At 43.5% G+C, this 144179-nt stretch overlaps 4 protein-coding genes across 11 annotated transcripts in view; 2 read left to right on the top strand and 2 right to left on the bottom strand.

Moving 5' to 3' along the window:
• LOC124013221 (eomesodermin-like) overlaps positions 1-2009 on the top strand; it is a 6277-nt gene extending 4268 nt beyond the window's left edge. For both annotated transcript variants that reach the window (XM_046327471.1, XM_046327470.1), the window contains exons 3-6: positions 1-119; positions 399-557; positions 710-771; positions 916-2009. The exon at positions 1-119 is cut by the window's left edge and continues 3 nt beyond it. In XM_046327471.1, coding sequence (XP_046183427.1) covers positions 1-119; positions 399-557; positions 710-771; positions 916-1666 — 1091 coding nt within the window. In that variant the 3' untranslated portion in view covers positions 1667-2009. The remainder of the gene's footprint in view (positions 120-398; positions 558-709; positions 772-915) is intronic.
• A 30766-nt stretch (positions 2010-32775) lies between these two features.
• LOC124013219 (sodium bicarbonate cotransporter 3-like) lies at positions 32776-87115 on the top strand. 6 transcript variants are annotated; one of them, XM_046327466.1, is made up of 27 exons: positions 32776-32994; positions 51775-51856; positions 53618-53755; positions 58488-58626; positions 59218-59378; positions 59605-59754; positions 60901-61278; positions 66907-66989; positions 68385-68542; positions 68960-69047; positions 69237-69383; positions 69904-70013; positions 73247-73421; positions 76618-76751; positions 77445-77690; positions 77889-77994; positions 78075-78236; positions 78506-78619; positions 81455-81616; positions 81859-81984; positions 82317-82442; positions 82663-82731; positions 82954-83127; positions 83339-83476; positions 83665-83774; positions 84508-84618; positions 85439-87115. In XM_046327466.1, exons 1-27 carry the CDS (start codon positions 32959-32961, stop codon positions 85521-85523), a joined length of 3708 nt encoding a protein of 1235 aa, XP_046183422.1. In that variant the 5' UTR covers positions 32776-32958; the 3' UTR covers positions 85524-87115. The 6 variants fall into 6 exon arrangements, with proteins under 6 accessions (XP_046183422.1, XP_046183420.1, XP_046183424.1 ...); XM_046327464.1 differs by having other exon boundaries at positions 59605-59793; XM_046327468.1 differs by lacking the exon at positions 84508-84618 and adding an exon at positions 83966-84017 and having other exon boundaries at positions 59605-59793.
• Positions 87116-88983: 1868 nt separating this feature from the next.
• Positions 88984-101924, bottom strand: LOC124012826 (probable C-mannosyltransferase DPY19L1). Its single transcript, XM_046326815.1, has 22 exons — positions 101342-101924; positions 101203-101227; positions 100940-101027; positions 100611-100748; positions 100272-100392; positions 94242-94335; positions 93920-93977; positions 93641-93732; positions 92849-92948; positions 92604-92681; positions 92329-92415; positions 92182-92241; positions 91833-91913; positions 91504-91605; positions 91328-91399; positions 91162-91238; positions 91033-91057; positions 90765-90884; positions 90222-90396; positions 89895-89994; positions 89665-89790; positions 88984-89471 (listed from the first exon to the last, which is right to left on the bottom strand). The coding sequence occupies exons 1-22, from the start codon at positions 101664-101666 to the stop codon at positions 89309-89311; spliced, it is 2307 nt and encodes a 768-aa protein (XP_046182771.1). The 5' UTR covers positions 101667-101924; the 3' UTR covers positions 88984-89308.
• A 327-nt stretch (positions 101925-102251) lies between these two features.
• On the bottom strand, positions 102252-112386 carry LOC124013194 (homocysteine-responsive endoplasmic reticulum-resident ubiquitin-like domain member 2 protein). Of its 2 annotated transcripts, none has more exons than XM_046327423.1 (9): positions 112081-112386; positions 111346-111666; positions 105682-105759; positions 105387-105503; positions 104953-105086; positions 104638-104769; positions 103395-103685; positions 102989-103054; positions 102252-102714 (listed from the first exon to the last, which is right to left on the bottom strand). In XM_046327423.1, exons 2-9 carry the CDS (start codon positions 111490-111492, stop codon positions 102705-102707), a joined length of 975 nt encoding a protein of 324 aa, XP_046183379.1. In that variant the 5' UTR covers positions 111493-111666; positions 112081-112386; the 3' UTR covers positions 102252-102704. The 2 variants fall into 2 exon arrangements, with proteins under 2 accessions (XP_046183379.1, XP_046183378.1); XM_046327422.1 differs by having other exon boundaries at positions 102989-103100; positions 112081-112377.
• Positions 112387-144179: the final 31793 nt, after the last annotated feature.

The following is a 144179-nucleotide window of genomic DNA, read 5'->3' as shown; positions in this document are numbered from 1 at the left end:
ACAAGATGTATGTTCATCCTGAATCCCCAAACACTGGCGCTCACTGGATGAGGCAAGAGATCTCCTTCGGCAAACTGAAGCTGACCAATAACAAAGGGGCAAACAACAATAACACACAGGTGAGGCCTACACCATCATTTAGCATTTTTTAATTTTTTAATTGAGACTCAAATGACTTGGGCTACTTTTAAAAAGCTGTCTTTGGTATTCTAGTAGGCATAAGAGATCACAAATGAGTCCAAAACCATCGTTTTCTTTTATTTTGAGAGTGCTATTGGCAAGAGTCTCCAAAATGTAATTGGTGATGTGACAAATAACCAACCACAGAAACTGTTTTCGAAAGCATTCCGCGAGAACTCCAAGCTCGAACTTTGAATTCACACTTTTTCTTCTTGTAGATGATTGTCTTGCAGTCTCTTCATAAATACCAGCCTCGGCTCCACATCGTGGAGGTCACAGAAGAGGGAGTGGAGGACGTAGGCAGTGAGGCGAAGACACAGACTTTTACCTTCCCGGAGAACCAGTTCATCGCAGTCACTGCCTACCAGAATACAGACGTAAGATACCCACTACTATCATCTTATCTACATAAGAAACATCTTATCTGCTTAAGATTTTTCTTACGTTTCTATATTGACTGTGTCTATAAAATGTGTTTTTGTCAACACTGCCGACCATGGCTTGAACATGTATCTTCTCTCCTTTCCAGATCACACAGCTTAAAATCGACCACAACCCCTTTGCTAAAGGCTTCAGAGACAACTATGACTCGTAAGTGACAATGACTTGCATCCTATTTTGCATGCGGTTTTGTCGCCATTTTTTACTGCTCTGCTACTTTTAGTCTGTCAAGTGTGAACTTGTTTTTCTCTTGCAAATTACTCATCCTTGGACCTTTGTCTCTCTCTTCCACAGGATGTATACAGCCCCAGAGGGTGACAGACTGACTCCCTCCCCGACAGCCTCCCCTCGCTCTCACCAGATTGTGCCGGGTGCCCGCTATGCCATGCAGCCCTTCTTCCAGGACCAGTTTGTCAACAACCTGCCCCAGAACCGCTTCTACACCGGGGAGCGGGCTGTGCCCCAGACCAACAGTCTTCTCTCCCCCCAGGCCGAAGATGTCGGGGCCAGCTCGGCTCAGCGCTGGTTTGTCACCCCAGTCCAGCAGTCAGGCTCCAACAAGCTGGACCTGTCCTACGACCAGGACTACTCAGCCAGCAGTTTGCTGTCCTACGGCATTAAGCCCCTGCCCCTCCAAACCTCCCACGCCCTCAGCTACTACCCCGACTCGGCTTTCGCCTCAATGGCGGCCAGCTGGGGCACCAGAAGCACTTACCAGAGAAAGATGACCACAGGCCTGCCCTGGTCCCCTCGGCCCAGCCCCCCAGCCTTCACAGACGACCAACTGGCTGCTAGCAAAGACAAGCTGCCCGAGGAGAGCACAGCAGCCTCCACCTGGATCGAGACCTCCCAATCGCTTAAATCTGTGGACTCTAATGATTCGGGCGTGTACTCCATGGTCTGCAAGAGACGCCGGATGTCACCTGGTGGGTCGAGCACAGAGAACTCGCCAACCATCAAGTGTGAGGACTTGACCACAGCGGAAGAGTTCAACAAAGACAACCCCAAAGGCATGGGCTACTATGCCTTTTACACAAGCCCCTAAAAAAGACTGTATTTATTCAAATCGTATAATTTGTTGTTTTTAATTCAGTGCTCCCCTTTACCTTTTAAACACCCTTTATTAACTTTTATCTAAAGGTGCCAAAGCTTCTTGCTCCCAAGCAAGCTGCACAAGCTCACCCCACAACCCCATACCTGAACACACACATGCATTGTGACAAATTGTTGTTTTTAAAACATGTCCCCAGGTAATTTTATTTTTTACAAATGTGATTTTATTTAAGGTAATTTCGTTGTACAGTATTTGTGCACTTTAGTATGTGATGTATCTTGTACAAATTGTCTTCATGGAGGTGTTATGAAATGGGTAATAAAAACAATCTTTCATAAACAATCGTCCCACTTTGCAAATTGAGTCTTGAAATGACATTGCCACAAGCAGCAGCGCATATATTTAGATGCAAGACTTCGCTCTCTTACATTCACACATTGTACATACGCAGATACTAAGGTTCACTACATGCTGCTCACGGCGTGGTAGCCAGGGTACGAAAACAGCAAAGAAGTTGAGCCTCACTCTTCTACACTCTTTTGTTGTGGAAATAAATAAAAGTTTATTTTGTCGCCTACACAGTTTAGCAGATGTTATAGCAACAGGTGCAGCAAAATTATTATGTTACTAGCTCCTAACAATGCTGCATAAAGTCAAACAGCACTAATAATCGTCCCCAAAATGTTTATAAGACGTTTTAGAACTAATCCAATTTACCAACCCAAATAGCACTGTAACAGTAATCCAAATGCAATCTATGTGTATATACACCATAAGAATTTAAACAAGATATAGTAAGAATGATGTGTGCATCAATAGATCTATTAGTGAGCTATGTCAAGAATATTATAGAAAAGAATATGCGGTGCGTATAAACAGCAAATAAAATGCAATGTATAGTAGTAATATTAGAATAAGCTATGTCGAGAATACAGTGTTTAAAATAGACAGTACAAAACCCCATTGCGAAATGGATAGAATTGCAGGAAATTATGTTATGAACCAGAGTCCGGGAATATACTGTGTACAAAACATTAGGAACACCTTCCTAATATTGAGTTGCACCCTCTTTTGCCCTCAAAAACAATCTCAATTCGTTGGGGCATGGATTCTACAGTGCCTTCGGAAAGTATTCAGACCCCTTCCAAACTTCTCTCATTTAAGAATGGCTTGATTTGGAAAGTCTCACACCTGTCTACATAGAGCAAAAACCATGTCCAGTCAATGGAAGTTACCACAGGTGCACACGAATCAAGTTGTAGAAGCATCTCAAATGATGATTTATGGAAACTGGATGCATCTGAGCTCAATTTAGAGTTTCATATCAAAGGGTCTGAATACTTATGTAAATAAGGTATTTCTGTTTTTGAGTTTTAATACATTTGCAAAAAATTTAAAAAATCATTTTTTTGCTTTGTCATTATGGGGCATTGTGTGTAGATTGCTGAGGATTTTTTTTTTTAAGTAAAATATTTTTAGATTAAGGCTGTAACGTAACAAAATGGAGTTTGAGTTGAGTTTGAAAAATACAGCAGCGTTGCAGTTCTTGACACACTCAAACTGGTGTGCCTGGCACCTACTACCTAACATATCCCGTTCAAAGGCACTGACATCTTTTGACTTAAAAATCCTTCTTTAACCTGTCTCCTCCCCTTCATATACACTGATTGAAGTGGATTTAACAAGTAACATCAATAAGTGTTAATAGCTTTCACCTGGGTTCACTTGGTCAGTTTATGTCGTGAAAAGAGTGGGTGTTTTGTACACTCAGTGTACACAGTGCATTCGGAAATTAATCAGACCCTTTGACTTTTTCCACATTTTGTTACGTTACAGCCTTATTCTAGAACTGATTAAATTGTTTATTTTTCTCATCAGTCTACACACAATACCCCATAGTGACAAATCCAAAGTATATTTTATGAAATTTTTGCTAATATATAAAAACAAATATCACATTTACACAAGTATTCAGACTCTTTACTCAGTACGTTGTTGAAGCACCTTTGGTAGTGATTACAGCCTCAAGTCTTCTTGGGTATGACGCTACAAGCTTGGCATAGGTGTATTTGGAGAGTTTCTCCCATTCCTCTCTGCAGATCCTCTCAAGCTCTGTCAGGTTGGATGGGGAGCGTTGCTGTACAGCTATTTTCAGGTCTCAACAGAGATGTTTGATCGGGTTCAAGTCCAATCTCTGGCTGGGCCACTCAAGGACATTCAGAGGCTTGCCCCAAAGCCCCTCCTGTGTTGTCTTGGCTGTGTGCTTAGGGTTATTGTCCTGTTGGAAGGTGAACCTTCTCCCCAGTCTAAGGTCTTGAGTGCTCTGGAGCATGTTTTCATCAAGTATCTCACTGTACTTTGCTCCGCTCATCTTTGCCTCAATGGTGACTTGTCTCCCGCAGCATGATGTTGAAACCAACATGCCCCACCATAATGATGATGATGTTGCCAGGTTTCCTCCAGATGTGACGCTTGGCATCAAATAGTTAAATCCAGGCGGCCAGCTCTAGGAAGAGTCTTGGAGGTTCCAAACTTCTTCCATTTAATAATGATGGAGGCCACTGTGTTCTTGGGGACCTTCAATGCTGCAGAAATGTTTTGGTACCCTTCCCCAGATCTGTGCCTCAACACAATCCTGCCTCGGAGCTCTACGGAAAATTCCTTTGACCTCATGGATTGGTTTTTGCTCTGACATGGACTGTCAACCGTGGGACCTTATAAAGACATTTGAATTTACCACAGGTGGATGGACTCAAGTTGTAGAAACATCTCAAGGATGATCAATGGAAATAGCATGCATTTCAGCTCAATTTCGAGTCTCATAGCAAAGGGTCTGAATACTTATCTAAATAAGGTATTTCTGTTTTGTTTTTGTTTTTTAATTGCTGAAGGAAAAAAACATTTATTAAGAATAAAGCTGTAACGTTACAAAATGTGGAAAAAGTAAAGGGTTCTGAATACATTCCGAAGGCACGGAATGTATTGACTGTGAATGGTATATAGACAGTATGGACAGTATGTGAATTATTGCTGAGCGATTAGTGCTTTCAGAAGTCGGTACGGTTTCAGTTTGATTAGAAAAAAATGGTTATGGCTTTTGATTTTGTTTCGATAAAAAAAAAATACTTTCAATACACTATGCATTATGTGGGTTAAATGCTGTAACAACACAGAATAAAACTATTAATACTAAGTAATATTAAGTCCCATGATGGTGGTGACTACCCATTACTGCTTGTTACTTATTAACCATAATGTATTACTTTTATAAAATATTTCAGTTGTGTATATTCTCTGTTTTAGGCCTAATTGATGACTTTATTATTTCATTCCAAGTCATCATCTCTATAAAACTGCTGCCTATGCTGTCTGACAAACCACTATTTTAGTTGTTCTTCAAAGTAAATAAGGCATATTTTGATACATAACATCAGTGGCGACCCGTCATTCAGGGCAGGAGGAACAGAGCCCAACCTGTTTTGAGCCCCACATTTTGGTTCCAAAATTGCAAAGAAAAGAAGACTCAAGTTTTTGTGATGGACCTCATTCATCTACAAAGAACACGACCACATCCATATTATAGATAATCATTTACTGATAATTATTGTTATTAATATTAGCCCATTATTACTACAATCGGTGAGTTCATTCAATGCGACATGACAGTATGGTGGTGGTTGTGTAAGGCCTGGGTGTCAGCATCGCAATAGTTCACCACCATCAAGCAACATACAAATCCAACAAAAACCAGACTGATAACTGTAGTATAATAAGACTGTTCACTTCTGTAAAGAAGTCATTACAGGATATTGTTAGGCCTACAAGTATGATAGCTAATTTAAGCATATAACTGGACTCAGGGCCGGCCCTAGGCAAAAGCCACATAAGTGGAAGCTTAGGGCCCCCGGCAGGTCTCAGCTTACTGTTGAGAGTTGGAATGGTAGAATCGAAGAGAGAGGGACAACTGGGCCCAAAATCTGTCTTCTCCAGCAGGTGGCATTTCTTTTGTTTTTTTTATCGCTCACCAAGCAAAGAGTCTTTATATGGAGGTCAATGAGAGTGTCAAATTTTGTTAACAAAAAATGTAATGGCTTATTTGCAAATATACGTTTTGTAATGATTAGGTTGTTACAAGTGTATTGATATAAGTAGGACGTGACATCCCGGCAACTTTGAGAAAAAACATTATATCGGAGTTGTGCATGGTCGTAGTTACAACAGTCCAAAAGTTCTAAACCCCATCTATTTCTACAATTGATGCCGTAAAATGTGATTTTAAACCTAAACCTAACCTTAACTACACTGAAAACATTGTGCCTAACCCTAACCTTAAACTGCAATCAAAAGTTTTACAATATAGCCAATATTGACATTGTGGCTGTGATAACTAGTGGAAACTGCTGTTGTTCACACGTATCTGCCCTTTCATTGGCTCAACATTTTCTTTTCTTTTCATTGTTTGAGCAGCCACTAGAGTATCTTTTCAACATAATGGATAATCTATGGTAGAATGCACAAGGTGCAATTTCAAAATTTGGTTGTGTATCAGCAGTTTTCCTTTTGTTATGTCAGTCACTGACAGTCACTCAATTAGCCCATGTCAAGCTATTTTTTTAGATTGGTAAGTTGGTCTATCCAGCTATGCAAACTTGTACAACTCATGGCCGAATTACCAACCGGGTACGAAGGCCACGTGCCCAGGGGCCGTGACCTCCAGGAAATCCCTATTGATTTTGTTAGTCACTCTTACTCAGATATAATATTAACATGGCATAAGTAATGGGAACATATTTTAAATGTCTCTGCTCCATGGTGAAATGTGCAGAATTGCAGGTAACTATGCCCAATGGCAAAACATGAGGAATTGCAGGAAATTAACTTTAAAAAGTCAAAGTGTTCTCTCCACCGTCAAGAGGGGAACCACTAAAATGTATTGTCCGCGAGGTGGTGGCCCCCCAACCAAATCTTGCTTAGGGCCCCCAAAAGGCTAGGGCCGGCCCTGATTGGACTTAAGTCTATTTGGAAAAGATGGTATTCTATTGTTAACATCTCAGCCACCTTTGGACAGCAACTCTGCTTCTTTCCTCATTATACTAACCTTCATATAAATTCACCAATAAACTGGTGTAAATCAGTGAAAATAATGAATAATATATGCCTTTTTGCAGAAATGTATGCACTATATCCAATGTCCAAATGGTTGGTTGTAGTAAAGGGAGAAGTCATAACATTCACATTGAGAACACTGATTTAAATAACCCGTATTCTAATTAATTCTGTTGTCAGACTCCTTGACAGAAAGTGAAGCGTCTGACTAACTCCAATTAACACCTCCTAACAAGCTAGAGTTCTGATTGTTCTGGCCTCTCAGGAAGGAAGCATGCAAGAAATAGACTCTTGGGGGATGGAGATTGGAACAAAAATCGACCTTGTTTGCTCTGTGTTTATGTCAGTGAATAAACGTATTCCGGAGCATCTGATGAGCTAGATGCTCTTGTTTGCTCTTGTGTATTGACCTCTGCCTATAACACCAGGAATGAGGTGTGGCCATACAGTCAACTATGTGTCTTGACATTTAGGCTTGTCAAGTGAACACCCAAGATATTTGCCTTGAAGGAAATGAGTGCTTTAAATGTAGCCTGTATAGATATTGGAGGGCAATGCAGCACAGGGCCACTAAGATCTCAAGGGACCCAGTAGCCTTGAGCCTATACACTAGAGGGCCACTTGCATTGGTGGTACTTGAGGACCTTTATATCATATGGTCTGGTCATTTTCTCTTGCAGTCCATAATATACAGTAAAATCCTGCTTTGAATATGACACTTGGGACCCACCAATCCTGAAGAAGTTCATAGATATTTCCTAGACAAAACAAGACAGAGAGCCATGGGAGCCGCTACAAGTCAGAACTCCGACAAGTCGATAGACTGGTTGTCGTTCACAACCATTCATGGAATGCACTTGAAACTCAGACATTGTTGAGTACAAGAGCTGGGTGCAGTGGGAGGAGAGCAGCAATAGGAAGTGGAGAATTTACTATTATTTTTCAACTGCCGATGTGCACATTGTTTACTTAGCTTCCCATAACAATATTGTTTTTATTCAGTATCAGATAGGCTCTATATTAGCCATCTATTTCATCTACATTGAATTAACTGGCAATCTGTAATTTGAACAACTAGGCCTATTGTATTGGTATAGGTCTGGGTATACAGGGACTTTGTAGGTGCCCTTCCCCATAGGCCTTTATTGGTCCCAGTGTTCTGTTTTCACATAAGAACCCAACTCAATCCCCAAAGAAAATGGAGTCACCGTACATAACTACAGCAACAGAGATATGCACTTTGGGGCCGTATTAATTATGCACTGTGGGGCTGGGGCGAATGTGGTTCCGCCTTTAGATTATGCACTGTGTGACCATTTTAATTACGAAGTATTTTGACTATTTTGATTTTCAGTCAAACTATGCAAAAGTGAAACCGAAACTTTAAATTTGAGAATTAAGTTTAGGCATTCATTCCGAGTGGTTAAGGTAGGGGTTAAGGTTTGGAATAGGGTTAAAAATATATATTTTAAATGAATGCCTAGAACTGGGATTGAAACCGCGATCCTCGGAGCCTTAGCATACGCGCCTGCTAGATGGTAATAGGCGCTCGCGCTGCCCCTAGTGGACGGTAGTAAATTGCAGTGGAAATAATACTGACACATTGGAGTTTTAATCTGGTGCATACCAATGAGAAGTGGCGACCAGTCACTCAGGGCAGGTGGGGCTTGCCTTGTTTTTCATGTTATTTTGGCATTAGTATGTGTCACTTACCAGTTTGCAAACAATTAAAAAATATATATATATCATTGAGTTAATAAAGCCGCATAAAAACATAGTCTCTTTTTTGTTTTCTTGAGTAAGGGAGCTCCAAAATGTAGGTGTTTCAGCCTAGCTCAGTGCTTTCTGTGGTGGTAGGGCAAGCCAGCAGAAAATAGGGAGCGAGCTGTGATTGGCTCAGTGTTCTGTAACTAATGGGGACACTACGTCACCGCCAAGTCTAAGGGTAGAACTCTAAAGTTCTAGCCCCTTGGGTGCTACCATAGAGTTACATTAGAAGTGTCCATCCATGAAGGCTCGAGGTCATTGGCCACAGATAAAATTACATCAAATCAAGTTATATCTACAGTAGCTTTGATTGGACTGATCATGTCAAAATCATACTTTTAAAATCTTAGCTAGCAGTCATCATCATGAATCAAGTCAACAATCTAATGGCAAATCCTTTTTAATCCTTGTCATATGAAGATAAATAATGAAAAGTTATTGTAGAGAAAATGTATCAGTGCTCAAAGTTAGAAATCGCAAACTCAACAATGAGTTGAAGGAATCAGTGACAAACTGTGAGTTCAAGATAACTGGGAACACGGGAAAAACTGGGAAAATAAGTTTTGAACGCCAGACTTTGATGACAAAGTTTGATAACAGAATTTGACCACAAAGGACTGCCGTGCCACCTTCCTGTCCAAAATGTCCAAATATGTCTTGTAAACTGCTGCATATATTATGTTATATGCCAGGGAGATATGTACAGTTAACGTTGGAAGTTTACATACACTTAGGTTGGAGTCATTAAAACCAGTATTTCAACCACTCTACAAATTTCTTGTTAACAAACTATAGTTTTGGCAAGTCGGTTAGGACATCTACTTTGTGCATGACACAAGTCATTTTTCCAATATTTGTTTAAAGATTTTTTCCATCACGGCAGTTGAAGGAACCGGACCAAGGCGTGGTGGCCGTACATATTCTTTTTATTTGGAAAATGCACTGAACAGTACAATAAAGACGTGGGAAAAAATGGGCTACCTAAATATGGTTCTCAATCAGAAACAACGATAGACAGCTGTCCCTGATTGAGAACTCTATCCGGCCAAAACATAGAAATACAAATAATAGAGTATAGAATACCCTCCCCAACTCACACCCTGACCAAACCAAAATAGAGACCAAAATAGAGACATAAACAGGATCTCTAAGGTCAATGCGTGACATTTTCTCTTAGAATTCCAGTGGGTCAGAAGTTTACATACTCTAAGTTGACTGTGCATTTAAACAGCTTTAAAAATTCCAGAAAATTATGTCATAGCTTTAGAAGCTGACAACATTTGAGTCAACTGGAGGTGTACCTGTGGATGTATTTCAAGGCCTATCTTCAAACTCTGTGGCTCTTTGCTTGACATCATGGGAAAAATCAAAAGAAATCAGCCAAGACCTCAGAAAACAATTGTAGACCTCGACAAGTCTGGTTCATCCTTGGGAGCAATTTCCAAATGCTTGAAGGTACTACGTTCTGTGGAAGGCTACCCAAAACGTTTGACCCAAGTTAAACAATTTAAAAGGCAATGCTGCCAAATACTAATTGAGTGAATGTAAACTTCTGACCCACTGGTCAGATGAAAGAAATAAAAGCTGAAATAAATCATTCTCTCTGTTATACTATTATTCTGATATTTCACACTCTTAAAATAAAGGGGTGATCCTAACTGACCTAAGACAGGGAATTTTTACTAGGATTAAATGTCAGGAAATGATGAAAAACTGAGTTGAAATGTATTTGGCAAAGGTGTATGTAAACTTCTGAAGTCAACTGTATGTTGTATGTTGCGTAGTAAGCTGTTAGTAACTCATGTGCCTAACCCTAATAATTTGGTCTATAAGCTTATCATTTATTTTTGGGAAATGTAATCATCGAATATTGTAAGAGCTTTCATTGTCTGCTTATATGCCCCCTTTATTTGTCCTATGGTTCTGACATGTGGTACAGGGAGAACATTGTAAGAACGGCCCATGTCCTGAATTCTGTTGCTGTAAATTTAAAATGTGCTAAACAAATAGTTATATTGACTAAGTCCGTTCTAGCTCGCTTATTAATGTCTTAATCAAAATTATGGATCGCCTCTTGTCTGCCTGTTGTCCCCTTACAGTGCCTTGCGAAAGTATTCCCCCCTTGGCATTTTTCCTTTTTTGTTGCCTTACAACCTGGAATTTTGGGGGGTTGTATTATTTGATTTACACAAAATGCTTACCACTTTGAAGATGCAAAATATTTTTTATTGTGAAACAAACAACTTAAGCGTGCTTAAGTGTGCAAGTGTTCACCCCCCCAAAGTCAATAATTTGGTAGAGCCACCTTTTGCAGCTATTACAGCTGCAAGTCTCTTGTGGTATGTCTCTATAAGTTTGGCACATTTTTGCCCATTCTTCAATGCAAATCTGCTCCAGCTCCTTCAAGTTGGATGGGTTTCACTGGTGTACAGCAATCTTTATTAAGTCATACCACAGATTCTCAATTGGATTGAGGTCTGGGCTTTGACTAGGCCATTCCAAGAGATTTAAACTACAGAGTGTTGCTTTAGCAGTATACTTAAGGTCATTGTCCTGCTGGAAGGTGAACCTCCGTCCCAGTCTCAAATCTCTGGAAGACTGAAACAGATTTCCCTCAAGAATTTCCCTGTATTTCAAGAATTTCCAACATCCAGCATTCCTTCAATTCTGACCATTTTCCCAGTCCCTGCCAATGAAAAACATCCCCACAGCATGATGGATGGTGTTCTCGGGGTGATGAGAGGTGTTGGGTTTGCGCCAGACAGAGCGTTTTCCTGGACGGCCAAAAAGCTACATTTGAGTCTCATCTGACCAGAGTACTTTCTTCCATATGTTTGAGGAGTCTCCCACATGCCTTTTGGCAAACACCAAACATGTTTGCTATTTTTTTCTTTCAGCAATGTTTTTTATAACCAAACCCTGATCTGTACTTCTCCACAACTTTGTTTCTGACCTGTTTGGAGAGCTCCTTGGTCTTCATGGTGCCGCTTGCTTGGTGGTGCCCCTTGCTTAGTGGTGTTGCAGACTCTGGGGCCTTTCAGAACAGGTGTATATATACTGAGCTCATGTGACAGATCATGTGACACTTAGATTGCACACAGGTGGACTTTTTAAAAACTAATTCAGTGACTTCTGAAGGTAATTGGTTGGACCTGATCTTTTTCAGGGCCTTCATATTAAAAGGGGTGAATACATATGCACGCACCACTTCTAAGTTTACATTTTCTTTTTTTGAAACAAGTAATTTTTTTCATTTCACTTCACCAATTTGGACTATTTTGTGTATGTCCATTACATGAAATACAAATAAAAATCCATTTAAATTACAGGTCGTAATGCAACAAAATAGACAAAACACCAAGGGGGATGAATACTTTTGCAAGGCACTGTATGCCATAGTTTGAACATCTCAATTATCAGTATAAACCACATTTGTTTAAGCAAGTCAGCCCTATCAGCTATGTTGTTTTAAAAGGCAGTAAATGTGGCTGAATGAACTGTTTCGCTGCCAGACAAGGCTCCGCTGATAGCCAGGTGTAGCAGTGGTAAGGTGCAGGGACTACTGTTAGGACTCTGCTGTGGGGACAGCTTTATGTAAGCCCTAACAGTTTGTGGGCAGCGTTTGTCACCGTTCTAGTGCAGTTAATGTATTGTTTAGTGTTGTGTTGTGTCATGGCTTTGCTGGCACGCATCCCACATTTATTTTATTTGTCCCACCAAGATTTACATGCTAAAATCGCCACCGCCTAGGAATCATAATCCGTACGAGAACATCATGTAAGAGCCATGAGAAAGGACACAGTGGCCTCAGACAGAGATTCAAGGAGGGTTGACATCCTCAGACCAGAACCTGAGGCTGTTTCCTCACCTCTCCAGTCACACACTATCACTGCTCTCACTGGCTAAACGGGACCACAGGCAACATGTTTCTGGGTCAGGAGGATTCTAAAGCTCCCCTTCAGAAAGTAACCAAAGATACGCATTGGTGCATTGAGATAGTGGTGATTACTTTACATCTTTAAAACAGACTGGTTTTAAAGGTTCAGTCAAATAAAACATTTATTATTTGCGATATTTCCTCTTTGATGTGTTGGATATTACGTCAGCCGATCTGTTAAGATCATTTAACGAAAAGTCGCAGCTCAACAGATCTGTAAAAAGATAAGACAAGCATTTGGTTAACAACATGGACCTAGAGTCACCATGACAAAGTATTGCTTTATTGGTACCAGTTTAATAAAACTTTCATGCAGTTCTCAGCATATTTCATGCCCCCCCAAAAAAAAATCTCGCAAGCAAGGGAAATGTATCTTTGACTTCTCTATTTTCAGGAACTGGTTCTTCACACATACATAGACTGTACAATCACATACAATACATCCACCCTCAAAAACATACTTTTTCTCTTTTTACCTTTATTTAACTAGGCAAGTCAGTTAAAATTAACTTGTTATTTACAATGACAGCCTAGGAACAGTGGGTTAACTGCCTTGTTCAGGGGCAGAACAACATATTTTTAACTTGTCAGCTCGGTTATTCGATCGAGCAAGCTTTCGGTTACTGGCCCAACGCTCTAACCACTAGGCTACCTGTCACCCCATGAGCTCTGTGACACTTCCACATTCCTTGATAAGGGAGACCGGGGCTGGGTGTCACTTTTTACTCAGACGTTTTACTCTTGTGTGTTTTTCTCAGCGACAGTACATCTTACAAGACTATTTTCAACATGAATATAAAGACCAAGGTCTTGGAGAGAAATGGTGACCGTTTTTATCAGTTTTCAGCGAGGTCCAGAGGGCCGCACTGAAAATGTGTTATATTTCCATGCTGTCAAAATGTTCCAAAAATATTCTTCAGCTGTCCCCATAGGAAAACTCTTTTTGGATCCAGATAGAACCATTTTTGGTTCAAGGCGGGACTCTTTGGGTTTCATGTCGAACCCAATGGGAAAAGGGATATACTTGGAACCCATTAGGGTTCTACCTGAAATCAAAAGGGTTCTTTCTGGAACCAAAAAGGGTTTTCCTATGGGGACAGCCGAAGAACCCTTTTAGGTTCTAGATAGTACCTTTTTTTCTAAGAGTGTAGCCAACTACATCCTCCTCGGACCCTGAGAGTTAGAGCCATTGAGGGTCCCACTCGGTGGCGCATGACTAATGCCGGAGTGAGAGAGAGTGTCCTGCGGCTAGGCTGCACTTAACAGTGCATTGATTTTAAACCCCCAGTGCTCTTCCCATGGGGTGGTGGAACGCACCTCTGCCCTGCCGCCTTCCCCCGTCTATCGCCACACCACATCCTGTACCCGCCTTTGTGCCCATTTGGGTGAACTAGATTGGATCGGTCTCTCCATACCCCCCCCCCCCCTTCCCTAGCTTCCCCATGCTGGGGGTCTCAGGGGAGCCATCCAAGGTTCAGGGGCACTAAATCTCCCACAAGACCGCAGACATGGTTTGGAGGTGGGATTGGGCCAAGTGGAGTCAGGAGACGGCTGAGTGGAACAGGTCTGTGGTCAAAATCAATGCATTGGCAATTTGAAGGAGCGCTTCAGACACATTTGGGAATTTCACATTCCCTATACCCTTCTGTCCTTGCGCCTGGTAGAGCTGCACAACTAGAGAAAAACAGATGGATTACCAGGACGAGTACTCAGAGCGTGTGTCTTCACTGACATTTTCAACCTCTCCCTGACCCAGTGTGTAATACCTACATGATTAAGCAGACCACCATAGACCATATGCCCAAGAACGCCAAGGTAACTTGTCTAAATGACTATCACCTCGTAGCACTCAATCTGTAGCCATGAAACACTTTGAAAGGCTGGTCATGGCTCATATCAACACCATCATCCCAGACACCCTGGACCCACTCCAATTCAGACTGCCCCAGCAGATCCACAGATGACACAATCTCTATTGCACTCCACACTGCCCTTTCCCACCTGGATAAAAGGAACACCAACAGTGCATTCAGAAAGTATTCAGACCCATTTACTTTTTCCACATTTTGCTACGTTACAGCCTTATTCTAAAATGTATAAAATTACATTTTATTTCCTCATCAATCTACACACAATACCCCATAATGAAAAAGCAAAAACAGGTTTAGACATTTTTGCAAATGTATTAAAATTAAAAAGAGAAATACCTTATTTACATTAGTATTCAGAACCTTTACTAAGAGACTCGAAATTGAGCTTAGTTGATCCTGTTTGATCATCCTTAAGATGTTTCTACAATGGATTGAGTCCAACTGTGGTAAATTAAATTGACTGGACATGATTTGGAAGGGCACACACCTGTCTATTGTTGACAGAGCAAAAACCAAGCCATGAGGTCAAAGGAATTGTCCGTAGAGCTCTGAGTCAGGATTGTGTTAAGGCACAGATCTGCGGAAGGGTACCAAAAAATGTCTGCTGCATTGAAGGTCCCCAAGAACACAGTGGCCTCCATCATTCTTCAATGGAGGAAGTTTGAAAAGCCAAAAACTTTTCCTAGAGCTGGCTGCCCGGCCAAACTGAGCAATCGGGGGAGAAGGGCCTTTCAGGGAGGTGACCAAGAACCCGATGGTCACTCTGTCAGAGCTCCATAGTTCCTCTGTGGAGATGGGAGAACCTTCCAGAAGGACAACAATCTCTGCAGCACTCCACCAATCGGGCCTTTATGGTAGAGTGGCCAGACAGAAGCCACTCCTCAGTAAAAGGCACATGACAGCCCGCTTGGAGTTTGCCAACAGGCTCCTAGAGGACTCAGACCATGAGAACCAAGAATCTCTGCTCTGATGAAACCAAGATTGAAATCTTTGGCCTGAATGCCAAGCATCAAGTCTGGAGGAAACCTGGCACCATCCCTACGTTGAAGCATGGTGGTGTCAGGCGGTGTCAGAGGAAGGCCCTAAAACTTGTCAAAGACCCCAGCCACCCCAGTCATAAACTGTTCTCTCTACTACCGCATGGCAAGCGGAACCGGAGTGCCAAGTCTAGGACAAAAAGGCTTCTCAACAGTTTTTACCCCAAGCCATAAGACTCCTGAACAGGTAACCAAATGGTTACCCGGACTATTTGCATTGTGTCCCCCCCCCAACCCCTCTTTTACGCTGCTGCTACTCTCTGTTTATCTTATATGCATAGTCACTTTAACTAGACATACTACCTAAATGGCCCGACAAACCAGTGCTGCCACACATAAGCTAACTGGGCTATCTACATTGTGTCCCACCACCCGCCAACCCCTCTTTTTATGCTTCTGCTACTCTCTGTTCATCATATATGCATAGTCACTTTAACCATACCCACATGTACATACTACCTCAATAAACCTGACTAACAGGTGTCTTTATATAGCCTTGCTACTCTTTTTTCAAAAGTCTTTTTACTGTTGTTTTATTTCTTTACTTACACACACACACACACACACACACACACACACACACACACACACACACACACACACACACACACACACACACACACACACACACACACACACACACACACACACACACACACACACACACACACACACACACACACACACACACACACACACACACACACACACACATTTATTTTTTCTCGCACCATTGGTTAGAGCCTGTAAGTAAGCATTTCACTGTAAGATGAAATGCTGTTGTATTCGGAGCATGTGACAAATAAACTTTGATTTGATTTGGTGGTGGCAGCATCATGCTGTGGGGATGTTTTTCAGCGGCAGGTACTGGGAGACTAGTCACGATCAAGGGAAAGATGAACGGCGCAAAATGCAGTAGCCTACAGGATGGAGTCTTCTTTTTTCAGCAGGAGCCATTTGCTCTCCAACCTGTGTTTTACCTCAATTGTATTTGAAGGCCTGTTTTGTCTGCATGCTGTTTTTTCACAGACAGATTTTCACTATTCCTTCTTATTGGGCTACAATCCCCAGCTAGGCTAAAAAAAGAAGCTATTGATCTTCTGTGGCTAAATTACAGGCCTTCTCATGATGTAGTAGGCTATTCTGAATGATTTCATTTATTTCTGAACAGACAGCAGTAATTCTATAACTTTGGCAAATGTATTTCAATTTATCAGGGGTGCTGCAGTTCCTTCCGAACCCTTTGCGTGGCTATGATTCTATAAGAAAATAAATTATGAAGTGCAACGCTGAGATTTCCAGGCTCATGTCTATCAGAGCAGAGAGGGAAAGAGATCATAGAAAGTGAATGTCATTCAAGTTATGTGCCAGATACTGGCGTGCTTCTCACGTAGCCACTGGCACGCCTTGGTCTCAAACATAGGTTACAATATTTTACAAACCATGAACCCAGGAAAGCCCAACCCAAATCAATTCTTGGAATATTAGGCTTGGCTGAAAATCTACTTTTTCACATGACATTTTTTTGTGGTGGCAGGAGAATTAACGAAGAGGCAACTCGATTGAACTTTTGCGCCTTTTCAAATTTTTACATTGCAAAAAGTGAAAATAATTTTTCAGCCCAGTACATCGCTGGGGAAGCGCTCCCTGACATCCAGGACCTCTATACCAGGCGGTGGTGTGGACAGCCCAGTACATCACTGGGGCAGCGCTCCCTGACATCCAGGACCTCTATACCAGGCGGTGGTGTGGACAGCCCAGTACATCACTGGGGCAGCGCTCCCTGACATCCAGGACCTCTATACCAGGCGGTGATGTGGACAGCCCAGTACATCACTGGGGCAGCGCTCCTTGACATCCAGGACTTCTATACCAGGCGGTGGGGTGGACAGCCCAGTATATCACTGGGGCAGCGCTCCTTGACATCCAGGACCTCTATATCAGAGGGTGGTGTGGACAGCCCAGTACATCGCTGGGCAGTGCTCCCTGACTTCCAGGACCTCTATACCAGGCGGTGGTGTGGACAGCCCAGTACATCACTGGGGCAGCGCTCCCTGACATCCAGGACCTCTATACCAGGCGGTGGTGTGGACAGCCCAGTACATCACTGGGGCAGCGCTCCCTGACATCCAGGACCTCTATACCAGGCGGTGGTGTGGACAGCCCAGTACATCACTGGGGCAGCGCTCCCTGACATCCAGGACCTCTATACCAGGCGGTGGTGTGGACAGCCCAGTACATCACTGGGGCAGCGCTCCCTGACATCCAGGACCTCTATACCAGGCGGTGGTGTGGACAGCCCAGTACATCACTGGGGCAGCGCTCCCTGACATCCAGGACCTCTATACCAGGCGGTGGTGTGGACAGCCCAGTACATCACTGGGGCAGCGCTCCCTGACATCCAGGACCTCTATACCAGGCGGTGGTGTGGACAGCCCAGTACATCACTGGGGCAGCGCTCCCTGACATCCAGGACCTCTATACCAGGCGGTGGTGTGGACAGCCCAGTACATCACTGGGGCAGCGCTCCCTGACATCCAGGACCTCTATACCAGGCGGTGGTGTGGACAGCCCAGTACATCACTGAGGCAGCGCTCCCTGACATCCAGGACCTCTATACCAGGCGGTGGTGTGGACAGCCCAGTACATCACTGGGGCAGTGCTCCCTGACATCCAGGACCTCTATACCAGGCGGTGGTGTGGACAGCCCAGTACATCACTGTCCAAGACTCCAGTCACCCAAGTCATAGACAGTTCTTTCTGCTACCGCATGGCAAGCAGTAACGATGCACCAAGTCTGGAACAAATAGGACCCTGAACAGCTTCTAAAGACTGCTAAATAGTTAGTTAACTAATAGCTACGCGGACTATTTAACTATCTGCATTGCATATTTTTTCACTAACTGTTTTGACTTCTTACATAAGCTGCTGTTACTGTTATTTGTCTATCCTGTTGACTAGTCCCATTATCCCTACCTATATGTACATATCTATCTCAATTACCTCATACCCCTGCACATCAACTTGGTACTGGTACCCTGTGTATATATCCAAGTTATCGTTACTCATTGTGTATGTATTCCTTGTGTTATTATTTTTCTATTCTTTATCTTGTTTTTCTCTCTGAATTGTTGGGAAAAGCCCGTCAGCAAGCATTTCACAGTTAGTCTACACCTGTTGTTTACGAAGTATGTGACAAATAAAATGTGATTTGATTTGACATTCCGTGAATCTGCAGGGAAAGAGACAAGAGACTCCTGATTTCTGCAGCCTCCTTGCATAGAACATGACCCGTTCAATACTCAGTGTGATGGTCAGCGTCACGTTAAACACTCAAATCTATTGCATCATATGGAAAAGATTTAAGATGTTAGGCTTTTACTGATATCATCAACAGTACTATGTGAAAAGCCTATTGATTAGCCAATCTTCATTAACCGGCACAAGTTTCTAGGGTTCTGATCAAATTTGCCTCACAATATCACATCACAGTTGAGCAACTAATCTAAAACTGTAGAAAGTTCCCCCTTACTGCTTTTATAAGAGAGTTGCTTGATGATATTGCTTTCGATCTACAGTGCCTTGCAAAAGTATTCATCCCACTTGGCGTTTTCCCTATTTTGTTGCATTCCAGCCTGTAATTTAAAAAATAAAAAATAATCTGGATTTCATGTACTGGACATGCACAAAATAGACAAAATTGTTGAAGTGAAATGCAAAAAAAAAAATTGTAACAAGTTTTTTTTATGTCAAACTGGAAAATTTTGCATGCATATGTATTCACCCCTTTTACGGTGAAGCCCCGAAATACGATTTGGTGCAACCAATTACTTTCCGAAGTCACATAATTAGTTAAATAAACTCCACCTATGTGCAATCTAAGTGTCACTTGATCTGTCAAAGTATATATACACCTGTTCTGAAAGGCCCCAGAGTCTGCAACACCACTAAGCAAGGGGCACCACCAAGCAGGTGGCACCATGAAGACCAAGGAGCTCTCCAAACAGGTCAGAGACAAAGTTGTGGAGAAGTACAGATCAGGGTTGGGTTATAAAAAATATCAGAAACTTTGAATATCCCACGGAGCAACATTAAATTCATTATTTAAAAAGGGAAAGAATATATGGCCGCCCACCAAAACTCACAGACCAGGCAAGGATGGCATTTTTCAGAAGCAACAAAGAGATCAAAGATAACCCTGAAAGAGCTACAAAGCTTCACAGCGGAGATCGGAGTACCTGTCCATAGGACCACTTTAAGCCGTACACTCTACAGTGCTGGAGTGTTCGCCAAAAGGTATTTGGGAGTCTCCCCAAAAATATGGAAGAAGGACTCTGGTCAGATAAGACAAAAATTGAGCTTTTTGGCCATCAAGGAATACGCTATGTCTGGCAGAAACCCAACACCTCTCCTCACCCCGAGAAAACCATCCCATGATGGCAGCATCATGCTGTGGGGATGTTTTTCATCGGCAGGGATTGAGAAACTGGTCAGAGTTGAAGGAATGATGGATGGCGCTAAATACAGGGAAATTCTTGAGGGAAATCTGTCTCAGTCTTCTAGAGATTTGAGACTGGGACAGAGGTTCACCTTCCAGCAGGACAATTGACACTGAGCATACAGCTAAAGCAACACTTATAGTGGTTTAAGGGGAAACATTTAAACGTCCTGGAATGGCCTAGTCAAAGCCCAGACCTCAATCCAATTGAGAATCTGTGGTATGACTTAAAGATTGCTGTACACCAGCTGAACCCATCCAACTTGAAGGAGCTGGAGCAGTTTTGCCTTGAAGAATGGGCAAAAATGCCAGTGGTTAGATGTGCCAAGCTTATAGAGATTTTTTGTTTCACAAATTTTTATTTATTTTGCATCTTCAAAGTGGTAGGCATGTTGTGTAAATCAAATGATTACAAACCCCTCAAATGATACAATTCCAGGTTGTAGGGCAACAAAATCAGAAAAATGCCAAGCGGAGTGAATACTTTCGCAAGCCACTGTAGATACCTCCCATTTTTAAAAACTGTGAAATCAATGCCTTTTGCTCTCCACTTTGGTGTTTTGAGATTGAAAACTCGTCATGCATTGTTATGTAGAAATGTGTATCTGTTAGTGTTAATATCTCCCAGTGCATGTGGGGAAGCCTAAGTAGCTTTCATGTGTGCATGATATTTCAGACTGATTTCTTCCAGCTGCATTCAGTATGGTGCATGCTTTAAGTACGGAAGACGGTATGTTTCTCTGTGTTAATGTGCTCTCAGCCTATTAAGACTCAGGGCACAATTAAGAGGTGCTAGTTTGATCTCCCACCTCACAGTTCTATTTCAGCTCTGCCATGTGATTATGCCTTTGGGGAGGGAGGGAGGGGGGGCTCTATTTAAAGGTAGGCTCCCACGAACACTGTTGAAAGGCAGGGTTTGGCTGGTTAAACCTTTCTGTTTGACTTACAGCACTCTCATGTTGTAATGTTCAGAATGACTATGGGTATGTCTTTTATCTGAAAGACGGTGTTGGGGTTAATAACATAGAGAGACATCTGAGGGCTTCAAATTAAATGGAAAGGCTTGTTGATCAGACCAAACATGTCAGGGTTGGGGATGATTGTATTTCAGTGCATTAGGGAGTGCATTGGGATTCCAATTCAAGAATAGAACCATTTACAATAAATGTTCCATTCAATAAACAAATTATATTCTTAGGGGAAATTCAATACATCTCTAGAATTTAATGTAGCTTATTCAACTGAAAATGATACCAACCCTGTAATCTTTTACAATGCATGAATTAAGAAAATATTGCAATGTCTAAGTAGTTTTAATCAAGAACTTAACTGGCCCTTCTATTCATAATATAGTTCAGTATTGTGATTTGTGTTGAGTAACTATATCTTCTAATGTGTGGACCATTCCTTCCTAGGGCAAAATTGAGTAATACTGGACTGCCACTTGCTGGTTAGAATGAGAAAGTGCAACTCTGACACTGATCAGACTGATCAGAAGCCTTACTTATTTAATCACAATAACAACAGCAAAAATGGTCTATATAGTTTTAATCATTGTGCTTCATAGTATATTTTGTCTCCCGAAGAGTAATGCATAATTTAATAATCAGTCAAAATGGTTTTGTTCCAAATTGTATAAATATATTCAGTCATGTAATTAACTTACATGACTGAATATGCCTTATATTTCTGGTTTTAATTGAGAAGTAATGATGATCTCTGAGGCCTGCTGTGGAAACTTGACCTATCCTTTAGTCTAGGGACTAGCAGTGATTCTCAACTAAAGTATCTATATCCACAGTAAAACAAGTCCTATATGGACATAACCTGAAAGGCCGCTCAGCAAGGAAGAAGCCACTGCTCCAAAACTGCCCCAAAAAAGCCAGACTACGGTTTGCAACAGCACATGGGAACAAAGATCGTACCTTTTGGAGAAATGTGCTCTGGTCTGATGAAACACAAATATAACGGTTTGGCCATAATGAACATCGTTATGTTTGGAGGAAAAAGGGGTGACGCTTGCAAGCCGAATAACACCATCCAAACTGTGAAGCAAGGGGGTGGCAGCATCATGTTGTGACGGTGCATTGCTGTAGGAAGGACTGGTGCACTTCACAAAATAGATGGCATCATGAGAAAATAAAATTATGTGGATATATTGAAGAAACATCTCAAGACATCAGTCAGGAAGCTCTAGGGCAGGGGTGTCAAAGTCAAATGGACGGAGGGCCAAATAAAAAATTTAGCTACAAGCCGAGGGCCGGACTGTTCGAATGTTCATTGAAAAATGTTTAAATGACGCATATAGTCTAGTGAACCTAATTGAACCTACTGAAAACCTAACAAATATATTCCAATATGATCAGATAAATAAAGCAATATTTTCTTATGGCTCTGTCAGTAATCTTTAATTTTCAACAGACACAAAAGACAAATTTCCTTTATATAAAAATCCCCATAACATGAACATTAAATGAAAGAAACCGGTATTCAAGGCACCATCAGTAGCCTATATTTTCTATTTTAGCAAAAGTGGGCTAAATTTACTTCAAAGAAAAAAACAATAATAGCAATTTTCTATCATCCACTCAACTTGGTTTTAAATGCCTTCACTGTACTGTACATATCAGAGATGACACGATCCCGACCCTGCAGCTGCAAGTTCATTGCATTCAGATGACTCGTAATGTCACACAGAAAAGCCATTTCACACAGAAACATTTCGTCTCGGAGTTGTGTTGTGTCTTTCCCTTTGCTGTCCAAGAACAGACAAATCTCCTCACGAAGCTCGAAACATCTTTGAAGCACCTTTCCCTGGCTTAGCCATCGCACCTCTGTGTGATAAGGCAAATCACCATGCTCCGTTTCTAACTCCGTCAGAAATGCCTTGAACTGGCGGTGATTCAAACCTTTGGCTCTGATAAAGTTAACTGTGCGCGTGATGATGCTCATTACATGCTCCATTTTCAAGGCTTTACCGCACAACGCTTCCTGGTGTATGATACAATGATAAGCTGTCAGCTCACCTGTCGCGTTTTCCTCTTGCATCTTTTCCCGTATCTTCGCCACCAGTCCGCTCCTGTGTCCACACATCGCAGGTGCTCCGTCGGTTGTCAAACCCACGAGTTTTTCCCAAGGCAGCTCCATCTCATTTACACATCTTGACACCTCTTCATACAAATCATGCCCCGTAGTTGTGCCATGCATAGGACGTAAAGCCAAAAACTCCTCTGTCACGCTTAGGCTGGAGTCCACTCCGCGGATGAAAATTGACAACTGGGCAATGTCAGAAATGTCGGTGCTCTCATCCACAGCCAAGGAATATGCAATGAAATCTTTTCCCTTTTTCACAAGCTGCTCTTTTAGATTGATGGACAACTGGTCTACTCTCTCGGCAATGGTGTTTCTGCTCAGACTCACATTTAAAAAGAGTTGCCTTTTTTCTGGGCAAACTTCGTCACAAACTTTAATCATGCAGTTTTTGATGAAATCCCCCTCCGTAAATGGCCGGGCTGATTTAGCGATCTCTTCTGCCAAAATAAAACTGGCCTTGACAGCAGCCTGGCCTTGTGATTTGGCTTTTTTGAACAGAGCCTGTCGAGATGAGGCCTCGTTTTAATTCCTCTGCCTTTTGTAGCCTTTGTTCCATGTCCATATTCTTGTTTTTGTCCGCGTGTTTCGTTTCATAATGTCGTCTCAGATTATACTCTTTCAGTACCGCCACACTTTCTCCACACAGAAGACACACAGGTTTTCCAGCTACCTCCGTGAACAAATACTCCGACTCCCACCTTGTTTGAAACCCCCGGTTCTCAGTGTCCACCTTCCGTTTTGCCATTTTTGATGGGTATCTGAAAGTTAATTTTACTGTGATGCTGACAACTGCTGTGCCAATAAATATTGAAATGAAGCAGCCTACTGCTCGGTGCGTCACCGTTGCATTGTGGGAAATGTAGTATTGGTGCGTGTAAAAGATCTGCGGGCTGCCGGCTTGCTGCGGTCTGCGGGCCGGTTCTAATAACAAATCAAGATCATCCCAGGGGCCGTAAAAAACCTTCTCGCGGGCCGGATGTGGCCCGCGGGCCTTGACTCTGACATATGTGCTCTAGGGTATGTGGGACGCTAGTCCCACCTGGCCAACATCCAGTGAGATTGCAGAGCGTGAAATTTAAATACAAATTCAAATACAAAATCAAATACAAATAGAAATTCAGAAATAATCCAACCACGGTGTCAGATTTTAAAAATGCTTTACTGCAAGAGCATACCTTACGATTATTTTAGAACATCGCCTAGCAGTTAAATCATTACAAACAGTAACCAGCCAAGCAGAAGAGTTGCATAAGTCAGAAATAGAGATAAAATTAATCACTTACCTTTGATGATCTTCATATGGTTGCACTCAGATGACATTAATTTATTCAATAAATGTTTGTTTTGTTCGGTAAAGTCTCTCTTTATATCCAAAAACCTCAGTTTTGTTTGCGTTTTTTCTTCAGTAATCCCCAGGCTCAAACATAGTCACAACAGGCAGGCAAAAAATTTAAATAGCATCAGTAAAGTTCATAGAAACATGTCTAACAATGTTTATATTCAATCCTCAGGTTGTTTTTAGCCTAAATAATCGATAATATTGCACGCATGAAAAAGCTCTGCGACACTGCAGGGTCCACTCATTCAGACAGCTCTTCCTTCCTCATTTTTCAGAATACAAGCCTGAAACCATTTCTAAAGACTGTTGACATCTAGTGGAAGGCATAGGAACTGCAATTTGAGTCCTAAGTCAGTGGATACTGTAATGGCATTGACTAGAAAACTACAACAACAAAAAATCCTACTTCCTGAATGGATTTTTCTCAGGTTTTCGCCTGTCAAATCAGTTATGTTATACTCACAGACACTATTCTAACAGTTCTGTAAACCTTAGAGTATTTTCGATCCAAATCTACATATCCCATCTTCTGGGCCTGAGTAGAAGGCAGTTTAATTTGTGCATGCTTTTCATCCAAAATTCCAAATGCTGCCCCTACCCGAAAGAAGTTAAAGCTTGGTCACAAATGGGTCTTCCAAATGGACAATGACCCCAAGCATACTTCCAAAGTTGTAGTAAAATTGCTTAAGGAAAAAGTCAAGGTATTGGAGTTGTCACGCCCTGACCTTAGAGAGCCTTTTTATTTCCCTATTTGGTTAGGTCAGGGTGTGATTTGGGTGGGCATTCTATGTTTTCTGTTTCTTTGTTTTTGGCAGAGTGTGGTTCCCAATCAGAGACAGCTATCTATCATTGTCTCTGATTGGAGATCATACTTAGGCAGCCCTTTTTCCCACATTTGGGGGAAAAGGGGTGGCAGGGTAGCCTAGTGGTTAGAGAGTTGGTCTAGTAACTGAAAGGTTGCAAGTTCAAACCCCCGAGCTGACAAGGTACAAATCTGTCGTTCTGCCCCTGAACAGGCAGTTAACCCACTGTTTCTAGGCTGTTATTGAAAATAAGAGTTTGTTCTTAACTGACTTGCCTAGTTAAATAAAAAAAGGTAAAATTTAGGTTATGGGATGTTTTCTTTGTTTGTTGTAGGTGTTGCACTCCGAAGCTTTACGTTCGTTGTGTTGTTTATTGTTTTTTTTTGGTGGAACATTTAATAAAGAAAATGTACGCCTACAACGCTGCACCTTGGTCCGGTCATTCTGCCACTAACGACGGACGTAACAGGAGTGGCCATCACAAAGCCCTGACCTCAATCCCATAGAACATTTGTGGGCAGAACTGAAAAATTGTGTGCGAGCAAGGAGGCCCACAAACCTGACTCAGTTACACCAGCTCTGTTAGGAGGAATGGGCCAAAATTCACCCAACATATTGTGGGAAACCTGTGGAAGGCTACCTGAAACGTTTGACTCAAGTTAAACAATTTAAAGGCAAAGCTACCAAATACTAATTGAATATGTGCAAACTTCTGACCCACTGGGAATGTGATGAAAGAAATAAAAGCTGAAATAAATAATTCTCTGTCACGACATCCGCCGAAGTCGGCTCCTCTCCTTGTTCGGGCTGCATTCGTCGATTGAAGTCACCGGCTTTCTAGTCATCGCCTCTCCATTTCTCATATATCCATTTGTTTTGACTTGTTTCATACACACCTGGTTTTCATTCCATAATCACATTACATGTATTTAGTCCTCCGTTCCCCTTCATGTCTTTGTGTGTAATTGTTTGTTAATGGTGCATGTTCACGTGCTATACTTTTGTTTATTGGTCCGTGTTTTTGGTCACTTAGATGTCATTTTGTGCCTATTTTTGACCTGAATAAAAGTGTGCCTGTTTAATCTACTCTGCTCTCCTGCACCTGACTTCATCTCCCTTACACAGCCATAACATTCTCTCTACTATTATTCTGACATTTCACATTCTTAAAATAAAGTGGTGATCCTAACTGACCTAAGACAGGCAATATTTACTAGGATTAAATGTATTTGGCTAACTTGAATGTAAACTTCCGACTTCAACTGTGTGTGTGTGTGTGTGTGTGTGTGTGTGTGTGTGTGTGTGTGTGTGTGTGTGTGTGTGTGTGTGTGTGTGTGTGTGTGTGTGTGTGTGTGTGTGTGTGTGTGTGTGTATATATACACATACAGTGGGGCAAAAAAGTATTTAGTCAGCCACCAAGTGTGCAAGTTCTCCCACTTAAAAGGATGAGAGGCCTGTAATTTTCATCATAGGTACACTTCAACTATGACAGACAAAATGAGAATTTTTTTTCTCCAGAAAATCACATTGTAGGATTTTTAATTTATTTATTTGCAAATTATGGTGGAAAATAAGTATTTGGTCAATAACAAAAGTTTCTCAATACTTTGTTATATACCCTTTGTTGGCAATGACAGAGGTCAAATGTTTTCTGTAAGTCTTCACAAGGTTTTCACACGCTGTTGCTGGTATTTTGGCCCATTCCTCCATGCAGATCTCCTCTAGAGCAGTGATGTTTTGGGGCTGTTGCTGGGCAACACAGACTTTCAACTCCCTCCAAAGATTTTCTATTGGGTTGAGATCTGGAGACTGGCTAGGCCACTCCAGGACCTTGAAATGCTTCTTACGAAGCCACTCCTTTGTTGCCCGGGCGGTGTGTTCGGGATCATTGTCATGCTGAAAAGACCCAGCCACGTTTCATCTTCAATGCCTTTGCTGATGGAAGGTTTTCACTCAAAGTCTCACGATACATGGCCCCATTCATTCTTTCCTTTACACGGATCAGTCGTCCTGGTCCCTTTGCAGAAAAACAGCCCCAAAGCATGATGTTTCCACCCCCATGCTTCACAATAGGTATGGTGTTCTTTGGATGCAATTCTTTGTCTTCCAAACACGACGTCTTCCAAACACGACGAGTTGAGTTTTTACCAAAAAGTTATATTTTGGTTTCATCTGACCATATGACATTCTCCCAATCTTCTTCTGGATCATCCAAATGCTCTCTAGCAAACTTCAGACGGGCATGGACATGTACTAGCTTAAGCAGGGGGACACTTCTGGCACTGCAGGATTTGAGTCCCTGGCGGCGTAGTGTGTTACTGATGGTAGGCTTTGTTACTTTGGTCCCAGCTCTCTGCAGGTCATTCACTAGGTCCCCCCGTGTGGTTCTGGGATTTTTGCTCACCGTTCTTGTGATCATTTTGACCCCACGGGGTGAGATCTTGTGTGGAGCCCCAGATCAAGGGAGATTATCAGTGATCTTGTATGTCTTCCATTTCCTAATAATTGCTCCCACAGTTGATTTCTTCAAACCAAGCTGCTTACCTATTGCAGATTCAGTCTTCCCAGTCTGGTGCAGGTCTCCAATTTTGTTTCTGGTGTCCTTTGACAGCTATTTAGTCTTGGCCATAGTGAAGTTTAGAATGTGACTGTTTGAGGTTGTAAACAGGTGTCTTTTATACTGATAACAAGTTCAAACAGGTGCCATTAATACAGGTAACGAGTGGAGGATAGAGGCTCTGTGAGAGCCAGAAATATTGTGTGTTTGTAGGTGACCAAATACTTATGTTCCACCATAATTTGCAATAAATTCATTAAAAATCCTACAATGTGATGGCGGTGCTTTCACTCTAGTGGTAGCATGAGACGGAGTCTACAACCCACACAAGTGGCTCAGGTAGTGCAGCTCATCCAGGATGGCACATCAATGCGAGATGTGGCAAGAAGGTTTGCTGTGTCTGTCAGCATAGTGTCCAGAGCAAGTAGGCGCTACCAGGAGACAGGCCAGTACATCAGGAGACGTGGAGGAGGCCGTAGGAGGGCAACAATCCAGCAGCAGGACCGCTACCTCCACCTTTGTGCAAGGAGGAGCAGGAGGAGCACTGCCAGAGCCCTGCAAAATGACCTCCAGCAGGCCACAAATGTGCATGTGTCTGCTCAAATGGTCAGAAACAGACTCCATGAGGGTGGTATGAGGGCCCGACATCCACAGGTGGGGGTTGTGCTTACAGCCCAACACCATGCAGGACGTTTGGCATTTGCCAGAGAACACAAAGATTGGCAAATTCGCCACTAGCGCCCTGTGCTCTTCACAGATGAAAGCAGGTTCACACTGAGCACTTGTGACAGTCTGGACATGCCATGGAGAACGTTCTGCTGCCTGCAACATCCTCCAGAATTGTCGGTTTGGCGGTGGGTCAGTCATGGTGTGGGGTGGCATTTTTTTGGGGGGGCCGCAGAGCCCTCCATGTGCTCGCCAGAGGTAGCCTGACTACCATTAGGTACCAAGATGAGATCCTCAGACCCCTTGTGAGACCATATGCTGGTTGGCCCTGCGGTTGGCCCTGGGTTCCTCCTAATGCAAGACAATGCTAGACCTCATGTGGCTGGAGTGTGTCAGCTGTTCCTGCAAGAGGAAGGCATTGATCCTATGGACTGGCCCGCCCATTCCCCAGACCTGAATCCAATTGAGCACATCTGGGACATCATGTCTCGCTCCATCCACCAACAGATTGCACCACAGACTGTCCAGGAGTTGGCGGATGCTTTAGTCCAGGTCTGGGAGGAGATCCCTCAGGAGACCATCCGCAACCTTATCAGGAGCATGCCCAGGCGTTGTAGGGAGGTCATACAGGCACGTGGAGGCCACACACACTACTGAGCCTAATTTTGACTTGTTTTAAGGACATTACATCAAAGTTGGATCAGCCTGTAGTGTGGTTTTCCACTTTAATTTTGAGTGTGGCTCCAAATCCAGACCTCCATGGGTTGATAAAAATGATCAATGGAAATCAAATTTGTGTGATTTTGTTTTCACAGCTTTAACTTAGATTTTGGGGAATGCTAACAAGCTAGCCAAGTTGCTCGCTAATGCCAACAAGAAGCTTGTGGCTTTATGTTTCTGTAAAGTATATGACGCTCCTGAGGAGGAAGAGCAAATCATGGGTCTTTCCTCCTCAGGAGCCATATATTGTTCAAATCCTGCGTCCTCTCTACTTCATCCCCACTGGCCTTTTGAAAAAAGTCAACAGTAAGAGAGGAGAGGGGAAAGTGGATGAAAATGTTCTTCTATGAAAGACTCTCCTCCAATTAAGCGTCATCAGGCAAATGAGGTGTACAGGGTAGAATCCCAAAACACATGTATAAAGTGATAAACACTAATTTAGCTAATTGTGTAAGACAGGGGTGGCACTTTGGTTTAGAAATGGGTGGGACATAACCTAGCGGGGAATGTGGGGGTCATCCCCCAGAATTGTTTTGGGTATTTAAAGCTAATTTCCTGCATTTTCACACAATCCAATATGCCGTCTCTGTTTAGAACAAAAAGTAAGCAAAAATGACCACAATCATCAAGCTAAGTAAGAGATTATTATTAAATATGAATAAGACTGAACTAGATCAATGATAATTCATTAATAAATATTGTGTTGCACCTTTAACCAGTAGCCTAACAAATGAACAAAAATACGAAGACGATTGATTGTCTTTATTAAGACATCCTCTACAGTGCATTCGGAAAGTATTCAGACCCCTTGACTTTTTCTAAAAAAAAAATATGTTCCAGCCTTGTATTAAAACATTATTCACACACTCTGAATGTATTGCTTCAACTTCAGTAGCCTAACTCCCTATTTGGGCGTGAGAGTTCAAGTGTGTCTAGTATGTGTGATCTCATCGAAATAGAGTAGGCTGCATACATGGGCGGAGAATCACGTGGCAGTTAAATATGAAATTAACTTAAATACGATTCGACTGTAGTTTACTTCAGTGTCTGTAAATAAATATTGACAATGGAAAGAAGTGGAGGGCGCTCAACCAACGTGAGTCGAAGTGCAATCAAAAAATGTCATAATTGAAAAGGCACAATGCTCAGGTTAGGCTACTATAGCTAGCAAGGCCTTTTCATTTTCAATAAGTATTGATTACCCATTTAGTTGTCTCTGCCTGCAAATCATCCTCCTAAAAGGTAGGCTATATCCTATAGGCCTGTGCGAAAACGTTGCAAGTGTTGCTGTCATCATTCTGGCTGCTTCAAGTTCAGTAGCCATACCAGTGAGATCAGGTGTGTGTGTAGTCTCAATTAAATAGAGTAGGCTCTAGCTTATGCATGGGGCAGTTATCTTTCTAAGGAAATGTACTTCCTAAATAGTTTACAACATTGCCTAGAAATAGCCCAAAATATTGATCACCCATATTTCTCAGTCTGAAAGTCTTCCCACTCATAAAAGGTAGGCTATAAAAATAGCTCAAAAGACAGTGCAAGTCTCTCCTACTCTCCTACTTTCTTCAAGCTACATATAGCATATTGGCTGATAGCCTAATACAAGAGCCGTGTGAGAATCTCTGGTAATTTAAGCTATTTCTCAAGTTATTTTTGCGCATTTAATATTGCCTATAGGGTGCAGAATTGATGGGACCATGGCTGGCAAGTGAGCTGTGACACATATGCCTAAAATAACATTGCAGGGCTGCGGTTGGATTCAGGACCAGTTCTTGGGGTAGCAGATCAGTGCTGGCAGTGAGGTATGAAAAGCTGTGGGAGCAGGTGATAGAGGAATTCTAGATTCCTATGTATTTTGTTGCCAAAACCAAATTCGCACTCGTTTCTAATTCATTAATGAGGTGTAAGTTCATTAATTATGCATGAAGTAGATCGAGACCAGTCTTAAAAGCCAGGTAAGAGCGTTTATTACAAGAGAGTACTAAACGCATACACACATTTCCACAGGTTATAAACTGAAAAACTGACGTCAGCGTTTTCCAAACGTTCTATTTACAAGCAGAGGGGCCCTCTAGCTCTTGAGCCTTTGCGTTATCAGCACGAAGTCAAGGCCAGTCAGTATAAATCAACATTCTAGACAATCTGGAGATGGCCCGTTCCCACCACCTGGAGATTTGTACAACTGAATGAACTAAGGAACAGACCTTCATTGTTACTAAACTCCTGACTACATTATATACAATTGGGAAAGGGAGCAAGAGAGAAAATTCACATGTACAGTACATTATAGCATTTGGACTAGTCAGTTCTGATTGGAATGTATACATAATTAGTCATTTCAACCATAATTTCCTCTATCAGCAGGCTAAAGAAATCGGTCTGCGCAGATCTCTACTGTGCACCATGACTCCTCTACTTTGAGTGACGGGTGGGACTAGGTCTGTGTGGAAAGCGGCGCGGAGAGGGATGACTCAAGTAGAGGAGTAAACTATAAAAATGGACATTACACACGACATATCACATTTAACAAACCAAACATTCAATATCCGTTATAGAAGGTAAAGTAAAAGCCCAAACCAGTCCTTGCATCAATACCGGTATATAGTCAAATACGGTATATCGCCCAGCCCTACACAGCACAAAAACATAATTAGGGAGCCTGACCTTCAAATCCTGTTTAAAATAAATTAGCAAATTGGCCTTGTCTTGCTTTCTTATGAATTGTAGGAATGTACAATCCCCCATGTTTGTTTCAGTGTGTGTGTGTGTGTGTGTGTGTGTGTGTGTGTGTGTGTGTGTGTGTGTGTGTGTGTGTGTGTGTGTGTGTGTGTGCGTCTCAGCTGGCTTGCTTTGTCTCAGTGTGAGATTCCAAATCTGCCATTAGGTGTCACCCTGCCCCTCAGTTTCCATGGAACTGTATTTAATGCGAGGCAATGATCAGTTGTATGGCTTTGTCCTGTCTCTAGTCATTAATGACTTGTACCTTTCTGTGTTTGAGACTGAAAGAGGAAAATGGATTTGATTTAGGTCGTGTAGGTCTATTTGAAATACCAGTTTCCTCATGTTGTAGACCTAGTCTGAGTCCCAATTGGCACTAGATTCCCTATATAGTGCACTACGTTTGACCAGGACCCACAGGGCCTATGTAGGTATAAGTGTGTCATTTGGGATACACATAGAGTCCTTGATTGACCCTTTTCTGTCTTATTATTGCACAAGCATGATGTTACACTGACCACCCCATAAGTCCTATGTTTTACGACCTTATGGAACTGTTTGTGGACGTGGTATTCTGAGCGCATGAGTCATGAGTCTCCATGGAATTAGAAGGTGCTGAAAGATGTGTACATGACCTTGAGACTGTGATAAAGATCACGAATGTAGCAGAATCAATGGAGGCAGAGACACGTAATGAACACATCTCTGTCTGTCCTTTTCAATTCTCATCGCCCTCTGGGTAATGTCTGTGAGAAATGTGTGTGCGTGTGGGTGTTTGCCCTGAATGCCACTGTGGGTGTGTGTGTGTGTGTGGAGGGGGGGGGGGGGCATGTGTGTGTGTGTGTCCTCTGTGTATGTCCTCTCTGTGTGTATGCCCGCCTGCGTGTGCTTTTGGCTGGGCAAATTAAATATTCATGGTTGCGGGGGATTGGCTGCTGAGAAAGGAGCGGGTTGTCGGAGAGGAGCAGGTCTGTTTTAAGGCAGGCAGTGCTCTCTCACTCCGTATAATCACAGACGAGCCGGCAAGAGCAACCCAGTATTCCAGTGTTTCAGTTGGAGCTCAGACACACACAAGTCCACATACACGCTCACAGAAACACACACACGGGAGATAAGAGAGAAGAAGCCAGCTAACGCCACAGCTGCCTCGGCTGTCACTGATGTTTTAGCCCAGATGGCGGGGAACTGTGAAGGGGAGCATGTGCTGACGGTAGGTCTGCTCTGCTCTGATAACATGAGTGTGTTTTTGTGTGTGTGTGTGTGTGTCTTCTCCATCTCTGACATTGTCTTGCTGTACCGTAGAATAGTGGTCGTGGTTGCAGAATAGAGGGTGTTCTATAGGATGTATCTCAAAGGGGAAGAGAGAGGGCAATAATGTGGTAAAGGGGAGAGTCCCTGCATGTCTCTTAGAAAGGAAATGGTCATTCCCGCCCTTCACGAGCCGGAATGGGAGAAAATGAGACAGGAACAAGATATGGCTGCATTAAAGAGAGACCAGGAGAGAGAGAGAGAGGAGGGAGGGAGAAGGAGGAGCGTGAGAGAGGAGCAGAGGAGGAAAATGTGGAAGTGGACTAGAATCAAAACAAAACAGAGCATGCTCCTTTGATAAAAATTGATAGATTATGAATAGGATGTTTGTTTATCCATTGAATGGAAGTTGAGGTCAAGAACACTGAGGGAAATAATAAATGATAGGGTATTGAAATAGCCTAGATAAGAGGAGAATGACAGGGAAGGGAGAATATGTAGACACCTGTGGTTACTAGGTTGTACATACAAGGAGAGGAAAATGTGTTTTTAGAGAGGAGTGGAAATGGTTTCCATTTCTGTGTAGCCTATGCTTTAGCCTATTTTCTGGGGGCGGGGGCATGCTATTTTCTGCTGCCTCTGGTATTGCGTTTGGCCTGTGTGTGACAGTGGAGATACAACTCAGGGGACTGGCGTGTCTATAGAGCTATGCAACTCCTCACTTATGTCACCTCCCCTGCCTGGAACGAGGCCCAGTAACGACATCCTGGAATAGAGGTAACCTGGATGGGTCTGAAATCACTCCTCCACTAAACCAGAGTCACCCACACCGATAACAAGAATCAGTGACATGAACCAGGGTCAAATGCACAGTGAATTTAATTGAAAATGGAAGTCCCCATTTTAACAGATTGGCTATACAGTAACTGACCCTACTGACCCTGGGATTTTGGATTACGGTAATTTGACAGCCAAATTAATTTTTGGGGGACTCACATTTTCTCATCTCCTTAGCTCATAACTGCATTTGCTGCCATGTGCTGCCATAGAAATAATGACATAATGGGTGGACTGGCGGCCATTGCGGGTGTACACATAGAAGCAAAGCAGGAAGTGTGAGCAGGAAGTGTACCCATTGTAACGGTTTTCATATGGTGAAGGAGAGTCGGACCAAAATGCAGCGTGTAGATTGCGATCCATGTTTAATCAAACAAACGTAACACGAATCAAAACAAAACAATAAACATAACGAAAACAGCCTATACTTGTGTCAACTAACACAGCACAAGGACATCAAGACACTCAGGACAATCACCCACAACACAACCAAAGAATATGGCTGCCTAAATATGGTTCCCAATCAGAGACAACGATAAACACCTGCCTCTGATTGAGAACCACTTCAGACAGCCATACACTTACCTAGAACACCCCACTAAGCTACAATCCCACTACATACACACCACATACAAAAACCCATGTCACACCCTGGCCTGACCAAATAAACGAAGATAAACACAAAATACTTCGACCAGGGTGTGACACCCATCGATATTTGCTGTGATTTATTGATTAAACTCAACTGACATGACAAAAAATACGTTCCATTGCATGAGCCACATCAGTTAATATAATTTAAATTAACATTCTACATTACCATGGAAAGGGAAATACCTAGTCGATTGTACTGAATGCATTCAACTGAAATGTGTCTTACAAAAGTATTGGGCAATACTTTACTTGACACCCAGCATTATAACACGTTATGACACGGTCATAACCATGTCAAAATATATCATAACAGCTGACATAACTTGTCGTAGCACATATATTTAGAACTGTTGTGACATACACTACATGACCAAAAGTATGTGGACACCTTTTAGACTTCAGTGCAGCTTTTGACATTATTGATCATAGTCTACTGCTGGAAAAACGTATGTGTTATTTTTTTTACACCCCCTGCTATAATGTGGATAAAGACTTTGTCTAACAGAACACAGAGGGCAGCTTATCAAATATAATCCAGTTAGAATCATTTGCAAATAAATTCATTACAAATCCTACAATATGATTTTCTGGATTTTTTCCCCTCATTTTGTCTGTCATAGTTGAAGTGTACCTATGATGAAAATTACAGGCCTCTCTCATCTTTTTAAGTGGGAGAACTTGCACAATTGGTGGCACAATCATCGCGGGATGAACGAGTGACGAATTTCCGGCCAAGGGTGGTCCATTTAAAAATCATTTCTTCCTCCCTTGCCCCTTTCCCTGCAAGTGTATACTCGTCAGGCGTCATGATACGTCATCAGAAGTGTCCACTTAATTTAAGGGCTGAGGAGATAGGGTGTCTTTTAAGTGTTTGGACCGCATCCTTTGGCTACATTGAATGTTTCTTCTTAGCTACATCAAACAGCTGACATATTCTTGCTTTGAGTATTCCTCTTTGATTTAGAAGAAACTGTTGCACAAATGTATAGCTAGTTACGTTTGCTCTGACTCAGCACATGTATTAGCTAGTTAGTTAGCGATTGTTTTTTATTTAATACATTTTAGAATATGACTAAGGTAATAAAATGTGAAAAACGTAAAGGGCTCTGAATACTTTCCGAAGACACTGTATATATTGCAATATTTTATGGCTGGTTATGACACCTACATAAGAGTGTCAAAAAACACATAACCTACCACACAGGGCAAAACATTCCATTACACCAGTGGTTCCCAAGCTTGTTAATGTACCAGCAAGTATATTTTGCTCTGCCTGGAGTACCCCCTCATGTGAATTTTACAAGTAGGCCTATGGTCTCATGAGTCTTTTCAAGTACCCCCTGTGGATGGGCCAATTACCCCTTGTTGGGAACCACTGCATTACAACATAGCCTGTTGACATGTAGGCTATGGTTATATCACTTTTTTTAAATTCACCATATTAAATTATCATTGAAATTGCACACACATTGATGTTAAGCATGCAGCTACCCCAATGCTCTGTTGCAGATTTAGGAGCAGATTTTTAGGAGCAGGCCAAGACACCCTCTTTTTGACTGATGACTGATATAAGGGCATGTATGAGATAGGCCTATCTGGCTTGTATGATTATGATGGTCATACACTTTATGACACTGTCAAGAAGCATTATTGTCTTCGTCCAATTACAGTGACACGGGATGGTCACAATGCTTCAGAACCGTGTCATAAAGTTATTTAAAATATGATAATAAAAAAAACATGACTGTAAAAACAACAAAAAAGGATTTAAGAAACCAACTTTAAAACTAAAGCAAACTTCTTGGCAGGGAAAAACTAATTTGAATAAATTTTGGTTTTGACACTCTTATGTAGGTGTCATAACTAGCCATAAAATAATGCAATATATGTCACAAAAGTATGTATGACAGTGTTATTACAGGTTATGACAGGTTATGTCAGGTGTTATAACATATTATGGCACGGTTATGACGTGTCAGGATGTGTTATGACACTGGGTGTCAAGTAAAGTGTTACCAAGTATTGTGTCACAATACCAGAGGGCCAATGTGAGTGTACCTGTGAGTTTACCAGTAAAATTGCCAGGGTTAAAGGTTCCAAGCCAGGTCTATTCATTCTATTTACCAGTCAAATTGCCAGGGTTAAAGGTTCCAAGCCAGGTCTATTCATTCTATTTACCAGTCAAATTGCCAGGGTTAAAGGTTCCAAGCCAGGTCTATTGATTCTATTTAATAGTCAAATTGCCAGGGTTAAAGGTTCCAAGCCAGGTCTATTCATTCTATTTACCAGTCAAATTGCCAGGGTTAAAGGTTCCAAGCCAGGTCTATTGATTCTATTTAATAGTCAAATTGCCAGGGTTAGAGGTTCCAAGCCAGGTCTATTCATTCTATTTACCAGTCAAATTGCCAGGGTTAAAGGTTCCAAGCCAGGTCTATTCATTCTATTTCTGTGTGTGCTGCTGCTGCATTGTGGGGGGCATTGCCTAGGCAACCAAAGTGTCCTTTGCTTGTTTCTTGTTTCAGCAAGGAGCAACAACGCATCATCACGTTGTTGAGAGCATGTTACCGTAGAAACCGACTCAACTGCACAAATGCCCCCCCGGCCCGTCTTTAGTTGTCATGGCAGTCTTCATCCCTAACCGTCAGTTACATGGTTATACTGTAATACGCGCTGCTGTTGACATTGACAGCTTTAGATCCCCTGCTTCTTGTGTGTCATTGCCTTGAGAACATACACATCATAGAGTATTCAAATGTTAAGTCATGCTGTTTTTAGACTGCAGGACGTCCCTAGTCCCCCAAAAATTATATTTGTCTACAGTTCTCTACGGGGATCCAGTCTTTTGGGTTCAATAGATAGGTCTATCACCTTTTATGCTTGGCTGGTGAACTTTAGAGTGATCCCTGATGTCTGTGAGAGGTTTTGCATGATATTATGTAAACTATGGTGTGATCTTGGAAGGTGTCAGAAGCAGAGGGGGCTGGGTGCGCTTAGGGCACATGGGCTAGCTATGGGGTAGAGGATGAGATGACTTTGTTATTGCTAGGGAGGTTGGCTGCCAGCTTCGCCCCCACCCCTTGTTACCCCCTGGCCTTGAATGAACAGGGTTGGGAACGGTTTATCCCAAATTAGACTATGCATTCCCCCCCATTCTGCTGCTCTCACACTCCAGATGACGTTATGGTCCCTGGGTCGGGAGCCCCCCCATTTATAGTCCCCCTCCTCTCTCTCTCTGTTGGGGACAGTCAGGATCTTGCTGTCACACCCCCCCCCCCCCAGCTGTGTTCTGTGGGTAACTGGGCATGACCAACCAGCTCCCAGGTGTAACGGCGTTCGTCTGTTGAAAGAAGAGAGTCGGACCGAAATGCAGCGTGTTGGTTACTCATGACTTTAATGAATGAAAACGCGGTACATGAAATAACTGAAACTAAATACAAAAACAACAGAATGGAACGTGAAGCTAATTACAGCCTATCTGGTGACTACAACACAGAGACAGGTACAATCACCCACGAAATACAAAGCGAAACTATGGCTCCCCTAAATACGGTTCCCAATCAGAGACAACGATAAGCACCTGACTCTGATTGAGAATCGCCTCAGGCAGCCAAGCCTAACAACACCCCTAATCAGCCACGATCCCAAATAATACAAACCCCAATACGAAAACAACATATAAAGCCATGTCACACCCTGGCCTACCCAAACATATAACAAAAACACAAAATACAATGACCAAGGCGTGACACCAGGGGGGGGTATTTTGGACTGGAGTAGCCGCAGCAGCAGGTTGCATAATGTGTTTTGAAATTGTGATGAGCGGAATAAACCAGCTCTGATTCTGAACACGTGTGCTTAACTTACCCACACCATGGACTCAACAAATGAAATGCATACCAAACACACGCTGCCTGACACACATACAATAAACAGCTTCACATGCATGCTAACAGATTTCCGCAGGCACTAGGCCTATTTTAAGAGGCTTTGAAGTGGCAATGAACCTGGAATAATCATAATTTCTCAGGTGTAAACATTGGCTTAGTATAGCCTTGGACTATTTTATGCCTTGTATCCATCACAATGAACAGTCAACAACAGTAGCAATGCAGTCCACTGAGCCAAGCCCAGCATCATCAGTCCAGCACTCCTAGCCCACTATCAAACCCCTTTCTTTATTTCTTGGCTCACCTCTGAGTGTGCAAAGCTGTCATCAAGGCAAAGGGTGGCTACGTTGAAGAATGTCAGATATATTTTGATTTGTTTAACACTTTATTGGTTACTACATGATTCTATATGTGTTATTTCATAGTTTTGATGTCTTCACTATTATTCTACAATGTAGGATCTAGTAAACAATGATGAAAAACCGTGGAATGAGTAGGTGTGACTGGTACTCTATGTAGTAGCTCATGAGATTGGAGGCTCAGTTCAAGAGGGGCTTGCATGGTTCAGTGAAGAGAGAGCGGTCGGAGCAAATAAGACCCCAATGCCAGAGAGATGTGCTCTGTGCATATCATGTTCCTATCCTCCCACTGTGTGTTTAACATCCTCACCTATTGAATCAGCTCTCTCTGCTGCTTAGCAGCAGTACTTATCTGTGTTTAGTGGGATATCTCAATGCCTCCTCCAATGGAGGAGCTGTTGCATTTGAAGCCCTCAAATAAACTATCCTTTTCAAAATATGATTCAAATTTCTGACGGTATTTGACAATACCTGAATATACATTTTCTTTGAGCTGTTTATGACCCTAGGGTGGCAACACTTATATGATAAGTTATTTCATTGCGGGTTTCTCCATTCTGATTGTTTAATACTGTTCAATAAAACTTCAACCAAAAGTGTGTCTGATTTGAGATCATTTCCACACTGCCACGTAGGGCTGTATGATATGGGCAAAAAAAATTGCCTTATTTTTTTTAACCATTTATTCCAATTGCAATTTAGATAAAAAACTGTTGGAGAACTGTTGAACTGTTGGAGTCATGGAAATATTCAAATTTTATTCAAATTCTATAGTTAGAAAGTAATATTGGGCCGGGGAGGCGTTTATAGAATTAGGAATTAGAATACTAATGGGATCTCTTTGGAGGTGTTATTGTTACAGGGTAGGAACCAAAGTGTTGGTCAGTGTTTCCCAGAGGAGTGGGACCCTATAATCTTTGGCTACAGTTAATGTTCTCTTTTACTTCATGTAGCTACCATATTGATGCTTCACCTATTCCTCTCTGATTTGGAAGATACTGTTGCGCATTTAGGCCTACACCAGCACTATAAAAAAATGATTGGCATATCACATTTAACAAACCAAATATTGAAATATATCAAATCAAATGTTTGTCATGTTTTGTCATTGATTATCATGTCTTGTCTCTGTGCTTCCCTTCTATTTGTTTCCCTCTGCTGGTCTTATTAGGTTCTTTCCCTCTTTCTATCCCTCTCTCTCCCCCTCCCTCTCTCCCTCTCTCGCTCTCTCTCTCTATCGTTCCGTTCCTGCTCCCAGCTGTTCCTCATTCTCCTAACTACCTCATTTACTCTTTTCACACCTGTCCCCTATTTGGCCCTCTGATTAGTGTCCCTATTTCTCCCTCTGTTTTCCGCTTCTGTCCTTGTCGGATCCTTGTTTGATGTTCGCTGTTCTGTGTCCTTGTTCCGCCCTGTCGTGTTTTACCTTCTTCAGATGCTGCGTGTGAGCAGGTGTCAATGTCAGCTACGGCCGGTGCCTTCCCGAAGCGACCTGCAGTCTGTGGTCGCGTCTCCAGTCATTCCTCTCTACTGACGAGTGGATTTCAGTTTTCCTGTTTTTGCATTTGCCTAGATAATATCCAGGATTATCGCTTTTGTTTAAGACTGGAATAAAGACTCTGTTTCCGTTAAGTCGCTTTTGGGTCCTCATTCACCTGCATAACAGAAGGATCCGACCAAGAATGGACCCAGCGACTACGGATTCTCGCAACACTGCCGTCGAGATCCAGGGAGCAATGCTCGGCAGACACGAGCAGGAATTGTCTGCTGCTCGTCATGCCGTTGAGACCCTGGCCGCTCAGGTTTCCGACCTCTCAGGACAGTTTCAGAGTCTTCGTCTCGTGCCACCAGCTACTTCATGGTCTTCCGAGTCTCCGGAACCTAGGGTTAATAACCCACCATGTTACTCTGGGCAGCCCACTGAGTGCCGCTCCTTTCTCACCCAGTGTGATATTGTGTTCTCTCTCCAACCCAACACTTACTCAAGAGAGAGAGCTCGGATCGCTTACGTCATTTCACTCCTTACTGGTCGGGCTCGGGAGTGGGGCACAGCTATCTGGGAGGCAAGGGCTGATTGTTCTAACAAATACCAGAACTTTAAAGAGGAGATGATACGGGTTTTTGATCGTTCAGTTTTTGGTAAGGAGGCTTCCAGGGCCCTGGCTTCCCTATGTCAAGGTGATCGATCCATAACGGATTACTCTATAGAGTTTCGCACTCTTGCTGCCTCCAGTGACTGGAACGAGTCGGCGTTGCTCGCTCGTTTTCTGGAGGGACTCCACGCTGAGGTTAAAGATGAGATTCTCTCCCGGGAGGTTCCTTCCAGCGTGGACTCTTTGATTGCACTCGCCATCCGCATAGAACGACGGGTAGATCTTCGTCACCGAGCTCTGTGGAAGAGAGCTCGCGTTAACGGTGTTCCCCCTCTCCGCATCTCAACCATCTCCTCCCTCCGGCTCAGAGACTGAGCCCATGCAGCTGGGAGGTATTCGCATCTCGACTAAGGAGAGGGAACGGAGCATCACCAACCGCCTTTGCCTCTATTGCGGTTCTGCTGGACATTTTGTCATTTCATGTCCAGTAAAAGCCAGAGCTCACCAGTAAGCGGAGGGCTACTGGTGAGCGCTACTACTCAGGTCTCTCCATCAAGATCCTGTACTACCTTGTCGGTCCATCTACGCTGGACCGGTTCGGCTGCTTCCTGCAGTGCCTTGATAGACTCTGGGGCTGAGGGTTGTTTTATGGACGAAGCATGGGCTCGGAAACATGACATTCCTCTCAGACAGTTAGGGAAGCCCACGCCCATGTTCGCCTTAGATGGTAGTCTTCTCCCCAGTATCAGATGTGAGACACTACCTTTAACCCTCACAGTATCTGGTAACCACAGTGAGACCATTTCCTTTTTGATTTTTCGTTCACCTTTTACACCTGTTGTTTTGGGTCATCCCTGGCTAGTATGTCATAATCCTTCTATTAATTGGTCTAGTAATTCTATCCTATCCTGGAACGTTTCTTGTCATGTGAAGTGTTTAATGTCTGCTATCCCTCCTGTTTCTTCTGTCCCCTCTTCTCAGGAGGAACCTGGTGATTTGACAGGAGTGCCGGAGGAATATCATGATCTGCGCACGGTCTTCAGTCGGTCCAGAGCCAACTCCCTTCCTCCTCACCGGTCGTATGATTGTTGTATTGATCTCCTTCCGGGGACCACTCCCCCTCGGGGTAGACTATACTCTCTGTCGGCTCCCGAACGTAAGGCTCTCGAGGATTATTTGTCTGTTTCTCTCGACGCCGGTACCGTGGTGCCTTCTTCCTCTCCCGCCGGAGCGGGGGTTTTTTTTGTTAAGAAGAAGGACGGTACTCTGCGCCCCTGCGTGGATTATCGAGGGCTGAATGACATAACGGTTAAGAATCGTTATCCGCTTCCCCTTATGTCGTCAGCCTTCGAAATTCTGCAGGGAGCCAGGTTCTTTACTAAGTTGGACCTTCGTAACGCTTACCATCTCGTGCGCATCAGAGAGGGGGACGAGTGGAAAACGGCGTTTAACACTCCGTTAGGGCATTTTGAATACCGGGTTCTGCCGTTCGGTCTCGCTAATGCTCCAGCTGTCTTTCAGGCATTAGTTAATGATGTACTGAGAGACATGCTGAACATCTTTGTTTTCGTCTACCTTGACGATATCCTGATTTTTTCACCCTCACTCGAGATTCATGTTCAGCACGTTCGACGTGTACTCCAGCGCCTTTTAGAGAATTGTCTCTACGTGAAGGCTGAGAAGTGCGCCTTTCATGTCTCCTCTGTCACATTTCTCGGTTCTGTTATTTCCGCTGAAGGCATTCAGATGGATCCCGCTAAGGTCCAGGCTGTCAGTGATTGGCCCGTTCCAAAGTCACGTGTCGAGTTGCAGCCCTTTCTAGGTTTCGCTAATTTCTATCGGCGTTTCATTCGTAATTTCGGTCAAGTTGCTGCCCCTCTCACAGCTCTTACTTCTGTCAAGACGTGCTTTAAGTGGTCCGGTTCCGCCCAGGGAGCTTTTGATCTCCTCAAGAAGCGTTTTACGTCCGCTCCTATCCTCGTTACTCCTGACGTCACTAAACAATTCATTGTCGAGGTTGACGCTTCAGAGGTGGGCGTGGGAGCCATTCTATCCCAGCGCTTCCATTCTGACGATAAGGTCCATCCTTGCGCTTATTTTTCTCATCGCCTGTCGCCATCGGAACGCAACTATGATGTGGGTAACCGCGAACTGCTCGCCATCCGCTTAGCCCTAGGCGAATGGCGACAGTGGTTGGAGGGGGCGACCTTTCCTTTTGTCGTTTGGACTGACCATAAGAACCTTGAGTACATCCATTCTGCCAAACGACTTAATGCACGTCAAGCTCGTTGGGCGTTGTTTTTCGCTCGTTTCGAGTTCGTGATTTCTTATCGCCCGGGTAATAAGAACACCAAGCCTGATGCCTTATCCCGTCTCTTTAGTTCTTCTGTGGCTTCTACCGACCCCGAGGGGATTCTCCCTGAAGGGCGTGTTGTCGGGTTGACTGTCTGGGGAATTGAGAGACAGGTAAAGCAAGCACTCACTCACACTGCGTCGCCGCGCGCTTGTCCTAGTAACCTTCTTTTCGTTCCTGTCTCTACTCGTCTGGCTGTTCTTCAGTGGGCTCACTCTGCCAAGTTAGCTGGCCACCCCGGCGTTCGGGGTACGCTTGCTTCTATTCGCCAGCGGTTTTGGTGGACTACTCAGGAGCGTGACACGCGCCGTTTCGTGGCTGCTTGTTCGGACTGCGCGCAGACTAAGTCAGGTAACTCTCCTCCTGCCGGTCGTCTCAGACCGCTTCCCATTCCTTCTCGACCATGGTCTCACATCGCCTTAGACTTTATTACCGGTCTGCCTTCGTCTGCGGGGAAGACTGTGATTCTTACGGTTGTCGATAGGTTCTCTAAGGCGGCACATTTCATTCCCCTCGCTAAGCTTCCTTCCGCTAAGGAGACGGCACAAATCATCATTGAGAATGTGTTCAGAATTCATGGCCTCCCGTTAGACGCCGTTTCAGACAGAGGTCCGCAATTCACGTCACAGTTTTGGAGGGAGTTCTGTCGTTTGATTGGTGCTTCCGTCAGTCTCTCTTCCGGTTTTCATCCCCAGTCTAACGGTCAAGCAGAAAGGGCCAATCAGACGATTGGTCGCATATTACGCAGCCTTTCTTTTCGAAACCCTGCGTCTTGGGCAGAACAGCTCCCCTGGGCAGAATACGCTCACAACTCGCTTCCTTCGTCTGCTACCGGGCTATCTCCGTTTCAGAGTAGTCTTGGGTACCAGCCTCCTCTGTTCTCGTCCCAGCTCGCCGAGTCCAGCGTTCCCTCCGCTCAGGCTTTGGTCCAACGTTGTGAGCGCACCTGGAGGAGGGTCAGGTCTGCACTTTGCCGTTACAGGGCGCAGACTGTGAGAGCCGCCAATAAACGTAGGATTAAGAGTCCTAGGTATTGTCGCGGTCAGAGAGTGTGGCTTTCCACTCGTAACCTTCCCCTTACGACAGCTTCTCGCAAGTTGACTCCGCGGTTCATTGGTCCGTTCCGTGTCTCTCAGGTCGTCAATCCTGTCGCTGTGCGACTGCTTCTTCCGCGACATCTTCGTCGCGTCCACCCTGTCTTCCATGTCTCCTGTGACAAGCCTTTTCTTCGCGCCCCCGTTCGTCTTCCCTCCCCCCCCGTCCTTGTCGAGGGCGCACCTATTTACAAGGTACGGAAGATCATGGGCATGCGTTCTCGGGGACGTGGTCACCAGTACTTAGTGGATTGGGAGGGTTACGGTCCTGAGGAGAGGAGTTGGGTTCCATCTCGGGACGTGCTGGACCGTTCGTTGATTGATGATTTCCTCCGTTGCCGCCAGGGTTCCTCCTCGAGTGCACCAGGAGGCGCTCGGTGAGTGGGGGGGTACTGTCATGTTTTGTCATTGATTATCATGTCTTGTCTCTGTGCTTCCCTTCTATTCGTTTCCCTCTGCTGGTCTTATTAGGTTCTTTCCCTCTTTCTATCCCTCTCTCTCCCCCTCCCTCTCTCCCTCTCTCGCTCTCTCTCTCTATCGTTCCGTTCCTGCTCCCAGCTGTTCCTCATTCTCCTAACTACCTCATTTACTCTTTTCACACCTGTCCCCTATTTTGCCCTCTGATTAGAGTCCCTATTTCTCCCTCTGTTTTCCGCTTCTGTCCTTGTCGGATCCTTGTTTGATGTTCGCTGTTCTGTGTCCTTGTTCCGCCCTGTCGTGTTTTACCTTCTTCAGATGCTGCGTGTGAGCAAGTGTCAATGTCAGCTACGGCCGGTGCCTTCCCGAAGCGACCTGCAGTCTGTGGTCGCGTCTCCAGTCATTCCTCTCTACTGACGAGTGGATTTCAGTTTTCCTGTTTTTGCATTTGCCTAGATAATATCCAGGATTATCGCTTTTGTTTAAGACTGGAATAAAGACTCTGTTTCCGTTAAGTCGCTTTTGGGTCCTCATTCACCTGCATAACAATGTTATTGGTCACATACACGTGATTAGCATATGTTTTTGCAGGTGTAGCGAAATGCTACCTTCTAGCTCCGACAGTGCAGTAATATATAACAAGTAATATCTAACAAATTACACAACATATACCCAATTCACACAAATCTAAGTAGGAATGAATTAAGACTATATACATATATGGATGACCTCGCCTTCTGGATGAAAGTGGTGTGGACAGGCAGTGGCTCAGGTGGTTAATGTTCTTGATGTTCTTTTTGGCCTTCCTGTGACATCAGGTGCTGTAGGTGTCCTGGAGGGCAGGTAGTTTGCCCTGAACGATAGCTAAGCGGTCGGTGAGAGTGGAAAGGCAGTTTACCAGTTAACTTACAACAGCCCGTCCCCTGAATGATAGCTAAGAGGTAGGTGAGAAACCTGACCACAATAATGTCTGTTTCTAAGGCTCAACCAAGCGTTCACATAACAATGCAGCACGCGACTGAAGAGATGGGCTAGTTATAACATCAGCGCGCTCTGGAAAGACCGCAGGAGAGTGGAAAGGCAGTTTACCAGTTAACTTACAACAGCCCGTCGCCTGAACGATAGCTAAGAGGTAGTTGAGACGGTGATGAAGCATACTTCATGAGCTGTAACCGAAAACAACTGGTATTTGGAAAGTTTGAGTTGAGGGAGAAAGTGTGGTGGAACAAATATTGTTAACATTGTTAAGTATCTATGAACTATTTTTGCGACACGTAGCCTTGTGCACTTGATCGATGTCTACTATAGTGGCCACTATAATAAGGATAAGAGCGTCTGCTAAATGACTTAAATGTAAATGTAAAAAAAGAATGCCTGTTAGTTTCAATCTATTTCTACTTTATGATGTTTTTTTCCCCAAGTGCAATATTTAGATGTGTGGTCAAAAGCATTCTATTATAATATTATAAAGGCTGTCACTGCTAACTGCAATATTAGTGTATCGTTTTTTCTCAAGACTTGAGTGTCATTCGCAGTAAAGTCTCGCTTTCTTTACATTTTTTTGCTATGAGCTAGGTTAAACATGAACCACTTTTTATTTTACACAGCGACTGATCATGTAGATCATATTCTTTGTTTAATTAGTTAAAACCTGAATTTCCCCCTAGCAGGAATTGTGTCACCTTTTTGGGCCCTCACCAGTTTGTATCCCTGCTGTAGGCTGTCTCATTATCGTTGGCAATCAAGTCTATTACTGTTGTGTCGCCTGCAAACTTGATGATTGAGCTGGAGGCGTGCTTGGTCACGCAGTCATGGGTGAACAGGGAGTACAGGAAGGGGCTGAGCACACACCATTGTGGGGCCCCAGTGTTGAGGATCAGCGGAGTGGAGGTGATGTTTCCTATCTTCACCACCTGAGGGCGGCCTGTCAGGAAGTCCAGGACCCAGTGGCACAGGGCGAGGTTCAGACCCATGGCCTCCAGCTTAATGATGAGCTTGGAGGGTACTATGGTGTTTAATGCTGAGCTGTAGTCAATTAACAGCCTTCTTATAGATGGCGATTGCATCGTCTGTGGATCTATTGGGGCGGTAAGCGAATTGAAGTGGGTCTAGGGTGGCAGGTACGGTAGAGGTGATATGATCCTAGAAAGTAAAATAAAAGCCCAAACCAATCCTTGCATCAATACCGGTATTAGGGTAAAATACAGTATATCTGGACAGCACTCCTGGTTTTACAGAAATAAAAGCCAAAACACTAGAGAATTGCACTTAGCAGTCTCTCTCCATGCTGCTTACCTTACAAGACCTAGCCCGCCCCCTGTCACTCATGGAGCACATTTGTTGTTCCTTGACCACGAGACACTTTCCCTGGAATTATAATAATAGAACTATTTCCATGATTCCAACAGTTTACCCAAGTGTTTTGATCTAAATCAAATCACAATTGCATCATAAAAATAATGCCTAGTTTTTCTGCCAATATCGTGCACCCATACATGGCAGTGTGGAAATGATCTCAAATGAGTGCAGAAAATGCAGAAATTGATGAAAATGCAGAAAAATATTTATGGTTGAAGTTTATTTGAACAGTATAAACCAATAAAAATTGAGAAACCCTAAATTGAGAACCCCATTACAATGTATGTGTTGCCACCCTAGGGTCATGCCCCTATTCATAAGTCAATGTATTATTCCAAAACATAAAATACCGTCAGAAATTAGATAAATACTGTAATATGATATTTTGGCCATATCGCCCGGCCCTATAGGAGGCACAGGCAGGTCAAAAATAGTCTCCTCTCCCAGTCACAATACCTCATGTGGGGCTGAAATAGACACTGCTAGCACTGGGTGCTGGAGAGTTGAGAGACCTGTCTGTCATCGTCAGGGTGCCATAGGAAACAGTGGGAAATATTGTGAGGAAGCAGAGTGATGATCTCTTATTACATTTGGTTGGATTCTGGTGACATATCAAGTGTAATTAGTAGACTAGGCCTATTGTGTGTTTCTGCCCTGCTTGTCAGGGCTGAGTGTCTATCACTAATAAAAAACAGTGTTTTTTCCTCTTCCTGTCTGACTGCACTGCCAGCCAAGCAGAACCTACCCTGTTCCTCTGCACTGCCAGCCAGAACCTCCCCTGTTCCTCTGCACTGCCAGCCAGAACCTCCCCTGTTCCTCTGCACTGCCTGCCAGCCAGAACCTCCCCTGTTCCTCTGCACTGCCTGCCAGCCAGAATCTCACCTGTTCCACTGCACTGCCAGCCAGGCAGAACCTCCCCTGTTCCACTGCACTGCCAGCCAGGCAGAACCTCCCCTGTTCCACTGCACTGCCAGCCAGGCAGAACCTCCCCTGTTCCACTGCACTGCCAGCCAGGCAGAACCTCCCCTGTTCCACTGCACTGCCAGCCAGGCAGAACCTCCCATGTTCCACTGCACTGCCAGCCAGGCAGAACCTCCCCTGTTCTACTGCACTGCCAGCCAGCAAGGCCATACAGAGTGCAGCTTGCATTATTGAAGCCCCAAAATTATTGGTGTAACTCCCACAGTTCAAAGTCAGATGCTGAGCACTGCTGATTGTGCTGGTTAAAAAGGTAGACTCAGCAATGCATGAAGTAAACGGAAATATCTTGTCGAATTCAGCAACAACCAAGACCGTTGGAGCATGAGGCTAACTCCACTGTTTTGGTTCTGTAGCTATCACGTTGTAGCTGCGTGAAGCGCACCCTTGCATATACTCGGTGTGCCTGTGTGAGAGCAGTGTTGCATCGCGCTCATCTGGATATCTGCGCTGCTGCTCATACCAACGTCGCTGAGTCTGTATATTATTTTAAAGCCCATCTAAGTACTGATGCGTGCAACTCCCACAGTTCAAAGTCAGTTGCTGAGCATTGCTGATAGTGCCAGTTAATATTATATTATTTCAAAGTCCATCTAAGGACTGATGCTGCAAATTTGGGCAAGCTTTAAAGGACCGTTTAAAAAGTATATGTTTTACCAAATCTTTATTTTTGATGAAAGCACGCATTTGCTTGTGCACTAAAAAGTATTGCTCAAATCCAACAAAACAGAATATAAAATACTGAAATTACACTATTTCATGTGTACAACATCTGCATCACTATATTATAGTTTTGCGGTTTTTAAAAGGACGTTATTTAGTGTTTTTGGAGCTTTGTCCATGTTTTCTGCACGCCCACATTCTGCCGAATGAGCCTGAGGAGGTCTATCGCTGGTCGGGTAAGTTTCTCAGAATCAAGTGAAATCACACAAAACGTGTCTGTACACTTTTATAGCATTCTATTTACATTCCAAAGTAGAGATTGTCCTTTAAGCATGATGGTGCAATGCCTTGACTGTTGATAGGCCTAATTCAATGTGTCAATGTTTGAAACTAAACTTTTTTATTAAATTACCCCATTTCTGGGATGCCATTTTGCATCACAGCATCAGTACATTTATGATAAAAGAATACATCTACTTACTTACTGTAGCCAAACTGATTTATGTTACCTTATGCTAATACTGTTCCAGTACAGGTCCGTGAGGAATAATTAAAGCAGATATGTGACCCACCACCTGGATTCGGTCCTACTGTATGTACTGTAGCAAAATTTGAAGCTCAGAGCTAGAAAAAAAATCTCATACACTGCAGTTGTATGGTAGTGTACTAAACAACCAAAGGTTTCAAGACTAAAGACTGGGTTATACTACTTCTATCGACATGTCTGTATACAGTTGTCGCATTGACATTGTGAACATTCTATTGTCGTCTGACATCAAACGTGTTCTTGTCGTTATGAAAAAGTATAAACACAAAAGCAGTCTGGTGGTCCAAAATAGCATAACTGGTGTATTTTAACACCAATAAACCAATTTCTTTCTAAATGTATCTAGTAAACCAGGCAACTAAAAGCAACTTTCTAAACAATGTTTTGGTTAGTTTTTAGCTTGTTAGGTAGCTAGCTAACGTTAAGTTTGCAGGCTAGCCAGTTCAAATAATGACCACGTCATATAGCTGACAAAGTATTCATTATTACAGGAAAATAAACTCACAAAAAGATACTTCTTTCCAAGTTAATGACAGAAAATAGTTTGGTTGTGAGTGTGATTAAATAAAAGCAGGGCATTCTAGCAGATCATTTTAGAATTTGGACACTATCGTTGGCCTAACCTTATATCCTAATTTGACTTTGGTTCATGTTTTGACTTTCATGTGTCATGTTGTTCTTCACATTACTGCCTCTGTTAAACACACAATATCAAATAAAATCTGTTTATTTGTCACATGCACAGGACAGAGAAGGTGTAAACGGTACAGTGAGATGGTTACTTGCATAGTGGGGTCTTTTGTTTAAACACGTAGTTAGCTTAACTAGCTAAACAATGAACCATAACCCCAACTCATAATGTTACTGTCCTGCATGAATCTACAGGTAGCTAAAGCTAACCAAACTAGGTTCAGTGTTAGCTAGCTAGCTAACATTAGGCTATAACACGCAATGAAAATGGCTCTGAGATATGAATAATATTACTACACAGATCATACATGTAACATTAGCTAGCAAGCCAGCCAGCTAACGTTAGCTAGCTAACAGTAAGCTTTAACTTGCAACGAAAACAACTTTCTGACAAAATTTGAAATGTATAATATCTAAAAATGTAGCTAGCTAGACTCTCTTCCATGTATACATGGATGAGCGCTTCCCCCACTCTGTCACAGATGCCATGGTTGCCCTTAGTTTGAAGATGTAATCCAGAGACAGGTGTTTTATACAACAGCTTTTTGTATGTTCTCTTTTCGACTCCCTCCACATACTTGCAATCAAACACTTACATTTTATCCTTCTCCTTAGCTATCATACTCTGCTTCCACCGAACATTTCACTGATTTCAAAACTCTGCCCTCCAGAAAGTGGAGAGCATTAGCAACACATTTGTAGTTCTTTGTGATATCTTTCAAAAATATGAGTTAGAAAGGATTACCTACACATACTGAGCAACTCATGTTATAGACGGAAACATGCTACATGGCAGACCAATCCAAACTCATCTCTCGGCATGTCCAGCCCAGCCATTATCTCAGCCAATCATGGCTAGGGGGAAGGTCCCTTCCTTTTTCTGTGGCTAAACCAACTAGGCTCATAATTTAACAATTTTATTTGTATTTACAGATGGCACACAAGTTTGTTATTAAGGCACATGAAAGTTCATATGTTCCAGAAGGCATTTCTGCCAAAAAAATGCATTCTGTAAGAAAAAAGGATTACGTTCAAATGCCTCTTCTGTGAACAAGTCACATATAGCCCTAACCCCCTAGTGTAGGGGTATTCAAATCTTACCCTATAAGTTCCGGAGCTTGCTGGTTCTGTTCTACCTGACAATTAATTAATGATACCCACCTGTTGTCACAGGTCTAAATCAGTCCCTGAATAGAGGGGATTTTCTTTTTTAAGCAGTAGAACTGGCTTCGAGGTCCAGATTTGGATTTGAGGGCCCTATAGTGTACCTCACAACAAAGATCTCCTGGAACACGCCTGTGATAAAGTACCATTACCTTTCCTTCAGAGGATGGAAAAATAGGAATCTCTAGCCTCGTATGACCATCCTGATCTCACGAGCGTACGGTATTCTGTTTTGCTGCACGGATTCTGTTAAATGAAGTAAAACAAGAGTGCAGTGGTCAGGATGGTGGATCAGGCTAACATTTCCAAGCCCAGCCTCAGGAATACTGTCAAATAGGCCTAATCCCAAAGACGATACATAATAATAGACTGTTATTCCTGAATCCTGAAATCAAATAAAGCACAAATGCTGTGTGTCAAAGCAGCTTGTTCTCTGCAAAGGCACCAAAAGCTGTTGTTCCTGTTGTTCTTTGAATATCAGACAAACATCCATCTTGTTGGTAATTTCGGTAGTACCTATACTAATGGCTGAAGGTGCTGTGATACCAGTCTGGTGGTCGTTTTTAATAAGCCTCTGGCTCAGTCGCGGTTTCAACTGTCAGTTTATTGGTCCATTAAAGGCCTAAAATCTCTTTCAATCTCTCTTAGGGTCTGGACGAGGAGGCCATCATTGACCTCGGGAAGACCAGCTCCACCACCAACACCAACTATGAGACGGAAGACCTGGAGAGTAAGTCTAGTCTAGAATTCTTCCCTGGTCCATACAGCCCTACCAACTCACTGTACCTATGTGTATGTCTATGCCTGTGTGTGTTAATTCCTGTGTGCAATGTGTTGGAGAAATGGTGTGCTAGTTGAATTGGCTCAATTCAGTCAATTGCATTGAATTGAAATTGAACTCAACCCTGGTTCCAGTCAGCCTCTGTGAATGTAACCAGTTTGTGTACCTGCCTTTATTACCGTTGTGTCTAGATGCCCTTTTTTCTGTCTCTGTGTGGATGATTCCTGTCCACATTATAGGCCTAGATATGTGCTGTGAATAGAAAGAACAGGTGTTGCTGGTTGTGTTTCTCAGGGGGCCTTGGCAGATTAAAGCCAGCCCCAGCCTGGCTCTCCTCACCTGGTTGTGGGGTATGTTCATTAGCCAGACAAACATGAGCCCACTGACATATGGCAAATGTAATTGAGCTTAACTGTTGTGTGCGCCTTTATTCAAGTCCAGCTGGTCGTATCACATGAAAGTACTGTACATATGACACGGTGGTGTCTCCTTACAACCCAAACATGCTCTGCCTATCTGACTATGATTAACCGCAAATCTGGCCTCTGATTATCTGGCCCGTCTTAGGTAACAAAGCTGGCATTTTCTCTCTGAGCTTTACATTCCAGGGGATTTCAAACACGACCTGTGATTATCTCTAATGGATACTGAGAACGCCTACCAATCACCTGCCTAGTTCCCCCAAGCAGAAATAGGCTACATGTTTCATTGGAGCTTGAAGTGAAGTACATGGTATGGTTGACTAAGAGAGTACTAAATGGTCAGTAGACTGTCTATGGTCATACAAAACAGTATGATGAGTAACTTTTTATTAGACGTCAATGTGGATGTCATGAAATTAATGACTACTTTCAATTTATGTAGGAAAATCGAAATAAACAAAAACTGAGATTCAAGGGTTTTCCAGGGAGCCGACGATATTTGAGAAAACAGAGCTGGCAGCGAGCCAGTTGTTATTGAAATCCAATCCTCTGTGGTCCTTCTCCTGGGAACGAGGCAGAGACAGGAGAGTGTTTTAAAGGAAGTGTCATTGCGGCTCACGTCTGGAGAATGCAGCCAGCAAATAACATCATTACCACATAGAGAGAGAACATGTACTCTCTCCCTCTCATTTGCCATTCTCTCTCGCTCTATCCATTATCACTCTCCTTTCCCCTGTTTTGTTTCTGGTATTTTTGTCTCTCTTCATTCCTTTCAAACACTATCTCTCTCTCTCTCTCTCTCTCTCTCTCTCTCTCTCTCTCTCTCTCTCTCTCTCTCTCTCTCTCTCTCTCTCTCTCTCTCTCTCTCTCTCTCTCTCTCTCTCTCTCTCTCTCTCTCTCTCTCTCTCTCTCTCTCTCTCTCTCTCTCTCTCTCTCTCTCTCTCTCTCTCTCTCTCTCTCTCTCTCGTTTCTCTCTTCGTTTCTCTTTGTATATCCATCTGTTAGGCTCATGTCTTTCTCTTATCTTTTCCTTCTCCCCTTCTTATGTATTGTTTTCATCAGCTCTCCCAGAGTATCTCTCAAATCAAAGTAGAATGACTCATCCTCCCATAACATCTATTGGCACAGAAAACTAGGACATTTGCATTTCATAGCAAGAATCCAAACAGTGAAAATAAATAAATAGGAAAAAAAATACCATCACTTTTTTCATGTCTAAGTAGGTTGTTCACAGGAAATGGAGCCTGGTAATCTGTAAATCTCTCTGGTTTGGTGTGGTGTGTCTCAGGCCACAGGGCGGTCTATGTCGGGGTCCATGTGCCGCTGGGCCGGGAGAGCAAACGCAGGCACCACGGCAGAGGCCACAAACACCACCGCAAGAGGAGGGAGCGGGAGGAGGACCGCGAGGAGGAGGACCCCACTTATGGTAACTAACTTCTACCTTAAAAACATCAGCTGACTGTTAGAAATGTTAGTAGAGGTGCTGACTAAAGGAATAGCAAACGTCAGACACTTTATAGGCTGACAGAAATTGCTCCCAACAATTTAATGGATGAAAATTGTTAACCTATTAAATTGTTGTCAGCAATTTCTGTCAGCCTATAAAGTGTCTGACGTTTGCTATTCCTTTGTTTTTAACGCAACAAACTTCTACCTTCCTTGATGCTCTTTATGCATCTCCTCATGCAATTGAATAAAATGTGTGGTGGAACATATGGCTAAATATACTTAAATCTATGTTGTTACCCTACATATAAGTAGGCTATCATGGGGTAATTTGGATAAAGAGTTAGGGCTTTTAGTGTTGCGCTAATGTACCGGTAGACATAATCATAATGTATTGGAATCGTGTCAACGCAAAAACTCCCACCACAAATTCAGCTGTTGCCCTTAAACATTTTCCCCGAAATGATTTGTAACAATTTACTTTATTAATGACATTTTTTAATTTTCACAAGCATCCCCCCTAAAAAATGACAACTAACATAATGCCCCTTTTACCCCCCCTTCCTTCCCACACAGAACATCACTCTCCCCAACACATACACAGAACAACATGCTATGGTGGGCTTTACACCACTTGGCATTGCACATGGTGATCCTCGGCTTGTGTGAGATTGCTCGGCCATGAAAACTGATTTCATGAAGCTCCCAACAAAGTTCTTGTGCTGATGTTGCATCCAGAGGCAGTTTGGCTATGAGGACAGACGATTTTTACGCACTGCGCACTTCAGCAGTCACCTGTCCTATTCTGTGAGCTTGTGTGGCCTACCACTACTCGGCTGAGTCGTTGTTGTTCCTAGATGTTTCCACTTCACAATAACAGCACTTACAGTTGAACAGGGCAGCTCTAGTAGGGCAGAAATTTGATGAACTGACTTGTTGGAAAGGTGACACCCTATGACTGTGCCACGTTGAAAGTCACTGAGCTCAGTACTACTGCCAATATTTGTCTATGGTGATTGCATGGCTGTGTGCTCGATTTAATACACTTGCCAGCAACAGGTGTGACTGGAATAGCTGAATCCCCTAATTTCAGTGGGTGTCCACATACTTTTGTATATATAGTGTATATGGACACAATCCAGTTTGTTCTATGTTACGTTCTTATCCCTTGCTTTCTAGCTAGCCAACTAGCTACGGCTAACGCAGTCACTACCTCTGCAGCCAGAATAACAGCAAAGAAGCTGCATTTGCGTTTGTTTAAGCTGTTTTCTATATCAAATCCAGGTTTATTTGTCACGTGCGCTGAATACAACAGGTGTAGTAGACCTTACAGTGAAATGCTTACTTACAGGCTCTAACCAACAGTGCAAAAAAGGTAACCAACAGTAGGTAGCTAAAGTAGGTAGCTAAAGAAATTAAACAACAGTAAAAAGACAGGCTAAATACAGTAGCGAGGCTATAAAAGTAGCGAGGCTACATACAGACGCTGGTTAGTCAGGCTGATTGAGGTAGTATGTACATGTAGATATGGATAAAGTGACTATGCATATATGATGAACAGAGAGTAGCAGTAGCATAAAAGAGGGGTTGGGGGGTGGCACACATTGCAAATAGTCCGGGTAGCCATTTGATTACCTGTTCAGGTGTCCTATGGCTGCTGGGTGTAGAGGTCCTGGATGGCAGGCAGCTTAGCCCCAGTGATGTACTGGGCCGTATGCACTACCCTCTGTAGTGCCTTGTGGGCAGAGGCCGAGCAGTTGCCGAGCAGTTGCCGTACCAGGCAGTGATGCAACCAGTCAGGATGATCTCAATGTTGCAGCTGTAGAACCTTTTGAGGACCTCAGGACACATGCCAAATCTTTTTAGATTCCTGAGGGGGAATAGGCTTTGTCGTGCCCTCTTCACTTTCTAGTTTGTTGTTGTGGACACCAAGGAACTTGAAGCTCTCAACCTGCTCCACTACAGCCCCGTCGATGAGAATGGGGGCATGCTCGGTCCTCCTTTTCCTGTAGTCCACAATAATCTCCTTAGTCTTGTTTACGTTGAGGGATAGGTTGTTATTCTGGCACCACCCGACCAGGTCTCTGACTTCCTCCCTATAGGTTGTCTCGTCGTTGTCGGTGATCAGGCCTACCACTGTTGTGTAGTCTGCAAACTTAATGATGGTGTTGGAGTCGTGATTGCCATGCAGTCGTGGGTGAACAGGGAGTACAGGAGGGGACTGGGCACGCACCCCTGGGGAGCTCCAGTGTTGAGGATCAGCGTGGCAGATGTGTTGCTACCTACCCTCACCACCTGGGGGCGGCACATCAGGAAGTCCAGGATCCAGTTGCAGAGGGAGTTGTTTCGTCTCGTTAGTGATGAGCTTTGAGGGTACTATGGTGTTGATGTGAGCCATTACCAACCTTTCAAAGCACTTCATGGCTACAGACGTGAGTGCTACAGGTCTGTAGTCATTTAGGCAGGTTGCTTTTGTGTTCTTGGGCACAGGGACTATGGTGGTCTGCTTGAAACATGTTGGTTTTACAGACTCAAACAGGGACATGTTGAAAATGTCAGTGAAGACACCTGCTAGTTGTTCAGCACATGCACGGAGCACACGTCCTGGTAATCCGTCTGGCCCCGCTGCCTTGTGTATGTTGACCTGTTTAAAGGTCTTACTCATGTCGGCTACGGAGAGCATGATCACACAGTCGCCTGGAACAGCTGATGCTCTCATGCATGCAGCTCGCGGCTGTGCTTCCCTTTGTAGTCTGTAATAGTGTGCATACCCTGCCACATAAGACGAGCGTTGGAGCCGGTGTAGTATGATTCAATCTTAGCCCTGTATTGACGTTTTGCCTGTTTGAATGTTCGTCGCACGGCATAGCAGGATTTCTTGTAAGCTTCCGGGTTTGAGTCCCACACCGTGAAAGCGGTAGCTCTACCCTTTAGCTCAGAGTGAACGTTGCCTGTGATCCATGGCTTCTGGTTGGGGTATGGACGTCCTCGATGCACTTATTGATTAAGCCAGTGACTGATGTGGTGTACTCCTCAATGCCATCGGAAGAATCCCGGAACATGTTCCAGTCTGTGATAGCAAAACAGTCCTGTAGTTTATCATCTGCTGCATCTGACCACTTTTTTTATAGACAGAGTCACTGGTGCTTCCTGCTTTAATTTGCTTGTAAGCAGGATAGAGTTGTGGTCGGATTTACCAAATGGAGGGAGAGAGAGCTTTGTACGCGTCTCTGTGTGTGGAGTACATGTGATCTAGAATTGTTTTCCCTCTGGTTGCACATTTAACATGTTGATAGAAATTTGGTAGAACTGATTCAATTTCCTTGCATTAAAGTCTCCTGCCACTAGGAGCGCCACTTCTGGGTGAGCGATTTCCTGTTTGCTTATTTCCTTATACAGCTGACTGAGTGTAGTCTTAGTGCCAGCATCTGTCAGTGGTGGTAAATAAACAGCCACGAAAGTATAACTAAAAACCCTAGGCAATAGTGTGGCCTGCAATTGATCACAATATACTCTACTTCAGCAAAATCTAGAGACTTCCTTAGATTTCTTGCACCAGCTGTTGTTTACAAATATGCACAGACCCCCCTCCGTCTTACCGGAGTGTGCTGTTCTATCTTGCCGGTGCAGCGTGTATCCTGCTAGCTGAATATCCATGTCATCATTCAGCCACGATTCCCATTGGTAGGATATTCGTGATATTCGAGGTACTCGTCTAGTTTATTGTCCAATGATTGCACGTTGGCGAGTAATATTGACGGTAACGGCGGCTTTCCCACTCACCTTCTCCGGGTCCTGACCAGGCATCCGGCTCTTTGTCCTCTGTACCTGCGTCGCTTCCTCAGTCATTTGGATACATCCAAATGTTTGATTATGCCCGATTTTCACCTGTTATTGCTAGAAATGTTTGCCTTCTTGTCAGGACACTCAACACTATTAAATACGAGGAAACCGGCTTGCATATCAAACACTAGGCTTGAAGCTAGCTAAGTAGTGTCATGCCCCTATCTGTTTCACTTGTTCTTGTGATTGTCTCCACCCCCTCCAGGTGTCGCTTATTTTCCCCTGTGTATTTATCCCTGTGTTTCCTGTCTTTCTGTGCCAGTTTGTCTTGTATGTTAGTCAAGTCAACCAGTGTGGTTTTCCCTGTACTCCTTTTGTTATTCTCTTTCTGAGCGTCCTGCCTGTTTTGACCACTGCCTGAATCTGGACTACTTTCCCCTGCCTGCCCTGACCTTGATTCTGCCTGCTCTTCGGTACCTCTGAACTGGTTTAGACCCTTTTTGCCTGTCCACGACCATTCTCTTGCCTACCCTTATTGGATGAATACATATTGTAAGACTCCAACAATCTGCCTCCTGTGTCTACATCTGGGTCTCACCTTGTGTCATAAGTAGTTTGTTGCAAACAAACCTGTCAATATGACAACCCAAATTTAAAAATATCAGTTGCTGAAACCAGCTGCTCAAACCAGAAACAAGTGAGCAATTCTGACGTTATTGTTTTGCTGATTCACTCAGTCTTGAGTTCCGGCTCTGTTCTTTCACATTTACCATTTTCTACTCCCACCACAACACATTTAATTATTCCACTCTTTGTAATGCAGAGGAATTCACAGCACTCTATTCAGAAGCTAAGCTTTGGCTCCTGCTCTTCCCACACTCTCCTCATCTCCATATCTCCTGTCATCTCTCCCTGCCTCCCCCATCTAGACACACCCTCCCAGCGGGTGCAGTTCATCCTGGGTACCGAGGATGATGATGTGGAGCACGTCCCCCATGACCTTTTCACCGAGATGGACGAGCTGTCTTTCAGGGACGGGAGCGCCACTGAGTGGAAGGAGACCGCCAGGTAGGTCACAGCCCAGCCCAGGTTCCAGACTCCCTACTCCACGGTCCATGTGGCTTTAGAGAGGCCATGTTATAATGCCATTCTTTGTTCATTCAGGTCTAGACTCAACAGCACTTTATTGGTGCCGTAGGTTTTCCCTGAAACGTTGATGACTTTAACTCATTTTGAAGTAGTCTCCTAGACTGTGGTAAAAGATTCAGGGAAACTGACTTTTTAAAAGCTAAAACTGTACTGCTGCTAGACTGTTGGGGAATGGTTACGTGTCTTGAATGTGAATGCTCTACTGCCTACAGGTCTGACTGTGAGTCTATCTTAGTCCTCCTCCATAGCCATGGCACCATCGCCATCCCAGACATTGTCAGCCTACGCTCACGGGCTCAGACACAAATACAGAGCAATTTACCGATCTTAAAAAAATGAGTTTAAAAGCCTAAAAAACGGAATCAAAGGTTTTTCATCACCTCTCAAAAGTTAACACCTCAAGGCAAGGCAAAATGTCTGTTTCTGCTCAACTCGTTCTTAGACAGCGTTTGGGAAATGGAAGTATGAGTGTTGAAGCCATATTCGTGTGTGTTGTGTTGTGTTGTGTAGGTGGTTGAAGTTTGAGGAGGACGTGGAAGATGGAGGGGAGCGTTGGAGCAAGCCCTACGTGGCCACCCTGTCTCTACACAGCCTGTTTGAGCTGAGGAGCTGCATCCTCAACGGCACCGTCATGCTGGACATGAGGGCCACCTGTATCGAGGAGATTGCAGGTACAGAAGACGTTTGTGTGTTCACATTTGCATGCTATACGATTAGCTAGATTTGTGTGTGCACCAGAGGTAAACAATGATAAACTATGATAAACAGTTGGTTGAATAAGATGAAATTGAATTGATCTCTCTCTCTGTGTGTGTGTATGCAAGCTCATTTGCAAATGAACAACAATTACAAGGCAATACAATGCACCCGTGTCTGTGTGTGTTCACGTGTGTCCAGACATGTTGATTGACAGCATGGTGGCGTCTGGCCAGCTGAAGGAGGAGCTGCGTCAGAAGGTGCGTGAGGCCATGTTGAAGAGACACCACCACCAGAACGAGAGGAAGCTCAGCAACCGCATACCGCTGGTGCGATCAATCGCCGACATAGGCAAGAAACATTCAGACCCGTTCTTGCTTGAGAGAAATGGTGAGATCCCCTGCGCCGCGCACACTCCATTTCTTTTTCCTCATCCTCGAAGGGCGTTGAAATAATCTATGTAATCCTTGGTATTCCAAAAAAGGAAAGCTGACAGCATCTCGTACATATGACCACAACAATCATGTATGTGATGTTTGCCATTTAGCAGACACTTTTATGAAGTGACTGACAGTAAGGTGAGTGCATACATTTTAGTACGGGTGGCCCCAGTGGGATTCCAATCCACAACCCTGGCGTTGCTAGCGCCGCGGTCTTACCAACTGAGCCACACAAGACCAAATCCACCATGGCTGTTCAGGAGGTGTCAAACTAGTGATGTGAGTAGATGCCACGATGAGGACATAAGCCTCATAGAGACAACTACTACACCCCAATGTGAAAGAGAAATCTGGGTGCGGATGGTGCGAGCATGTGTGGCTGCCCTGTCTCAGGGTTTTGCTTCTGAGAATTAACAATGGCTTCTACTCCATGTTGGAATGGCTGGGGTAATGCTCTTCTTGCAGTTCGATATGTTTTGTTTACTGAGCATGACCTCAGGTTGTGGTGTGTACACAGATGATGGTGTGTCTGACTATTTACGTGAATGAAATAATTAGCTCGTGCTACAGTTCCAATGCTCTCTGGTCTCTGTCCTACTGTCACATTTTGTTTTATTAAATGCAATGTTGCCTGGGTATAAAATGTGTGACATGTCATATATTGCATAGCTTGCTTGCACTGTATGTATACCAAACACGAGACCTGTATGTACACCTCTTCTCGTGCCTGCAAGCATCTCTCTACCGAAATTCTCTCCCTTAGTACCATATATGTCACTGTGTGATTGGTGAGTGGACAAGCTTATTGTTCTGTGTGGACACCTCACCTCTCTCACCGTTCCCCTGCAAGAACCTCTCGACACCTCTGTCTATCTCTAACCACACTCCTCCCAAGCTCCCCCCACCTTCCTTCTGCCACCAGATAATGCACCCCTAAAACCACCTCTGATGAAATCCTCCCTCATATGTTTCTCCTTTTACCCTCCTTATTCTTTTTCCTCCCTTTCTTCTCTCCCTCCTCTCCCTTCTTTGTTGTTGTGTCTTCCTGCCACTCCAGGGGAGGGCCTCTCTGCCCCCCGCCACTCCCTGAAGCCGGGGGCCTCCGTCTCCAACCTGTCCCAGAGGCGAGAGTCCCGGGTCTCCATCCTCCTCAACCTCCTCCTGCCAAACTCCTCCTCCACCTCCGCCGGGGGGCCCTCCACCGGACCCTCGCCCCTCACCACCCCCCAGGACACGCCTCCTACTCCCCGCCGCTCCCCAAACCCTCCCCGCGCTTCTGGCCCCGCCTCGGTCCGCCAGGACATCCCTGAGGTGGTGGTGTCACCGCCTGAGGACGACGAGTCTCCACCCACCGCCATTACGAAGGATGAGGAGGCGTATTCCGCTCGGCAACCGTCGCTGCAAACTAGAGGGCTCCAGCAGCTGCCCTTAGAAGGCAAATATCTGTGTAGCCTGCCAGTGTGAGTCACGGCTTGAACAGAGAACACTAGCACCAGCATGCTGGCTGTGCCCTCCTTCTCTACCCTACCATAAATCTATTATCAACCCCCAGCAATGTTCACTTTTTATACCCCTCCATTGACTCAACAAGACTTCACACAGCTCTCTCTCTCTCCACCTCACTCGGTTTTTCTCTACCTCATTCCATTCTTGCATACCTCTCTGTTTCTCTTATCAAAACATCTTTCTGCACTCTCCCTTTCTCTCATATCGCGCTCCATTCCTAGACTATTTCTTGTTCACATTCCTTACTCTCTATCTCCACCTTTCTTCATCCAGCCCTTCCACACTACCCTCACCTTGCTCGGCTTGGTCCCTCCACTTCCCTTTGCTCAGTGTGTGTGCATGGCACTTCTCGAGAATAGAAAATGTGTTTTTATCATTTTACCATACCATAGTTCTACCATAGTTCTGTAGTGTCCGACATCAACGAGGGCCCGCTGTCCAGGGGCCAGTGAAAACGTGTGTTGGGCCAGTAACTTCTCAGTGCATTTTGGCATTCTCCAGTTTGACATTTACCTGCTGTGTAGTCTCTCATGGACAGATCTACGTAAACATAACTGGTACCGTAGAATCTCTTGGGAAGGAATGGGATGCGTGGGATAGAGAGCAGCAGTAGTTCTGGTGTTTTTTTTTTTTTCTATAGCTGGTTATTTGGACATATCACGATTTCGCAGGTGTGAGCATCTTTCGAATTTCGGCAATGGGAGGGGGATCTTCGGCCCCATAACTCGTTCTGGTTCCGCTCCTAGTTCTAGCATCTCTCTTCTCTCAACGCGTATGGACCCAGAATCGAGCAGCTGACGACAGGACACTTTAATTTGGGGTTAACCAAGGTTATCTGCTCTGTCGCTGTCTTGAAAACCATGTGAAGACTACACGTGGAAAAGTCATGCTATTTTGTATTTCAGTGGTCATTCATTCAACCACACTCCTTGCGAGTCAACTTCTCGAGCAGTACATACTGTAAGCTGATGTGTTCACCCGTGAGCTGTTCAGAATAAAAAGGAAGCGCTCACCAATCCATTTCCTTTAGGAAAATGGATTTATAAACGTGAACCTTCAATAGTGAACATATAGTACTAGCAATATGCTGGCTACTGTTGATAAAAAGACGCCTGGCATTCATCTTGGCTCGCCTACTTTAGCCAGATTAATATCTTCTCTTTTGAAAGGCAGTTGTCGTAATGGGGAAGCATCCTATTCTTAGATCCTCTCAAAATAACATATTTTAGAAGCAAAAGTGAATGCAATTAATACAATGCAATTCTAAATGAGGATTGTGCTAGATATTGCTAGATTCCATTGCTCGATTATATTCTACAGCATAATAACCAAATATAGCCTATTACTAGCTAAACATAGAGAGAAAGCATGCCAACCTATAGGCCCTGTATGACCCCAATGCATTTTAACTACACCATGTTCGGGCCAGTAGAGATTATATTTGGGCCAGTGAGAAGAGAAGTTCACCTTTCACTCTGGTTCAGTGATTTCACTCTGGTTCAGATATTTCTTCGTCCACTTTTTCATTGCAAACCTTTTTTTAAATTCATTCCGTTCTAAAATGAGACTCTGAAGGTGTTTAATTGACTGCAAGTTTTCCATCCCTTGAGGCCTGTTTAGTCTAGTAAAGTGTTAGAGTCGACAGATCTCATATTCTGGGTTATTTTTTCCAGTTACTGTCACTTCTCTCCATGACTGTCCCATTGTGAATATACTGTACAACCAGGACAGACTTAAAAAAACGTCAAATATCTTGTATTTTTCCAGAGCAGCATCGTTTGGCGCCTCCTCCATAATTCCTGAGTATAAACACACACGTCTCAGACGTTTTTCCCCATGAAGAGCCTAGCAAGGGACTCGTACAGTACATGTGCAAACAGCATGCTAAATATAAAGACATAGAGAGGGGTTGAGGTGGGAGGGTTTTAACGTTGACACGTAACTCTCTCAGTCCCAGTGACATCCACAGTGACTTTTTTGTTCTTCCCGGACTTGGATAGTATTTAGCCCCTGTATTTATAGCAGTGTGTGTAGAAGAGAGCTGAACTGGAAGGCTGGGTCATGAGAACTAGAGACTTCTAGTTTGGAGGGAAACATGATTTAAGGTGGGCAACTGGTTGTCTTATTATAGGTACTAGTGAGGTTCTGTAATATTCCATTACTTCTGTCTAGGAGACAACGTTTGCCAAGAAACTATATACTGTACTTGACCACGTTGTGAGTATCGCTCGAGTGAAGTTTGAATCCCATGTTTGACAACCAGTTGCCAAGAAACCAAATACTAGACACTTACTTCACCTCGTTCTGAGTATCGTTCATTTGAGTTTGAATCCCATGCTTGCGTAGACAGGAAGTGTAGGATGATTTCTAGGAACTATTAGGCTAAACCTTATAACACCCAAACCAGCTATCTCACCGACAAAATTGCTTGGTAAACCACCTCTCCCTAATGGCAGGCTATAGAGAGTTGTTGTAGATTCAATAGAGAGTCAAATGCCTTCATTGCATCCCACACATGATGAATGCAGCTGCTCATTCCTGATCAGGCCCTGGGGTCACTTTAGGCTATTCTTCACCGTTAGTGTCCGCTAACAACATAATTGACCCTGAGAGTTATAACTGCAATCAACACTGTATCAGCATCAGGGGAGTCAGATCATCATCAGTCTTCCTACCAAGGCTTATATACAGTTGTGAACTAAATATATTGGCAGCCTTGCACTTTTCTTAAATAATTGCCTATTTCATATAAAATAAGGTGAACTTGAAAACAACATTTGGTCTCCACACCTTTTGTTGTTGGATTTTCAACATTGCAGAACAACAAATTGTATTTTTGTAAACTTAAATTGGCATGGACAAAATTGTTGGCACCCTGGAGCTAGTATTTGGTTGCACAGCCTTTGGCCAAGATAACTGCCAACAAACATTGCACTCCAAAACACCTTGATAATCTGCTGATTTCATGCTGTCTTGTACACATTCAAGGACCCCAGTGCCAAAGGCAGCATGGCAACACCACAGCATTAACAAACCTCCCCAGTGTTTGATTGGGAGGGTGTTCTTTTCTTTATTGAATGCTTAAATTGGTGGTTGGTAAACATAGGAAGTCCCCAACTGCTGAAGGAGACACAAGAAAGCCTGATTGAACTTCTCATAAACCCACCTTAACAAGCATAAACCCCCGGGGTCAATGTTCTGTGGACCAATAAAACAAAATTTGAGCTCTTTGGAAATACAAATCAGCACTGTGTCTACTGACAAATTAATCACACCCTCCTTACAATCAAAGATGGGAGGTTTGATAATGCTGTGAGGTTTCTTTGCTGACTCTGGTCCTGGGGGCCTTGAACGTGCACAAAGCATCATGATCACACTTCCTCAATTCAAAAATGATGGCGACACTTTCCCAAAGATGGTTTGGTATAGTTTAGAAACTTTGGGAACCAAGCTCGAGTTATCACTGTTTTTGCCTGGACAAGTTGAAATATCATCATCCCAGAAAAAGAGCGAGAACTTTCTCTAGTAATACTAGTCCTGTGTGAATAGGCCTATAGCCGTGATAATAACTCGTGCAGAATTAAGCATTTCTTGCAGTAAAAATTATATACCAAATGTAGGAAGAATTTGGACTTGGGAACAGGATTGGAGAAATATGATTAATTTATTTTTGAACATGTGAGAATACAATGCTCAGTTAGCACCTTCACAGATGGTATCTTTATCATAAAAGCATCGTTATATAAAAGCTGATTTGGTATTTCAACCACATAAAATATGCATCAAAGCCGAACTGAAATCCCATCAGAAACAAGTTTGGTCGTTTTCACAGCCTTCTTTTTCCTTACAGCTGGTCAAACTGATGTCATTAGGACATTTTACACAGAAAATCTTTCCTGTTTTATTTTTGCTTTATTGTAATGTTTTTTTCCTCCCCAGAGGCGCTAAACGTCTTTGCTACTCAAAAGAAGACAGAGAAAAATTGACCGATGTCAACTAGATTGAATAATTAATTCTTCAATTGATCTATTATATTCTATTTAGTCTTCTAGGGCAACATATAACACAAATGAGAAGCTACATTAATCTAATTATAGACAAGTTGACAAACAAATAGCCTACCAAAATGTCAGAAATTATAAGCAGAAACATCTAAAACAGGCAACAACAAACGCCTGTCAAATCGATCTGCAGTCTTTGACTGTAGCCTATAGCACATGTTCTATATATGCGGGTTAGGGTTGGGTGCGGGGCTCAGATTTTCACTTTGTCACTTCGTCGTGCAGTTGTGGATGGGTTATTAGCAATTAGCAATTGCGGATGAACAAACGGCTGACCCATGCACCACTACCGGGGCGCCAATAATTTTGTCCATGCCGTTTGTCTTTATTTTCTGAATTAAAATTGACTGAAGTTTACAAAAATACAATTTGGTTCTGCAATGTTGACAATCTAACAATAACATATTTTTTACTTATTTGAGAAGAAAGGGTGCCAATATTTGGCTGCAACTATATATACAGTACACCTGCTCACCTTTTGACTGCCGGATTCTTTAGTAAGAACTGTCTAATGCCACTGCAGTACTCATGTCACAGTACCACACAACATGTAGTGTCAGCTCTTGGTATGCAGATGAAGACAAATGATCATAGAGTCAGTAGTGTTTGTCCTCAGTGTGCCCCTGGTTTTGGAATGATATGATTTGATTAGTCAAACTTGTTTACTGTACATATAGAGCGTGGCCTGAGGTCCAGCATGGAGCGCGCATTCCGGATTTAAGCTTCCGGATGCAATCTCCCCTAATCCCTGTCACTCCCAGGGGCTTTGTAGGGAATGTGAGCAATAGCGCTTTTGTTCGTCCCAACATGGCTGCCTCATAGCCCGCAGGGCCGAGTTAGAATAGGTCACAGGTCAAGGATGACCGTCACCCATTCATATTCATTTGAACATTCCTCTACGTTCTAGGTGACTTGATACGGAAGGAGTGGAGTGTGTGGTGTCGCTATGTTACAGTTCATTCATTTCTGTGGTTCTTTCCTCAATGCACGTCTCCCTCGCTGAAGTGCTGGCGTTTCCTGTGTACGGCTCACCTCACATGGCTATAGGGCGCATTGAAGTTGAGGTGCAATTTCTTGAACCCTTACCACTGCAGGCCATAATGAAGTTTCATTATGTTGTCAATTAATTAAGGTCTTTTGAGATTGTATAAATTGAACTTTGTATCAAATACTATTTAGCAGTATGCATTGGTAGTCTAGGCCTATACAAGAGAACCTATAGAAAAATAATTGTAATTAATTGATCAGAGTATGGCTACATCATTTTTGTATAGATTAAGGCTTCTCAAATTTTAAATATGAGAACCGGTATTGTGTTTTGATGCTTTGCAAACTGTCTGCATATGTGTGATATATAAAAAACACAATATTATCAAAAGCAGGCATTCTAATCTCAGTATTTACGAGAATGCATTGAGCAGCAGGAGCCTCGGTGCTCCAGAGCTGACATTGCTAACACTCTTCTGCCACTATCCCCTGTCTGTTTGTCGTTTCAGGGCCACTGATATCCACACACTCTGTCCCCAGTAACCTGGATAGCAGCAGCAAGGCCGGAGACAGGAGGCCCTCCAAAGTTGGGGTCAGTAAAGATGATAGCAATGTGGACTTCAACAAGGTAACCCCTGCCACTGGGCAAAGAAACAGATGGCAATTCTGCTTCCAGCTCCTAAGAAACTTTGCAACAAGCATTTCACTACATCACAAGTGTTTCGCTACACCCGCAAAAACATCTGCTAAATATGTGTATATGACCAATAACATTTGATTTGATCATCAGCCACATTCATCCAGAGGACCAAGACAACCATCATCAATCCACAGCTCTTTACTCTCTGGGCATAATAAACATCACCTGCCTTCTATAACCAAGAACCAGTCTCAAAGTTAACTGTACAGTGTTTTATTTCAATAAGTGGATTTGCTGAGCTCTCCCTCATGATATCATTTTACGACTCTTTTCGATGTAATAAGTAGGCTGGCGGCCATGAGGAGTCATCAGCATCTAACCAGCTTTCATGTGTATGCCAAGAAGCAACCTCTTACTGGGGGAGTCTAATCAAGAGAGGGAGACGTAGTGTGTGTGTTTTTGAAAAGAGGGAGATGCAGATATGACCCATCTCAGTGGGCAGATATGACCCACCCAGCTCTCTTAAATAGTTCACGCAAACGACCTTGTGACGAAAGGAACTCCATTGTTCTGTACTGCCCTTATATTCTCCGTCTACGCCAATGGTTCCCAAACTTTTGGGTCCGCCCCCTAGGGGAACTCAGTGCGGCGTTCAACTTAGTCTTGAAATTTGGAAATTGGGTAGTGCATCATCCGTATTCTTCTTGTCATGTCAGTCATTGCATACCCCAGAGAGCTATTTATAACTTGTCAGAAATGTCCAGATCAACTAGCCCATGCCAGCTAACTTTTCTTTAGCTCGTTTTTTTAGCCCATGTTTGAGTCACTCAAATATCACATGAATACACATTAGACATGGTCAAATGTATAGAATTGCAAGAAAATAGCTTTAAAACGGCTAAATTTTCTCTGCACCCTATGAGAAAATGTGTTGAATTGCAGGAAATAACATTTTGCAGGTTTAAATCTTATCTCCACCAGCAAGAGGGTTGTGAACAGTGCTTGTGCCCATAGAAATAGACATGGGGGTGTGGTTGGCATTTTTAATGCTATGGGTGTGGGGGTCAGATAAAATTTGGGCTGAAAATATTGTATGGTATATCCCCACAGATTATTTAGAACAGTTGTCTTTCTGTTTTGTATGTGTTATCTATTGTATTAAAACCCCCCGCGGATCTCTAGTTAGCATAATACAAAACAATCCCCATACAAATCTGTCAGTTTAAGCTAGAGATTTGTTTTGCATTGGATGAGTCTCAATCAAATGTGCTTTGGGATTGGGAGACACTCTCTTATAATGTTGTTACTCCCTAAAGTCTCTCTCTCTGTCCCATTCGGGTCCTATAGGTGGACACGAACTTCATGAAGAAGATTCCTCCGGGCGCTGAGGCGTCCAACGTGCTGGTAGGTGAGGTGGACTTCCTGGAGAAGCCCATCATCGCCTTCGTACGCCTGTCTCCCGCCGTCCTCATCACAGGGCTCACGGAGGTGCCCGTGCCCACCAGGTAGGTACACTACATCTCTACACCCACTCTTTCACTGTCTAACCTGCTTGTTCTAGGTTTTATTCATGCACCTGCTCCCCTACAGTAACCTAAACCATTTGTATTTGGAGTCATATGTCCTATCACCAAATATACTCACTTATGTTGGGTTTTGAGTCAAATAATATAATAATATTATATGCCATTTAGCAGACGCTTTTATCCAAAGCGACTTACAGTCATGTGTGCATACATTCTACGTATGGGTGATCCCGGGAATCGAACCCACTACCCTGGCGTTACAAGCGCCATGCTCTACCAACTGAGCTACAGAAGGACCACCAGAAATACATTGTATTAGCCTATATCTGTCCATCTGTCCATCTACATATATTTGCGTTGAGTCTAATGTGTGAAAATGGTTTGTGTCCTCTACAGATTTCTGTTCCTGCTACTGGGTCCACACGGGAAAGGCCCTCAGTACCATGAGATTGGCAGATCCATGGCCACACTGATGACAGATGAGGTGAGATGTTTTACATGCTGTTTGTGCAATTATTATTTTATATTCTTATCAGGATTAGTAACATTCAGTCATAAACATTAATTATATCCCCCCCTGACATGCATAGAATATAATAACCTTGAAACCTTGAATTTTACGTTAATTAGATCAACATTTAAAAGCTATACTCTTTCCTTCGTGTCTCTGTAGATATTCCATGATGTAGCGTACAAAGCCAAAGACCGGACGGACCTGCTGTCTGGGATAGATGAATTTCTGGACCAGGTGACAGTTCTGCCCCCAGGAGAATGGGACCCCACGATACGAATCGAACCCCCCAAGAACGTCCCATCGCAGGTGTGGGTCTAAGATCACAATGAGCTTGCCTATAATCAGAAAATGAACAAACCCATACAAAAATATATATACATAGATGTCTGAAGTGAAGTTAAACCTGATTTTAGATTTTGGTCACATATTTAGTGCTCTTCAATCATGATCCTGGAGACCCATAAGAGGTGCAGGCTTTTGTTTCTGCCTAGCACTAACACACTTGATTAAACTAGTCAAGGGCTTGATAATAAGTTGAATCAGATGTGTTAATACTAGGTTGGCGATATAGCCTGCACTGCACCACCTGTAGGCCCCAGGACCAGGATTGATGAACACTGCCTTGCATGGTAGTTTTCCATTATGTTTTTGATGATGTGTATGACTGTGCCTCCTGGTGGCAGTAGAGAATATGTCAGCCCTATAATAACTTAGTCATGCATGCATACATGTGGGTGGCCCTAGTGGAAATCGAACCCACGACCCTGGCGTGGCCAACTCCATGCTCTACAAACTGAGCGACACCTATAATGACTCTCACCTTTAGATGAAGAGGAAGATACCCTCCCAGCCCAATGGGTCGGCCTCACTCTCTGGGGAGATGTTGGAGGAGGATGAAGGCCACGGAGCTGGGCCCGAGCTGCAGAGAACCGGACGGTGAGTTAGACATATGAATTCATAGGGAAGGTTTCCCGGGGCCACAGATTAAGCTTAATTCTAGATGTAAAAGCATTTTCAATGGGGATTCAATTTTGAGTTTGTTTTTTTAGTCCTGGACTGGGCTTAATCTGTGTCTGGGGAAACTGCCCCATAGAGGAGAGTTGATGAGGCAAAATAATTCAAGGCGAAAGATCCGGGTGCCTTGCGAGGATCAGGTGGCAAGTGGCTAATCTGCCCTTGCCTTCCATTCAGTCGCTGGAAAATAAATGGGACGAACTGAAATCAGACATCTTATAAACGGGACATTTAAAAACTGTAATATCTTATGTTTCATCGAGTCGTGGCTGAACGACGATATTAAGAACATACAGCTGGTGGGTTATACACTCTATCGGCAAGATAGAACAACAGCCCCACGGGGTGGGGGCCTATGCATTTATGTAAACAACAGCTGGTGCACAATATCGAAGGAAGTCTCAAAGTTTTTCTCACCTGAGGTAGAGTATCTCAAGGTGGAGTATCTCATGATAAGCTCATGATAAGCTCTCTACCAAGAGAGTTTTCATCTATATACATACGTAGAATGTATGCACACATGACTGTAAGTCGCTTTGGATAAAAGCGTCTGCTAAATGGCATATATTATTATTATATTATATTTTTCATATCTGTTTTACATACTACCACAGAGCGAAGTTGGCACTAAAACCACACTCAATGAGCTGTATTTCGCCATAAGCAAACAGGAAAATGCTCCCCCAGAGGTGGAGCGCCAAGTGGCGGTGACTTTAATGCAGGGACACTTAAATTAGTTTTACCTCATTTCTATCAGCATATTAAATGTGCACCCAGAGGGAAAACAATTCTAGATCACCTTTACTCCACACACAGTACAATGCTCTCCCTCGCCATCCATTTGGCAAATCTGACCATATCCTCCTGCTTACAAGCAAACATTTAAGCAGGAAGCACCAGTGACTCGGTCTATAAAAAAAAGTGGTCAGATGAAGCAGATGCTAAACTACAGGATTGTTTTACTAGCACAGACTAGAATATGTTCCGGGAGTGTTCCGATGGCATTGAGGAGTACACCACGCCAGTCACTGGCTTTATCAATATGTGCATCGAGGACATCGTCCCCACAGTGACTGTACGTACATACCCCAACCAGAAGCCATTGATTACAGGCAACATTCGCACCGAGCTAAAGGGCAGAGCTGCCGGCTTTCAAGGAGCGGGACTCTAACCCAGAAGCTTATAAGAAATCCCGCTATGCCCTCAGACGAATCATCAAATAGGCAAAGCGTCAATACAGGACTAAGATCGAATCGCACTACACCGGCTCCGACGCTCGTCGGATGTGGCAGGGCTTGCAAACTATTACAGGCTATAAAGGGAAGCACAGCATGAGAAACATGCATGAGAGCATCAGCTGGTCCAGATGACTGTGTGATCACGCTCTCCGCAGCCGATGTGAGTAAGACCTTTAAACAGGTCAACATTCACAAGGCCTCAGGGCCAGACGGATTACCGGGACGTGTACTCCGAACATGCGCTGACCAACTGGTAGGTGTCTTCACTGACATTTTCAACCTCTCCCTGTCTGAGTCTGTAATACCAACGTGTTTCAAGCAGACCACCATAGTCCCTGTGCCCAAGAACACCAAGGTAACCTGCCTAAATGACTACCGACCCGTAGCACTCACATCTGTAGCCATGAAATACTTTGAAAGGCTGTTCATGGCTCACATCAACACCATCGTCCCAGAAACCCTCGACCCACTCCAATTTGCATACCGCACCAACAGACCCACAGATCTCTATTGCACCCCACACTGTCCTTTCCTACCTGGACAAATGGAACACCTACGTGAGAATGCTATTCATTGACTACAGCTCAGCGTACAACACCATAGTGCCCTCAAAGCTCATCACTAAGCTAAGGATCCTGGGACTAAACACCTCCCACTGCTACTGGATCCTGGACTTCCTGATGGTCTGCCCCCAGGTGGTGAGGTTAGGCAACAACACATCCATCCAGGACCTCTATACCAGGCGACGTCAGAGGAAGGCCCTAAAAATTGTCAGACTCCAGCCAACCTAGTATTAGACTGCTCTCTCTGCTACAGCATAGCAAGCGGTACCGGAGCGCCAAGTCTAGGTCCAAGAGGCTTCTAAACAGCTTCTACCCCCCAAGCCTTTAGACTCCTGAACAACTAATCAAACGGCTACCCAGACTATTTATGCATAGCCACTTTAATAACCCTACCTGCATGTACATAATTACCTCGACACCGGTGCCCCTGCACATTGACACATTGAATCGGTACCCCCCTATATATTCCCACTATTGTTATTTACTGCTGCTTCTTAATCATTTGTTTTTCATATCTCTTACTTTTCTTTGGTATTTTTTTTTTGTATTTTCTTAAAACTGCATTGGGCTTGTAAGTAAGCATTTAACCTGTTGTATTCGGCGCATGTGACAAATATCATTTGATTTGCATTTTTTTTATTGGTTTTGAAATTCTTCAAACATTTTTAAGGCAATACATTATTGAAACTGTTTATGAAGTCAAAAATGAACGGCATACAATTCCTACATGCTGTGACATGTCATGAACATAACTGCACAGCACATAACCACGGATATTGAATGGTTGATTTTAATGTTGTATAGATCATTATGACTGCACAATTACGATGCTGGCATAAAATGCTGGCATAAATAGATACTCAGGTTCTAGGTGTGAAAGCCTCTGTGATCACGTGGCTGCTTGTAGAGTGTGTTTATTTGTGCTTGTGTAAGTTAGGTGAGTGTGTGAGGTAGAAAGATGGGCTGACTGGTTTCTGGGTCTGAGAGCAGGAGTGTCCAACCCCATAGGGAAATGTGAATGAATGCTTGTGAAATAAGTGTCAAAAAATCTGTACCACCAATGAACTGCCATTCACCTACTGTGATGCCCCCCAAAAGTTATCTGCAGGCTCCAAAAAGTAATCTGGCAGACCCTATTGATGATGGTCTGAAAATGTTATCTGCTGGACCTGAAAAAATATCTGCCGACCCTATGGAAGGTCCAAAAGAGTCGACAAATGTGTTATGGTCCCCTATATGGTATAAAAACCAAATCCAGAAGTACAAGATGTTATCGGGGTACTCTACCCCATGAGTATATTGCTGCTACTTCAGTTAGCCTGCTGCAATGTGTTGTGGTTTTCCCTTCCTCTAGGATCTTTGGAGGCCTGGTGATGGATATAAAGCGGAAGGCCCCGTTCTACTGGAGCGACATCCGGGACTCGTTGAACCTGCAGTGTCTGGCCTCCATCCTGTTCCTCTACTGCGCCTGCATGTCCCCTGTCATCACCTTCGGAGGGCTGCTGGGCGAGGCCACAAAGGGCAACATAGTGAGTGGGTCCTTGTACATGAGTGTCAATGAATGCCACTCCGATTACATCTGTTTGTCTTCTATCTGTGCTATGTCACCTAATACAGTTGAAGTCGGAAGTTTACATACACCTTAGCCAAATACATTTAAACTCAGTTTATCACAATTCCTGACATTTAATCCTAGTAAAAATTCCCTGTCTTAGGTCAGTTAGGATCACCACTTTATTTTAAGAATGTGAAATATCAGAATAATAGCAGAGAGAATGATTTATTTAAGCTTTTGTGTCTTTCATCACATTCCCAGTGGGTCAGAAATGTACATACACTCAATTAGTATTTAGTAGCATTGCATTTAAATTGTTAAACTTGGGTCAAACGTTTCACAAGTTTCCCACAATAAGTTGGGTGAATTTTGGCTCATTCCTCCCGTCAGAGCTGGTGTAACGGAGTCAGGTTTGTAGGCCTCCTTGCTCGCACACGATTTTTCAGTTCTGCCCACAAATTTTCTATCGGATTGAGGTCAGGGCTTTGTGATGGCCACTCCAATACCCTGACTTTGTTGTCCTTAAGCCATTTTGCAACAACTTTCGAAGTATGCTTGGGGTCATTGTCCATTTGGAAGACCCATTTGCGACCAAGCTTTAACTTCCTGACTGATGTCTTGAGATGTTGCTTCAATATATCCACATAATTTCCCTTCCTTCACAAAATAGCCATCTATTTTGTGAAGTGCACCAGTCCCTCCTGCAGCAAAGCACCCCCACAACATGATGCTGCCACCCCCGTGCTTCACGGTTGGGATGGTGTTGCTGATGGTGTTCTTCGGCTTGCAAACAGTTTATTTTTGTTCCATCAGACCAGAGGACATTTCTCCAAAAAGTATGATCTTTGTCCCCATGTGCAGTTGCAAACCAAAGTCTGGATTTTTTATGGCGGTTTTGGAGCAGTGGCTTCTTCCTTGCTGAGTGGCCTTTCAGGTTATGTCGATATGGGACTAACTTTACTGTGGATATAGATACTTTTGTACCTGTTTCCCCCAGCATCTTCACAAGGTCCTTTGCTGTTGTTCTGAGATTGATTTGCACTTTTCGCACCAAAGTACATTCATCTCTTGGAGACAGAACGTGTCTCCTTCCTGAGCGGTATGACAGCTGCGTTGTCCCATGGTGTTTATACTTGCGTACTATTGTTGGTACAGATGAACGTGGTACCTTCAGGTGTATGGATATTGCTCCCGAGGATGAACTAGACTTGTGGAGGTCTACAATTTGTTTTCTGAGGTCTTGGCTGATTTCTTTTGATTTTCCCATGATGTCAAGTAAAGAGGCACTGAGTTTGAAGGTAGGCTTTGAAATACATCCACAGGTACACCTCCAATAGGCTAATTGACATCATTTGAGTCAATCAGAAGCTTCTTAAGCCATGACATAATTTTCTGGAATTTTCCAAGCTGTTTAAAGGCACAGTCAACTTACTATATGTAAACCTCTGACCCACTGGAATTGTGATACAGTGAAATAATCTGTCTGTAAACAATTGTTGGAAAAATGACTTGTCATGCACAAAGTAGATGTCCTAACAGACTTGCCAAAACTATAGTTTGGCAAGTCACAGACAAACTGAATTGGTCCACTCACACTGACAGCGTCGTGAAGAAGGAGCAGCAGCGCCTATTCAACCTCAGGAGGCTGAAGAAATTCGGCTTGTCACCAAAAGCACTCACAAACTTCTACAGATGCACAATCGAGAGCATCCTGGCGGGCTGTATCACCGCCTGGTACGGCAACTGCTCCGCCCTCAACCGTAAGGCTCTCCAGAGGGTAGTGAGGACTGCACAACGCATCACCGGGGGGCAAACTACCTGCCCTCCAGGAAACCTACACCACCCGTTGTTACAGGAAGGCCATAAAGATCATCAAGGACATCAACCACCCGAACCACTGCCTGTTCACCCCGCTATCATCCAGAAGGCGAGGTCAGTACAGGTGCATCAAAGCTGGGACCGAGAGACTGAAAAACAGCTTCTATCTCAAGGCCATCAGACTGTTAAACAGCCACCACTAACACTGAGTGGCTGCTGCCAACACACTGTCATTGACACTGACCCAACTCCAGCCATTTTAATAATGGGAATTGATGGGAAATGATGTAAATATATCACTAGCCACTTTAAACAATGCTACCTTATATAATGTTACTTACCCTACATTATTCATCTCATATGCATATGTATATACTGTACTCTACATCATCGACTGCATCCTTATGTAACACATGTATCACTAGCCACTTTAACTATGCCACTTTGTTTACTTTGTCTACACACTCATCTCATATGTATATACTGTACTCGATACCATCTACTGTATGCTGCTCTGTACCATCACTCATTCATATATCCTTATGTACATGTTCCTTATCCCCTTACACTGTGTATAAGACAGTAGTTTTGGAATTGTTAGTTAGATTACTTGTTGGTTATCACTGCATTGTCGGAACTAGAAGCACAAGCATTTCGCTACACTCGCATTAACATCTGCTAACCATGTGTATGTGACAAATAAAATTTGATTTGATTTTGATTTAATGATACATTTGTGGAGTGGTTGAAAAACAAGTTTTAATGACTCCAACCTAAGTGCATGTAAACTTCCGAATTCAACTGTTTCTGCCAGTCTCTTAGCTGCTTGGTGAAACAGGTTTCTGACAAGGTCTTACCTTATTTGTTTATCACTAAAAGCGTATAGGATGCATATCACTATAAGCAAATAGTAGGTGCTTAGATGGTGTCCCTCTCCCTCATTGCGAGCTACTCTATATACTGTCTCTGTGCTTTGATCCTGACAATGACTTACACACACACACACCCTACAGTGACCCTAGAGGTCTTTATTAGGAGGGAGACTGTTGGCATAGCGAGCGTCAGCGCGCCGGGGTGTGTGATGTGTCTGAGTAAACTGACCAGATGACGAGTGGCGGAGGGATATTACAATTGGCAGGCCGACGCGGTGGAAAAAGCAGAGAAGTTTATCTAGGCAGTCTGATGCTCGGCGGTCTGGAAGGTCAGTTTAAACATATGTATTATGTTATGTGGGGTGTTCTGTTCGCTTTGCCTCTTTTCCCCTTAGTCTCCCAGTCTCTCTGGTTCCTCTATGTATTTACCCCCTCGTCATCCTCCCCTTTTCCCTCCCTCTTTTCCTTCTCTTGCTACAGAGTGCCATAGAGTCTCTGTTTGGGGCGTCCCTCACAGGAGTGGCTTTCTCTCTGTTTGCGGGGCAGCCCCTCACTATCCTGGGCAGCACGGGGCCTGTCCTGGTTTTCGAGAAGATCCTCTTTAAGTTCTGCAAGTGAGTGCTACACCGATCCTGGTTACACTTATTCGCACTGTGGCCTTCTGGCGGTAGCAACCTGCAAGGACAAGTTCACTACGACATTTGGGATTTCTCATTTGTTTCTCAGTAACTCCCTGAGTTTTTTATACTGTACATGTACAGTAAGTTACAAGGCCTGAAGTTTTCTGGTCAAGTCACATGGTCAGGAAAAACTTTGGGCCCTAACTAGTTATTAGAGAAGTTGGGACAGACTCAAGGTCATTATTGATGAATCCTCAATCATTTCATAAGGCATAGTCCGAGTGATTGCGCCTCCCCTACAATTGTCATAAACTCTATGCTTTGAGCTTACTGCTTCCAGTCCCTAATAAGATATGGATGTGAAAATACACTGAAAACGCCCAAAATACATCATCTATACAGCTAAAATCTGCAGTACAATGCCATGTAAAAAGAAGTTGACATTGAGGTTAAATAAAGTGTGCTTTCTCAATTTACCTAATTTTGCTAACCATTACTTTAGACAAAATCAAGACGTTAATATTTTTGTAATGTTAATTTTTAAAAAAAATCTTATATTTAGAATTTGAGCAAATTCTAAATTTGCCATTAATCACAAAATCCTGCTAGTTAACTCAAATACATTTTTAAATTGTTTGACAGCCCTAATATTGAGTCTTGATCTTAATTACCGTACTATCCACCCAGGGACTACGGCCTGTCCTACCTGTCTCTGAGGACCAGCATCGGCCTGTGGACGGCCTTCCTCTGCCTGGTCCTGGTGGCCACAGACGCTAGCTCCCTGGTCTGTTACATCACCCGCTTCACAGAGGAGGCCTTCGCCGCGCTCATCTGCATCATCTTCATCTACGAGGCCCTGGAGAAGCTCTTCCAGCTGGGGGAACACTACCCCGTCAACATGCACAACGAGCTGGACAACCTCACACTCTACTCGTGAGTCAGAGTCAGAGAGCCTCGGTGGAGGGCAAAAGACACGAGAAGTGGGCACTGCCATTTTTCCGCTTTCTTCAGGGAATGTATATTTTCTAATTGGATTTCTGTATTTTAGATGTTACCACTGACTATAAAAGGGGAGCTTATGGTTTTGTGCTATTTATGATGGGGAGTGTAAGATTTATTCTCTTGGCTCAGGTGTCAGTGTTCTTCACCAGCCAACGCCTCCGCTCAGATCTTGCAGACGTGGAACCAGACAGGACACACACCAGACTCGATCTCCTGGAACAGCCTCAACGTGTCGGTTAGTCCGAGGACACACACACACTGCAAAAACATCTGTTGAGCCTGTGTATTTCTCTGACCCTTTACACTCTTTGCCAGATGTGTAACCTGCTCCATGGAGAGTTTGCTGGTCCTGCCTGTGGTCACCACGGCCCCTACATCCCAGATGTCCTCTTCTGGTCCATCATCCTCTTTTTCACCACCTTCTTCCTCTCCTCTTTTCTCAAGGAGATCAAGACCGAGCGATACTTCCCTACAAAGGTGTGTTATTCACTTGGGAGCATTGTGTGTGTGTGAGTGTGTGTGTGTGTGTTCATCTAAAATGTAAATGTGTGAACTGGTAAGTTTTATTGTGCTGCATCAATATTCACAATTAACTTCAAGGTCTTCACATTCTTTCCACACAATATGTTCCACATTTAGCTATTACTGTTAGCTACTGTGTAGGTGTTCCCACTGAGTGAATTTTGATTACTGTGTTTTTTACACGTTACCATGATTATGTATTGTGGTTAATATGGGTTGTGCAGGTGCGCTCCACCATCAGTGACTTTGCCGTGTTTCTGACCATTATGATCATGGTGCTGGTGGACTATCTAATGGGCATCCCCTCTCCTAAACTCAACGTACCCGACCGCTTTGAGGTAGGACCCCCTTGACTTTTTCCACATTTTGTTGTTACGGCCTGAATTCAAAATGGATGAAGTATTTTTTTTTTAATCTCATCCACCTACACACAATACCCCATAATGACAAAGTGAAAAAAAAATATTTATTTTTTTCGGTGCAAAAATATTTCATTTCCATAAGTATTCACACCCCTGAGTCAATACATATTAGAATCACCTTTGACAGCAATTACAGCTGTGAGTATTTCTGGTTAAGCCTATAAGAGCTTTGCACACCTGGATTGTACAACATTTGCCCATTATTCTTTAAAAAATTCTTCAACCTCAACTTGGTTGTTGATCATTGCTAGACAACCATTTTCAAGTCTTGCCATAGATTTTGAAGTAGATTTAAGTCAACTGTAACTCGGTCACTCAGGAACATTCACTGTATTCTTGGTAAGCAGTCTAGTGTCGATTTGGCCTTTTGTTTTAGGTTATTTTCCTGCTGAAAGGTTAATTAATCTCCCAGTGTCCGGTGGAATGCAGGCTGAACCAGGTTTTCCTCAAGGATTTTGCCTGTGCTTAGCTCTATTTCATTATTTTTTTCTATCCTGAAAAACTCCCCAGTCCTTAACAGTTATGAGCATATCAATAACATGATTCTGCCACCACTATGCTTTAAAGTTGTGAGAGTGGTATTCAGTAATATGTTTGGGGCAAATCCAACACAACACTTTCTATTCAGGACAAAAGGGAATTGCTTTGCCACATGTTTTGCAGTACTACTTTAGTGCCTTGTTACAAACAAGATGCATCTTTTGGAATATTTTTGTTCTGTACGGGCTTCCCTATTTTCACTCTGTCAATTGTGTTAGTATTGTGGAGTAGCTACAATGTTGTTGATCCATCCTCGGTTTTCTCTTATCACAGCCATTAAACTATGTAACTATTTTAAAGTCACCATTGGCCTCATTGTGAAATCCCTGAGTGGTTTCCTTCCGCACCAGCAACTGAGTTACTTTTTTGGTTACTACATGATTACATATGTGTTATTTCATAGTTTTGATGGCTTCACTATTATTCTACAATGTAGAAAATATTAAAAATAAAGAAATGCTGGAAAGAGTAGGTGTGTCCAAACCTTTGACTGGTAGTGTATATACACTACATGTCCACTGTGTGTGTGTCCAAAATCAGCTCCTTTGTTTTGATGACATTGAGGGAGAGGTTATTTTCATGGCATCACTACGCCAGGGCCCTCACCTTACTCCTGTTAGCTGTCTTGTCGTTGTTGGTAATCAGGCCTACTACTGTTGTGTCATCTGCAAACTTGATGATTGAGTTGGAGGCCTGCTTGGCCACACAGTCATGGGTGAACAGGGAGTTCAGGAGGGGGCTGAGCATGCACCCTTGTGGGGCCCCAGTGCTGAGAATCAGCATAGTACAGGTGTTGTTGCCTACCTTCACCACCTGGGGGAAGCCGTCAGGAAGTCCAGGACCCAGATGCACAGGGTGGGGTACAGACCCAGGGCTTAAGGATGAACTTGGAGGGTACTATGGTGTTGAAGGCTGAGCTGTAGTCAATGAACCGCATTCTTACATAGGTATTCCTCTTGTCCAGATGGGATAGAGCAGTGTGCAGTGCCAATGGCGATTGCATCATCTGTGGATTTTTTGTTGCGGTATGCAAATTGCAGTGGATCTAGGGTGTCTGGTAATGTGAAGGTGAATTGATCCTTAACTAGCCTCTCAAGCACTTCATGCTGACAGAAGTGAGTGCTACAGGGCGATAGTATTTACTTTCAGTTACCTTTGCTTTTTTGGGTACAGGAACAATCTTGAATCAAGTGGGGACAGCAGACTGGGATAGGGAGAGATTGAACATGCTGTAAACACTCCAGCCAGCTGGTCTGCGCGTGCTATGAGGACGTGGCTAGGGATGCCGTCTGGCCCGGCAGCCTTGCAAGGGTTTTACTCACGTCGGCCACAAAGAACGAGAGCTCACAGTCCTCAGGAGCGGCCCGTGTCAGAGGCACTGTATTATCCTCAAAGCAGTCAAAGAAGGTGTTTAGCTTGTCCGGAAGCAAAACATCGGTGTCCGCGACGTGGTTGGTTTTCCCTTCATAATCCGTGAATGTCTGGAGTCCATAACACACACGTCTCGTGTCTGAGCCGTTGAATTGCGACTCCACTTTGTCTCTGTACTTACGTTTTGCCTGTTTGATTGCCTTACGGAGGGCATAACTGGACTGTTTGTATTGGACCATATTCCCAGTCTCCTTGCCCTGGTTAAATGCAGTGCACTTTCAGTTTTGCGCGAATACTGCCATCTATCCACGGTTTCTGGTTTGTATAGGTTTTAATCGTCACAGTGGGAACAACATCCCCTGTACACTTCCTGATGAACTCTGTCATCGTGTCGGTGTAAACTTCAATGCTATTCTCATATGCGCATACAAAAACACACACAGTCAAAACCACACACACCACAACTGCTGCTGCACTTCTTTTTAATATTCCACAAAACACGTTGCTCTCCATATCCCACTTCCCTGGCACACGTGTAAATATCCCAATGAAAATCTGTTTGAGAGATTCCCTTACGTTTTATACTTCTGCTAAAATGTTATTCAATTTGTGTTCCGTTGAGCTTCTATTCTATTAATTTATGTTTATTAACTTTATTTTTCTATTATTGTTATTGCATTGTCCAGAGTTGAACCTGCAAGCATTTCACTGTACTGTGTTCCTGTGCATATGACCAATATACTTGAACTTGCACTTACAAGCTCTTGCTAGTGAACACTATACCCTGACTGCAAGCCAGTAGCTTCAGTTTAAAAGCGAACTCTATGCTCTGGTCTACAGCCGACCTCCAAGCATCGCGGCTGGCTGATCTCCCCGCTGGGCCCCAACCCCTGGTGGACCCTGCTGGTGGCGGCGCTGCCCGCTCTGCTCTGCACCATCCTCATCTTCATGGACCAGCAGATCACCGCCGTCATCATCAACCGCAAGGAGCACAAGCTCAAAGTGAGCAAAGCACTGGTTCATGGCATAGACGTCCGTAGTCTAGACTCCATTTCCACTGTCAAGGTGGAATAGAAACATGTTTACAAAGATGTTGTTCTGTCACCTTGTTCTGCCCATTTATATTATCATTCACTGTGTTGAATGTAGCAATAGTTTTCAATTCGGTGGTCCAGCTATACTAAAATGGCTTTTTATCCTCTTCTTTACCCCCCTCGTTTCACCCCCTCTCCTCCGTCATGTAGAAAGGCTGTGGCTACCATCTGGACTTGCTGGTGGTGGCGGTAATGCTGGGGGTTTGCTCCATCATGGGCCTGCCCTGGTTCGTAGCCGCCACCGTGCTCTCCATCTCCCACGTCAACAGCCTCAAGGTTGGCAGTCTTCGTTTAGTCTTTGTTTATGTCAGTGGTGTCAAACTCAATTCCTTTTTTTGCTCCTCCCTTGTACGCGATTGATCAATTCAGGTCGTCGATTAGTTAGGAACTGCCCTCCCCTGTTTGTCAAGGTTTTAACCGGACACAAATGGAAATAACAAATAAATAAATAACACTCGGCCCTCCAGGAATTAACTAAGGAATTAAGTTTGACAACTCTGGTCTAAGTGAGTTATGGATTTGTTATTTGTGTTAATGTACAAGTCTGGGGAAAAAAATGTGTTTCTCTGAGGATAATAAATATGAATCTAATGTAATCAAATCTAAAGGTGGAGTCGGGCTGCTCGGCCCCAGGAGAACAGCCCAAGTTCCTGGGCATCAGAGAGCAGAGAGTCACCGGCTTCATGATCTTTGTCCTCATGGGCTGCTCTGTCTTCATGACCTCCGCACTCAAGGTGACAGCTCTTTGGGTTTCAGAGAAGTGTTTTATTAACAATCCATCTTTATTGGGACACCAATGCCATGACAGGCAATGTGAATGATAAGCTGTTTGTCTGGTATACATTATATTCACCTTACAGTTGAAACAAGTGACATGTCATTTTTTAAAGGCAGTTTAAATCCCATGTATTATTTATTATATACTGTATGTTCAACTTCTGCCCCACCCTCCAGTTCATTCCTATGCCAGTGCTATACGGAGTCTTCCTCTACATGGGAGTCTCTTCACTCAAAGGCATTCAAGTGAGATTATATTCAATGACATGATTGATTGAAGATATGATCAGTGTTTTTTTTTCTTCTTTAAAAGTAAAGCAATGCCTTGTCTGTAATGATGAGCTTACTCCTTTGTAATTAATCTCTCTTTTATCAAGAAAAACATCATCACATTTAAACTCAAAGAGCGTGTTTCATGACTAAAATATGAAATGAACAATAAACGGGTCTCTCTCTCTCTCCTTTTAGTTCTTTGACCGTATCAAGTTGTTTGGTATGCCAGCCAAGCACCAGCCTGACCTGATTTACCTGCGCTACGTTCCCCTGTGGAAGGTCCATGTATTCACCCTGGTGCAGCTCACCTGCCTCATACTGCTGTGGGTCATCAAGGCCTCTGCAGCTGCCGTCGTATTCCCAATGATGGTAATACCCATAGAGAGAAATGTGCTATAGTAATACTACTATCATCCCATCTCTCTATAGTAATATCCTCTCCACATCTACAAACTGGAGAAACGTGCTATCGTGTCTACCAACAAGGGTGTTTGTAAACATGAAAATATCAAAAACCTTCTGTATGAGTCTGTGGTCCGTTTGCTCCCTCTCCCTTAAAATATCCTATTTTTGCTTAAAGGTGCTGGCCCTCGTCTTCATTCGGAAGCTTCTCGACTTTTTCTTTACCAAGAGGGAGCTCAGCTATCTGGACGACTTGATGCCCGAGAGCAAGAAGAAGAAAGAGGATGACAAGAAGAAGAAGGAGAGGGAGAAACGGGTAACACACACTAATACTTTTAAAGCCATCAGTTCCCATACAGCGTTCACTGTCTAGCACGCTAACATGACCTGTCCCCACAGAAATCAAATGACTAGAATGGGCAAAGGGGCTCAGACCTTGGCAATTTACCTGCACCCTCATGGGTACACTCTATTGTAATTCTCTGCGTGTCCCCTTGGTCCCAGGAGGCCCAGGCTTTATTGCTCATAGAAGAACAGGTGGGCGTGAATGCTGTGAAGGTCCATTATGACGGTGGGAACCTGCTCAAGATCCCAGTCAAAACTCTCTCAGGGAGGTGAGTGTTTCCCACCATTCAACCAGAGTACAATACATTACACTGGATAGCTAAATCGAGGACACACTTTGTCTTTGTATTATATGATTTTGTTATACTATTCAAATTTTTCCTCAATCTCTACTTTCTTGGTATTGCATGTAAAGGTAACAGTGATGATGTTAGGTCTGTAACGTGTTTATCTTGAACAGATCGTACAGAATAATCGCTCATACCCTCCCAGTGGATGAAGAGGCGGTAGGGGTGGGTGTCTGATATATCCAGCCCATGTGCTGAGTTTTAACCCTACTCAGTAATATACAGTAACATCAATGAGCGCATGGCCAAAATCGTAACTTGGCTATTTACTATACCTGTAGATGATGCCTTTTTATTGAAAACACACTCCTAGCGTGTTGCGTTTGTGTTTTGGGCGGGATTGTTATGATACATAATGCTACATAGTATCATGGCAAGGTAAAAAGGCTCTAAAACCTTGTGAATACTAATGACTAATGTACACATTGATTACGTAGAGGACTCACCGCAGACAATCATTGTCCAAGAGTAACAATTGGCAACAGAGAAATTGTTACACATAAGCCAGTGCATATTTTTAGTGCAAGATGCAATGACAGGGAACTGGTGCCAAGTAGTCATGTGTGCACTTCAATCTTTTGTTTGTTTACCTTATCCATATGCATGCATCTCTATCTCCCTTCCCCTGTTCTGTCCTGTTCCTCGCTGCATGTAGCTCATGTGACCTCGGCAATGTTAATATCTCTGAGGAAATGGCCAAAAGCGGGGCATGCAAAGCAGTGGCGATGAGCGCCGACTTCGGCCCGTCTATGAAGCGTAGCCAAAGGTAGCTATGCTGAAAATGACTCTCCCTTCAGCTGACCTCCCCACCTTCTAAAAATGGGGGAGCTTTTTTCCAGGCACACCTCAGGTCTAGTGAAATCTCACTAAGACAAGATCACATTGATAACTCACCCCTTGTAGATCAAATAGTTATATTATATTCTGTGACTAATCTAATCCAATAAACTAGTCTACTTAATTCTGTGACAAAGCCCATTAGTTAATGGGTATGACAAGAACAATGCATCCATTCTTATGTCATGAAAGTATTAAGTTATTGCTTTTGCTGTGTCATAACTTGTGTAATGTTCAGTTGCATGTATGTTGTGACATCTACATTTAGTGTGGATGTTTGCATAAAACAAGACTCGATTTTGTTTTCCTGACTATTGTATTTGCCTACAGATGCATTCATATATTACAATATATATGAATGTGTCTTGTAATATATTATATTACATTACAGCATATAAAAGCAAGGTGTTCAAGAGGTTTTGCCCTGATGTTCTGACGTCCTGAGGATATAACACGATGCTGACACATTTAGTCTTTTTACCCCAATTATTAATGGTTAACAGCACACTTTAACACATGAGCCCGCCATCTTCAAGTTGAGAGTGTTAACAACTGTCTATACTTAGAGCACGGAATGAGCTTTGAGTTTCATTTGAGCATCTGTCTGACATTCTTTCAGACAGCATTGCACTTAAATCAGCAACACATTTCCTGCTCATCCTTTACCCATTGATATTCTGGCCCAGCACAGCACAACCAGCCTGCTGATGCTTCTCTTCCCATCCATCTCTCTCCCTTGTCTCTGGCAGCCAGGAGAAGGTGGCCTGTGTTAGAGTCAATATGGACACCACCGAGGCAGGAGGGCAGAGTTCAGCCTTGGAGACGGCCTTGTGATTGAGGAGACCTTTGTCCTATACCACCCCCTAACCCCACAGAGGGCCACTCTGTTACAGTGAGCAAGGTGAGAGGGTGAGCATGACCTGGAGCAGAGAAGTCAGACTGGTCTCTGGAGAAGCCCCTTTTGTGTGTCTCCTCGGTCAACAGTTGAGCTCCAATTACCTCCAGTGGTCCAGTGTAGTTCTGGGGATCCCGAGGCCCCCTCAGCACACAGAGGACTAACTTCCTTGCAGTGGAGAGCACATTGCTAGGATATAAATGAACCAGACTGACACTGCGCACCAACCCCCACCATTTTGGATCAAACTCCAATGTGAACCAATTATTTCCCACCCATTGCCACAGCTGCCAAAAGATGGGGCCACCACTGCCACACTGATGCGGAATCTTCTTCGATTGTCATGTATGCGTGAATTTACTTAATTTTAAAAGGTATATTTTCTCATCAAAATTTGAAGCGATATTTTGTAAAAAATTTAAAAAATTAAGATTCACATCCTGAGACATTCTGGTCTCTGTCAAATAATATATATTTACTTTAAATGTACTAAACACAAACCAGCTACACCAGCTCCAGAAGCATGTCACTCAAGCAATGATTCAGGTTGTTATTTCAACAGTGCAAACTGGTTACATCATGACGAGACACTGGTGATCTAAACTGTTGCAAACCAAAAAAAAGAATGTAGACATTCAAGCATCTATACCCCATAATCTTTCTTGGTTGTGAAACATTGACAGAAAGGTTGCAGTGGCAACCTCCTTTTTACTGCCCTTATACTGTATCCGTACTGTATACTCTGCAAGTTGCATTCTCAGTATTGATATCGCTGCTCAGATCAAGTTGTTCAGCAATTATTTTGTTTGTCACTGTTGTGCTGTTTTAGTGGAATTGTGTGCTTTTTATGTTTTAATGGACAATTTAAAAAAAATACTAATTTAAGGTTAAGGAAGTGATGATATGAATATTTACAATAAGCACTTTAGATTTGTTTGCCAGTAGGAATAAGTGCACAGGCCTGAATTGAGTTAAAAACATTGAATCTGAAGATCCACAGAACTGTTGCTGAAATGTCTAGAAAAAGCAACGACTCAGGAATCTACATGATTTCTGATTGTGGAAAGTTATTTACTCTCTTTTGTCTCACTACTCATACCGTATTTCAATAGAATAGTCCATTTCTCTATTGTTGGGACAATTCTTTTTGATAAACAGGAAAAAAAACATCTAAATTACTGTGCCGTTCAGTTTTCTTCTAATAGCAATGAACGTTATTCTGTGCAGTAAAACTGTATTGTACAAATTATGCTGCACATGTTTTAATACTTGTCACATGTAAAAAGTAAGTTCAGTATTACAGACATTTCCAAAAAATGAGCCGTAAAATGTATTGCAATTATATATTTCTAATTTGCTTAGCACACATGCTCCTGATTTAGCAATAATAGACGAGTGATGTGAGTACAATGCGATGTGTGGAGTGATGGTTCTATTGAGCTGTCTAGGGTGTTTGTCAAACCCCATCCACTTTGTGTGTCTGCTCTATTGACTATGTTAGTGTGTTGCTGATTATACAGACAATAGCTTATGTGCCTTGTGAATGCTCTTTGTGTCTTTTAGTCATACTGTAATCAAACTTTTCAGGTAGTACATACACAAACACACAGCAGTAATGATCTGAATGTTTTTGTGAAAATCATATCCTCTTCAACCAAACCGGCAAACTGAACTGATTAATAAGTTACAAATATTAACTCATTAGTACTTCATTGTACCCATTTTCTGTCAAAGATATGTACTGTATGTTTATGTCACAGATGTAGTGTTTGTTCACAAATAGGAAGAACTGTAATGTACTGTAATCAAATAGACTGTTTTATGCAATATCAGTGAATGTGCACCGAATTCCTGCAACTTTAATATCACTGGTGAAAATGACAGAAGCCTGGTACATTTCTCCAAACTTTTTTTTTTTTTACAAAATAATAATTCTAATAATTTTAGTTTGAAGAGAATTCAGATAAAATGTTGGCTATTTCAAGTCATTACAAATATTGTCTTGGTGATCCTATATGTGCGAAGTAGGTACCACAATTCAATGTAGAACACATGGTATTGCAGTGCAATGGTTTCGATGTGTATTATATGATCTGTACCATAGAAACAGGGTGTTCTTTAGGATAATATGCCATTGAGCAGACGGTTTTTCCCAAAGCAACTTGGGCATACATTTTACATTTGGGTGGTCCAGGGAATTGAACCCACCACCCTGGCGTTACAAGCACCATGCTCTACCAACTGAGCTACAAAGGACCACTTTAGGACCATATACAGTGGGGCAAAAAAGTATTTAGTCAGCCACCAATTGTGCATGTTCTCCCACTTAAAAGGATGAGGCCTGTAATTTTCATCAGGGGTACACTTCAACTATGACAGACAAAATTAGAAAAAAAAATGCTAATTATGTGCAAAATAAGTATTTGGTCACCTACAAACAAGCAAGACTTCTGGCTCTCACAGACCTGTAACTTTTCTTTAAGAGGCTCCTCTGTCCTCCACTCGTTACCTGTATTAATGGCACCTGTTTGAACTTGTTATCAGTATATAAGACACCTGTCCACAACCTCAAACAGTCACTCTCCAAACTCCACTATGGCCAAGACCTGCACCAGGCTGGGAAGACTGAATCTGCAATAGGTAAGCAGTTTGGTTTGAAGAAATAAACTGTGGGAGCAATTATTCGGAAATGGAAGACATACAAGACCACTGATAATCTCCCTCGATCTAGGACTCCACGCACGATCTTACCCCGTGGGGTCAAAATGATCACAAGAACGGTGAACAAAAATCCCAGAACCACACGGGGGGGCCTAGTGAATGATCTGCAGAGAGCTGGGACCAAAGTAACAAAGCCTACCATCAGCAAGGGCATTGAAGATGAAACGTGGCTGGGTCTTTCAGCATGACAATGATCCCAAACACACCGCCTGGGCAACGAAGGAGTAGCTTCGTAAGAAGCATTTCAAGGTCCTGGAGTGGCCTAGCCAGTCTCCAGATCTCAACCCCATAGAACATCTTTGGAGGAAGTTGAAAGTCCATGTTGCCTAGCAACAGCCACAAAACATCACTGCTCTAGAGGAGATCTGCATGGAGGAATGGGCCAAAATACCAGCAACAGTGTGTGAAAACCTTGTGAATACTTACAGAAAACATTTGACCTCTGTCATTGCCAACAAAGTATTGAGATAAACTTTTGTTATTGACCAAATACTTATTTTCCACCATAATTTGCAAATAAATTCATTAAAAATCCTACTGTGATTTTCTGGATTTTTTTTGTAATTTTGTCTGTCATAGTTGAAGTGTACCTATGATGAAAATTACAGGCCTCATCTTTTTAAGTGGGAGAACTTGCACACTTGGTGGCTGACTAAATACTTTCCCCCCCCCCACTGTATTACACTGACCTCACTACTGCTGTCAGTCAAGCACAGAAAATACTCCTGTCATGTTGTTGAATACCATACCATAACAGGATGTAAAAAAAAAAAAAAAACTTTTTTACTTTGCTGATAGAGAGCAATAAAAAGTGTGTAAAATGTCTTCTCTCTCCATATTTAACTGAGTCGCAATTCACACCATCATGTGAAAGTACACAGTGCACAATACGCAGAGCTTTTTAAGGTGTTCAAGAGAAATGTGTTGTCCTGTAGAGAAAAAAAAGACACACTATTGAAATTGAACATGTTTAATCAAAATGATGTCCCTATATTAAAAGGTCCTATTTGGCATCTTTGGGGATTTTCAGCACCTTGTAGACTTTATTCTCGAACATTGTGGTGAAGTGAGGTCGGGAGTCGATGGATAGGAGGGTACATAGCGGCAACTTTCCTCTGTTCTCCTGATCCTCCACGTCCCAGATCTCAGGCATGCTGCAGCCTGGCCTGTGAAGTATAGCACAGTTAGATTGGAATCTGAGATTGAGAGAACATAGTACTACAGGGCTTTGTTCATTTGGCACCAAAAGGAAGAAAACAGACTGAAACGGGGAGGGAAAGTGGCTCGTAAGAAACCTGTTTTAATTTTCTATTGCAAAATGTTTTGCTATGGTATGCTTTAAAATACCACCATGTTTACCTGGAGCGTCGGTTACACCAGGAGTCCTCCAGGATGAAATAGTCTGCCTGCAGCTGCATCAGATTCCTCTTCACCTCCTTGGCCGGTTTACGGCTGTACATGGTGTACACCAACTTGGTTCTTTCCCTGTGGGAATATGTTAGACGTAACTTACTGACAAACACAATGGGTGGTGTCTCATCAGATATTGTTGCAAAGTATAACCCATAGGGGAATTGTAGCAGTCTTACTTCTGCCAAGTGTCCTCGTAGTGGGGATGATTCACGATGGCTCTACCAGTGGACAGTTTCACACTCGCCATGGTTGGCATGGAGCCAGCAAACACAGCATCTTGGAACACACACAATTTAATTTCCCTTTTTGCAGCCCATTCCTTGTATCCCTCAATACATTTTTTGCATTACAAAAATGACACTAATTCAGATCTATCCTAGATAGTAATGCATCTACAGAGCTTAGCAGCAACTGAACTAGCTCAGCCTACAACTGTATGCCCACCAATCTTATGCCCCTGAAAAGCACACGCTAGGAATAAGTCCTAACGTGATATGACTCACTGGGCATGGTGTTGGCATTGATCCACTCCAGGAGCTGCTCCTGAGGCAGGTTGCTGAAGTCTCCTACGATTCCTCGCTGGCTCTGGAAGTTGGCCACGCCCTGGATGGCCATGATGGACAGGATGCCAAACACAGTGATGTGGCACTTGAAGTGCTCCCCTATCCAGCCAAACAACTGCGGAGCATTGGAGAACATGTATACCGGCAGATCAATGAAGACCCAGTGTAGATCATTTATCAGGCAGTCTTTATTAGAAATCCATTCACAAGGACATTTGATTTGGAGAATGTTTTTCATTATGATGTGCTCTGACTGCCTGCATAAGAGTCCAGTTACTAACCCTAATGCTGGTGGAGTACAAATAAGAGATTAATTTGTTTCATTGCACTAGCCATCTGTCCACTCTTTACGCTGGATCAGCATGGCTTTTATAGCTGGTATGATGGAGGTCAATTAAGGAAAATGGAAAGTGATCCATGTGATTTCTATTGTCTATGCCTGTCTGTTTGTCTCGGTCAGTGTCTTGTCTACAGACATCTCACCTGTCTAGAGCAGATCAGGGAGGCCATGAGGCACATCAGCGGGGCCAGGAAGAGTTTGATTCTCATGACCAAGATCGCCAGCACAGCAAAGGCCACCAGCTGCAGACTATGGTACACCATCTGACACACGCACGCACACAATGGCAGGGAAACACAGTGGAAGTTATGAGCACCGTAATGATTCATGAGTCATTGTGCCTTCAAAGAAAACAGCTGCTAATATGGGCTGTGATGTTGGTAAGTGAAAATAAGTAGCTATTTGGCTTACCTCCCCATTAGCCAACTTTGCCATCCTAAAATATGATAGAAAATGTTTGCATGAGGAAGCTAGGTGTAGGTGGCGCTAGTGTCCAGCGAATATAATACTTAATGCTACTTGTTGGATTGGAAGACTTACTGCTCAGTGTCAATATCGACGTCTTCTTTAGAGTCAACTCTTTCGTGCCTAAGAGATCTCCAGACTTCTTTAATTGCCTTCAAAGGAATTATTTATAATACTACAATATACACTCAAATGGACTTAAATGAGCTGCAATGTCAAAATCGAGAATAATGTGTCTCACCTTTCCAGAAATGATGGCTACAATAACTATGTTTACCGGGAGTATCAATGTCTTAACGTATCCCAACAAAGTCTGGAAACAGAATACAGTATAAGAAAAGCACTTAGGGAAAATCAACAACCAAATAGTAGTGTCAAAAGTAAGCTTGGAGGCAGCACTGATGAAATTAAACCCACCTCCAGCTCCATAAAGTCGAACTCTGCAGCACAGGTGTACATCAACGTGTGGAAATCCTTGTAGTTGGTCAACTTGGATCTGATCAAGTTGCCAATGTGAGCCTGTGGGAAATATAGAGAAACACACAGTGAGGTTAAAGTCATACAGACATTCACACCTTCATATGGAAGCATTTGAAACAGGAATTGACATTAAAACGAGTAGACTCCATCAGTGATAGAGAAAGGAAGGAGGAATACATTGTGGGGAACAAAGAACATTTGACATCATGGGTCACTCATAGCCCACATTAAGATCATGCTGAACAGACTTTCATCTAAGAACTTACATCATTGGACGCTCCGAGGATGAACGACATGAAGAATTTGAGAAGCACAGTGGAGGTAAACCAGGCAATACCTTGAACAAACTGAGGATTTAGAGAGGAAAAAGTTAACATTCAAAACCTGTTATATGTTGCACTGTGCCACTAAATAATGCTGTGTAATTGCATGTTACGATTGGGGGTAGAGTGGACCACCCTTGGGATGGTATAATACCATGGGAATTCAATATATTTCTCTTAAAGTTATGGAAAAATGGCAAATTCTGAGGAACGTAGTTTCACCAATTAACCCCAGCATGTAACTAAATAACTAACATTATTATACACAAATTATTCAAATAGGATTTCATACAATTGTGACGATTCCATGTTTGCAGACTCTTGTGATATCGTCTCTCAGTGCGATGATGGCCTGGAAAACACCACCATACAGGTATGAGGAGTGACAGAATGACACTTGTGTATTCAGGCATTTCAGTCTATTTCCCAGTCAACTCACCCAGCCAGCAACCAGGGAAGAAATGTAAAAAGATGTCAAAAGTTCCAATTTCCCAAACAGCATGACAAAGCAGATGGCAAATGAACCCTGAAAGGACAAATAAATAACTTTTGTTCAGCAAATCAAAATACAGTGATCCATCATCATAGCATAATTGATGAACATTGTTCATGTTGGAACTGTTCTATCATCAATTTCACAACCATAGCGGATGCTAGTATGTTTCTAAGCCTGTGGCGATCATGTCTAAATATCAATTCAGTAGTAATACTTACCAAATGCACAACAAGTAGTGATTTCATCTTGGAAGTGGAGAGATAGCCCATAAAATTACAGGCAAACAGGCATGCAATCTGAAGAGGCAGACAACATAGGCATTTCAATTCATTGTCACTGTTATTGTACAGCTAAGGAGCTTCAGTACAATAACAGAATCTTTTACGATGACTGGTACATCCACAGGAACGTTACCAGGCTATTTTCCAGTCATGCATTTTTACCTCTGTGTGGATTTATTTACCTGAGTTAGCAAAACAAACTGGGCAAATGGCCAAGGAAGAAGGAACAACACATTGCAAGCACCAAGAGCTACTAGGGATCTTCTTTCAAGTTTGGAACGCCTACAAAATCATACAAAGACAACAGTATTATTTGCATTTATACATTTTCAGTGACATACACTGGGTGTACAAAACATTAGGAACAACTGCTCTTTCCATGACATGACTGACCAGGTGAACTCAGATGAAAGCTATGATCCCTTGTTAAATCCACTTCAATTAGTTTAGATGAAGGGGAGGAGACAGGTTAAAGAAGGATTTTTAAGCTTAGAGACAATTTAGACATGGATTGTGTATATGTGCCATTCAGAGGGCGAATGGGCAAGACTAAATATTTAAGTGCCTTTGAACAGGGTATGGTAGTAGGTGCCAGGCACACCGGTTTGAGGGTGTCAAGAACTGCAACGATGCTGGGTTTTTCACACCCAACAGTTTCCTGTGTTTTATCAAGAATGGTCCACCACCCAAAGGACATCCAGCCAACTTGACATAACTGTGGATTGGAGTCAACTTGTGCCAGCATCCCTATGGAACGCTTCCGACACCATGTATAGTTCATGCCCCGATGAATTGAGACTGTTCTGAGGGCAAAAAGGGTGCAGCTCAATATTAGGAAGGTGTTCCTAATGTTTTGTACACTAACATATATAAATGTATCTCAGTTATAAAACACAGATAGGACTTTGAAAAGAGTGGTGAAAACCAAGATGATGGTAAATGGTTTAGATCAAAGGCATGTAAACTGAATATACCTGAGAATGCGTGTTAACAGCAGCATCTGCAGGACAAAGAAGGGATAGGAGAAGCTCTCCCTCAGCGGTGGAGTCCACATGACCCGAGTGCTCTGGAATACATAGCATGAGTTAAGATAGCATTCACCACCAGCCAACCGCCATGATGATCTAAGTTTACATACACTGTATGAAACAATCAAATGACATTCATCTCAAAGAAAACATTAATTGTACAGTGAGGAAACTTTAATATGGATTGCACTATGAGAACACAGCTCCAAACTGCAAAACTCTCACCTCTCCATGGTTGAAGAAGAGACACAGGACAGTGACGACCCCTCCAAGACGACTGCCACTGGAAAGAAACCATATCCCACCCCCCCCCCCAAAAAAACATCAGATTGTCTCCTAGAGTGGCAAGGGGCACTAAAACAGCATGGATACCCAAGATGATGGTTTTATGGTATACCATAGTGATAAACTAGCCTGGGTACCAGTCTATTTGTGCCATCATGCAAATCCTTTTCATGGCTTACATGACAGCATGGAGTACGCAACAAAACAAACAGATCTGGGACCAGGCTAGTGAGAAACCAACAACAGTTTAAGAACTCATTACCTTAGGTAAGTCCCGTAGATGTAGAACAGGCTCATCATTACCCCATTAAGCAGGAAGACACAGGAGACATAGAAGTAGGCTGCATCCCCCATGCCTAAAAGTGGGAGAAAATTATATTCTCAGTGTCAATTTACTGTGCCTCCCAGTCCTGACAGTGTGACACACTATATTACTACAAGACACTATTTACAATGCATAGTAGTGTTGGGCGGTTTCCAGATCTTCAAACCACCATACCGTTTCTGTACATTACCGGTGTATACAGTATTATTGGAAGTGCACACAAGGGGTGCTATAAGAAATGTTAAATAACAATTTAGCCAACAGGGATCTTGATCCAGGAGGGGATTTAATGTCTCTAGTCTGGGTACCAGTCTTTTTAGCTAACATTCTACTTCTTGCTAGTGGTATGGATGAGTGATTCCTCGAATCCTTGCCCGTCGACTCCCAGTGTCGACCCCCATTTCTGGGTGTCAAGTTTCGATTCCGCTAAGAATAGACTTCAGAGATTCAGTATTTTTACAATGGAGGAACTAGTTGCTGTCGTCTACTTCGAGAACAAACTCATGCATCTTTCACAGCAAAGAAAGACAGAGCTAGCGATATAGCGGTATAACTCAATAACTAATTCACCATTTGTCACAGAAACAATCTAGGTATGATTTATTCTATAAATGTCTAGCATACTTTTACAACCTTTGTTTTGAGGACAAATTCCAGTTTTGATTTGATAGATGGCATGTAGTCTATCAAATTTTTATTTCTATCAAATCAAAACTGGAATCTTTCCTCAAAACAAAGGTTGGAAAAAGTATGCTAGACATTTATAGAATAAATTATACCTAAGTTTGATACTTCTGTGTCAAACAGTGAATTAGTTATTGATTTATACAGTTTTAAATGGCATTTGATAGATTTGATGTATTTCTATCAAGTCAAAACTGGAATTTGTCCTCAAAACAAAGGTTGTAAAAGTATGCTAGACATTTATAGAATAAATTATTTCAATTTTTATGTTTCTGTGCGAATCAATTAATTATTTATTGATTTTTACCATTTTAAAATGGCTTTTGGCGAATGTCTGTTGAATGGCCAAATGTGTGAATATAAAACCAACTTTACCTTGGTCGCAGGCAGGCAGACAGACTGTCGGAACCATTCACATAGCAAGATACAGGTGACCATAATATAGCCTATGTCTTGTATAGCAATGCCTCGTAAATTCACAAAGTATATTAAAGTATATATTAGGCTATCAATGACTATGGCTAAGCTATTCTTCATACTGCCAGTGAATTGAAATTGAACATCTCCAAATGCATCAGTTTAATTAAGTGCAATAGAAAGTATTGTGTCTATAGTTTATTTAATGATACCCTGGCTGACTGTTGATGTCCTACGCCAAGGCTCTCCAACCTTGTTCCTGGAGATTTTCGCTCCAACCCCAGTTGTAACTAACTAGACTCAGTTGATAAACTATCTAATTATTGAATCAGATGCACTAGATTAGGGTTGGAGTGAACCTACAGGAAGGTAGCTCTCCACGAACAGGGTCGGAGAACTCTGTCCCAGGCAATAGATCTCAAAGCAGGTCGTCCGCGCAAATATGGGAAATGGCAAGTTCACTTTCTCATCCATAAACACATCTCAAGTGCAAATATGGTTCAGCAGCTTAATTATTATGATCACATTTCATCAATTGAAATATTATGGGAACATCTATACATTTGGCAGCCAAGCACGAGTTATCAGTGTACCTACCCTATGACGTTAAAATATCTTCACGCCTACACTAAAAACCTCCAGGCTTCCGTCATATAAGAGTAAATTATATTTGAAACATTTCGGAATTACAGGGGGGGAAATGTATCTTGTGTGAATCGTCCTCTGGAAAAACGCACATGCTTGGATAATAATTACAAAACCAACGTCTCTAGTAATACCCATCCGAATATGACTATAACATGGCAAAGAATAGGTTTATCAGCGTAGTGCGTTGCATCATCCCATGTCGTGTGATCCATCAAGACTGCACACAGCAGAAATATCACTGAAATATTCTAGTTCCTACACATCAACTATATTCAAACAAAATAGGCCTTTTATGGGCTAAGTAGATGACCAAATGGGCAGCATCATGCTCATGTCAGTCCCCTGGAATGCAAATGTAGCCTACCTGGTGGGACTCTGCAGTAGTGAAATTATGTGTACCTGTGCACATCCGTTTCAGCGTGTTTTTTTCCCCCGGAGTCGAGCACGAGCCACAGGAGTCAGAGTTGGAGTCGTGCATGACTACTCCTTGCTACTCCATGTCATTGCCAAAGAGGCAATCTCAACGTTCAATATGCAGCTGGATTGATGGTGGAGTTGCTCATTGGTTGTTGGAAATATTTTCCATGACAACATGAATTAGAATTATTACAAAGTCAAAAAACAAACATTTAGCTGTTAGCTGGGCAAGTTGTTGTATTTTGAGGCTTAGCAAAGAGGTTTTGTGGTTGGAATTGCAGTACATATTTAGTTTGAGAATTTAGAGGTGAGCAAGCAACTTTTGAGACTGGTTTCCTCTAGACAAACAAAAAATGGTTGCTTAGCAACCGGATACCAACATGTTCTGTGGAGAACATTTACATTACATTTTACATTTAAGTCATTTAGCAGACGCTCTTATCCAGAGCGACTTACAAATTGGTGCATTCACCTTATGACATCCAGTGGAACAGCCACTTTACAATAGTGCATCTACATATTTTAAGGGGGGTGAGAAGGATTACTTTATCCTATCCTAGGTATTCCTTAAAGAGGTGGGGTTTCAGGTGTCTCCGGAAGGTGGTGATTGACTCCGCTGTCCTGGCGTCGTGAGGGAGTTTGTTCCACCATTGGGGAGCCAGAGCAGCGAACAGTTTTGACTGGGCTGAGCGGGAACTGTACTTCCTCAGTGGTAGGGAGGCGAGCAGGCCAGAGGTGGATGAATGCAGTGCCCTTATTTGGGTGTAGGGTCTGATCAGAACCTGGAGGTACTGAGGTGCCGTTCCCCTCACAGCTCCGTAGGCAAGCACCATGGTCTTGTAGCGGATGCGAGCTTCAACTGGAAGCCAGTGGAGAGAGCGGAGGAGCGGGGTGACGTGAGAGAACTTGGGAAGGTTGAACACCAGACGGGCTGCGGCGTTCTGGATGAGTTGTAGGGGTTTAATGGCACAGGCAGGGAGCCCAGCCAACAGCGAGTTGCAGTAATCCAGACGGGAGATGACAAGTGCCTGGATTAGGACCTGTGCCGCTTCCTGTGTGAGGCAGGGTCGTACTCTGCGGATGTTGTAGAGCATGAACCTACAGGAACGGGCCACCGCCTTGATGTTAGTTGAGAACGACAGGGTGTTGTCCAGGATCACGCCAAGGTTCTTAGCGCTCTGGGAGGAGGACACAATGGAGTTGTCAACCGTGATGGCGAGATCATGGAACGGGCAGTCCTTCCCCGGGAGGAAGAGCAGCTCCGTCTTGCCGAAGTTCAGCTTGAGGTGGTGATCCGTCATCCACACTGATATGTCTGCCAGACATGCAGAGATGCGATTCACCACCTGGTCATCAGAAGGGGGAAAGGAGAAGATTAATTGTGTGTCGTCTGCATAGCAATGATAGGAGAGACCATGTGAGGTTATGACAGAGCCAAGTGACTTGGTGTATAGCGAGAATAGGAGAGGGCCTAGAACAGAGCCCTGGGGGACACCAGTGGTGAGAGCGCATGGTGAGGAGACAGATTCTCGCCACGCCACCTGGTAGGAGCGACCTGTCAGGTAGGACGCAATCCAAGCGTGGGCCACGCCGGAGATGCCCAACTCGGAGAGGGTGGAGAGGAGTATCTGATGGTTCACAGTATCGAAGGCAGCCGATAGGTCTAGAAGGATGAGAGCAGAGGAGAGAGAGTTAGCTTTAGCGGTGCGGAGCGCCTCCGTGATACAGAGAAGAGCAGTCTCAGTTGAATGACTAGTCTTGAAACCTGACTGATTTGGATCAAGAAGGTCATTCTGAGAGAGATAGCGGGAGAGCTGACCAAGGACGGCACGTTCAAGAGTTTTGGAGAGAAAAGAAAGAAGGGATACTGGTCTGTAGTTGTTGACATCGGAGGGATCGAGTGTAGGTTTTTTCAGAAGGGGTGCAACTCTCGCTCTCTTGAAGACGGAAGGGACGTAGCCAGCGGTCAGGGATAAGTTGATGAGCGAGGTGAGGTAAGGGAGAAGGTCTCCGGAAATGGTCTGGAGAAGAGAGGAGGGGATAGGGTCAAGCGGGCAGGTTGTTGGGCGGCCGGCCGTCACAAGACGCGAGATTTCATCTGGAGAGAGAGGGGAGAAAGAGGTCAGAGCACAGGGTAGGGCACTGTGAGCAGAACCAGCGGTGTCGTTTGACTTAGCAAACGAGGATCGGATGTCGTCGACCTTCTTTTCAAAATGGTTGACGAAGTCATCTGCAGAGAGGGAGGAGGGGGGAGGGGGAGGAGGATTCAGGAGGGAGGAGAAGGTGGCAAAGAGCTTCCTAGGGTTAGAGGCAGATGCTTGGAATTTAGAGTGGTAGAAAGTGGCTTTAGCAGCAGAGACAGAGGAGGAAAATGTAGAGAGGAGGGAGTGAAAGGATGCCAGGTCCGCAGGGAGGCGAGTTTTCCTCCATTTCCGCTCGGCTGCCCGGAGCCCTGTTCTGTGAGCTCGCAATGAGTCGTCAAGCCACGGAGCGGGAGGGGAGGACCGAGCCGGCCTGGAAGATAGGGGACATAGAGAGTCAAAGGATGCAGAAAGGGAGGAGAGGAGGGTTGAGGAGGCAGAATCAGGAGATAGGTTGGAGAAGGTTTGAGCAGAGGGAAGAGATGATAGGATGGAAGAGGAGAGAGTAGCGGGGGGAGAGAGAGCGAAGGTTGGGACGGCGCGATACCATCCAGTAGGGGCAGTGTGGGAAGTGTTGGATGAGAGCGAGAGGGAAAAGGATACAAGGTAGTGGTCGGAGACTTGGAGGGGAGTTGCAATGAGGTTAGTGGAAAAACAGCATCTAGTAAAGATGAGGTCGAGCGTATTGCCTGCCTTGTGAGTAGGGGGGAAGGTGAGAGGGTGAGGTCAAAAGAGGAGAGGAGTGGAAAGAAGGAGGCAGAGAGGAATGAGTCAAAGGTAGACGTGGGGAGGTTAAAGTCGCCCAGAACTGTGAGAGGTGAGCCATCCTCAGGAAAGGAGCTTATCAAGGCATCAAGCTCATTGATGAACTCTCCGAGGGGACCTGGAGGGCGATAAATGATAAGGATGTTAAGCTTGAAAGGGCTGGTAACTGTGACAGCATGAAATTCAAAGGAGGCGATAGACAGATGGGTAAGGGGAGAAAGAGAGAATGACCACTTGGGAGAGATAAGGATCCCGATGCCACCACCCCGCTGACCAGAAGCTCTCGGGGTGTGCGAGAACACGTGGGCGGACGAAGAGAGAGCAGTAGGAGTAGCAGTGTTATCTGTGGTGATCCATGTTTCTGTCAGTGCCAAGAAGTCGAGGGACTGGAGGGAGGCATAGGCTGAGATGAACTCTGCCTTGTTGAGAACAAAAGTGAGAGTTCCAATATTTTGATTATCTTTGTGATTGGAAGATAGCTGTGAGGGTTATCGAATCAGAACCATCAACTCTGTTCTCCTCGAGCTCATTAATGATGTAATGTTCATATTTGACGATGGCAGACAAAGGCCAGTCTCTTTTCAAATGACAAGGAGTGGCAAGGAGTGGAATGTTAGCTAAAGAGACTGTACTCAGCAAGGCACTCAGGCTAGAATGTCTCTGCTGTAACCAAGAAGCTAGGTATTAACATCTAGCCAATTAGCTAGCAAGTTAGCAAACCAAATGCAAAGCTGGAGCCCTGAGCTGGATATCATTTATTTGACACATCCTAGATTCCTTATAGTTAGGTGGGGTAGCCCCCAACCCCAAAATCATACGTTCAGTATTTCAAAATATACCGTATACCGGTGTATCGCCCAAGCCTAACGCAGTTATTTTCTAGGAGTAGTTGTACCTTCACAGCTCTCTACTGGATTCAGTCCATCTGCTCTGTTGACATTCCAACATGCCTTGGTTGGGATTCCAAAGAAGTCCATGGTGCCAGTGTAAATCCTGAACAGGCTGCCAAGGAAAACCTATCAACAGAGAGGGGATCACTGGAATAAACACTCTGTAACGAAGAAACGGAAGAACAATACAATGTTTTTGAGATCCACCGCACTGCACAATTAAATGATCGCCATTGTTTCTTTTTTGTCTTTGTTTGATGAAGTAAATAAATGTCTGCACTTGCATATTTATAAAATGCAAAAAACTTGCAAAAATAATGACATAGTTCCAGCTCCTATAGTACCTCTGGGTACAGATTGAACCTCTTCAGAGCATTGATAACAAGAGGATACTCAGAGAACCTGTCGTTCATGATCAGGTGGAGACCATGCAAAAAGGATGGCGCATTGATGAAGACCTTGAAATAGGAATAATACAGACCCTGCAAAATAAAACCAACATGTGAGTGAACTAGATGCTGAAATTGCAGATGAGCCTTTTTGTAACAATGTGTCCATTTCTTTCAATAACACAGGATGTCAAATCTAAAGCCCCCTTGGAATGGCACATGTGTGAAGCAGTGAAGGACAGGAGGGATATGTTACAATTGGCCCATCTCAACATTCCTCTTACCATTTCAGTGCGGAAAGCCATTTCTTTTTCAATCGAAGATAGGTGTGAAAAGTGTTTGTCATTTTCAAAGAGGTTTGTTAGATGAGCCCTAAACAAAGTTTTAGACATCACATCAGCAAGGGGAAGTGTCTTGTCTGTCAGACTGAATGACTTGACTGAATGAAGTATAGGCCTAATCCTTTAGACTAATGACGTCCACATTTCTACATCTGGCCAGCATCGGTAGGTTATAACAACATACAGTACCTGGATAGTGAACTTACCAATGCAGAAGTCCAGCCAAGACAGCTGTCAAAAAGATGTACACAGGGTTGTCATCAAAAAATGAATGCTCAGTCATAGGCTGATGAATAACGTTAACTATTACGTTCATTAATAGATGAGGCAACTATTGAAACTTACCAATAATGACTGTGATTCCAATGTTCATAAAATATCGCACAGTTATGCCTACTTTATCTCGAATAAAAGCAAAGTCAGACCCGTCAGAAACGCGATCTTCGGTTTGCAAAACGCAGAGAGAAACACATTTTCGTGCTTGTCGTTTGTTGACATGAAGAGCAAATGCAACGCGTTTACCCTTTCCATCATTTGGGATGTCTTTGGTTGAGTTGAACAATTCCTCGTCGTCACTTTCAGGGCAAAACTGGGCCTGGTCGCCTGACCGGCGAGTCTTCATAGCCATGTTTTCAGACTCCGAGTCCGAGAATGCCTCAAAATATGACATAAGTGGTAGATACACTAGGTAGGAACTCGTTTCAGTATTTTCAATTGTTATTTTCTTCTTCAAAAGTTAAAGAAAATGAGCTAACGTTAGTTTGCTAAATGCCATTTTTCTGGCCACTCAAGTTCAAAGGACGCACCGCAATTGAACTAGCAACCATGGAAACCCAGGATCAGCATTCTTCTAAAACGGTTCTGCTGCGCAGTCATTTATGAATGCGTATTAATAACATTAGCTAATATTCATGTCTGGGTTGAAAGGGTCGCGTATCACGTGGTTCTGAATCACTAGTCAAAGGAAACACGTACCACACTTGTGGCATACCACATTCACCATATGGTGTGATTGGTAAGATTTTCAAACATTTTAATCAGGTGTTTTTATACTGGATCAAAATGTTTTTTTGTTTTTTTTAAGTCTTTGTTTTCATTCATGACTCAAACAAACGAACGTGAGGTTTCATCTGAACTGAAATTCATATTACCCTCATATAACACAACAAATAGGATTTAGGGTGGTGTTCTTTAAAACTGATTGTTTGATTCAAGCCAGTCCTACAAGTTTATATTAAATACAATGTTACACAGATTTACAGTTCACATACTTTATTTATTATTTCACTCAAATAGGTTTAATTATCATGGTATTAAACATAATATTACACAGGGATGTCCTTTTCCCCCAAAGCTCATTGTTGTTCACTTCAAAACCAGTTCAAAGCCTTTCTGTTTGTGTGGCTGAGTGACCACTCAGTTCTTCTGTAGTGCCCTGTGATCCAGTAGATGTACAATGATTGTGTAGACAAGGGTGAACTCGCTGGGCATACTAAGATAGTGTATTCAGTCCAGTCAGTAGTGCCATTCTCACATGGCTCATTGGCTCAGTTGGCAGCATTGGGTGGCCCCTCAGGTATGAGAGACATGAAGAACGTGACGATAAAAGACCAAGTCGTAGAGAGAAAGCCAGCATGGGGAATACCATTGGGATCCTCCAGTCCTTCCTCTCCACTGTCCCCATCATCGTCCCCCAAGCCTTCATCCATCACCCGCTCCTGTGTAGGCCAAACATGGCAACACGTAAATTAGTCATCACACAGAAACTGGAATACTGGATAAATGTTTTCCTCTAACATTTCCAACAAACTCTTTCCATCAAAGACATATTTGCTACACGCACGCATTACATAAATAATTCATCACTGCTATTACAAATTAAATTACTGTATAATTCAAGGAGTTCTCTGTCCTGGGATGCCTTTGGTTGAGTTTAACAATTCCTCGTCACTTTAACCTTTAGTTTACGGTCAGAGGTCAATAATGACCTACCATCTCTTGGAGGTCATGATGAAGGTCCGCCTCCATCTCATCCTGTTGGGGCCCATATCCATGGTTCTGAAATTCATTCTCCGGGTTAAAAGGGAACCATCCTGCTTGGTGCCTAACGTAAATACAGAAATAGCCATTGACAAAACCTGTGATCCATAATGGGTGACTGTTCACAACACATTTGTTGGGTCAAAGATCCAAGAAGACCCAGATAGAAAGGTATAGGGTTAATATAAAGGATTCAGAACAATCTCATTTTCAATTTACAGTCTCGCCTGGTCCCAGAGCTGTATAGCTAATGCTATGGATATTGGCAAGACAGCACATACAGATCTGGGTCCAGTCTAGTATTTCACTTAGCAGGGACACATAGTATTAAGTTGAGAGGGTGCAGGGGAATACTCACAGATATAGCAACAACATGGCGCCCATCACCATGACAAAGCGGCTAAAGGAGGAGTAGAAGTAGACTATGCTGAGCAAGATGGCGATGCGTGACACCGTGTACACCCAGTCCAGCCAATCACGGTTCTGCTCTTCTTCATTTAGATGCACCTCTCCTCCCTGGGCATTCATCTGGATGTCAGGCTCGCCACGGCGCTCCTCCAGGGGAGGTGGGTTCAGAGGATCTGATTGACCGGGCTGGGTCGAGAGCAGGTCAGTCCTAAAGTGGTGAGATGAGGCAGCCAACATCTGACTGAAGGGCAAGAGAGACAGAGAAAAGAGAGAGAAATGGATGTAAAGAGAAACTAATCAGCGACAGATTTCATGAGAATATTCTAAAATCTGCATAAAAACGATATGTACATTTTCCCACCAGAGATAATTCCATCAAATGGACTTGTTGCGGATAAAAGGTTGTGCATGATGACAGTGCGAATAAACATTTATTTTGCGGTTGAATTCCATTGTACCGTATAAAAGATAAATGGGTTTCCATCGCTTGGTAGCCTAATAAACTGCACGATTTCCGGAGACGTTGTCACGACCGTCGTATGAATAATTGGACCAAGGCGCAGTGAGAGTAGAGTTCCACATTTTAATGATAGTGAAACTTCCAAAACAACAACTAACATAACAATCGTGAAATACGTAGAGCACATAGGCACTCACACAAAACAATATCCCCCATAGCAGGAGGGAAAAAAGGACACAATAAGTATGATCCCCAATTAGAGTTAACGATTATCAGCTTCTTCCAATTGGGAACCATACACACACACCAACATAGAAATATAATACCTAGAAACCCCCCTAGTCACACCCTGACCAATTACACCATAGAGAGCCCTCTGCGTGACAGACGTAGTGGGAGGACTACACACCATATCATTGCGTGACTTCAAGTTTACTTCGATATGATAGTTATTATATAAACTTTTGCACATAAAGGTATTTCCATCACCATTTCTCACATAATTATTTTAAAGACACAAAAAGATCCCGCCATGCTGAAAAAACACATTTTCTGTAAACAATTATGAAATTGTGGTCATTTTGTTTTCTTCCATCAGCCCTGTCTTGACTTTTTTTCACACGTCAATTCATACTGAAAGTCAGATAATTGTGATTGAATCTCAATGATCGCATATCTCAGCAAGGGTAATTGAGCATATTGTCCAACAGTTGTTGTGAGACAGCAGACTTACTAGTGCATGTAGTATTGCCGGGCGTACACCTGCTGCCACCACAGCAGCGTCATGGGATTGTACTGTATGCCAGGGTAGGCTGGCATGTTGTTGGTAGGGCTTTGCTGTGGAGAGAACTGGTTCCACATGTAGCTGCAATAGAAGTACACAACTACGGGTAAACAGTTCGGCATTACCTGTAGAACAATTAACACATACAAACACAAATCTATTAGGAAGTGAGAGCTCTCAACAGTACTACACCTCTTGGAATATCATAACATGTGGCCAGAACTAACAGTGTTATAATTGAGAGGTTGGTGTATAAGGGCTTACGCTTGCATTAAGGCAGGGTGTGCTGCATGGTTAGGGGCGGGGCCTGTGTGATGTCTCAGCCCGTCAGAGCGCTCTCCAGTGGAGGTTGATTGGCCATCTTGGCTATGGGAGGAGAGACGGGGGCTCTGACCCGTCTGAACAAACCAATCAAGAAGTTGATTATTTTACTTCTCTGACTCCACTTAAAAAACTTCAGTAGCTGTGTGGATTTACAACAGAGAGTAGGCCTAGGTTAGCCTTGTCCCAGATCTGTTTGTGCTCTTGCCAACTCCATAGCTCATTGACAAGCCATTTTTTGGCATGGTAATGAGTGACAAGGAGTTGGCATGATGGCACAAACAGACTACAGCTAGTCCTAGGTGTGCTGGGATGATGAAATTAGTGGCAATGAACAGAGCAGTAGAATAGGTGTTGCATGCATAAGGGTAACTCACTGTGAAGCCAGTAGAGGGGACTCCAGGGGCCTTGTTACTGTGGCTGATGTGGAGCTTGGGGGACCCAGGAGGGGTGCGAGATGCACACACCAGGTGGACCACGTGGTACTCATCCTGCTGTAAGAGTCATCCGTGGCCATTAGCAAGGACAGCCACACTATTGCATTGACAAAGTACAATCAGAGGAATCAGCTTGACTTTAAGAATGAGATCTAGGATGAATGCATACATTGCTGTAATCTCTGATCAGAATATCTATGTCAAGATGAAAGATAAATGAATGCAGCAGACAGACCTTTCTGAGCACATCTTTCAGTATTAAGTGATCCAAGAGGAGCTTCCCAGAATACACCAGCCTCTGGTCTTTGAAGCTCTACAATAAAAATCAGACAGTTGAGAACATAGTAAGCATTTCATTGTAAGGCTGTAGTCGGAGTACGTGAGAAATAAACGTGGATTTGATTTGATAGACCAGATTTATTATCTGACCCTGCTGGTCATGTATGACAGTTTTGAAAAACGATCTGGCCTTAATGGCCACATCTACTCTTTAAATCTCTAGTCAGAAGAGGACTGGCCACCCATCGGATCCTGGTTCCTCTATAGGTTTCTTCCTAGGTTCCTGCCTTGTATCAAGTTTTTCTTAGCCACTGTGCTTCGGTCTCTACATTGCTTGCTCTTTGGGGTTTTAGGCTGGGCACCTGTAAAGCACCTTGTGACAACTTCTGTTGTAAAAAGGGCTTTATAAAATATATTTGATGCATTGATTTGATAACCCCTGAAAACAGGGGTTTTCCTTTCGCTTTCCTTCACTTTGGGTCCAGAGAAGATTCCCTTTCACTTTCTTATAATTCATAAGAACATGTAAGTAGTAGTGATTGAAGTAACTAGAATAGCTTAGACTCAGCTCCCAGACTGTGACGGAAGAGACTTGGAAGGATGGCAACGCGAGACTAGTCTTACATGCTGACCACACCGCTCACGTTCCGTGCACTGCAAAATAAATATACACATACATGTTATTCAGTCATTTCATCCAAACAGCTTGAGCGGCTGCATAGCCAGGCACTAAAATAGAACTTGGTTCGATTTTTGACACTTGATGCACTGGAAAGATGAACTAAGGTCCACACTCCAGTCCAGTTGGTGGTGATAATGCACTTTAAAGTTGGTTGCCAACCGCCATATAAAGTCCACAGAAGAAAAAGAATGAAGGAGGAGTGATTACTAGAAACCAACCAGTTTTCCCCTTTTATCTGTGGATTCATTGTCAGAGTAGAGAACACATGATTTTGTGTGACTCATGAGTCAATATTCTACAAAGAAGAAGAGGACCTTGTTCCTTTCAGGTAAAAGAACAACCCAATGTTTATATCTCAGGTCAAATTAGCTAGCAACAGCGCTCAAGGTCTCCGCTAGGTAAAGCCCAGCCTTGTCTCAGCTCACTGGCCACCATAGCAGCACCCATCCGTAGCACACGCTCCAGCAGGTATATCTCAATGGTCACTTCCAAAGCCAATTCTTCCTTTGGCGGCGTCTCCTTCCAGTTTTCTGCTGCCAATGACTGGAACGAACTGCAAAAATCTCTGAAGCTGGAGACTCTTACCTCCCTCACTAGCTTTAAGAACCAGCTGTCAGAGTAGCTCACAGATCACTGCACCTGTACATAGCTAATCTGTAAATAGCCCATCCAAATCTACCTCATCCTCATACTGTATTTATTTATTTATCTTGCTCCTTTGCACCCCAGTATCTCAACTTGCACATTCATCTTCTGCACATCCTACCATTCCAGTGTTGAATTGCTATATTGTAATGACTTTGCTACCATGGCCTATGTATTGCCTTTACCTCTCTTATCCTACCTCATTTGCACATGCTGTATATAGATGTTTCTGCTGTATTATTGATTGTATGTTTATTCCATGTGTAACTCTGTTGTTGTATGTGTCGAACTGCTTTGCTTTTTCTTGGCCAGGTCACAGTTGCAAATGAGAACTTGTTCTCAACTAGCCTACCTGGTTACATCAATAAAAGGTGAAATAAATAAAAAAATAAAAAAATACAAATAACATGCCTACAACTTTAAAGATGCAAAATATATTTTGTGTGTGAAACAAACAGAAAACTTGAGCATGCATAAATATTCAAACCCCAAAGTAAATACATTGTAGAGCCACATTTTGCAGCCATTACAGCTGCAAGTCTCTTGGGGTATGTCTCTATAAGCTTGGCACATCTAGCCACTGGGATATTTGCCCATTCTTCAAGGCAAAACTGCTCCAGCTCCTTCAAGTTGGATGAGTTCCGCTGGTGTACAGCAATCTTTAAGTTATACCATAGATTCTCAATTGGATTGAGGTCTGGGCTTTGACTAGGCCATTCCAAGACATTTAAATGTTTCCCCTTAAACCACTCGAGTGTTGCTTTAGCAGTATGCTTAGGGTCATTGTCCTGCTGGAAGGTAAACCTCCGTCCCAGTCTCAAATCTCTGGAAGACTGAAACAGGTTTCCCTCAAGAATTTCCTTGTATTTAGCACCATCCATCATTCCTTCAATTCTGACCAGTTTCCCAGTTCCTTCGTATGAAAAACATCCCCACACCATGATGCTGCCACCACCATGCTTCACCTTGGTGATGGTGTTCTCTGCGTGATGAGATGTGTTGCGTTTGCGCCAGACATATAGTTTTCCATGATGGCCTAAAACCTCAATTTTAGTCTCATCTGACCAGAGTACCTTCTTCCATATGTTTGGGGAGTCTCCCACATGCCTTTTGGCGAACATCAAACGTGTTTCCTTATTTTTTTCTTTAAGCAATGGCTTTTTTCTGGCCACACTTCCGTAAAGCTCAGCTCTGTGGATTGTACAGATTAAAGTGGTCCTATGAACAGATACTCCAATCTACGCTGTGGAGTTTTGCAGCTCCTTCAGGGTTATCCTTGGTCTCTTTGTTGCCTCGGAATAATGCCCTGCTTGCCTGGTCCGTGAGTTTGTGGGCGGCCCGATCTTGGCAGGTTTGTTGTGGTGCCATATTCTTTCCATTTTTTAATAACGGATTTAATGGTGCTCCGTGGGATGTTTTTTATATCCCAACCCTGATCTGTACTTCTCCACAACTTTGTCCCTGACTTGTTTGGAGAGCTCCTTGGTCTGCTAAATGACTTAAATGTAAATGTAAATGTAAATGTCTTCATGGTGACGCTTGCTTGGTGGTGTTACAGACTCTGGGGCCTTTCAGAACAGGTGTGTATATATATATATAGATCATGAGATCATGTGACACTTAGATTGCACACCGATGGACTTTAATTAACTAATTATGTGACTTCTGAAGGTAATTGGTTGCACCAGATCTTATTTTAGGGGCTTCATAGCAAATGGGGTGAATACATATGCAGCACCAATTTTCTGGGTTTTTTAAAAGAATTTTTGGAAGCAAGTAATTCTTTTCACTCTACCAATTTGGACTATTTTGTGTATGTCCATTACATGAAATCCAAATAAAAAACGATATAAATTACAGGTTGTAATGCAACAATATAGGGAAAATGCCAGGGGGATGAATACTTTTGCAAGGCACTGTATGTGACATGTTAAGCACATTTTTACTCCTGAATTTATTTGCCATAAAGGGGTTGAATACTTCTTGACTCAAGACATTTCAGCTTTTCATTAGTAATGTTTTTGCTCAACATAATTCCACTTTGACATTATGGGGTATTGTGTGTAGGCCAGTGACAAATCTCAATGTAATCCATTTTAAATTCAGGCTGTAACACAAAATGTGGAAAAATAACAGGTTTGAATACTGAAGGCACTGTACAGTTTAGTTAATCGGATTGACAGGATTTAGGAAACCAAGGATTAGGCTAGACGTATTAGGGCAATGACAGCATCAGTGGTAGCGAGACATTTGAGTTTACATTGACATTCTTGTGACGTCAGTGCTACAGTAAATCTTTTCAACAGACTGTTTTTGTTAAGACTCCGTCACCTGGTTAATACTATTATGGTAAACAGTAATGAGATCGATGACATGAACCAGAGAAGTTGGAGAACACACAACAGACTGAGATTACTAGACAAAAGAGTGCTGTTAAGTGCTCAGTGTTTACAATGATTACTGAGCAGGAACCGTTATTAAATCAGATTATAGGGGAGAATAAAGTAATCGCAGGGCCCTTATTCCAGCCTGACGTCAAATCTACACTTTCAAGCCAAGAACATGTACAAATATATGCTTAGCACAACCTTTTATTCATTGCTTTCTCCTCTTCCAGCCTCTCTTTTCCCGTAGAGTAGTTTGCTAAGGTGTGGTTTGACATTCTTTCAGATGCGGTTACGGGTTATAAAGTCTCATTCCCACAGGTAATAGGTTTTCACATCACTGACATTAAGCTATGCATTTCAGTAATATGACATGACTTCAAAAGTGTTGGCCTACATATAAGCAGATGTATTTCCAGGTTAGGAAATCATCACTGTGTAGCAAAAAGCAATTACTGGGGTACACAGGATGTTGGTGCAGAACATGTGAAGCTATAAAAATGCAATTATTGTCTACATTAGTTTGCCACGTTTATTTTGTTAGACACCTTGAAGCATACTTTTAAATTATTATGTGAGCTAAACATACAAATATTTTTAGAATGTACTAATGTTACTGTCCCCACTACAATTATTTATTAATTAAATAAATACATGTCATTTTGGCCTTGAATCATTTCATTGAAACATGTGGACTGCTTCTTCTGTGGAGTGCCAATATGGCCGACCGGTGGCTTCGAAGCCTCTCATTGGTCAATACATAGCATCAGCAATCCAGGGTTTATATACAATGCATTCGGAAAGTATTCATACCACTTTACTTTTTCCACATTTTGTTACGTTACAGCCTTGTTCTAAAATTGATTCAATTACTTTTTTCATCAATCTGCACACAATACAAAACAACACAAAACACAAAACAACACAAAACAAAAACAGGCTCTACATTTTTGTAAAAGTATATAAAATAAAATAAATACCTTATTTACATAAGTATTCAGACCAATTGCTATGAGACTCTAAATTGAGCTCAGGTGCATCCTGTTTCCATTGATCATCTTTGAGATGTTTCTACAAACTGATTGGAGTCCACCTGTGGTAAATTCAATTGATTGGACCTGATTTGGAAAAGGCACACGCCTGTCTATATAAGATCCCACAGTTGACAGTGCATGTCAGAGCAAAATCCAAGCCATGAGGTCGAAAGAACTGTCTCGGAGCTCTACGGATAGGATCGTGTTGAGGCACAGATCTGGGGAAGGGTACCAAAAAATGTCAGCAGCATTGAAGGTCCCCAAGAACACAGTGGCCTCCATCATTCTTAAATGGAAGATGTTTGGAACCACCAAGACTCTTCTTAGAGCTGGCCGCCCGGACAAACTGAGCAATCGGGGGAGAAGGGCCACTTGGTCTGGGAGGTGACCAAGAACCTGAATGTCACTCTGACAGAGTTCCTCTGTGGAGATGGGAGAACTTTCCAGAAGGACAACCATCCCTGCAGCCCTCCACCAATCAGGCCTTTATGGGAGAGTGGCCAGGCGGAAGGCACTCCTTAGTAATAGGCACATAACAGCCCGCCTGGAGTTTGCCAAAAGGCACCTAAAAGACTAACCATGAGAAACAAGATTCTCTGGTCTGATGAAACCAAGATTGAACTCTTTGACCTGAATGCCAAGTGTCACGTCTGGAGGAACCTGTTTTTGCATTGTCATTGTCATTATGTGTTATTGTGTGTAGATTGATGAGTGCTGCAGAGATGGAAAAAAATATATAATCAAATTTTAGAATAAGGCTGTAACGTAACAAAATGTGTAAAAAGTCTAGGGGTCTGAATACATTCCAAAAGCACTGTACATCATTGATCTGAACAGACCTCAATCTCACTGTACGTAAGCCAGAGCCTACTCACCGGTTTACTGGGATATACTTGTGAGATATGGGTTTTCAGTTTCTCCACTGTCCAGTTCAGGAAGCAGTTGATTGTCTGGTCATCATACTTCTGGTTGGGTGCCTTGATGAGGAGGATAACAGGACTGTCGGCAACACCCTGGTCCATGTTTTAATCCATCAGTGAGTGTCCTCTTGGATTCTTATGGTGCCTTGCACATATCCCAGATATGTTGTGCTGGAACAACAGAACGGTCTCTTCCAATGCGGAGGACTACTAAATATGACAAATCTCCAGCTGCAAGATGTAACGTTAGCTAATACTGGGGCACAACATTGAAACCTAGAAAAAAAGATGAAAGCCACATTGTTTGGACAAGTTTACCCTGTTATGCAAGTGAAGTCAAATGGACTTAGACCGACTAAATCCCTAGCTAGTTAGCTATCTATGGTTTGTCAGAACAGAGTGGCAGGTATAATGAGGATCACCTCTGATAATGCTTAACGTTACTTGAGAACACAGATGTACCTTTTAAGTTATGACATTGACAAAGTACTAACTACTGTAGGCTTGTCAATCAGGTAAACTGAGTGTTAGCACATATAGCTAGCTAGCAACCAGCCTATGGTACCAGCAGAAGTTTCAGCGCTAACGCTGGCTAGCTAACAGTTATCTTAGGTTATCCTAAATGTTGGTAAAGCAGATGACGATGAACAGTCTCTCGCAATATAAGGCCGATAAAATATATTTACCCACCTTGGCTTCCTGCGACTGAACTTTAACTTGATCACCTTTAATTAAAGATCAGTTACAAATCCTTGAATATAATCTAAATATCCGACGTGTTGTTGTTGGTCTGCTAGCTAGCTGCTAGCTAAAGGAAGTAGAAATACATTATCGTGTCTAAAACAGCTGTTCTGCCCACATTCGGAATTCGTATAATCGAATCGCGTGAAACGAGTCTGAAAAACGGTAGTACATTTCGTTATATGCTTGTTATATGCTCGCTGTATTACATTTATACTAAACAAAAATCAAAAATATATAATATTTTACTGAGTTAGTTACTGAGTTACAGGGGGGGGGGGTCATAACCTGGAGGGGTGTCTGGTGGTCCTCACTGAGAATGTTTTTGTGCATCGAAAACTTATTTCCTGCATTTTCACACAATCCTATATGCTGTCTCTATTTAGAACAAAAAGTAATCAAAAATGCCCACTGTCATAGAGCTAAGTAAGATATGATCATGAAATATGTTTAAGTGGTTAATAAGACTGAACTAGATCAGAGGTAATGAAATAATAAATATTGTGTTACACCTTTAATAGCCTAACAAATGAACAACTCTTGAAAAATACAGACTTTTGATTGTCTTTATTAAGAATTTCAGCCAGACCAACCAGCCAGCCTGAGCCGCCTGCACACCTGACCCCCACTAGTCAATAACTCAACAACAACACAAGTTCCTTCCTAGTTCCCACAGATATTTTTTTAGTTCCCAAGGTTTAAAAAATGTATATATAAAAAATATAAAAAACACATACACCTCAATTATACATTAACACACAGAAACAGCAAATCCTCCATATAATTAATCTCATAGGCCTAATAGTACTGTCGAGCTCTTTTTACTTGTACATGTAACGGATGTGAAGCGGCTAGTTTAGTTAGCGGTGCGCGCTAAATAGCGTTTCAATCGGTGACGTCACTTGGTGAGACCTTGAAGTAGTAGTTCCCCTTGCTCTGCAAGGGCCGCGGCTTTTGTGTAGCGATGGGTAACGATGCTTCGTGGGTGACTGTTGTGGATGTGTGCAGAGAGTCCCTGGTTCGCGCCCGGGTATGGGCGAGGGGACAGTCTAAAGTAATACTGTTACATACACAATATAGTTGGGTCGCCCAGTCCTGTCCCTAGGGGTCCACCACCCTGCAGCACCCCAACCCAACACAGCCCACTCAGCTTTAGGATCTTAGTGAACATTCATTATTGGTTTCGGGTGTGTTAGGCCGAGGCCAGAGTGAAAACCCACAGAACGGCAGACCCCAGGGCCAGGACTGAGCAGCCCAGCAGCTAGGGATTTCCTAAATAGGCATCTCCCCTGACGTGGGCATGTTTTCAATACAGACTCCTTTGGTCGTACTGTATTCCATAGAAGGCATCCAGAATTTATGAATGTTGCCCAGTATTCACTTGATCTGGTAATAAATCAAAACTAGTGATAGATAACTTGACATTGTGGGAGGATAACCAACCTTCCAGTTAATGGCAATGCATTTCTTAGCTGCTATAAATGCTTGGTTACACAGTTTCTTGAGATAAGTCTCCAGTATCAACATTTCCAAACAAACAAAAATAGGGAGAATCTGTAAACATGCTGAGATAAAAGAACATACTCTTGCCAGAATTCAGCTAGCCTTCACAAGATCATAACATATGCAAATCAAATGTTATTGGTCACATACACATGGTTAGCAGATGTTAATGTGAGTGTAGCAAAATGCTTGTGTTTCTGGTTCCAACAGTGCAGTAATATCTAGCAAGTAATCTAACAGTTCCCCAACAACTACCTAATATCACAAATCTAAAAAGGGGTGAGTGGGAATATGTACATATAAATATATGGATGAGCGATGGCCGAGCGACAAAGGCAAGGTGCAACTAGATGTTATAAAATACAGTATATACAGTGGGGAGAACAAGTATTTGATAACCTGCAAAATCGTCAGTGTTTCCTACTTGCAAAGCATGTAGAGGTCCAATTTTTATCATAGGTCCACTTCAACTGTGAGAGACAGAATCTAAAGCAAAAATCCAGAAAATCACATTGTATGATTTTTAAGTAATTAATTTGCATTTTATTGCATGACATAAGTATTTGAGCAGCCAGACCTACCAACCAGTAAGAATTCTGGCTCTCACAGACCTGTTAGTTTTTCTTTAAGAAGCCCTCCAGTTCTCCACTCATTACCTTTATTAACTGCACCTGTTTGAACTCATTACCTGTATAAAAGACACCGGTTCACACACTCAAACAGACTCCAAAATTATTCAGCCCCTTTACTTTCAGTGCAGCAAACTCTCTCCAGAAGTTCAGTGAGGATCTCTGAATGATCCAATGTTGACCTAAATGACTAATGATGATAAATACAATCCACCTGTGTGTAATCAAGTCTCCGTATAAATGCACCTGCACTGTGATGCACCTGCACTGTGATAGTCTCAGAGGTCAGTTAAAAGCGCAGAGAGCATCATGAAGAACAAGGAACACACCAGGCAGGTCCAAGATACTGTTGTGAAGAAGTTTAAAGCCGGATTTGGATACAAAAAGATTTCCCAAGCTTTAAACATCCCAAGGAGCACTGTGCAAGCTAATAATAATATATTGAAATGGAATAATATAATATTGAATATTGAATATTGATAATATTGAAATGGAAGGAGTATCAGACCACTGCAAATCTACCAATACCTGGCCGTCCCTCTAAACTTTCAGCTCATACAAGGAGAAGACTGATCAGAGATGCAGCCAAGAGGCCCATGATCACTCTGGATGAACTGCAGAGATCTACAGCTGAGGTGGGAGACTCTGTCCATAGGACAACAATCAGTCGTATATTGCACAAATCTGGCCTTTATGGAAGAGTGGCAAGAAGAAAGCCATTTCTTAAAGATATCCATAAAAAGTGTCGTTTAAAGTTTGCCACAAGCCACCTGGGAGACACACCAAACATGTGGAAGAAAGTGCTCTGGTCAGATGAAACCAAAATTGAACTTTGGCAACGATGCAAAATGTTATGTTTGGCGTAAAAGCAACACAGCTCATCACCCTGAACACACCATCCCCACTGTCAAACATGGTGGTGGCAGCATCAAGGTTTGGGCCTGCTTTTCTTCAGCAGAGACAGGGAAGATGGTTAAAATTGATGGGAAGATGGATGGAGCCAAATACAGGACCATTCTGGAAGAAAACCAGATGGAGTCTGCAAAAGACCTGAGACTGGGACGGAGATTTGTCTTCCAACAAGACAATGATCCAAAACATAAAGCAAAATCTACAATGGAATGGTTCAAAAATAAACATATCCAGGTGTTAGAATGGCCAAGTCAAAGTCCAGACATGAATCCAATCGAGAATCTGTGGAAAGAACTGAAAACTGCTGTTCACAAATGCTCTCCATCCAACCTCACTGAGCTCGAGCTGTTTTGCAAGGAGGAATGGGAAAAAATGTCAGTCTCTCGATGTGCAAAACTGATAGAGACATACCCCAAGCGACTTACAGCTGTAATCGCAGCAAAAGATGGCGCTACAAAGTATTAACTTAAGGGGGCTGAATAATTTTGCACGCCCAATTTTTCAGTTTTTGATTTGTTAAAAAAGTTTGAAATATCCAATAAATGTCGTTCCACTTCATGATTGTGTCCCACTTGTTGTTGATTCTTGACAAAAAAATACAGTTTTATATCTTTATGTTTGAAGCCTGAAATATGGCAAAAGGTCGCAAAGTTCAAGGGGGGTGAATACTTTCAAAATACTTTTTTGTGCATGACAAGTAATTTTTCCAACAATTGTTTACAGACAGATTATTTCACTTACAATTCACTGTATCCCAGATCCAGTGGGTCAGAAGTTTACATACACTAAGTTGACAGTGCCTTTAAACAGCTTGGAAAATTCCAGAAAATTATGTCATGGCTTTAGAAACTTCTGATAGGCAAATTAAACATAATTTGAGTAAATTGGAGGTGTCCCAGTGGATGTATTTCAAGGCCTACCTTCAAACTCAAAAGAAATCAGCCAAGACCTCAGAATAAAAATTGTAGACCTCCACAAGTCTGGTTCATTCTTGGGAGCAATTTCCAAATGCCTGAAGGTACCATGTTCATCTGTACAAACAGTAGTACACAAGTATAAACACCATGGGACCATGCAGCTGTCATAACGCTCAGAAAGGAGATAATATAATAATAATAATATATGCCATTTAGCAGACGCTTTTATCCAAAGCGACTTACAGTCATGTGTGCATACATTCTACGTATGGGTGGTCCCGGGGATCGAACCCACTACCCTGGCGTTACAAGCGCCATGCTCTACCAACTGAGCTACAGAAGGATGCGTTCTGTCTCCTAGAGATGAACGTATTTTGGTGCGAAAAGTGCAAATCAATCCCAGAACAGCAGCAAAGGACCCTGTGAAGATGCTGGAGGGAACAGGTACAAAAGTATCTATATCCACAGTAAAATGAGCCCTATATCGACATAACCTGAAAGGCTACTCAGCAAGGAAGAAGCCACTGCTCAAAAATCACCATAAAAAAACAGACTACGGTTTGCAACTGGACGTGGGGACAAAGATCACAGTTTTTGGAGAAATGTTCTCTGGTCTGATGAAACACAAATAGAACTGTTTGGCCATAATGACCATCGTTATTTTTGGAGGAAAAAGGGGGAGGCTTGCAAGCCGAAGAACACCATCCCAACAGTGAAGCACGAGGGTGGCAGCATCATGTTATGGGTGTGCTTTGCTGCAGGAGGGACTGGTGCACTTCACAAAATAGATGGCCTCATGAGAAAAGTATGTGAATATATTGAAGCAACATCTCAAGCTTGGTCGCAAATGGGTCTTCCAAATGGACAATGACCCCAAGCATACTTCCAAAGTTGTGGCAAAATGGCTTAAGGACAACAAAGTCAAGGTATTGGAGTGGCCATCACAACACCCTGAGCTCAATCCCATAGAAAATGTGTGGACAGAACTGAAAAAGCATGTGCGAGCAAGGATGCCTACAAACCTGACTCAGTTACACCAGCTCTGTCAGGAGGAATGGGCCAAAATGCACCCAACTTATTGTGGGAAGCTTGTGGAAGTCTACCCGAAATGTTTGACCCAAATTCAACAATTTAAAGGCAACGCTACTAATTTAGTGTATGTTAACTTCTTACCCACTGGGAATGTGATGAAAGAAATAAAAGCTGAAATAAGTAATTCTCTCTACTATTATTCTGACATTTCACATTCTTAAAATAAACTTATGATCCTAGCTGACCTAAGACAGGGACTTGTTACTAGGATTAAATGTCAGGAATTGTGAAAAACTGAATTTAAATGTATTTGGCTAAGGTATATGTAAACATCTGACTTCAACTGTATATAACCTTGTTGATTTGATGATTAAATGTTGAAATGGTGCCGGAATAGCGGAGGCTGTGCTCCTGTTGTCTTTGTGCTGACTTGCGGTCCATCGCTCTAAATCAGTAGATGTTTAGTAAACTGTCGAACATGCTTGGCCACGGCTATATTGTAATTGTGCTAGCCCTAAATGAAATGAAACTGAATTGCAAAATTGAAAAACTAATAGAACAACAAAAAAACACTATAATAACCTTGGTCTTAACTCAACTCACTCTAAGCCTGAGGTAGAATGTGCTCTTCTGAATTCAAATTCATGGATTGGTCACAGACATGAAAGTGCCACTAGCTTACACTGGGTGGCGGTAATGAGATGAAAGTTGAAAAACTAAGCAAGTTCACAGAAGAGTTTCTTCCATTCCTATATGTGTCTGGAAACCTAGAGGGGAACTTTTTTTTGGTTTACAACAAAGGCTCTTTTTATTTGATAAAAACGAGTCTAGTAGAGATTGCTTAAGGAGCTTTGTAGAAGTAAGTGAATAACCCTGTAACCTGGCCCCTTGTCTATACAAAACTGTGGGGGAGAGTGTTCTTTGTTGTGTTGTCAAAAGTCTACCAGACTCAATGCTCTGTGGAGAGAGCACTGTTATGTTCAGTAAGCTGCAAATGAGCTCTATAGTCAATTGCTTTGCTCTTGCATATACCTCAGAGCAATTCATCTTTCAAAATTGGATTGAGAAATGATAGTGCTTTGCAGTTGATATGCCTCAATTCCATGCAGTGTTCTTCAATGCATCTGTTTCAACCAATCATCAAACCCTTGATTTACGGAATAAGGTGTTTTAGTACAAGGCTGGAACAACACCCCATTTCTCAGACGGTTTAAACACACACCTTTGCAATGTCAGGGAAAGGTGATTGCATTATATTTGACATGTATAATGCAATGAGCAGGATGAATTCTAAGACAAATCATCCAAACCAAGCAATTGATCTCATTCCTGTGTTTGCATGCGCACTAAGTGCTTTGACTGTTGAGTCCGTGAATGCATGTTCTTTCAGGCTGCAGGATTCAGATCAACATGTTTGACTTACTAGGAACACATAGCCTCGAACACCTAACTAACCCTTGTTTCTTCAGCATACATCAATATGTAGAGAGAGAAGTTGCTAGTTGAGATGATGACTAACTCTTTCTGGTCTCTAACACACCAGAGGTCTAGTCTCAGCCTCAGATAGTGGCATGAGCTGGCTGCTGTCCCCATGGCAACAGGTTTTCGAACTCCAGGAGAGCTCCATCAGCATAACCGGATTTCCTGAGAAAACAGAGGGAGGGAGAGGGAGACTGAGGGAGAGAGGGAGGTGGAGAGCGAGAGAATAGGTTAGCGAAGTCCCACCAAGTTTCTGAAAGAGGTTTCTGAAAGAGGTTTCTGAGGTGCCCTGTTCGATGAAAAAAATCTAAGCCGTAAAACTTTTTTGCCACTTTTTTTCGAGTGTGAGACAAAAGCACTTCTGACTTTTTCGCTTCCAACAGTTATATCACTGCATAAGTTAAGTGCTAAGTGGATAATGGCAAAAAAAAACAATTGGAAGGCCCAGTGCAATGCTAGGTGAACATGGTACATACTGAAAAAGCGTAAACATTGGTGCTCAATGTCCTCAAAATCTTCATTCCATTCATTAATGTATGGGCGTAACAATATAATTGCTCACATTGTTGAGCTTAAACTCTGCACTGTTCAGCACATTGTCAATGGGGGGATTCATGTTTCCAGGACGTAAGCCCTTTTCCATTCACCACTGAGCCTCAAGACTTTCGTGTATACCTAAGTCAATAATGGGTATCAGGGGATGAATGAGATCAGCCTTCAGAGTCTGACTCAGACTGTCTGCTTATTCACTGTAATGGCACTCAGTCCTGAGACGGAATAGGTAGACCAATTTAAGAAACGCTGTGAGGTCATTTGCTCACTCATTGGACAAACTTGTTTCCTCAGGTTGACAACCGGCCTGTTCATTTGGGGTACAATTTTCACAATGGAGGTGGCGCGTCATTTAAAGCGGGGCTATTTCCGGCCCTGTTAGTTGTTGTGCGCATGGTTCCACCATTGAGACGTATTGCCATCTGTGTGCACATGTAACAGTCGGTGCCTAAGGGTTATTTCTGGTACCCACCCACCCCAATCTGTAGGACAGAGAACCATGAATAATTCGCTCACACCCCATTGGGCGGATCCATTCAGACAGGAACTTCTTGGCAAGGGTATGAGTGAATAAATACCCCCCATTTAGCTAAATGAACACTTAGCTACACCGACCAAAAATAGTTACGAAGGATACAATCACCAGTGTCTATTTCTTAGATGTGTATTTATATCCAAAAGTCACCCAAAATGGAATCTGCACCCAAAACGGCAAAAGGCACCTGTTCCCGAAATCAACAATTGACAACTTTTCTGATTGCTTAAACCAAGAATGGTAGTAATGATAGAAAAATATACACGTGTTGACTCATAATACAAAAAAGGGGCTTATTCATATGGGGTATAATTGGTTTTGAAGTCTCGAAGTCCTCTGGAATGGCTCTATTTTATGTTGTTGGCACATAATGTCTATAATGAAGGGGGCTGTGCTTTCACTGGTTGGCTGTCCTCTTTCTCACTCACCCACATGCACAGCCACATAGCCCCAAGCACCGCCCCCTTCAATTAAAACGATCGGATTTTAAAATTCAAGTATCAACCCCCAAAGAAAAAAGTACTTTTGAGACAACCAATCAAGCCCGTATCTCAATTTCTTTTTTCTTTTTTTAACTCATTTTCCCCCAATTTAATGGTATCCAATTGTCTAATCACTGCGACTCCCGTATGGACTCGGGAGAGGTGAAGGTCGAGAGCCTGTGCGTCCTCCGAAACACAACCCAGCCAAACCACACTGCTTCTTTACACAATGCCTGCTTGACCCGGAAGCCATCCGTACCAATGTGTCGGAGGAAACACCGTACACCTGGCGACCGTGTCAGCGAGAATTGTGCCCGACCCGCCACAGTAGTCGCTAGAGCGCGATGGGACAAGAACAGTCCTGCCGGCCAAACCCGGACGACGCAGGGCCAATTGTGCACCGTCCCATGGGTCTTCCTGTCGCGGCCGGCTGTGACAGCGTCTGGACTCAAACCAGGATCTCTAGCGGCACAGCTACCACTGCAATGCAGTGCCTTAGACCACTGTGCCACTCGGGAGGCCCTGTAGCTCAATTTCTGGGTGAATATTGCAATAAGGAACTACCTCCTTTCCAGACCAGTGTGTCACAGCTCTCCCTGCACTGTGAGTCATGGTTGTTGAGTCAGCCAGGCTAATATTCCACCAACAGCCCATGTAAATTGACCATGGACTTGGTATTACATAATTGTACTCAAAAGTAACCTGGCACCAGTTTTACTCCTTGTTTTTGTTTTTTACTATTCATACAATGTTCGGTTCTCTATCATACAATACTAATGTCCAGTTCCTGTGTAGACTAACAGTGAAATGCTTAGTTACGGGTCCTTTTCAAGCAATGCAGAGTAAAACTATTGAATAAATATAGAAATAGTGACACGAGGAATAGATACAGTGAATAACCATAATGAGTAAAAATAACATGGCTATATACAAGGGAATATGAGTCCCGAGTGGATGTGCAGGGGTAACAGGTAATTGAGGTAGCTACAGTATGTACATATAGGTAGGGGTAAAGTGACTAGGCAATAGGATAGATAATATACAGCTGTAGCAGCAGTGTATGTGGAGCAGAAGCAGCAGCACATGTGGTGTGTGTGTGTCAAATCAAATCAAATTTTATTTGTCACATACACATGGTTAGCAGATGTTAATGCGAGCTTAGCGAAATGCTTGTGCTTCTAGTTCCGACAATGCAGTAATAACCAACAAGTAATCTAACTAACAATTCCAAAACTACTGTCTTATACACACAAGTGTAAGGGGATAAAGAATATGTACATAAAGATATATGAATGAGTGATGGTACAGAGCGGCATAGGCAAGATACAGTAGATGGTATCGAGTACAGTATATACATATGAGATGAGTATGTAAACAAAGTGGCATAGTTAAAGTGGCTAGTGATACATGTATTACATAAAGATGCAGTAGATGATATAGAGTACAGTATATACGTATACATATGAGATGAATAATGTAGGGTATGTAAACATTATATTAGGTAGCACTGTTTCAAGTGGCTAGTGATATATTTTACATCATTTCCCATCAATTCCCATTATTAAAGTGGCTGGAGTTGAGTCAGTGTCAGTGTCAGTGTGTTGGCAGCAGCCACTCAATGTTAGTGGTGGCTGTTTAACAGTCTGATGATCTTGAGATAGAAGCTGTTTTTCAGTCTCTCGGTCCCAGCTTTGATGCACCTGTACTGACCTCGCCTTCTGGATGATAGCGGGGTGAACAGGCAGTGGCTCGGGTGGTTGTTGTCCTTTATGATCTTTATCGCTTTCCTGTAACATCGGGTGGTGTAGGTGTCCTGGAGGGCAGGTAGTTTGCCCCCGGTGATGCGTTGTGCAGACCTCACTACCCTCTGGAGAACCTTACGGTTGTGGGCGGAGCAGTTGCCGTACCAGGCGGTGATACAGCCTGCCAGGATGCTCTCGATTGTGAATCTGTAGAAGTTTGTGAGTGCTTTTGGTGACAAGCCAAATTTCTTCAGCCTCCTGAGGTTGAAGAGGCGCTGCTGCGCCTTCTTCACGATGCTGTCCGTGTGGGTGGACCAATTCAGTTTGTCTGTGATGTGTATGCAGAGGAACTTAAAACTTGCTACCCTCTCCACTACTGTTCCATCGGTGTGAATAGGGGGGTGTTCCCTCTGCTGTTTCCTGAAGTCCACAATCATCTCCTTAGTTTTGTTGATGTTGAGTGTGAGGTTATTTTCCTGACACCACACTCCGAGGGCCCTCACCTCCTCCCTGTAGGCCGTCTCATCGTTGTTGGTAATCAAGCCTACCACTGTTGTGTCGTCCGCAAACTTGATGATTGAGTTGGAGGCGTGCATGGCCACGCAGTCGTGGGTGAACAGGGAGTACAGGAGAGGGCTCAGAACGCACCCTTGTGGGGCCCCAGTGTTGAGGATCAGCGGGGTGGAGATGTTGTTGCCTACCCTCACCACCTGGGGGCGGCCCGTCAGGAAGTCCAGTACCCAATTGCACAGGGCGGGGTCGAGACCCAGGGTCTTGAGCTTGATGACGAGCTTGGAGGGTATTGTAGTGTTAAATGCCGAGCTGTAGTTGATGAAAAGCATTCTCACATAGGTATTCCTCTTGTCCAGGTGGGTTAGGGCAGTGTGTGTGTGTGTGTGTGCGTGCGTAAGCGTAAGCGTAAGCGTAAGCGTAAGCGTGCATGCATGCCCCTGTTATGTGTGTGGGCAAGTGTTTGGGTGTCAGTGTAAGTATGTGTGAGTGTGTGGGTAGTCCAGTGTGTGTGCATAGAGTCAGTTGATCAGCTCCTTTTGTCTTGCTGATGTTGAGGGAGAGGATATTGTCCAGGCACCACACTGCCAGGTCTCTGACCTCCTCCCTATAGGCTGCCTCATCGTCGTCGGTGATCAGTTCTACCACTGTCGTGTCATCAGCTAACTTGATGATGGTGTTAGAGACGTGCTCTGCCACGCAGTCATTGGTGAACAGGGAGTACAGGAAGGGACTAAGAACACACACCCTAGGGGCCCTAGTGTTGATGGTCAGCGTGGCGGATGTGCTGTTGCAGTCCAGGATGTTTATGCAGTCCAGGATCCAGTTGCAGAGGAAGGTGTTCAGTCCCAGGGTCCTGAGCTTGGTGATGAACTTGGAAGGGACTAAGCTGAGCTGTAGTCAATGAACAGTATTCTTACATAGGTATTCCGTTTGTCCAGGTGGGTAAGGACATTGTGTAGTGCAATAGAGATTGCGTCATCTGTGGATCTGTTGGGACGTTTTGTGAATTGGGGGGGTCAAGGGTGTCTGGCAAAATGGCGTTGATGTGAGCCATGACCAGCCTTTCAAAGCATTTCTTGGTTATAGATGAGGGCCCACGGCCATGGTCATTTAGGCAGGGTACCTTGGTATTTTGGGGCACAGGGACTATGGTGGTCTGCTTGAAACAGGTTGGTATTACAGACCACATCAGGGATAGGTTGTAAATGTCAGTGAAGACACTTGCCAGTTGGTTAGCGCATGCTCTGAGTACTCGTCCTGGTATTCTGTCTGGCCCCATGTCCTTGCGAATGTTAAAGTGCTTAATGGTCTTACTCACATCGGCTTCAGAGAGCGAGATTAACACGGGTCGTTCCATGTTTTTCAGCAAGCCATGACACCCACCATTTCAGATAGTTTTGAAATCATTTCTGCAGTTAGAAACAGAAAAGTTAGCATTCCTGTGTCATTATTTTGTTGAAATATAATTTGATCTCTGAGAAATAAACCTAATTGATAGCACCTTAATTGTCCATTTACATTTATAGGATTCATATAATATTCCTAAAATATAGTACCTTACATCCGATTGGACCAACATTTTTTCTAACAATGTGTAAGACATGAGGAAACCAAAAAATTATCAAAAGCCACCCACAGACCCCCCACACCCCACACCAATCCTAACCCAACAACGAGTATACATTATAAGTTACCTATGTCTAACAAGTAGTATGGAGCTGCAGCTCTGGGTATTGCATCCTTATCATACAGTTGAAGTCAGAAGTTTACATACACTTAGGTTGGAGTCCTTAAAATTTCAACCACTCCACAAATTTCTTGTGAACAAACTATAGTTTTGGTAAGTCGGTTAGGATATCTACTTTGTGCATGACACAAGTACTTTTTCCAACAATTATTTACAGACAGATTATTTCACTTATAATTCATTGTATCACAATTCCAGTGGGTCAGAAGTTTACATACACTAAGTTGACTGTGCCTTTAAACAGCTTGGAAAATTCCAGAAAATTATGTCATGGCTTTAGAAGCTTCTGGTAGGCTAATTGACATAATTTGAGTCAATTGGAGGTGTATCTGTGGATGTATTTCAAGGCCTCCCTTCAAAATTAGTGCCTCGTTGCTTGACATCATGGGAAAATCTAAATAAATCAGCCAAGACCTCAGAATAAAGATTGTAGACCTCCACAAGTCTGGGTCATCCTTGGGAGCAATTTCCAAAAGCCTGAAGGTACCACGTTCATCTGTACAAACAATGGAGACACCGTGCGCTTCACCGCATAACACGGTGCCTGACCAGTACCACGCTGCTTCTGGTAAGCACGGGGAGTTGGCTCAGGTCTATCGCCTGACTCCGCCAATCTCTGCGCTTCCTTGCCTCATATCACCACCTCTCAGCTTTAGCTGCCTCCAGTTCTTCCTTCGGGCGGCGATATTCCCCAGCCTGTCTCCACGGTCACTGTCCTTCCGATATCTCCTCCCAAGTCCAGGAGTCCTGAACCCTCTGCTCCTCGTTACCACGCTGCTTGGTCCGTTTGTGGTGGGTAGTTCTGTAACAGTATTCGTCGTCTGAAGGAGAGGAATCATCGGACCAAAGCGCAGAGTGGTAAGTGTTCACGCTTGTTTTATTAAAACTGAACACTATAACAAAAATAAACAAGAGAATAACCGAAACAGTCCTGTAAGATGCAAAACACTAAACAGAAATTAACTCCCCACAAAAACCCTGAGGGAAAAAGCTACCTAAGTATGATTGTCAATCAGAGACAACGATAGACAGCTGTCCCTGATTGAGAACCATACCCGGCCAAAAACAAAGAAATACAAAAACATAGAAAAAGGAACATAGAATGCCCACCCAAATCACACCCTGACCAAACCAAAATAGAGACATAAAAAGCTCTAAGGTCAGGGCTTGACAATCTAGGCATCACACGGAACATATCCACAGCCAAACTCATTCCATAAACCAGTCTAAATAACAGGTTAAATAAACAAAATATAATTTAGCAACCTAACAGACTTGTTTACAATGTAGCACATCTCTGGTGAGAACAAGGGGGCCGAAATGTAATATTGTTTAAAAAAAGAGATACGTGTCAGCTAAATTCTTTATGACGGCAGCCATGTACACTACCTTTCAAAAGTTTGGGGTCACTTAGAAATATCCTTGTTTTCCTTGAATACAAGTATGAAATATAGTCAAGATGTTGACAAGGTTATAAATAATAATTGAACAAATTATTGTGTCCTTCAAACTCTGCTTTCATAAAAGTACCATTTGCAGCAATACAGCCTTGCAGACCTTTGGCATTTACTACTTTACTACAATTTGTTGAGGTAATCTGAAGAGATTTCACCCCATGCTTCCTGAAGCACCTCCTACAAGATGGATTGGCTTGATGGGCACTTCTTATGTACCATACGGTCAAGCTGCTCCCACAACAGCTCAATAGGGTTGGGATCTGGTGACTGTGCTGGCCACTCCGTTATAGACAGAATACCAGCTGACTGGTTCTTCCCTAAATGATTTTTTCATAGCTGTGCTTTGGGTCATTTTCCTGTTGTAGGAGGAAATTGGCTCCAATTAAGCCTTCCTTCTTCAAGATCTCGTTTACCCTGTACAAATCTCCCACTTTTACTACCTTCAAAGCAGCATAACATTGCCTCCACCATGCTTGACATATGGCGTCAAGCACTCCTCCAGCATCTTTTCATTTTTTTCTGCGTCTCACGAATGTTCTTCTTTGTGATCCGAACACCTCAAACTTTGAACACTTTTTCCCCCAAATGTTCCTTTGTCCAGTGTCTGTGTTCTTTTGCCCATCTTAATATTTTATTTGTATTGACCAGTCTGAGATATGGCTTTTTCTTTGCGACTCTGCCTAGAAGGCCAGCATCCCGGAGTCGCCTCTTCACTGTTGATGTTGAGACTGGTGTTTTGCGGGTACTATTTAATGAAGTTGCCAGTTGATAACTTGTAAGGTGTCTGTTTCTCCAACTAGACAGTCGAATGTACTTGTCCTCTTGCTCAGTTGTGCACCGGGGCCTCGCACTCCTCTTTCTATTCTGGTTAGGGCCAGTTTGCGCTGTTCTATGAAAGGAGTAGTACACAGCGTTGTACAAGATCTTCAGTTTCTTGGCAATTTCTTGCATGGAATAACCTTCATTTCTCAGAACAAGAATAGACTGATGGGCTTCAGAAGAAAGTTATTTGTTTCTGGCCATTTTGAGCCTGTAATCGAACCCACAAATGCTGATGCTCCAGATACTCAATTAGCCTAAAGAAGGCCAGTTGTATTGCTTCTTTAATCAGACAACTGTTTTCAGCTGTGCTAACATAATTCCAAAAGGGTTTTCCTATGATCAATTAACCTTTTAAAATTATAAACTTGGAATCGCCATTGGAACACAGGAGTGATGGTTGCTGATAATGGGCCTCTGTAGGCCTATGTAGATATTCCAGCTACAATAGTAATGTATAACATTAACAATGTCTACACTGTATTTCTGATCAATTTGATGTTATTTTAATGGACAATAAATTTACTTTTCTTTCAAAAACTTTTGAAAGGTAGTGTATGTTTACGTTTGACAAGCGAAAACTCCCTAATCCCAGAATGCCATTCACTATAAAACACAAATAAACAAAGTCAAGGTCAACTTAATTTGGCCACTTTTCAGCATATTACAAATCTTCAAATTGCTTGTTACAGTGTATACAAGAACCAGAGCACATGACTTGACAAATAATTTCCAGGTTTTGAAATCACAAAGCAAATCACAAAGCAAACAAAATGTTATCACCTCACAGATTATCACCTCTTGACCTGCTAAACAAGGTTACCAGATTTGGATGAAACCATTTTAGGGTGGTTTGTAGGGGGTGGGTATATTTCATTTGTGGAAGGTGGAAATGAGGCAAGGTATTGTGGGGTGGAAATTATGAAGGAAATATTACTATGATGGGGGATTTATTAATAAGTGGGGGACAAGCACAGGCTAAGTTTATAAAATGAATAAGAATAAAATCCCTGGAAAGGGGGGTCTGAGATGGCAATGAGTAACCATAGTTACAATCTAAGTCACTCCTGACAGAAAAACGTAACTTTTGACAGACAATGATAGAGTAGAGATAATGTCCGGTTTCAAGTGGAAACGAGGAGATACAATAAATATTGTTTTATTCTGATGAAGAATCTGTGTATGAGAGGGAGTCAGATAAATCAGTGACGAGGAATACCCTCCCCCCCCACCCCCAACCTTTTGGACTGTGAGCGTGAAGTGTCTGAGGACAATGGTGCCCACCCCAACCTTGCAGGCAATGAGGTTAAAGTTGAGGAGAATGGTCCCCGCTGCTGGAGATCTCGTCACTTCACACCATCAGAGAAAGACTTGACTGACACCAAGTCTGGCAATACAAAGCACCCTGCCTACCTCCTTGACCTAAAATATTTGACTAAAACATAATCGATTCAAACCTTGCTTGCATTTGTATTGTGATCACGTGCATCTCTATTATGCGTGGGAATACTTGTGAACAGATTCCCCTAATTAAAAAATGTTTTTGCTAAGAAAACACGGCCCACCAGTTGGGGAAACCTGAGCTAGGGTATCACGACTGCCATACTCTGCCATACCCAGTTGACTGTAAGCAATCTATTGACAAAGTATGACAGCAACCCTTGCTTTGGTTTAGTTGGCCACTGTTTCAAAAGCATTCTATTTTTAATTTGTGGCACAATTTCAATGCAAGTCAATGGTACCTTTTATTAGCATTTTCACGATTCATGTTCAAATCATCCTAAAGTATCAAAAAATGTATTATGTAACTCAATTATGTTACTTATGGATGATTTGGATATGAAGCACAGAAATGCTAATGTATTTACAATTGACTTGCATTGGATTTGAGCCACAAGGGCTAAGAATGCGATATGGTAAGGAAACCAATATGTCATATTGTAATTTGGGTGAACTATCTGTAAAACCTCACGCCCTCTGGTGGCATTTTCTAAGAGACTCTAATTATAACATACCTTGTACATTTTGATTTAAAAACTACAAGTCCTACAAACACATGCTTAGTACTGTTAAAAAGGTAAGAACCGTAGGATTCTGACACAGGTGTACAGCAACAATGTGACTATTACAGAACCAGAGCAACAAAATAGCAGAATTGGTAGCAGAAACCGTAATACAGATGTTATCCACAGCAGCGCCATCGGCAACCAGACATCAGTGAACAGACACACATCAACGCGCAAAAATACTAAAATGTCCCACACCCATCAGCCCACCAAAAGACAGAAATGTGACTACTGTAAACACAGAGTCTGACAAAGAAGTCTTGTTTTGTGGGAAGTGTGCAGTCAGAGCAACCCACCAGTAGAAAACCTCCCCTGTTTAGTCTGTTGTTTGGATAAGACAGAGCATTAATGGCAGGAAGAACTAGGCAGACATGTCAGCACCATCAGAGGAACAACTGTTGATTCATTAAAAAAACTATCACATATCAAGTGCTGAGAACATTTATTTGGATGTTCCAGCCATCATCTTTTGTCAAGATAAACCACGCTCATATCATCCAGCAATCCAAGCATGGCTTGTCTTGACAGAAGACTAGCGATTTGAGCGACAAACGGTTGAAGTGAAAAGTGTTTACGTTTAGTTTAAAAGCTTGCTCTACAGTGAGAGTGCATTTCGTGAATGGAGCCGTAAATGTGTGTTGTGCTTGAACAACCTAAAGAGTCGGGCGAGTGTTTTCTATGACAACGTGGGTAAAGATTCAAGTTCATTAGAATGCAGTTTGAGTCCCATACTTAGGCCTCATTCACCTGAGACATGTGGGAAGGAGACAGGTCGTCTGCTGTGTCACAAATGGCTTCAGTGTCATGTTTTGTCTTATATTGTCTTGTCATTTTGCTTTCCCTTCTGTTCGTTTTCCCCCTGCTGGTCTTTTTAGGTTCGTTCCCTTTTTTCTCTCTCCCTCCCTCTCTCTCTTCTCTCTATCGTTCCGTTCCTGCTCCCAGCTGTTCCTATTCCCCTAATCAATCATTTAGTCTTTCCACACCTGTTCCCTATCTTTTCCTCTGATTAGTGTTATGCAGGTGAATGAGGACCCAAAAGCGACTTGGCGAAAACAGAGTCTTTAATCCAGTAAAGGAAATATGCAATACTCCTAGACAAATCGGAGCGGTAAATAAAGCATAAAAAACAATTCCACTCGTAATGACGAGAACAGACTGGAGACTCGATCATAAACTGTAGGTTGCCTCGGGAAGGCACTTGACCGTAGCAGACTCAGACACCTGCTCACCACGCAGCATCTGAGGGAAACACGACACGACAGGGCGATACAAAGACACAGCACGGTGAACAATATACAAGGATCCGACAGGACAGAAACGGAAAACAAGGGGAGAAATAGGGACTCTAATCAGGGGAAAAGATAGGGAACAGGTGTGGAAGACTAAATGATTGATTAGGGGAATAGGAACAGCTGGGAGCAGGAACGGAACGATAGAGAGAAGAGAGAGAGGGAGGGAGAGAGAAAAAGGGAACGAACCTAAAAAGACCAGCAGGGGGAAAACGAACAGAAGGAAAAGCAAAATGACAAGACAATATAAGACAAAACATGACAGTACCCCCCACTCACCGAGCGCCTCCTGGCGCACTCGAGGAGGAATCCTGGCGGCAACGGAGGAAATCATCAATCAGCGAACGGTCCAGCACGTCCCGAGACGGGACCCAACTCCTCTCCTCAGGACCGTAACCCTCCCAATCCACTAAGTATTGGTGACCCCGTCCCCGAGAACGCATGTCCATGATCCTACGTACCTTGTAAATAGGTGCGCTCTCGACAAGGACGGGAGGGGGAGGGAAGACGAACGGGGGTGCGAAGAAAGGGCTTGACACAGGAGACATGGAAGACAGGATGGACGCGACGAAGATGTCGCGGAAGAAGCAGTCGCACAGCGACAGGATTGACGACCTGGGAGACACGGAACGGACCAATGAACCGCGGAGTCAACTTACGAGAAGCTGTCGTAAGAGGAAGGTTGCGAGTGGAAAGCCACACTCTCTGGCCGCAACAATACCTTGGACTCTTAATCCTACGTTTATTGGCGGCTCTCACAGTCTGTGCCCTGTAACGGCAAAGTGCAGACCTCACCCTCCTCCAGGTGCGCTCACAACGTTGGACAAACGCTTGAGCGGAGGGAACGCTGGACTCGGCAAGCTGGGATGAGAACAGAGAAGGCTGGTAACCCAGACTACTCTGAAACGGAGATAACCCGGTAGCAGACGAAGGAAGCGAGTTGTGAGCGTATTCTGCCCAGGGGAGCTGTTCTGCCCAAGACGCAGGGTTTCTGAAAGAAAGGCTGCGTAGTATGCGACCAATCGTCTGATTGGCCCTCTCTGCTTGACCGTTAGACTGGGGATGAAACCCGGAAGAGAGACTGACGGACGCACCAATCAAACGACAGAACTCCCTCCAAAACTGTGACGTGAATTGCGGGCCTCTGTCTGAAACGGCGTCTAACGGGAGGCCATGAATTCTGAACACATTCTCGATGATGATTTGTGCCGTCTCCTTAGAGAACCTATCGACAACCGTAAGAATCACAGTCTTCCCCGCAGACAAAGGCAGACCGGTAATGAAGTCTAGGGCGATGTGAGACCATGGTCGAGAAGGAATGGGAAGCGGTCTGAGACGACCGGCAGGAGGAGAGTTACCTGATTTAGTCTGCGCGCAGTCCGAACAAGCAGCCACGAAACGGCGCGTGTCACGCTCCTGAGTCGGCCACCAAAAGCGCTGGCGAATAGAAGCAAGAGTGCCTCGAACGCCGGGATGACCAGCTAACTTGGCAGAGTGAGCCCACTGAAGAACAGCCAGACGAGTAGAAACAGGAACGAAAAGAAGGTTACTAGGACAAGCGCGCGGCGACGCAGTGTGCGTGAGTGCTTGCTTAACCTGTCTTTCAATTCCCCAGACTGTCAACCCGACAACACGCCCATAAGGAAGAATCCCCTCGGGATCAGTAGAAGCCACAGAAGAACTAAAAAGACGGGATAAGGCATCAGGCTTGGTGTTCTTGCTACCCGGACGGTAAGAAATCACAAACTCGAAACGAGCGAAAAACAACGCCCAACGAGCTTGACGAGCATTAAGTCGTTTGGCAGAACGGATGTACTCAAGGTTCTTATGGTCTGTCCAAACGACAAAAGGAACGGTCGCCCCCTCCAACCACTGTCGCCATTCGCCTAGGGCTAAGCGGATGGCGAGCAGTTCGCGGTTACCCACATCATAGTTGCGTTCAGATGGCGACAGGCGATGAGAAAAATAAGCGCAAGGATGAACCTTATCGTCAGACTGGAAGCGCTGGGATAGAATGGCTCCCACGCCTACCTCTGAAGCGTCAACCTCGACAATGAATTGTCTAGTGACGTCAGGAGTAACGAGGATAGGAGCGGACGTAAAACGTTCTTTTAGAAGATCAAAAGCTCCCTGGGCGGAACCGGACCACTTAAAACACGTCTTGACAGAAGTAAGAGCTGTGAGAGGGGCAGCAACTTGACCGAAATTACGAATGAAACGCCGATAGAAATTAGCGAAACCTAGAAAGCGCTGCAACTCGACACGTGACCTTGGAACGGGCCACTCACTGACAGCTTGGACCTTAGCGGAATCCATCTGAATGCCTTCAGCGGAAATAACGGATCCGAGAAAAGTAACGGAGGAGACATGAAAAGAGCACTTCTCAGCCTTCACGTAGAGACAATTCTCTAACAGGCGCTGGAGAACACGTCGAACGTGCTGAACATGAATCTCGAGTGACGGTGAAAAAATCAGGATATCGTCAAGGTAGACAAAAACAAAGATGTTCAGCATGTCTCTCAGAACATCATAACTAATGCCTGAAAAACAGCTGGCGCATTGGCGAGACCAAACGGCAGAACCCGGTACTCAAAATGCCCTAACGGAGTGTTAAACGCCGTTTTCCACTCGTCCCCCTCTCTGATGCGCACGAGATGGTAAGCGTTACGAAGGTCCAACTTAGTAAAGCACCTGGCTCCCTGCAGAATCTCGAAGGCTGATGACATAAGGGGAAGCGGATAACGATTCTTAACCGTTATGTCATTCAGCCCTCGATAATCCACGCAGGGGCGCAGAGTACCGTCCTTTTTCTTAACAAAAAAAAACCCCGCCCCGGCCGGAGAGGAAGAAGGCACTATGGTACCGGCGTCAAGAGACACAGACAAATAATCCTTGAGAGCCTTACGTTCGGGAGCCGACAGAGAGTATAGTCTACCCCGAGGAGGAGTGGTCCCCGGAAGGAGATCAATACTACAATCATACGACCGGTGAGGAGGAAGGGAGTTGGCTCGGGACCGACTGAAGACCGTGCGCAGATCATGATATTCCTCCGGCACTCCTGTCAAATCGCCAGGTTCCTCCTGAGAAGTGGGGACAGAAGAAACGGGAGGGATGGCAGACATTAAACACTTCACATGACAAGAAACGTTCCAGGATAGGATAGAATTACTAGACCAATTAATAGAAGGATTATGACATACTAGCCAGGGATGACCCAAAACAACAGGTGTAAAAGGTGAACGAAAAATCAAAAAAGAAATAGTCTCACTGTGGTTACCAGATACTGTGAGGGTTAAAGGTAGTGTCTCAAATCTGATACTGGGAAGATGACTACCATCTAAGGCGAACATGGGCGTAGGCTTGTCTAACTGTCTGAAAGGAATGTCATGTTTCCGAGCCCATGCTTCGTCCATGAAACAACCCTCAGCCCCAGAGTCTATCAAGGCACTGCATGTAGCACCCGAACCGGTCCAGCGTAGATGGACCGACATAGTAGTACAGGATCTAGATGGAGAGACCTGAGTAGTAGCGCTCACCAGTAGCCCTCCGCTTACTGATGAGCTCTGGCTTTTACTGGACATGAATTGACAAAATGTCCAGCAAGTCCGCAATAGAAGCACAGGCGGTTGGTGATCCTCCGTTCCCTCTCCTTAGTCGAGATGCGAATACCTCCCAGCTGCATGGGCTCAGTCTCTGAGCCAGAGGAGGGAGATGGTTGCGATGCGGAGCAGGGAAACACCGTTGATGCGAGCTCTCTTCCACGAGCTTGGTGACGAAGATCTACCCGTCGTTCAATGCGGATGGCGAGAGCAATCAAAGAGTCCACACTGGACGGAACCTCCCGGGAGAGAATCTCATCTTTAACCACTGCGTGGAGTCCCTCCAGAAAACGAGCGAGCAGCGCCGGCTCGTTCCAGTCACTAGAGGCAGCAAGAGTGCGAAACTCTATAGAGTAATCCGTTATGGATCGATCACCTTGGCATAGGGAAGCCAGGGCCCTAGAAGCCTCCCTACCAAAAACTGAACGGTCAAAAACCCGAATCATCTCCTCTTTAAAGTTCTGGTAATTGTTAGAACAATCAGCCCTTGCCTCCCAAATAGCTGTGCCCCACTCTCGAGCCCGGCCAGTAAGGAGTGATATGACGTAAGCAACCCGAGCTCTCTCTCTAGAGTATGTGTTGGGTTGGAGAGAGAACACAATATCACACTGGGTGAGAAAGGAGCGGCACTCCGTGGGCTGCCCGGAGTAACAAGGTGGGTTATTAACCCTAGGTTCCGGAGGCTCGGCAGACCAGGAAGTAACAGGTGGCACGAGACGAAGACTCTGGAACTGTCCAGAGAGGTCGGAAACCTGAGCGGCCAGGTTCTCCATGGCATGACGAGCAGCAGACAATTCCTGCTCGTGTCTGCCGAGCATGGCTCCTTGGATCTCGACGGCAGTGTTACGAGCGTCTGTAGTCGCTGGGTCCATTCTTTGGTCGGATCCTTCTGTTATGCAGGTGAATGAGGACCCAAAAGCGACTTGGCGAAAACAGAGTCTTTAATCCAGTAAAGGAAATATGCAATACTCCTAGACAAATCGGAGCGGTAAATAAAGCATAAAAAACAATTCCACTCGTAATGACGAGAACAGACTGGAGACTCGATCATAAACTGTAGGTTGCCTCGGGAAGGCACTTGACCGTAGCAGACTCAGACACCTGCTCACCACGCAGCATCTGAGGGAAACACGACACGACAGGGCGATACAAAGACACAGCACGGTGAACAATATACAAGGATCCGACAGGACAGAAACGGAAAACAAGGGGAGAAATAGGGACTCTAATCAGGGGAAAAGATAGGGAACAGGTGTGGAAGACTAAATGATTGATTAGGGGAATAGGAACAGCTGGGAGCAGGAACGGAACGATAGAGAGAAGGGAGAGAGAAAAAAGGGAACGAACCTAAAAAGACCAGCAGGGGGAAAACGAACAGAAGGAAAAGCAAAATGACAAGACAATATAAGACAAAACATGACAATTAGAGTCCCTATTTCTCCCCTTGTTTTCCGTTTCTGTCCTGTCGGATCCTTGTATATTGTTCACCGTGCTGTGTCTTTGTCTCGCCCTGTCGTGTCGTGTTTCCCTCAGATGCTGCGTGGTGAGCAGGTGTCTGAGTCTGCTACGGTCAGTGCCTTCCCGAGGCAACCTACAGTTTATGGTCGAGTCTCCAGTCTGTCCTCGTCATTACGAGTGGAATTGTTTTTTATGCTTTGTTTACCGCTCCGATTTGTCTAGGAGTATTGCATATTTCCTTTACTGGAATAAAGACTCTGTTTTCGCCAAGTCGCTTTTGGGTCCTCATTCACCTGCATAACAGAAGGATCCGACCAAAGAATGGACCCAGCGACTACAGACGCTCGTAACACTGCCGTCGAGATCCAAGGAGCCATGCTCGGCAGACACGAGCAGGAATTGTCTGCTGCTCGTCATGCCGTGGAGAACCTGGCCGCTCAGATTTCCGACCTCTCTGGACAGTTCCAGAGTCTTCGTCTCGTGCCACCTGTTACTTCCTGGTCTGCCGAGTCTCCGGAACCTAGGGTTAATAACCCACCTTGTTACTCCGGGCAGCCCACGGAGTGCCGCTCCTTTCTCACCCAGTGTGATATTGTGTTCTCTCTCCAACCCAACACATACTCTAGAGAGAGAGCTCGGGTTGCTTACGTCATATCACTCCTTACTGGCCGGGCTCGAGAGTGGGGCACAGCTATCTGGGAGGCAAGGGCTGATTGTTCTAACAAATACCAGAACTTTAAAGAGGAGATGATTCGGGTTTTTGACCGTTCAGTTTTTGGTAGGGAGGCTTCTAGGGCCCTGGCTTCCCTATGCCAAGGTGATCGATCCATAACGGATTACTCTATAGAGTTTCGCACTCTTGCTGCCTCTAGTGACTGGAACGAGCCGGCGCTGCTCGCTCGTTTTCTGGAGGGACTCCACGCAGTGGTTAAAGATGAGATTCTCTCCCGGGATGTTCCTTCCAGTGTGGACTCTTTGATTGCTCTCGCCATCCGCTTAGAACGACGGGTAGATCTTCGTCACCAAGCTCGTGGAAGAGAGCTCGCGTTAACGGTGTTTCCCTGCTCCGCATCGCAACCATCTCCCTCCTCTGGCTCACAGACTGAGCCCATGCAGCTGGGAGGTATTCGCATCTCGACTAAGGAGAGGGAACGGAGGATCACCAACCGCCTGTGCCTCTATTGCGGACTTGCTGGACATTTTGTCAATTCATGTCCAGTAAAAGCCAGAGCTCATCAGTAAGCGGAGGGCTACTGGTGAGCGCTACTACTCAGGTCTCTCCATCTAGATCCTGTACTACTATGTCGGTCCATCTACGCTGGACCGGTTCGGGTGCTACATGCAGTGCCTTGATAGACTCTGGGGCTGAGGGTTGTTTTATGGACGAAGCATGGGCTCGGAAACATGACATTCCTTTCAGACAGTTAGACAAGCCTACGCCCATGTTCGCCTTAGATGGTAGTCATCTTCCCAGTATCAGATATGAGACACTACCTTTAACCCTCACCGTATCTGGTAACCACAGTGAGACTATTTTTTTTGATTTTTCGTTCACCTTTTACACCTGTTGTTTTGGGTCATCCCTGGCTAGTATGTCATAATCCTTCTATTAATTGGTCTAGTAATTCTATCCTATCCTGAAACGTTTCTTGTCATGTGAAGTGTTTAATGTCTGCCATCCCTCCCGTTTCTTCTGTCCCCACTTCTCAGGAGGAACCTGGCGATTTGACAGGAGTGCCGGAGGAATATCATGATCTGCGCACGGTCTTCAGTCGGTCCCGAGCCAACTCCCTTCCTCCTCACCGGTCGTATGATTGTAGTATTGATCTCCTTCCGGGGACCACTCCTCCTCGGGGTAGACTATACTCTCTGTCGGCTCCCGAACGTAAGGCTCTCGAGGATTATTTGTCTGTGTCTCTTGACGCCGGTACCGTAGTGCCTTCTTCCTCTCCGGCCGGGCGGGGTTTTTTTTTGTTAAGAAGAAGGACGGTACTCTGCGCCCCTGCGTGGATTATCGAGGGCTGAATGACATAACGGTTAAGAATCGTTATCCGCTTCCCCTTATGTCATCAGCCTTCGAGATTCTGCAGGGAGCCAGGTGCTTTACTAAGTTGGACCTTCGTAACGCTTACCATCTCGTGTGCATCAGAGAGGGGGACGAGTGGAAAACGGCGTTTAACACTCCGTTAGGGCATTTTGAGTACCGGGTTCTGCCGTTTGGTCTCGCCAATGCGCCAGCTGTTTTTCAGGCATTAGTTAATGATGTTCTGAGAGACATGCTGAACATCTTTGTTTTTGTCTACCTTGACGATATCCTGATTTTTTCACCGTCACTCGAGATTCATGTTCAGCACGTTCGACGTGTACTCCAGCGCCTTTTAGAGAATTGTCTCTACGTGAAGGCTGAGAAGTGCTCTTTTCATGTCTCCTCCGTTACTTTTCTCGGTTCTGTTATTTCCGCTGAAGGCATTCAGATGGATTCCGCTAAGGTCCAAGCTGTCAGTGAGTGGCCCGTTCCAAGGTCACGTGTCGAGTTGCAGCGCTTTCTAGGTTTCGCTAATTTCTATCGGCGTTTCATTCGTAATTTCGGTCAAGTTGCTGCCCCTCTCACAGCTCTTACTTCTGTCAAGACGTGTTTTAAGTGGTCCGGTTCCGCCCAGGGAGCTTTTGATCTTCTAAAAGAACGTTTTACGTCCGCTCCTATCCTCGTTACTCCTGACGTCACTAGACAATTCATTGTCGAGGTTGACGCTTCAGAGGTAGGCGTGGGAGCCATTCTATCCCAGCGCTTCCAGTCTGACGATAAGGTTCATCCTTGCGCTTATTTTTCTCATCGCCTGTCGCCATCTGAACGCAACTATGATGTGGGTAACCGCGAACTGCTCGCCATCCGCTTAGCCCTAGGCGAATGGCGACAGTGGTTGGAGGGGGCGACCGTTCCTTTTGTCGTTTGGACAGACCATAAGAACCTTGAGTACATCCGTTCTGCCAAACGACTTAATGCTCGTCAAGCTCGTTGGGCGTTGTTTTTCGCTCGTTTCGAGTTTGTGATTTCTTACCGTCCGGGTAGTAAGAACACCAAGCCTGATGCCTTATCCCGTCTTTTTAGTTCTTCTGTGGCTTCTACTGATCCCGAGGGGATTCTTCCTTATGGGCGTGTTGTCGGGTTGACAGTCTGGGGAATTGAAAGACAGGTTAAGCAAGCACTCACGCACACTGCGTCGCGCGCGCTTGTCCTAGTAACCTTCTTTTCGTTCCTGTTTCTACTCGTCTGGCTGTTCTTCAGTGGGCTCACTCTGCCAAGTTAGCTGGTCATCCCGGCGTTCGAGGTACTCTTGCTTCTATTCGCCAGCGCTTTTGGTGGCCTACTCAGGAGCGTGACACGCGCCGTTTCGTGGCTGCTTGTTCGGACTGCGCGCAGACTAAGTCAGGTAACTCTCCTCCTGCAGGTCGTCTCAGACCGCTTCCCATTCCTTCTCGACCATGGTCTCACATCGCCCTAGACTTCATTACCGGTCTGCCTTTGTCTGCGGGGAAGACTGTGATTCTTACGGTTGTCGATAGGTTCTCTAAGGCGGCACATTTCATTCCCCTCGCTAAACTTCCTTCCGCTAAGGAGACGGCACAAATCATCATCGAGAATGTGTTCAGAATTCATGGCCTCCCGTTAGACGCCGTTTCAGACAGAGGCCCGCAATTCACGTCACAGTTTTGGAGGGAGTTCTGTCGTTTGATTGGTGCGTCCGTCAGTCTCTCTTCCGGGTTTCATCCCCAGTCTAACGGTCAAGCAGAGAGGGCCAATCAGACGATTGGTCGCATACTACGCAGCCTTTCTTTCAGAAACCCTGCGTCTTGGGCAGAACAGCTCCCCTGGGCAGAATACGCTCACAACTCGCTTCCTTCGTCTGCTACCGGGTTATCTCCGTTTCAGAGTAGTCTGGGTTACCAGCCTCCTCTGTTCTCATCCCAGCTTGCCGAGTCCAGCGTTCCCTCCGCTCAAGCGTTTGTCCAACGTTGTGAGCGCACCTGGAGGAGGGTGAGGTCTGCACTTTGCCGTTACAGGGCACAGACTGTGAGAGCCGCCAATAAACGTAGGATTAAGAGTCCAAGGTGTTGTTGCGGCCAGAGAGTGTGGCTTTCCACTCGCAACCTTCCTCTTACGACAGCTTCTCGTAAGTTGACTCCGCGGTTCATTGGTCCGTTCCGTGTCTCCCAGGTCGTCAATCCTGTCGCTGTGCGACTGCTTCTTCCGCGACATCTTCGTCTCGTCCATCCTGTCTTCCATGTCTCCTGTGTCAAGCCCTTTCTTCGCACCCCGTTCGTCTTCCCTCCCCCTCCCGTCCTTGTCGAGAGCGCACCTATTTACAAGGTACGTAGGATCATGGACATGCGTTCTCGGGGACGGGGTCACCAATACTTAGTGGATTGGGAGGGTTACGGTCCTGAGGAGAGGAGTTGGGTTCCGTCTCGGGACGTGCTGGACCGTTCGCTGATTGATGATTTCCTCCGTTGCCGCCAGGATTCCTCCTCGAGTGCGCCAGGAGGCGCTCGGTGAGTGGGGGGGTACTGTCATGTTTTGTCTTATATTGTCTTGTCATTTTGCTTTCCCTTCTGTTCGTTTTCCCCCTGCTGGTCTTTTTAGGTTCGTTCCCTTTTTTCTCTCTCCCTCCCTCTCTCTTCTCTCTATCGTTCCGTTCCTGCTCCCAGCTGTTCCTATTCCCCTAATCAATCATTTAGTCTTTCCACACCTGTTCCCTATCTTTTCCTCTGATTAGAGTCCCTATTTCTCCCCTTGTTTTCCGTTTCTGTCCTGTCGGATCCTTGTATATTGTTCACCGTGCTGTGTCTTTTGTCTCGCCCTGTCATGTCGTGTTTCCCTCAGATGCTGCGTGGTGAGCAGGTGTCTGAGTCTGCTACGGTCAGTGCCTTCCCGAGGCAACCTACAGTTTATGGTCGAGTCTCCAGTCTGTCCTCGTCATTACGAGTGGAATTGTTTTTTATGCTTTGTTTACCGCTCCGATTTGTCTAGGAGTATTGCATATTTCCTTTACTGGAATAAAGACTCTGTTTTCGCCAAGTAGCTTTTGGGTCCTCATTCACCTGCATAACATTCAGGCGACACCAGCCTGTTGATCAAAGTCTTTAATTAACAAACGTCTCGGGACTTCTTAGGTCGTCTGTGTCCACCATTTGTTTAATTGGAGATCCAGCCAGCCAGGCTGATAAGAATATTGTGAACCACTATGGCACTGTCATGTCGAATTGTGTCCAGCTGCTGCACATGCAGTAGGTAAAGAACGAGCAACATGGACTTTTAAGGTAAATTTGTTTGCCTTCCATTTTGGAATTTATATTAGCCTACAACATTTGCGGAGAAGCATCATTCCAGCATATCACACCTGCATGGAAGGACATCATATAGGCACTGCTGTTAGTTTGAGAATTCGGCACATTCAGAAAGTAACCAGACATCTTTGACTTTTCCACATTTTGTTGTTACAGCCTTATTCTAAAATTGATTAAATACCCCCCCCCCCCCCATCCATCTACTCACAATACCCAATAATGGCAAGGTTGACAGATTTTTAGAAATGGTTGCAAATTGTGATTCTGAAATTCTTTGTTTTGGACTCTACACTATGGAGAGTTCCCTGAAGACCGTTGGTTCCAGACAGGATATATACTGAAAAAGATAACACAACATGCAACAATTTCATTGATTTTACTGAGTTACAGTTCATATAATGAAATCAGACGATTGAAATAAATTCAGTTGGCACTAATATATTGATTTCACATGACTGGGCAGGGGCTCAGCCTGTGAGGGCATAGGCCCACCCACTGGGGAGCCAGGCCCAGCAAATCAGACTGAGGTTTTCCCCACAAAAGGGCCTTATTACAGACATAAATACTCCTCAGTTTCATCAGCTGGTCTCAGACGATCCCGCAGGGGAAGAAGCTGGATGTGGAAGTCCTGGGCTGGGGAGGTTACACATGGTCTGTGGTTGGGAGGCCTGTTGGAAGTACTGCCAAATTCTCTAAAACAACTTTGGAGGTGACTGATGGTAGTGAAATTAACATTAAATTCCATGGCAACCTCTCTGGTGGACATTCTTGCAGTCAGCATGCCAACTGCACGCTCCATCAGAACTTGAGACATATGCGGCATTGTGTTGTGTGACAAAACTGCACATTTTAGAGGGACTTTTATTGTAGCCAGCAGAAAGAAGGTGCACCTACAGATGAAGTCGGAAGTTTACATACACCTTAGCCAACTACATTTAATCTCAGTTTTTCACAATTCCTGACATTTAATCCTAGTAAAAAATCCCTGTCTTAGGTCAGTTAGGTTCACCATATTTTAAGAATGTGAAATGTCAGAATAATAGTAGAGAGAATGATTAATTTCCGCTTTCATTTCATTCATCACATTCCCAGTGGGTAAGAAGTTTACATACACTCAATTAGTATTTGGTAGCATTGCCTTTACATTGTTTAACTTGGGTCTTGCACAAGCTTCCCACAATAAGTGGGCTGAATTTTAGCCCATTCCTCCTGACAGAGCTGGTGTAACTGAGTCAGGTTTGTAGACCTCCTTGCGCACACACACTTTTTCAGTTTTGCCCACAAATGTTCTATAGGATTGAGGTCAGGGCTTTGTGATGGCCACTCCAAAACCTTGACTTTGTTGTCCTTAAGCCATTTTTCCACAACTTTGGAAGTATGCTTGAGGTCATTGTCCATTTGGAAGACCCATTTGCGACCAAGCCTTAACTTCCTGACTGATGTCTTGAGATGTTGCTTCAATATATGCATGTAATTTTCCTCCCTCATGATGCCATCTATTTTGTGAAGTGCACCAGTCCCTCCTGCAGCAAAGCACCCCACAATAAGATGCTGCCACCCCTGTGCTTCACAGTCGGGATGGTGTTCTTGGGCTTGCAAGCCTCCCCCTTTTCCTCCAAACATAACGATGGTCATTTTGGCTATATTTGTTTCATCACACCAGGGGGCATTTCTCCAAAAGTACCATCTTTGTACCCATATACAATTGCAAACCGTAGACTGGCTTTGTTATGGTGGTTTTGGAGCAGTGGCTTCTTCCTTGCTGAGTAGCCTTTCAGGTTATGTCGATATAGGACTATTTTTACTGTCGATATAGATACTTTTGTACCCGTTTCCTCCAGCATCTTCACCAGGTCCTTTGCTGTTCTGCAATTGATTTGCACTTGTCGCTCCAAAGTACGTTCATCTCTAGGACACAGAACGCATCTCATTCCTGAAAAGTGTGACTGCTGCGTGGTCCCATGGTGTTTATACTGCATACTATTGTGTGTAGAGATGAACGTGGTACTTTCAGGCGTTTGGAAATTGCTGCAATGTCTACAATGTTTATTCTGAGGTCTTGGCTGAATTCTTTAGATTTTCCCATGATGTCAAGCAAAGAGGCACTGAGTTTGAAGGTAGGCCTTGAAATACATCCACAGGTACACCCCCAATTGACTCAAATTATGTTAATTAGCCTATCAGAAGCTTCTAAAGCGATGACATCATTTTCTGGTATTTTCCAAGCTGTTTAAAGGCACTGTCAACTTAGTGTATGTAAACTTCAGACCCACTGGATTTGGGATACAGTGACTTTTAAGTAAAATAATCTGTCTGTAAACAACTGTTGGAAAAATTACTTGTGTCATGCACAAAGTAGTTGTCCTAACCGACTTGCCAAAACTATATTTTGTTAAACAAGAAATTTGTGGAGTGGTTGAAAACAAGTTGATACCTCCAACCTAAGTGTATGTAAACTTCCGACTTCAACTGTGTCCCAAGAAAAACTAAAGTAAATGCAGTTCTCACAGTTCCCACAAAGTGGAAAAAGGCTGCCTAAAGTCTGCCTAATGTGTACCTGTATGATCCCCAATCAGAGACAACAATAGACTGCTGCCTCTGATTGGGAACCAGACCCGGCCAACAAATAAATAGAAAACATAGAATACACATAGAAATAATAGACTAGAACACCCCCAGTCACACCCTGACCTACTCCACCATAGAAAATGAATTCTATGGTCAGGACGTGACAAACTGTATGTAATGATCACACTGTTTAATCAGCTTCTTGATATGCTACACCTGTCAGGTGGATGGATTATTTTGGCAAAGGAGAAATGCTCACTAACAGGGATAATTTTTTAAAATATTTTTATTTATTTAACCTTTATTTAACCAGGTAGGCTAGTTGAGAACAAGTTCTCATTTACAACTGCGACCTGGCCAAGATAAAGCATTGCAGTGTGAACAGACAACACAGAGTTACACATGGAGTAAACAATAAACAAGTCAATAACACAGTAGAAAGAAAAAAATAGTCTATATACATTGTGTGCAAAAGGCATGAGGAGGTAGGCGGATAATTTCAATTTTGCAGATTAACACTGAAGTGATACATGATCAGATGGTCATGTGCAGGTAGAGATACTGGTGTGCAAAAGAGCAGAAAAGTAAATAAATATAAACAGGATGTAAACACTTTTGTGCACAAAATTTGAGAGAAATAATATTTTTGTGCACAAAATTTGAGAGAAATAATATTTTTGTGAGTATGAAACACGTCTGGGATATGAAACATGGGTCCAACACTTTACTTGTATTATTTATATTTCTAATCCTCCTATAATCCCTGTCTTGTTTCCTTCTGAAATATCAAGAGTAACTGCTTGTTTGATTTTAGGCCCTCTAATCCTCGTTCCCTGTTTGTGACTCTGATTCTGTATCCTATCCCATTAGTACATCATTTTGCATTTACAACCTCCATTATTCATTCATCCTGTACATTCCTTGTTTTATCCTGGGTATTTCTAATTAAATCGGATGTGTTTTGTAAAAATACCCACTGTCTCCAAGAAAGCATTGCCTTGTCATTTTAAGAATTTAACTGCCTTTCAGAATTATAAGTTTCCCATACTTATAATTGTAACTATTTTATAGCAAGTGGTACCCCATTAATAATTTCATAGTAATAAGTGTACACACTCCCCTACACCAGGTACTACTATTGTACCACTATTGCAGTTATGAATTCAACACCATGCTCTCTCATCCCCAGAGGGCACAGCACGTTCTGTTGCTTGGGGGGCGCTAATTGCCCCATTGGCATTCCGTGCAGTGCTGCCGGAAGCTGAGGCAGCACCAGACAGATGATTCATTTCAGCCTTGCGACGGGGACCCTGTAAACTCGTGATCCGAGTTCGTGCTTATGCCACTTCCGTTCAGAATGTATTGCTCTCTTCCATCTCTACTGCTCTTTGTGAATTTGGGTT

This window comes from Oncorhynchus gorbuscha, linkage group LG24, assembly GCF_021184085.1.
Source record: "Oncorhynchus gorbuscha isolate QuinsamMale2020 ecotype Even-year linkage group LG24, OgorEven_v1.0, whole genome shotgun sequence".
NCBI classification, from domain to species: domain Eukaryota; kingdom Metazoa; phylum Chordata; class Actinopteri; order Salmoniformes; family Salmonidae; genus Oncorhynchus; species Oncorhynchus gorbuscha.
The sequence above is the reverse complement of the archived record's forward strand: the minus strand, read 5'-3'. Positions and strand labels throughout refer to the sequence as shown.

Coding starts and splice junctions, on each gene's coding strand:
- LOC124013194 (XM_046327422.1), bottom strand. CDS start 111,492: ATGGACCAGGGTGTTGCCGACAGTCCTGTTATCCTCCTCATCAAGGCA. Junction 103,686..104,637: donor CGGCAATACTACATGCACTA/GTAAGTCTGCTG, acceptor CTTGCCCTTCAG/TCAGATGTTGGCTGCCTCAT. Junction 103,101..103,394: donor GCCATGTTGTTGCTATATCT/GTGAGTATTCCC, acceptor TATTTACGTTAG/GCACCAAGCAGGATGGTTCC.
- LOC124012826 (XM_046326815.1), bottom strand. CDS start 101,666: ATGTCATATTTTGAGGCATTCTCGGACTCGGAGTCTGAAAACATGGCT. Junction 91,239..91,327: donor TAGCCATCATTTCTGGAAAG/GTGAGACACATT, acceptor ATTCCTTTGAAG/GCAATTAAAGAAGTCTGGAG. Junction 89,791..89,894: donor TACGAGGACACTTGGCAGAA/GTAAGACTGCTA, acceptor ATATTCCCACAG/GGAAAGAACCAAGTTGGTGT.
- LOC124013219 (XM_046327464.1), top strand. CDS start 32,959: ATGGCGGGGAACTGTGAAGGGGAGCATGTGCTGACG. Junction 58,627..59,217: donor GAGTGGAAGGAGACCGCCAG/GTAGGTCACAGC, acceptor TGTGTTGTGTAG/GTGGTTGAAGTTTGAGGAGG. Junction 81,617..81,858: donor GCAAGGAGCACAAGCTCAAA/GTGAGCAAAGCA, acceptor TCCGTCATGTAG/AAAGGCTGTGGCTACCATCT.